Raw genomic sequence first — 144,179 nt, forward strand, 5'->3', positions numbered from 1 at the left:
ACATTACATCATTTTTAAACACACATGGGAACGAGGCATTATCCCCCTTTTCAATTAATCCACTCTCCCCAAAACAAGAGAGAACCCATTACACAGTGTTACTGATCAGATCAGAACTCTCAAAAGAGACTAAGAAGTTAGCCTGAACTTTAATGATTTCTTATTTTAAAGGTAAATGTAAGTGCTATGTTTCAGATACAATTCAATTGATCAAACTAATTGAAGTTACGCAAAACGCAATTTATTTGAACACCAAATTTAAAATATGATCAAAGAAAGATGAATGTGGAATAACAACTCTATTGGAAAACTTAGCAAAACTTAGTAAAATATTTTACTAATTAACAGTAACTGTTCCAAATATGGAACATCCCAGAAACACACCCTGGGCACAAACATTCAGAAAAGGAAATTGTCTCACATGCAACTCCTGCAACCCAGAAGGGAAAATTCAGAGAAAGTAGTAGCCAGCGACATGTAGCAGAACTTCCAACCAGTTGATATCCCGGCTACAACTGCTGAAAGTTACACAGTTAAAAATCACACAACACCAAGTTATAGACTAACAGGTTTAATTGGAAGCAGACTAGCTTTTGGAGCGAGGGTCCTTCATCAGGTGATAGTGGAGGACACAAGTCTAAGGCACAGAATTTACAGCAAAATTTTACAATGTGATGTAACTGAAATTATACATTGAAAAATACCTTGATTTTCTACTGAATCTTTCATCTGTTGGAATACCATGATAGTTTCACTACTTTCATGTGTAAATCACAAAACGTTTTTTTTAAAAGTTGCATTCTCAGGTTGGCTGTAACAATGGACGTTACCTTGACAATATGTTGAAGGTGTTATCCCCCTGTGTTCTCTGTCTATGCCATGATGTTTAGATTGTTTCTATTCTAAGAAGTGAGAAAACAGAGTTTTGCATGAATTCATGCCTTTTTTGAGCAAAGTACAATGTAACTCTGCAAGTACAAATTCACCCCACAAAATATATGTGTGCACATGTGTCATTGTCTGACTGTGTGTGTCTGGGGTCGGGGGATTGTGAGTGTCTGTGAGAGGGAATTTATATGTGTGTGCATGAGTGTGGCGTGGTATAAGTCTCTGAGAGGATGCCTGTGTGGGAGTGTGTGTGTCTGTAAGGGTGTATGTGAGTGTCTGTGTGCGTGTCTGTGTATATGTGTGTCCGTGTGTATGTGTGTGTATAGAAGTGCCTGTGTGTGTATGTATAGTGCAATGGTGGTCACTTGTAATGTGACATGAACCTAGCGCCCCGGTTGAGGTCCTCCCTATGGGTACCGAACTTAGCTATCAGCCTCTGCTCGGCCACTTTTTGCTGCTGCCTGTCCTGAAGTCCGCATTGGATGATGGTCACCCGAAATCCAAGGTTGAAAGTCCTGGACCACTGAAGTGTTCCCCAACTGGGAGGGAACACTCCTGTCTGTTGATTGTTGTGCAGTGGCAATTCATCCATTGTCGTAGCCTTCGTTCGGTTTTACCATTGTACTATGCCACTGGGCATCCTTGCCTGCATACAACCCTGTCACGGTAGGCACTGCAAAATGTGTCAGATTGTGGACATGGATACCATCATTACACGTGGGGATTCCTCCCACCTTGTACGTGGCAGGTACTCGTGTGACCCATCCAACGTTGTCTATCTTATACGTTGCAGGCAAGGATGCCCTGAGGCATGTTACATTAGGGAAAACGGATGAATGGGCACCACACAACAATTAACAGACAGGAGTGTTCCCACTCAGTTGGGGAACACTTCAGTGGTCCAGGACATTCGACCTCGGAACTTCGGGTGACCATCCTCCTAGGCGGACTTCAGGACAAGCAGCAGCGAAAAGTGGCCCAGCAGAGACTGATAGCTAAGTTCGGTACCCATAGGGCGGGCCTCAACAGGGACTTTGGGTACATATCACATTACAGGTGATCACCATTGCACTATACACACACACAGGTACTCCCACGCACACACACACGCAGGTACTTCTATACACACACGTAGACACAGCCACACATATACACAGACACGCACACACACCCTTCCAGACGCATTCACTCCCACACCCACACAGTCATCCTCTCAGAGACTTAAACCACTCTACACTCATGCACTCACATATACACTCTCTCTCACAGACATTCACAACCTCCCACCCCAGACACGCAAACACAGACAGACAAAGACCCACATGCACACATATATTTTGTGGTGTGAATTTGAACTTGCAGAGTTACATTATAATTTGCTCAAAAACTGCATGAATTCATATAAAGCTTTGAGCTCAAAAACTTATGTAAAACTTATTCAAACATTTATGTAAAACTCTGTTTTCTCACTTTTTAAAAATTAGAATCAATCTAAACATCATGGCATAGCCAGAGAACACAGGGGACTAACACCTTCAACATATTGTCTAGCTAACACCCAGTGTTACAGCTAACCTGAGAATGCAACTTTTCAAAAAATGTTTTGTGATTTACCCATGAAAGAAGTGAAGCAATCATGGTATTCGAACAGATGAAAGACTTAGTAGACAATCAAGGTATTTTTCAATGTATAATTTCAGTTACATCACACTGCAAATGTTTGCTAAAAATGCTGTGCCTTAGAATTGTGTCCTCCACTATCACCTAATGAAGGAATCGCGCTCCGAAAGCTAGTGTGATCCCAATTAAACCGGTTGGACTATAACCTGGTGCTGTGTGATTTTTAACTTTGTACACCCCTGTCTTCAAATCAAGAAAACTACAGAGTATTCACGCTGGTTCTATCAGACCTTGACTGTACTCATTGAGGCTGCTTCTTTTGTTCAAGTTTTTTAAAACAACAACGTCTCACGAACAACATATTTTAGTTGCTCTGGAAGATTGCTGGGTGGCTTTGCCTGAAAACCTAACTTTAAAAAAGAGGACGACAAAATAAACCCTTAAACCTACAACAGACATATGCACGAACAGACGTAAAGACAGTCATATATGAACAAACATGCAAATATAGACACGATAATGTCTTTCACATAGGGTTAGATAAAGTTTTAACTAATAATGGAATCAAGAGTAATGGGGAGAAGTGAGAAGCATGTGCTTAAGAAACAAAACAGCCATGAGCAAGCAGCAGAACAGATTTGATGGCGCAAATGTCCCAACTCAGTTCTCGTTTCTTATGATTCATTGATACCTGGAAATGTCGTTGTGAGTGTGCTGTGCAGGCTGGCTTTGACAGATATTTGACAGTGGTAATGTGCGACATGTTAGGAGGGCTGAGTGGTTTTTATCTATTCCTAATTATTGTTGTTTCCTATGAGGTTAACAGACTATATAAATAAGCGAGCTCCATTTAAGACTGAGTCTAGGATCTTTTATTCGCGTTGGGGATTTTCTCATTCCCAGGGAACAATGAAGATTGGGTTATTGAAGGTATTCAAGGCTGAGATCAACTGACCTTTGATAGACAGCAGAGTCAGTGTTTATTGGGAACAGACAAATGAAGAGAACTATCACATTCAGCTAGTAATGCAATGGGATAGTGGGGGCCATTCTGCCCCTCTAAGGAGTTAGATAAAAACGAGGTGATGTTATTCAGCCCTTCAGTGTACACTGCACAGCACAGGACGAGGCTATTCAAAATGCCTGAGGTGCTGCAGAAGCACAGCAGACTCCTGAATATAACAGGAAGTAGTGTGTAGAGATTAAAATTGGTTTGCAGGTTGGATAACTGATGCAGATTAACCTTTGAGGCACGCCACAGGTTACAGTTATTTGGATGACCCGATAAATTGAAGTTCAATGAGCTAAGAAACCAAGTCATTCAATACGTTGTCAACTTGACGCAGACAGTCAGCAATGGGATACATTCAGGAGTGGTTTAGTGTCAAAACCTTCAGCAGAAAATGTTTAATGTGGATTATGAAAGTCACTGCTGCATGAATCATGTAAAGTTAGTCAGCATGTGCAGCAAATGATTCGGAAGTTAAATGGAACGATGCTGCAATGGTTATCGGGTTTAATCGTAGGAATGTTTTACTGCATCAGTACAGAGCATCGCTGAGATCACACCTGATGCAGTATTAACTGTTTTTCATCCTAAACTGACAAAAAGAAAGATTCAAACAGAGGAAGAGCACCATTCTGAGGAAGGTTTACCGGACCCAAAATGTTAACTCTGATTTGTCTTCACAGAAATTGCCAGATCCGCTGAGATTTTCCAGGAAATTCTGGATTTGCTCCTGATTTACAACAGGTGGTTGTGAGTAGAGGTTTATGTTGATTTTCAGTTTGGAAAACTGAAACCAGTGCAGTGCTCCAGGGATCAGTCTATGTCAGCTATTCATAGTTCTTTTGCTTTCCGGTAAACCACAAACATTTGATTTAGAAATTTCACATTATTGTTTCTGAGTTGAAGGCCTTGTATTATGAAGGATATGTACTTTAGGTCTCAGTTTAAGTGATTCTGCTATTGTACAAAATAAGATATGAAAACAGTGTATCAGGTGAATACCTGATGGACATTTCCTCTTGTATGGAAGACTAAAACCAGGAAATCCATTTTAAGAATAAGTATTCACTTTGACACAGATATTGGAAAGTCATTAACCATTTTTATAAAAGGTAAACGAGTCTGAGTTACAGAATCAAACAATAAGGAAACACACTCGTTGGTTCAACTAATACTACCAGTCTGCATTTGGCCCATATCCCTCTGAACATTTCCTGTTCTTGTACCTACCCAAACATCTTTTACATGTCGTTACTGTACCTGCATCCACCACTTCGTTTGAAAGTTCATTGCACACACTAACATTTCTATGTAACAACATGTTGTCCATCTTGTACTTTTTAAAACTTTGTCTTCTCACTTTAAAATATTCTCGCTGGTTTTGAACTCCTCCGTCCTAGAGAAAATAAACATGCCATTCACTTTATCAATATCGCTCATAATTTTATAAATATCCAGAATGTTACCCTTGAATCTCGTGTGCTCCAGGGAAAAAATGTATGAGTCGATCCAATCTCACCTTCTCCCCCAATCCCTCCATTCTTAGCAACATTCCCGTAAATCGTTTTAACCTTAACCAGCTTAATAACGTCCTTCCTCTGGCAGGGTGATTAGAACTGGACCCAGTACTCCAAAAAAAGCTCTTACCAATGCCCTGTACAACCTCAATATGAAATCTGGACGCCTATACTGAAACGTCAGAGCGACGAAGGCAAGCGTGCTAATTGCCTTCTGAACCATTTTTTCGACCTGTGACACAAAGTTCAAAGAATTATGTGCCAAAACCCCTCGTTCTCTGTGGTCTGAAACACCACTCGGGCCCTATGATTGTTTGTTTTACGTCATGAAGTACATCACATTTTCTGGATATAATCTCCAAATGAAACTCCTCAATCCATTGACCTAATTGATCAATATATCTTTTCAATCTCAGACAACTGTCTCACTGCCCAATATACCAGCACTTTTTGTGTCATCTGAAAATGCCTTCTATAATATCATCCAAATCTTTTACATCAATGACAAACAAAAGTCCATCCAGTTCTGATCTCTGTGGAACACTGCTGGTCACAGGCTTCTAGGCCACAGCAAAATCCTCTATTCATTCAGTTGGCAAGCTCACCCTCAATCCCATGTGCTCTAACTTTATTCATTAGTCTACCATGCAGAACCTTATCAAAGGCTTTGCTAATATTCATTTAAAGAACATCTACCATTCTGCTACAATCAATCTTTCTGGTTACTTCATTTAAAACAAATTAAAATCATGTTTGTAAGACATGATTCTTCTCACACAAAACCTTTCTGACCATCACAAATAAGTCCTTCCCTCTCCATGCATATAAATCCTTTCTTTCAAAATCACTTCCAACAATTTACTCATCAACAATGTAAGATTCACAGTCTATCGTTCCACGCTTTTCCTTCCAGCCTTTCTAAAGGCGCAGCATTAGCCACCCTCCAGTCCTCTACAGTACTTCACTTGTGTTTATAGAAGAAACAATTGTACCTGCTGGGTTCCATTCGTTTCGAAGAATAAAGAACAAAGAAAAAATAACAAAGAATATTACAACACAGGAATAGGCTCTTTTGCCCTCCAAACCTCACCGATCCAATTCCTCTATCTAAGCCTATTTTCTATGGATCTGTATCCCTTAGCTCCCTAACCATTCATGTATTTGTCTCGATCGACCTTAAATGACGCTATTGTGCCCAACTTTACCACCACTGCTGGCACCCCACCCTCTGTGTAATGAACTTACCACATGTACTTCCCCTAAACATATCTGCTCTCACTTTGAACTCGAGGGCCCTCGTAATTCAGTACGCCACTCTGGGGAAAGAAAAAAGCTTCTTGCTATCCAACCTGTCTATACTTCTCATGATTTTGTTGACCGCAATCATATCCCCCCCTAACCTCTGTCTTTCTAATGTAAATACTCCTAATCTACTCAAGCTCTCTTCATAGCAAGTGCCCTCCATGCCAGGCAACATCCTAGTGAACCTCTTCTGCACCCTCTCCAAAACATTCACATAGTTTTGGTAATGTGGCGACCAGAAATGTACCAAATGTAAGGTCGAACCGTAGTCTTACTGAACTGTAACATGACCTACCATATCGTGTACAAAATACCTCGTCCGATGAAAGAAAACATTTCATATGATTTCGTGACCACTCTATTGGCCTGTGTTGCCAAATTCAGGGATCAAAGGACCTGAAAACCCAGAGTTCTCTCTGTACATCAATTTTCCCCTGGACATTTCTACTTATGGTATAATTCGCTCTTGAATTGGATCCTCCAAAATACAGCACCTTGCATTTGCCCCGATTGAATTCCATCTGCCATTTCTCAGCCCAACTCTCCAGTCTATATATCTTTGCTCCCACAACGTCCTGGCTTACACAGGATCCAGTCCTGGGAGATTGATCAATTCTAATGTTTTCTCGGACACAACACCCAAATCTCTTTGTGCTGGTGTTTTGTTTTTACAGTCTCTGTCCATATGAATAATCATTTGTTTTTTCATTCTTCCTTCTGAAGTGTGACCTCACACTTTATTACAATGAACTCCATCTTTCAATTACATAATGCAGATTTCTAATATCCTTATCGCACCAGGCACTCCACCCTATTTTTACGACCGTCAAATGTGCATAGATTGCATTCTACACCGCCCCTCAAACCTTTAATACATGAGTATGCAACTGGAGTCCAAGTACAGGCATTTGTGGTACTCCATTTATTATATCTTTCTGAACCCTCACAGACATATTAATAATAGACATGAGGCTACCTGACCTTTATTTTCCTTTTTTCTACCTTCCTCTCTCCTTGACGCAGGCATCACAATGTAAGATTCACAGTCTATCGTTCCACGCTTTTCCTTCCAGCCTTTCTAAAGGCGCAGCATTAGCCACCCTCCAGTCCTCTACAGTACTTCACTTGTGTTTATAGAAGAAACAATTGTACCTGCTGGGTTCCATTCGTTTCGAAGAATTCCAATGAAATTCCAATGAAATCCTCTTGGACTGTACTGATATTTCAATGAATGCCAGGATGTGTCTGAAGCACATTCTTTCGAAATCCAGGAAACAGACCACTGGTTTTTGGTGGATAGTTTATCCGTAATCATTTCCTTCATCAAACAGGTTGCCCTGAAAATAAGTCCTGTGAATCCTTTGGGATATTTCTATGTCCAATTAATGCGGCAATCAATATAAAATATTTGTTCGAGTGATCTGGGAGTTTCAATTTTTCCTGTGTGGAACTTCCCGATTTCATCTTCCAACTGTTCCAAAAAAGGTTTTAGCGACATTTTTTCTATTTTAAATTTCCACATGGAGCCTCGTGCTATTTATGTTTATACTTTGCAACAACTGACCTTCCTAAATCAATTGCCTTCAACTTTATTTGCTTTTTATCATTCAACTGTTGGGCTGTAAAAAAGAAACCTCTGGGGACCAGCAGTTTTCATTATTTTGTGCAACTTTGTTTTCATTTGGTACTCGTCCTGACTACACTTGTTAAGCATACAAATTTCATCTTCTCATCAATTCCTTTTTGTTTTTTATTAAATTTTGTTCACGGATTTAGGGCGTCACTGGCTTGGCCAGCATTAGTTGCCCATCCCTAATTGCCTATAGGGCAGTTACGAGTCAATCAAATTGCTGTGGGTCTGGAGTCACATGTAGGCCAGACCAGGTAAGGATGGCAGATTCTTTCCCTGAAAGGACTTCAGTGAACCAGAGGGGTTTTTTCTCCCCCAAAATCGACAATGGATTCATGGCCATCATGAGATTCTTAATTCGAGATTGTTTTATTGAAATAAATTTCCACCATCTGCTGGAAATTCGGGTCCCAGAACAATCTGGCGATGACACCACAAGACTACGGCCTCCCCATCATTTTTGATCATTGTGTAACGTTAATTTAAATATCTGCCAATGTCATCAACTGAACTTCCTCTCAGTCTACTTTGCCAACTCATTGTAAGCAACAAATGCCCAAGCTATTGATTATAACATAAGAACTAGGAGCAGGAGTAGGCCGGCCAGCCCTTCGAGCATTCTCCATCATTCAATCACATCATGCCTGAGCTTTCCGTGGACTCAGCTCCACTTACCTGCCCTCTCACTGTATCCCTAATTTTCTTCATTGTTTGAAACAAAAATACCTTAGCTTGAAAATAGTTTCCTGAAAAGCGTCAACTACTTCCCCAGGCAAAGAGTTCCATCGATTAACAACCCTCTGAGTGAAAGTTTTCCTTCCGATTTCAGTCCTAACTCTGCTTCCTCTATTCTTGCAGCTTTGCCCTCTTGTCCTAGCTTCACCTGCCAGTGGAAACATCCTCTATATTTCTATTTTATCCATTCCCTTCATTATTTTATATGCTTCTGTGAGATCCCCTCATTGTTCTGAATTTCAAATAATATAATCCCAATCTACTCAGCCTCTCCTCATAAGCCAACCCCTCCTTGACTTCGGAATCAACCTGGTGAAAATCCTCTGCACCCCCTACAGTGCCAGTAAGAAGACCAAAACTGCACACAGTACTGCAGGTGTGGTTTCACCAGCGCCTTGTACAACTGCAACATTACCTCTTTGCTTTTCAACTCAACCCCTATAGAAATGAAGGATAAAGTTCCATTTCCCTTCCGAACCACTTGTTGATGAACGCCTTTTGACCGAAACATCGAATTTCCAGCTCCCCTGATGCTGCATGACCTGCTGTGCTTTTCCAGCACCACTCTAATCTAGACTCTGATCGCCAGCATCTGCAGTCCTCACTTTCGCCCACTTGTCCGACCTGCAGACCAACAGTCTGTGATTCATGCCTGATCGTTCTCAAGCCTCTAAGGGGTTTTCCCATGTGGATTAAAGTTTGATCAGCTCGCGGTGACTAACTTGGAGTTTTAGTGGATAGTCAGAGAATAATTGTGAAAGACATGAGTCAATGTTTCTAAAATCCCGGTCGGACAGGGAGCCGCACGTGTGATGCTTTGGACGTGAATGATAATACAAGCAACAACACAGTACCACCAACTGTACAGGGGCTCAAATCATGGTCAGGGAGGGACAAAGAAGCAAGCACATTCCCATTAAACACAGGATAGGACAATGCTGGAAGGAAAACACATCTGAGGAATATATGAGAAATGAGCTGAAGAATCAGGCTAATTGGAGAAGTGAAGTCATAGAGACACATTGATAAGAAGGAGAATTTTAAAATGAGACATTATCACAACGATTATAGGGGTAATAAGTGAGTGGAACTCCATGTGAGTTGGCAAACAAGCAGCAGAGTTGAGGATGAGCTGAGGTTCAGGGAGGGCATAAGGTGAGATGTCAATGAGACGATTATTATAACAGTTGAGACTGGAACAGACAGAGACATGAATGAAGTTTTCAGAAGGAGAGTTTATAAGGAAGGAATACAGATCGAGGCTGCAATAGAGCTAGGAAATGGGGAAAGTTTTGGTGACAGGTATGGAAAGTAGGATGAAGCTCAATTCACTGTAAAGTAGAATGCTGAGATTGTACACAAACTAGTTCAGGCTCAGATATCAGCTGGGAGAGGAATTAGATCAGTACATGTGGGCGATCACGGTAATTATGATACAGGCTCCTGTGGTATAACAGTACACTCAGTACTGATTAGTGCAGGAATTATCTATGGAGTAGGAGGCAGAAAGAGAAATGAATTTATGAGGATAGAACATGTCACTAATTCTATCATTGTTATGATATTTAGAATAAGGATGTCACCATTTAGACAATGTTACAGTTTCCAAAAGATTGATAATCAAAACACCAGCATAGCCTGAGGTAGATACAGTCTACAGGTGTGCAGGAATTCTTGTGTTTACTTCTTTGATCTTATTTGCAGATTTAGTCAATTTTTTTTTAAAGTATGCAAGTACTTTGAATGCTGTCCAGAGGAAGTTTACTCAATTGAAGCCTCAGGTATTCAGGTTTACTTTTGAGAAAAGGTGATACGCTGGCCTTGTTTATATGAGTGTGCTTAGGAGAGAGGAATGAATTTATGAAGTACTGTATAATATTCACAATCTACTTGTGAAAATGATGATGTGGATTATTGGTGGCTCTACCTAAAGTTTTAACATAGCTATTTATGTTTTGATATCGTTGTGACAATTTGATGAGTTGTGTACAATTTTTTAACACCATGTCAAAATATGTCAAACATAGGCAACCGAACGGGGAGCATGCCAGTGTTTACCCTGATTTAATAAGATCACGCTGAGCTGATCATAACATTAAACCTGCATTCCCAACTATTCTGCAAATCGTTTCACCTCTTTCCTGACCTGGAATCTGTTTACCTCTGCCTTACAAGGGTATTTGGGGTCTCTTGCCTCCACTACATTTTCAGGTAGAGAAATCTAAAATAAAACCACCTGCAGAAAAGAAAGTTATTTGCTGTTTTGAATAGGTGAGCCTTCATGTTTAACAAATGAACTATAAGTTTACATGTTACACGTAAATAGAAGCATTCTATCTACATCTAATCTCTCAGGATCCAATATGATGTTTATCAGACATTGAGCCAACATAGTCTATTCAACAAATCAACTCTGTTCTGCAATTCATTACCGTCATGGCTGATTGATGATCCTCAAATCTGCCTTCTTGCCTTATCTCCATAGCTCTTGATACCCTCACTGCTTAGCAATCTATCCACCAACTACTTTGATTAGACTTAGCGATGGGATTTCAGCAGCCCTATCTTTCATTAACCCTCTGAGAGAGAAGATCCTCCCCACCTTCATCAAAAAGGAACACTCCCTTTGATTGAGGCTATGCCTTCTGGTACTGTACTCCCCCACAAATTTACACACCTTTTTGGCAATGAACCTATCGGCCTACGAAGAATTTGATTTTGTTTTCATTAAGATCTCCTCTCATTCTTCCAAACTCCAATGAGTTTATGACTAAGCTACTCAAGCTTGCTCCATAAGGAAATACCTCAATTCTCAAGATTAATTCTGTGGAGCTTCTCGCATCTGCTACCAATAAGTCTGTTATCTCGTCTACATAGTTCCTTAGAAAATCAGACTAGAATCGTTCACATTTTTACAGGTTCAGTCTGTCTAGAAATGTGTGCATGTTTAGAGTGATATTTATGTGCCATCACATTTGAAATAATAGCTAATAGTGCATTCGAATTTCCTATAATTGTTGAATTGCACGCCAACATTTTGACTGTCATGTCGAGGGTCTGAAATTCTTGAGTCCTTTCTCTTGTTACATAGATTAAGCTCTTCTATTTTGTCTGACAATGTTAATTAGTACAAGCTTTCCAATTCTGTATGGCAGATTCCAACTTTGTGTGCACTCATCTTATTTTTTCTATCTCATGATAAACTCCTTGCATCATCCTCACCATTTGCCTTTCCACTTCTGTTTGCGTTACTCACTGATTTGGAGATAGTAATTTCATTTCTATCACCCAAGTCATTATGTGGTTAATAATTTCGACCCCAGCACTGATCCCTGTGGCACTGCACTGGTTAAAGTTCATTATCCCAATAATGGTTCCTCGATGCTCCTCTTTCAGCAGATCCTGTCTGTAGACATGTTATAAACAAATAAACTATGAATTTCCTCAGCGAGAGCAGGAATTGAACCCATGCTATTTAATCGTTCTATTTGATATATACCAGCCATCTTGGCAACTGAATTTACCAATACCCAGTACCTGGCACCACTGAAACATTAACACCTACTTTTATATTCAATGTTGCTCAAAATAACTGATACAATTCTACGACGTTGCCTCATTACTTATTGTACCTACATAAAATGTTTTGCAAATAAAACAGAAGTGCATCCTATAACTCTGTCGTCTCTCATCTTATTTTAGAACATAGAACATAGAAGAATACAGCGCAGTACAGGCCCTTGGGCCCTCGATGTTGCGCCGATCCAAGCCCACCTAAACTACACTAACCCACTATCCTCCATATACCTATCCAATGCCCTCTTAAATGCCCATAAAGAGGGAGAGTCCACCACTGTTACTGGCAGGGCATTCCATGAACTAACGACTCGCTGAGTGAAGAACCTACCCCTAACATCAGTCCTATATCTACCCCCCCTTAATTTAAAGCTATGCCCCCTTGTAATACCCGACTCAATACGCGGGAAAAGGTTCATACTGTCGACCCTATCTAACCCCCTAATCATCTTGTACACCTCAATCAAGTCACCCCTAAACCTTCTTTTCTCTAGTGAAAACAGCCCCAAGTGCCTCAGTCTTTCCTCATACGATTTTCCTTCCATACCAGGCAACATCCTGGTAAACCTCCTCTGCACCCGTTCCAATGCCTCCACATCCTTCCTATAGTATGGCGACCAAAACTGCACACAATATTCCAGATGCGGCCGTACCAGAGTCTTATACAACTGCATCATGACCTCAGGACTCCGGAACTCAATTCCTCTAAAAATAAAAGCCAGTACGCCATATGCCTTCCTCACCGCACTATTTACCTGGGTGGCAACTTTCAGAGATCTGTGTACATGGACACCAAGATCCCTCTGCTCATCCACACTACCAAGTATCCGACCATTAGCCCAGTACCCCATCTTTTTGTTATTCTTCCCAAAGTGTATCACCTCGCACTTAGCTACATTGAATTCCATCTGCCACCTTTCTGCCCAGCTCTGCAGCTTCTCTATATCCTGCTGTAACCTGCCACATGCTTCCTCACTGTCAACAACTCCTCCGACTTTCGTATCATCCGCAAACTTGCTCACCCAACCTTCTAACCCCTCTTCCAGGTCATTTATAAAAATGACAAACAGCAATGGTCCCAAAACAGATCCTTGCGGAACACCGCTAGTGACGGCACTCCATGAAGAAACTTTGCCATCAACTACTACCCTCTGTCTTCTTCCATCCAGCCAATTCCTAATCCAAACCTCCAACTCACCCTCAATGCCATATCTCCGTATTTTCTGCAGTAGCCTACCATGGGGAACCTTATCAAACGCCTTACTAAAATCCAAATTTTCTTTCTACTACTGGACGATTTCGCAATTACTCATCTCATACATTTGCTTTATCTTGTCCAACTCATGTGATACATCATTACGTTTTTCAAACCATAAAAATGAGATTGAGAGGGATTAAGTTAAGGGTGGGAGTACATGTATTCACATTCGTGTTAAGAAGAGGATCAAGCCATTTTGAGGGTAGAGGGGAGTGTTGTGTACAAATCAGAAAGGAATCAGTCACAGTCTTATTGAATGTCAAAATGCAAGGGGACAAATAGCCCATATCAGCTTCTAGTTTCTATGCATATTCCCTCATTTTCATCAATATTGCATAGAACATTACAACATAGTACAGGCCCTTTGGCCCTTGATGATTTTCCGACGCATGGAGCCACTCGGAAGACCATCTAACTACACTGTTCAATTTTCATCCTTATGTCGATCCAAAGATCATTTAAATGTCCTTAAAGTTGGCATGCCTACTTCTGTTGCAGGCAGGTCATTCCACACCCTTACTACTCTGTGAGTATAGAAACTATTTCGGACATCTGTCCTATATCTACCCATCTCAATTTAAAAATATGTCCCCTCATGCTAGCCATCACCATCCCAGGAGAAAGGGCTCTCACTATCCAAGTAAAAACAATGATTGCAGATGATGGAGGCCAGATTCTGGATTAGAGTGGTGCTGGAAAAGCACAGCAGTTCAGGCAGCATCCGAGGAGCAGGAAAATCTCTTGTAGAGAGAGGAGGAAAACTTCTTCAAGGCAGGCTCTCACTATCCACCCTTTCCAAACTTCTGATTATTTTATATGTTTCAGTTAAGTCACCTCTCAGCTTTCTTCTCTGTAACGAAAACAACCTGAAGTCCCTCAGCTTTTCATCGTAAGACCTTCCCTCCAAATCGGGCAACTTCCAAGTAAATCTCATCTGAAACCATTCCAAAACTTCCATATCCTTCCTATAATGCAGTGACCAGTGCACCGGCACCAGATGTTTATACAGCTGCAGAATGACCTCATGGCTCCTGAATTCAATTTCTTTACTAATAAAACCTGACACACCGTATGCCTTCTTAACAATCCTATCAAGTTGGTTTGCAACTTTCAGGGATCTATGTACATTGACATGGAGATCTCTCTGTTCATCTACCTTACCAAGAATCTTACCATTAACACAGTACTCTGCATTCGTGTAACTCCATACAAAGTGATTCATCTCGCACTTTTCTGCATTAAACTCCATTTGCCATAGCTCTGTTGTTTATCTATGTCCCTCTGCAACCTACAACATTCTTTGGCACTGTCCACAACTCTACCAACCTTGGTGTCATCCGCAAATGTACTAACTAATTCTTCTACGCCCTCATCCAGGTCATTTATAAAAATGACAACCAACAGTGGAACCAAAATAGATCCTTGCGATACCCCGCTGGTAACAGAACATCAGGATGGACATTTCCCATCTCTGCCTTCTGTGAGCCAGCCAATTTCTGATCCAAAAGGGGCGGCACGGTGGCACAGTGGTTAGCACTGCTGCCTCACAGCGCCAGAGACCCGGGTTCAATTCCCGACTCAGGCGACTGACTGTGTGGAGTTTGCACATTCTCCCCGTGTCTGCGTGGGTTTACTCCGGGTGCTCCGGTTTCCTCCCACAGTCCAAAGATGTGCAGGTCAGGTGAATTGGCCATGCTAAATTGCCCGTAGTGTTAGGTAAAGGGGTAAATGTTGGGAAATGGGTGGGTTGCGCTTCGGCGGGTCGGTGTGGACTTGTTGGGCCGAAGGGTCTGTTTCCACACTGTAAGTAATCTAATCTAATCTAATGTAATCTAATCTAAAACACGAAATCATCCTCAATCCCATTGCCTCCATAATTTCTGAAATAGCCTACCATGGGGAACCTTATCAAATGCCTTACTGAAATCCATATACACCACATCAACCGCTTTACCCTCCTCCAGCTGTTGGTCACCTTTTCAATTAACTCAATCAGGTTTGTGAAGCACGATCTACCCTTCACCAAACCATGTTGGCTCGCCCCGTTAACTTATTCCTTTCGAGATGATGTTAAATCTTATAATTTATAACCTTTTCTAATGTTTTACCCACTACTGAAGTAAGGCTCACTCATCTATAGTTCCCAGGGTTGTCTGTACTCACCTTCTGGAACAAGAGAACAGCATTTGCTATCCTCCAGTTTTCTGGCACTATTCCTGTAGACATTAACGGCATAAAAATCAAAGCCAAAGACTCTGCAATCTTCTCCATAGCTTTCCAGAGAATCCTAGTATAAACCCATGCAACCCAGGGGACTTATTTATTTTAACGCTTTCCAGAATTGCTCACACCTCTTCATTGTGAAAGTCAATCCCATCTCATCTAGTCGGCTGCACCTCTGTATACTCCTCGACAACAATGTCTTTTTCCAACGTGAATACTGACGTAAAATATTTATTTAGCGCATCCCCATCTCTTCTGACTCTCTGTACAACTTCCCACTACTATCTTTCATTTACCCTAAACTTATTCTAGTCATTCTTTTATTCCTTATATACCCAGAAAAAGCCTTAAGGTTTTCTGGATCCTATCTGTCAACGGCTTCTCACGTCTTCTCTTGGCTCTTCTTATCTCTTTTCTGAGTTCTTTACTGGTTAACGTGAAGCTTTCTAATGCCATAACTGAGCCCTTCGTGTCTCACTGTAACATCAGTCTTATTTTTCCTCTTGACAAGAGATTCAACTTCTTTAGTAAACCAAAGCTCCCTCGCTCGATCACTTCCTCCCTGCCTGACAGGTACATGCTTTTCAAGGAAAATCAATAACTGTTCCTTGAATAAACTCCATATTTCAATTGTACCCAATTCCTGCAGTTTCCTTCCACATCCTAAGCATCCTAAATCATGCCTTATTGCATCATAATTAGCCTATCCCTTTTAGGGCTTTGCTTTTCACTGGCCACTTGGGTGTTTTCTTTTCTTCCTGGTGGTGGAAATTGAATAACGGTTCATGCAAATTGTGTCTTTCACTGATTCTTACACCTGCACGCACAAACATGGGTGCGGGGGAAAAATAAGCATGACCACAGTTAATCGGTAGTGTGGGGAAAGAAAGAACAGGAGTATCACTCTGTTCACTCTGACAAGAAAAGAAAAATAGCGAATAAAATAGTCCTATCCCTTTCTATCGATAAAGTAAACATAACCATATTGTGGTCGGTATTACCAAAGTGCTCACTTACCTCCAAATCAAAAATCCGGTCTAGTTCAGTACCCAATACCAAATCCAATGTGGCCTCGCTCCTGGTTGTGTTGTCTACATACTATGTAAGGAAAGACTCCTGCACACATTGGACAAAAACTGACACATCTAAAGTACTTGCACTATAACATTCCCAGTCAATATTTGGAAAATTAAAGACCCCATAACAATTATACTATCACTCTCGCTCATATCGAGAATCATTTTTGCTATGCTTTCCTCTGCATTTCTGAAAATATTCGGAGGCTATAGATAACTCCCGATAGGGTGACCTCTCCTTCCCTGTTTGTAACCTCAGCAGACGAGTTCTCAAACGTCCTTTCTGCCACTGTAATACTGTTCTTGATTAATAATGCTACACCATCTCCCCAACCCCAATCTTCCCTCTGATTAATGAAACATCGAAATCCCAGAACCTGCAATAACCTGTCCCTGCTTTACCATGTCTCTGAAATGGCCACAACATCGCACTCCAACGTACTAATCCATGCTGCAAGTTCACGCACTTTAATCTGGGTGCTCCTCACATTGAAGTAGACACACAACAAACCAGTGTGCTTGCAGTGCCCTCTTGCGACCTTGAAACCATATTACTGACCACACTATTATCAACATCGTGTATACTGGAACTAAAAGTTCGGTTCTTATACCTCTGCTGAATTGGTTTAAACTGTTCCAGAGAGTATTAACAAATTCCACACCCCCAGGATATCGGTATCCCTCTGGTTCATGTGAAGACCATCCTGTTTAGAGAGGTTCCACCTGCCCCAGAAAAATATCCAATTATCCAGTATTCCAAAACCTCTAACCTATACCTTCGCTGTAGTCATGTGTTCAACAGCGCTCTCTCCCTACTCCTCGCCTATTAACTTCATGCAATTCCTTGTAATTACTTGTCATGGAAACTGCATTATGCCTCAGAGGAAATCATCAAATTTCTTTAGTTAGTACCTTCAAAACCTACAAAAACATCACTCTGGAGAAAAATAGTGCAGCAGGTATGTGGGAACACCATCTTTGACAAGTTCCCCTGCAAGTCACTTGCCCATCCTGCCTTGGAAACATATCATTCAGGGTTTTTGTGTCAAAATCCTCGAATTTCGTCTGAATGGCATTCTGGTTCTACCTTCGCCAAATAGTCTGCAGCAGACCTACAAACAATCAATTCCCGCTTTTTCCAAGGCAACCTTGGATGAACAAAAAACAATGGCCCCAATAAGTTCCTCCATAGCCCATGGACATATTCAACTCAATAAAAGTTACTCAATTCACCGGTATTTCTAGGATATTATTCTATCATCCACCAGAAGACAGAAACAATGTGTGCATCTCGCCTAGAATACGTGACCTCCATCACCTAATGATACATAAATGGACAGTATCGTTGGAGATGATGGAATGCACATTTACTCCTGCCTGGGAAGTTCTGGACATTTATGATCAATGTGAGCCTCGTCTTCACCTGGTGTAACTCTACAAAATTTGTTGAAAGGGAGCGAATGACATAGCTGTGGTACAACCTCTTCTTTGAACAAGACTTGCCTCACTTTGTGCTCCTGCTTTCCCAATTTGTTGTGCAAGTGTTCCTGGAAAACTCAGGATATATTGGTCATATCCGAACTGTCTCAACTCCCAGGCCAAGCCCGACATCTGCATCCTACTTTTTAAAACGGCTTTCCCCATTCTAAAATGTTTGCTTAGTTTGACAGTCCCATTGGATATCCTCACTAAATCTATGCTGCAGCTGAAACACAACTGAGGAACCCATGCCCAACCTCCCAAATAGCTTACCACCGAGATAAGTATGTTACATTCCACAAAGACCATTTTTGTTGATTAGAATAGCTTCATTCCCTGTCTTTGATCTCTTCTGTTCATTTCCCTTTCGAAAGAGACAGTGTCAGATGTTCAAGTAGTCTCAACAATCTGAATATTGGGACTCAATCTCTCCACAGAAATGAATGACAGTATAAATTGTACCATTTTCTGAAGGTCATCATCTCGGACACCAACACTGGTGCTGCCTTATGATGTAACACTGAAACATAAAAAAGAAAAAAAAATCCAGAAGTTTGGAGAAGGGCATTTGGCCCTTCATCGCAATCATGGCTGATCATCTAACTCAATAGCCGAATGCTGCTTTTTCCTCATACCCTTTGATCCCATTCTCCCCAAGTGCTACATCGAGCCACCTCGTCAAAGCAATCAGTGTTTTGGCATCAACTACTTCCTGTAGCAATGATTTCCAGAGGCTCACCACTCTTTGGGTGAAGAAATGTCTCCTCATCTCTGATGTAAATGGTCCACCCTGAATCCTTAGACTGTGACAGTTCTGGACACACCCACCACCAACAACATCCTCCCGACATCTACCCTGTCTAGTCCTGTTTGAATTATATTAGTCTCTCTGCGATCTGCCCCCCCCCCCCCCCGCAACTCATTCGTCTGAACCCCAGTGAAAACAATCCCTACCTAGTCAAATACTCCTCATGTCAGTCCTGCCAAACCCGGAATCAGCCTGGTAAACCTTTGCTGTACTGCCTCAAGAGCAACACCATCGTTCCTCAGAAAAGGAGACCAAAGCTGCACACAGTATTCTAGGTGTGGCCTCACCAAGACCCTGTATAACTGTGACAACACATCTGTGAATCTGTACACGAAACCTCCCGCAATGAAAGCCCAACATACCATTTGTTTTTTTTTTACCGCCTGTTGCGCCTGCATGACAAACTTCAGCGACTGTGCAACAGGACACCCAGGTCCCACTGTGAACTTCCCTCTCCCAACTTACAGCCATTCAGATAGTAAAATTGCTGTGGTTCTGTTCGCTGAGCTGGAAGTTTTTGTTGCAAATGTTTCGTCCCCTGTATAGGTGACATCCTCAGTGCTTGGGATGTTGAGGATGTCACCTAGACAGAGGACGAACCGTTTGCAACAAAAACTTCCAGCTCGGCGAACAGAACCACAGCAACGAGCACCCGAGCTACAAATCTTCTCACAAACTTTGAAGATAGTAAAATTACTTATTATTTTTCTTCAGTGGTGAATAACCTCTCATTTATTCAAATTATACTGCATGTGGCATCGATTTGCCCATCTTACCCAGAATTTGCTGAAGGATCTCTCTTTCTCGTCACAGTTCATCCTCCCATTAAACCTGGTTTCATCTGCAAACTTTGAGATGTCAAATTTTGTCTCCTTCATCCTAATCATGAATATGTATCTTGAATAGCTAGGGTCCCAGCTCTGATCTTTGTGGCACCCCACAGATATCCTACTTGCTATCACTAGGTCCAAATCCCTCATCTCCTTTCCTATTCATTTATCCATCGAGATGCCTTTTTTAATGCTGTACTTATACCAGACACCATTACTTCCTTTGGCAGTTCATTCCATATACGGACCACCATCTCCATGATTAAGTTGACTCATCCGCCTCTTTTAAGTCTTTCTCCTTCCACAATAAACCTATGTCCTCTAGTTCCATACATGCCCACTCCACGGAAAATACCTTGGCCATTTACTCTATCCTCATGATTTTGTAAACCTTGACAAGGTCACCCATCAGCCTCTGAAGATCCAGGGAAAACAGACCCAATCTATTCAACCTCTCCTTATAGCTCAAATCCTCCGTCCCTGGCAACATCTTTGTAAATCTTTTCTGAACACTTTCAAATTTCACAACATACTTCCGATAAGAGTGAGACCAGAACAGCAAATAATATTCCAAATATGGCCTAACCAGTTCCTGTAAAGCACCACCTTGACCTCCCAACTTCTAACTGAATGCTCTGCCCCAAAAAATAAAGTAAGCCAAATGCGTTCTTCATTATCCTATCTGCCTGCAACTTCACGGCCAATGAACTATGAATCTGCACTCCAAGGTCTCTGTTCAGCAAATACCCCCAAGACATTCCCATTAAATTTTTACGTCCTGCTATGATTTGCCTTTCAAAAAGCAGTATCTAACATGTATCTAAATTAAACCCCTGCCACTCCTCGGTCCATTTTATTCTGAGGTAACAATCTTTGCTGCCCACAACACCACCACTTCAGGTGAAGCTAATTATACCTCCAAAATTCACTTCCAAACGATTTATATAAATGATGAAAAATACTGGATCCAGCACTGATCATTGTGGTACAGCACTGGTACAGCTTGAAAGGCAACTCTCTGGACGGAAGGGAGGATCGAAAATGAGATGATGGATGGGAAGAAGGAAGTATCGAAAAAGCGATGATGGATGGGTGGATGGCAGAAAGGAAGGATCGAAAAAGAGATGATAGACGGAATGAAGGAAGGATGGAAGAAGAGATGTTGGGTGGAAGGAAGGAAACATTGAAAAAGAGGTGATGGAAGGAAGGATCAAAAAAGAGATAATGGATTGATGGAAGGAACGAAAAAGCGAAGATGTGTGGATGGAAGGCAGAACGGAAGGAAGGAATGAAGGAATGAAAGAAGGGGAGATTGAAAAAGAGGTGATGGCTGGAAGTAAAATTGGAAGGAAGGAAGGATGGATGGAAGGAAAGAAGAAACGAAAAAGAGATGATGGATAAAACAGAGAGAAGGAAGGAATGATAGAAAAAGAGATGCTGGAAGGAAGGCAAAAAGGAAGGAAGGGTTGATAAAAGATGAGGGATGGATCGACTTAAGAAGGAACAAAAAAGGAAGGATCAAAAAAGAGATGATGGAAGTGATGAAGGAAGGATCGAAAAACAGGTAATGAATGGAAGGAAAAAAGGATCAAAAAGAGATGATGGAGAGAAGGAACGAAAAAGCGAGGGTGGATGGATGGAATACAGAAAGGAAGGCATGATTGAATGAAGCAGAGATCAAAAAAGAGATAATGGATGACAAGTAAGGAAGGAATGACCGAAAAAGAGATGTTGGAACGAAGGCAAGATGGAAGGAAAGATCGAAAAAGAGTGGATGGAAGGTAGGACGGGAGGAAAACTCGAAAAAGAGATGATGGATGGATAGAATTAAGAAGAAACAAGAAAGTATGGATCGAGTATGGTCATACCTTCCATCCACTCTTTTTCAATCTTTCCTTCCATCTTGCCTTCCTTCCAACATCTCTTTTTCGGCCATTCCTTCCTTACTTGTCATCCATTATCTCTTTTTTGATCTCTGCTTCATACTTTCTTGTTTGAGGTGAGGGATGCCATGGACGTCCCTGCTGATTACACTTGCAGGAAGTGCACCCATCTCCAGCTCCTCCAAGACCGTGTTAGGGAACTGGAGCTGGAGTTGGATGAACTTAGGATCATTCGGGAGGCAGAGGGGGTCATAGATCGGAGCTTTAGGGAAGTAGTAACTCCAAAGATGGCAGATAGATGGGTGACAGTGAGGGGGACTGGGAGGAAGCAGCCAGTGCAGGGACCCCCTGCGGCCGTTCCCCTCAAGAACAAGTATACCGTTTTGGATACTTGTGGGGGGGACGACTTACCAGGGGTAAGTAACGGGGCTCAGGCCTCTGGCATGGAGCCTGTCCCCGTTACTCAGAAGGGAAGGGTGGAGAAGAGCAGAGCAATAGTAATTGGGGACTCGATAGTTCGGGGCACAGATAGGCGGTTTTGTGGGGGCGAGAGAGACTCACGTTTGGTATGTTGCCTCCCAGGTGCGAGGGTACGTGATGTCTCTGCTCGTGTTTTCCAGGTCCTTAAGGGGGAGGGGGAGCAGCCCGAAGTCGTGGTCCACATTGGCACCAATGACATAGGTAGGAGGAGGGCTGAGGATGTCAGGCAGGCTTTCAGGGAGCTAGGTTGGAAGCTCAGAGTTAGAACGAACAGAGTTGTTGTCTCTGGTTTGTTACCCGTGCCACGTGATAGAGAGTCGAGGAATAGGGAGAGAGAACAGTTAAATGCGTGGCTACAGGGATGGTGCAGGAGGGAGGGATTCCGGTATTTGGATAACTGGAGTTCTTTCTGGGGAAGGTGGGACCTCTATAAGGTATACCTGAACCTGAGGGGCACCAGTATCCTTGGTGGGAGGTTTGCTAGTGCTCTTGGTGGGGGGGGGGGGGGGCTTAAACTAATTCTGCAGGGGCATGGGAACCCAGACTGTAGCTTTAGGGTGCAGGACCTGGAGTGTAGGGAGGTTAGGAACATGGCATCAATTTCAAAGGAGGGTGCCTGTAAACAGGAAAGTGACTTGAAGTGTGTATACTTCAATGCAAGAAGTATACGAAATAAGGTAGGTGAACTTGCAGCGTGGGTTAGTACCTGGGACTTCGATATTGTGGCTATTACGGAGACATGGGTAGAACAGGGACAGGATTGGCTGTTGCAGGTCCCAGGGTTTAAATGTTTTAGTAGGGTCAGAGGTGGGGGTAAAAGAGGGGGAGGTGTGGCATTGCTTGTCAAAGATAGTGTTCCAGTGGTGGAACGGACAATGGATGAAGAATCGCCATCTGAGGTAGTTTGGGCTGAGGTTAGGAATAGGAAAGGTGAGCTCACCCTGTTAGGGGTCTTTTACAGGCCTCCTAATAGTCCTAGAATCGTAGAAGAAAGGATTGCGAGGATGATTCAAGAGAAGAGTGAAAGTAATAGGGTGGTTGTTATGGGGGACATTAACTTTCCTGATATTGATTGGGAAAGCTATAGCTCAAGTTCGTTAGATGGGTCAGTGTTTGTCCAATGTGTGCAGGAGGGTTTCCTGACACAATATGTAGATAGGCCAACAAGAGGTGAGGCCATACTGGATTTGGTATTGGGTAACGAACCAGGCCAGGTGTTAGAATTAGAGGTAGGTGAGCACTTTGGGGACAGTGACCACAATTCGGTGACTTTTACTCTAGTGATGGAGAGGGATAAGTGTGCACTATAGGGCAAGAGTTATAGCTGGGGGCAGGGAAATTATGATGCGGTGAGGCATGACTTAGGATGTGTGGCTTGGAAAAGTAAGCTTCAAGGCAAGGGCATAATTGATGTGTGGAGCTTGTTCATTGAGTCCTTGATAAGTATGTACCTGTCAGACAGGGAGGAAAGGGTCGTGTGAGAGGGCCGTGGTTTAATAAGGAATTGGAATCCCTTGTTAAATGGAAGAGGGCGGCCTATGTAAAGATGAGGCGTGAAGGTTCAATTTGGGCGATTGAGAGTTATAAGGTAGCCAGGAAGGACCTGAAGAGAGAGCTAAGAGCAGCAAGGAGGGGACATGAAAGGTCCTTAGTTGGTAGGATTAGGGAAAACCCTAAGGCTTTCTATAGGTATGTCAGGAATAAAGAATGACTAGGGTAGGAATAGGTCCAGTCAAGGATAGTAGTGGGAAGTTGCGTGTGGAGGCTGAAGAGATTGGAGAGACACTGAATGAATACTTTTCGTCAGTATTCACTCAGGGACAGGACATTGTTGTCAATGTGAATACTGAATCACAATTAAATAGAATGGATGGCTTTGAGGTATGTAGAGAAGAGGTGTTGGAAATTCTGTAAAGGGTGAAAATAGATAAGTCCCCTGGGCCTGATGGCATTTATCCTAGGATTCTCTGGGAAGCAAGGGAGGAGATTGCAGAGCCATTGGCCTTGATTTTTTTAGTCCTCATTGTCTACAGGAGTAGTGCCAGAAGATTGGAGGCTAGCAAATGTGGTTCCCTTGTTCAAGAAGGGGAGTAGGGATAACCCTAGTAACTACAAGCCGGTGAGTCTCACTTCTGTTGTGGGCAAAGTCTTAGAGAGAATTGTAAGGGATAGGATTTATGAACATCTGGATAGGAATAATGTGATCAAGGATAGTCAGCATGGTTTTGTGAAGGGCAGGTCGTGCCTCACAAACCTTATTGAATTATTTGAGAAGGTGACTAAGGAAGTGGACGAGGGGAAAGCGGCAGATGTGGTGTATATGGATTTTAGTAAGGCGTTTAATAAGGTTCCCCATGGTAGACTACTGCAAAAAATACGGAGGTATGGCATTGAGGGTGAGTTGGAGGTTTGGATTAGGAATTGGCTGGCTGGAAGAAGACAGAGGGTAGTAGTTGATGGCAAAGGTTCATCTTGGAGTGCAGTCACTAGCGGTGTTCCGCAAGGATCTGTTTTGGGACCATTGCTGTTTGTCATTTTTATAAATGACCTGGAGAAGGGGTTAGAAGGTTGGGTGAACACGTTTGCGGATGATACGAAAGTCGAAGAAGTTGTAGACAGAGAGGAAGGATGTGGCAGGTTACAGCGGGATATAGATAAGCTGCAGAGCTGGGCAGAAAGGTGGCAAATGGAGTTCAATGTAGCTAAGTGTGAGGTGATTCACTTTGGTAAGAGTAACAAAAAGATGGGGTACTGGGCTAATGGTCGGATACTTGGTAGTGTGGATGAGCAGAGGGAACTGAAAATGTGTTGCTGGAAAAGCGCAGCAGGTCAGGCAGCATCCAGGGAACAGGAAAATCGACGTTTCGGGCATAAGCCCTTCCTGAAGAAGGGCTTATGCCCGAAACGTCGATTCTCCTGTTCCCTGGATGCTGCCTGACCTGCTGCGCTTTTCCAGCAACACATTTTCAGCTCTGATCTCCAGCATCTGCAGACCTCACTTTCTCCTCCTGGATGAGCAGAGGGATCTTGGTGTCCATGTACACAGATCTCTGAAAGTTGCCACCCAGGTAAATAGTGCGGTGAAGAAGGCATATGGCATACTGGCTTTTATTGGTAGAGGAATTGAGTTCTGGAGTCCTGAGGTCATGTTGCAATTGTATAAGACTCTGGTGCGGCCACATCTGGAGTATTGTGTGCAGTTGTGGTCGCCATACTATAGGAAGGATGTGGAGGCACGGGAACAGGTGCAGAGGATGTTTACCAGGATGTTGCCTGGTATGGTAGGAAGATCGTATGAGGAAAGGCTGAGGCACTTGGGGTTGTTTTCATTGGAGAAAAGAAGGTTTAGGGGTGACTTGATAGAGGTGTACAAGATGATTAGGGGTTTAGACAGGGTTGACAGTGAGAATCTTTTTCCACGTATGGAGTCAGCTATTACAAGGGGGCATAGCTTTAAATTAAGGGGGGGTAGGTATAGGACAGATGTTAGGGGTAGGTTCTTTACTCAGCGAGTCGTGAGTTCATGGAATGCCCTGCCAGTAGCAGTGGTGGACTCTCCCTCATTATGGGCATTTAAGCGGGCATTGGATAGGCATATGGAGGATAGTGGTCTAGTGTAGATTAGGTGGCCTTGGATCGGCGCAACATCGAGGGCCGAAGGGCCTGTACTGCGTTGTATTCTTCTATGTTCTATGAAAACGCAATGATGGATAGAATGAGGAAAGTAACAAGGAAGGAAGAAAAAGAGATGGCGGATAGAAGGAAGGTAGGAAGGAAGGATCGACACAGAGATGATAGATGGAAGGAAGGATCGAAAAATAGATAATGGAAGGAAGGAAGAATCAACAAAGACGAAGGGAGGAAGGATCGAAAAAGACATGAAAGATGGAAGGAAGGATCAAAGTGAAAACATCAATGGAAGGAAGGATTGGAAAATAGATGATGGATGGAACGGTGAAAGGATAGAAAAGGAGCTGTTGGATGGAAGGAAGGACAGAAATAGACATAATAGTTGAATGGAAGGTAGGAATAATAAAGGAGATAATGGATGGAAGGATGGATTGAATAAGAGATGATGGATGGAAGGATGGCAGGGACAAGGAAGGAAGGATCGAAAAAGAGTTGATGGATGGAAGGAAGGAAGGAATGAAGGAAAAATCGAAAATTAGATGATGAAGGGAGAGAATCAAGTAGGAACAAGAAAGGAAGGATAAAAAACGCGATGATGGATAGGAAGAAATTAGAAAGGAAGGCTTGAAAAAAGAGATGGTGAAAGGAAGGAAGGGTCGACTAAGATGATGGATGAAAGGAAGGAAGGATCAAAAAAGAGATGATGGATGGAAGGGAGGATCGAAAAATAGATGATGGAAGGAAGGAAGAATCGACAAATACGATGGATGGAAGTGAGGAAGGATCGAAAAAGACATGAAAGATGGAAGGAAAGATCAAAAAGAAATGATCGATGGAAGGAAGGATCGGAAAATAGATGATGGATGGAACGATGAAAGGATAGAAAAGGAGCTGTTGGATGGAAGGAAGGACAGAGAAAGCGATTACGGTTGGAAGAAATGTAGGATCGCAAAAGAGATGCTGAATGGAAGTAAGGATAGAAATAGAGATAATAGATGGAAGGTAGGTAGGAATAATAAAAGAGATAATGGATGGAAGGATGGATTGAATAAAAGATGATGGATGGATCGAAGGGACAATCGAGAAAGAGAAGATGGATGGCTGGCAGGAAGGAAGCAAAGAAGGATTGAAATAGAGATGATGGATTGATGGAAGGAAGGAAGAGTCGACAATGAGTTGATGAATGGATGGAAGGACGCAAGAATGGAAAAAAAGATGTTTAGATTAGATTAGATTAGATTACTTACAGTGTGGAAACAGGCCCTTCGGCCCAACAAGTCCACACCGCCCCGCCGAAGCGCAACCCACCCATACCCCTACCCCTACATTTACCCCTTACCTAACACTACGGGCAATTTAGCATGGCCAATTCACCTGACCTGCACATCTTTTGGATTGTGGGAGGAAACCGGAGCACCCGGAGGAAACCCATGCAGACACGGAGAGAATGTGCAAACTCCACACAGTTGAATGGAAGGAAGGAATGAAGGAACGAAAAAGAGATGATTGGTAGAAGTAAGGAAGGATCCAAAAAGAGAAGATGGAAGGAAGGAAGGAAGGATCGTAAAAGAAATGATAGATTGAAGGAAGGAAGGATCGAAAAAGAGGTGATGGATGGAAGGAAGGGAGGATTGAAAATGAGATGATGAATGGAAGGAAGAAAGAACCGAAAAGAGAATGATAACTGGAGGAAAGGAAGGAAGAAAAGATCAAAAAAAGAAATGATGGTTGGAGGAAAGGAAAGGAAGGAAGAAAGGATCGAAAAAAGAGATGTTGAATGGAAGGAATGAAGGGTCGAAAAAGAGATGATGGATCCGACGGATGGACGGAAGGCAGGATCGAAAAAGAGATGTTAAATGGAAGGAAGGAAGAATCGATAAAGAGATGACGGATGGAAGGAAGGATCACAAAAGTGATGATGAATGGATGGAAGGAATGAAGAATACAAGGGTCTAAAGAGGGATGATGGATGGATGGAATTAAGAAGAAACAAGAAAGGAAGGATCGCAAAAGAGATGACGAACGGAATGAAGAAAGGAACAAGGAAGGAAGTATCGAAAAAAGATGTGATGGACGGAAGGAAGGAAGGATTAAAAAGAATTGATGGATGGAAGGAAGGAAGTATCAGAAAAGAGATGATGGATGGAATGACGAAAGGATAGAAAGGGAGGTGATGGATGGAAGGAAGGAAGGACAGAAATAGAGATAATGGGTGGCAAGATTGTAGGATCGAAAAGGCGATAATGGACAGAAGGAAGGAAGGAATGAAAAAAGATGATGGATGTATCAAAGGGATGATCGGAAAACAGAAGATGGATGTCAATAAGGAAGGAAGCATAGGAGGATCGAAACAGATGATAGATGGATGGAAGGAAGGATCGCAAAAGAGATGATGGATGGATGGAAGGAAGGATCGCAAAAGAGATGATGGATGGATGGAAGGAAGAGTCGATAAAGTGATGATGGATGGAGTGAACGAAGTATCAAAAAAGAGATATGGATTGATGGATGGAAGGGCATAAACAGAAACATTGAATGGAAGGAAGGAAGGATCGTAAAAGAGATGATGGGTGGATGGAATTCAGAAGGAACAATAAAGGAAGGATCGAAAAAAAAGTTAAATGCAAGGAAGGAAGGATCGAAAAAGAGATGATTGATATAAGGAAGGAAGGATCGAAAAAGAAATTATGGAAGGAAGGAAGGAAGGAACAAGGAAGGATGGATCGCAAAAGAGATGATGGATGGAAGGATGGCAGGGACAAGGAAGGAAGGATCGAAAAAGAATTGATGGATGGAAGGAAGGAAAGAAGGAAAAATCGAAAAAGAGATGATGGAGGGATAGAATTAAGTAGAAACATGAAAGGAAGGATCTGAAACGTGATGATGAATAGGAAGAAATTAGAAAGGAAGGCTCGAAAAATAGATGATATAAGGAAGGAAGGGTCGACTAAGATGATGGATGGAAGGTAGGAAGGATCGAAAAAGAGATGAAGGATGGAAGGAAGGAGGATCAAACAGAATTGATCGGTATAAGGAAGAATTGGAAAAAGAGATAATGGATGGAAGGAGGGATTGTAAAAGAGATGATGGATGGATCTAAGTTACGATCATAAAAGAGAAGATGAATGTCAGGAAGGAAGGAAGCAAAGAAGGATCGAAGAAGAGATGGTGGATTGATGGAAGGAAGGAAGAGTTAACAATGAGTTGATGGATGAAAGGAAGGATGGAAGAATCGAAAAAGAGATGTTGGATGGAAGGAGGAAGGATCGGAAAAGAGTCATTGCATGAAAGTAAGGAAAGGAGGATCAAAAAGAGATAATTGGTAGAAGTAAGGAAGGTTCTAAAAAGAGAAGATGGAAGGAAGGAAGGAAGGAAGGAACAAGAAAGGAAGGATCGTAAGAGAAATGAAAGAGGGAAGGAAGGATAGAAAAAGGATCAAAAAAGAGATGATAGACGGACGGAAGGAAGAATCAAAAAAGATATGATGGATGGAAGGAAGGAAGTAAGGATTAAAAATGTGATGATTGATGGAAGGAAGTAAGGATGGAAATACCGAAAAAGAGTTCATGGAATGAATGCATTAAGGAACGAAGCAAGGATCGAATAGAGGTGATGGATAGAAGGAAGGGAGGATTGAAAATGAGGTGATGGATGGAAGGAAGAAAGGACTGAAAAGAGAATGATGGATGGAGGAATGGAAGGAAGAAAGGATCGAAAAAAGAGATGATGGATAAAAGAAAGGATCGAAAAAGAGTTGATGGATGGAAGGAAGGAAAGGTCAAAAAGAGATGATGGATCTGAAGGATGGAAGGAAAGCAGGATCGAAAAAGAGATGTTAAATGAAAGGGAGGAAGTATCGAAAAAGAGATGATGGATGGAACAAAGAAAAGGATAAAAAGGCGGTGATGGATGGAAGGAAGGAAGGACAGAAATAGAGGTAACACGTGGAAGGATTGTAGGATTGAAAAGGAGATAATGGATGGAAGCAAGGAAAGAAGGATTGAAAAAAGATGATGGATGTGTCAAGGGGATGATCGGAAAATAGAAGATGAATGTCAATAATTGAGGAAGAATAGAAGAATCGAAACAGTGATGATGGATTGATGGAAGAAAGGAAGGATCGCAAAAGTGATGATGGATGGAAGGAAGGAAGAATCGATAAAGTGATGATGGATGGAGTGAACGAAGTATCAAAAAGAGATTATAGATTGATGGATGGTAGGACTAAAACAGAGACATTGGGTGGAAGGAAGGAAGGATCATAAAAGAGATGATGGATGGATGGAATTCAGAAGGAACAATAAAGGAAGGATCGAAAGAGATATGATGAACGGAAGGAAGGAAGAATCGAAAAGAAATGATGGAAGGAAGGAAGGAACAAGGAAGGATGGATCGCTAAAGAGATGATGGATGGAAGGATGGGAGTGACAGGAAGGAAGGATAGAAAAAGAGATGGTGGATGAGCGGAAAACATTCTGGAAGGCAGGATCGAAAAAGAAATGTTAAATGGGAGGAAGGAAAAATCTAAAAAAGAGATGATTGATGGATAGAATTAAGTAGTAACATGAAAGGAAGGATCGGAAACGCGATGATGGATGGAAAGAAGAAAGGAAAAAGGACGGAAAAATCGAAAAAGAGATGATAGATAGAAAGAAGGTAGGAAGGAAGGATAGACAAAGAGATGATGCAAGGAAGGAAGGGTCGACTAAAATGATGAATGGAAGGAAGGAAGGATCGAAAAAGGGATGAAGGGTGGAAGGAAGGAGGATCAAAAATAAGTGATTGATGGAAGGAAGGATTGTAAAAGAGAAGCTGGATGGATCGAAGGGACGATTGTAAAAGAGACGATGAATGGCAGGAAGGAATGAAGCTAAGAAGGATTGTAGCAGAGATGATGGATTGATAGAAGAAAGGAAGAGTTGACAATGAGTTGATGGCTGGAAGGAAGGACGGAAGAATCGAAAAAGAGATGTTGGATGGAAGGAGAAAGGATCGAAACAGAGACGTAGCATGAAAGGAACGAAAGAAGGATCGAAAAAGAGATGACTGGTGGAAGTAAGGAAGGATCCAAAAAGAGAAGATGGAAGGAAGGAAGGAACAAGGAAGGATCAAGGAAGGAATGATTGTAAAAGATATGATAGACGGATGGAAGGATGGATTGAAAAAGAGATGACAGATGGAAGGAAGGAAGTAAGGATCGAAAATGTGATGATTTATGGAAGGAAAGAAGGACAGAAATACCGAAAAAGAGTTCACGGAATGAATGAATTAGGAAATAAGCAAGGAGCGAGTAGAGGTGATGGATGGAAGGAAGGACAGATTGAAAATGAGATGATGGAAAGAAGGAAGAAAGGACTGAAAAAAGAATGATGGATAGAGGAAAAGAAGGAAGAAAGGATCGAAAAAAGAAATGATGGATGGAAGGAAGGAAAGGACTGAAAACGAGATGATGAATGGAAGAAGGAATGGTCGAAAAAGAGATGATGGATGTGATGGACGGAGGAAGGCAGGATCGGAAAAGAGGTGTTAAATGGTAGGAAGGAAGAATCGAAATAGAGATGATGGATGGAAGGAAGGAAAGATCACAAAAGAGATGCTGAAAAGATGGAAGGAATGAAGAAAAGAAGGATCGAAAGAGGGATGATGGATGGATGGAATTAAGAAGGAACAAGAAAGGAAGGATTGAAAAAGAGATGATGGATGGAATGAAGAAAATAATTAGGAAGTAAGTATCTAAAAAGATGTGATGGATGGAAGGAAGGATCGATTACGATGATGAATGGAAGGAAGGAAGGATTGAAATTGTGATCATTGATGGAAGGAAGGAAGGATGGATATATTGAAAAAGAGTTCATGGAATGAATGAAGGAAGGAAAGAAGCAAGAATCGAAAAGAGTTGATGAATGGAAGGAAGGGAGGATTGAAAATGAGATGATGGATGGAAGGAAGAAAGGACTGAAAAGAGAAGGATGGCTGGAAGAAAGGAAAGAAGCAAGATTCGATAAAAGAGATGATGGATTGAAAGAAAGGATCGAAAAAGAGGTGATCGATGGAAAGAAGCAAGGACAGAAATAGGTATAATAGATGGAAGGACTGTTGTATTGAAAAGGAGATAATGGATAGAAGGAAGGAAGAAAGGATCGAAAAAGAGATGATGGATGGATCGAAGGGACGATCGGAAAACAGAAGATGGATGGCAATAAGGAAGGAAATATAGAAGGATCGAAACAGAGATGATGGATGAATGGAAAGAAGGAAGGGTCGACAATGCGATGATGGATGGAAGGAAGGAAGGATCGCGAAGAGATGATGGATGGAATAAGGAATAGCCGATAAAGTGATGATGGATGGAGTGAATGATGAATCAAAAATGAAATTATGGATTGATGGATGGAAGGACAAAAACAGAGTCGTTGGATGGAAGGAAGGATAGTAAAAGAGATGATGGATGGATGGAATTAAGAAGGAATAATAAAGGATGGATCGAAAAAGAGATGATTGGTATAAGGAGGGATATATCGAAAAAGAGAGGATGGAAAGAATGAAGGAAGGAACAAGGAAGGAAGAATCGAAGAAAAATGATGGATGAAAGGAAGACAGGAAGGAAGGAATGATCAAAAAATAGATAATGGATGGAAGGAAGAAAGGATAGAAAAAGACATGATGGATTGAAGGGAGGAAGGATCAATAAAGAGTTGATGGATGGAAGGAAGGGTGGATCAAAAAAGAGACGATGGAACTGATAGATGGATGGAAGGCAGGATCGAAAAAGAGAAGACAGATTAATAGAATTAAGAAGGAACAAGAAAAGAAAGATCGAAAAAGGGATGACGAATGGAAGGTAGGATGGAAAGAAGGATCGAAACTTAAATGATGGATGGATAGAATTAAGAAGGAACAAGAAAGGAGGGGTCGAAAACGCGATGATGGACAGAATGAAGAAAGGAACAATGAAGGAAGGATCAAAAAAGAGATGATGGATGGAAAGAAGGCAGGAAGGGAGGATCGACAAAAATGATGGATGGATAGAAGGATGAATCAAAAAAAGACATGAAGGATGGAAGGGAGGAGGATCAAAAAGAAATGATCGATGGAAAGAAGGATTGGAAAAGATGATAATGGATGAAAGGAAGGATTGAAAAAGAGATGATGGATAGATTGAAGCGATGATTGTAAAAGAGAAGATCAATGGCAGGAAAGAAGGAAGTAAAGAAGGATAGAAGCAGCGACGATAGATTGATGGAATGATGGAAGAGTTGACAATGAGTGGATGAATGGAAAGAAGGACGGAAGAATCAAAAAAGAGATGTTGGATGGAAGGAGGATGGATCGAAAAAGAGACGTTTCATGTAAGGCAGGAAAGAAGGATTGAAAAAGAGATGATTGGTAGAAGTAAGGATGGATCTATAAAGCGATGAAAGGAAGGAAGGAAGGAAGGGAGGAACAAGGAAGGATGGATCGCAAAAGAGATGTTAGATGGAAGGAAGTAAGGATTGAAAAATAAATATTGAATGGAAGGAAGGAAGGAAGGATCGAAAAAGAGACGATGGGATGGATCGAAGAGATGATTGTAAAAGAGACGTTGCATGAAAGGAAGGAAAGAAGGATCGAAAAAGAGATGACTGTTAGAAGCAAGGAAGGATCCAAAAAGAGATACAAGGAAGGAACAAGGAAGGAAGGATCGTTAAAGAAATTATAGATGGAAGGAAGGAAGGAAGGATCGAAAAAGAGATGGTGGATGGAAGGAAATAAGGATCGAAAATGTGATGATTGATGGAAGGAAGGAAGGATGGATATATTGAAAAAGAGTTCATATAATGAATGTAGAAAAGAAGGAAGCAAGGATTGAAAATAGGTGATGGATGGAAGCAAGGGAGGATTGAAAATGAGATGATGGATGGAAGGAAGAAAGGACTGAAAAGAGAAGGATGGATGTAAGCAAGGAAGGAAGAAAGGATCGAAAAAAGAGATGATGGATGGAAGAAAGGATCGGAAAAGGGATGTTGGATGGAATGAAGGAAGGATATCAAAACGGAGATGATAGATGGAAGGAAGGATCAAAATGAAATACTCACGGAAGGAAGGAAGGAAGGAAGGATCGATTAAGATGATGGATGGAAGGAAGGAAGGATCAGAAAACAGATGACGGATGGAACGAAGAAATGATAAAAAATGAGGTGATGAATGAGGTGGGAAGGACAGAAATGGAGATAATGGATGGCAGGATTGTTGGATTGAAAAGGAGATAATGGATGGAAAGAAGGAAGGGAGGATTGAAAAAAGAGATGACAGATGTATTGAAGGGACGATAGAAAAACAGAAGATGGATCAAAAGAAGGAAAGATGAAAACAGATGATGGATGGATGGAGGGAAGGAAGGATCAACAATGCGATGATGGATGATGAAGGACGGAAGGATCAAAAAAGAGATGTTGGATAGAAGGAAGTAAGGATCGAAAAAGAGTTTATGTATGGAAGGAAGGAAGGATCGCAAAAGTGATGATGGATGGAAGCAAGGGAAGATCGAAAAAGAGATGATAGATGAACGGAAGGAAGAATTGATTAAGTGATGATGGATGGAAGGAAACAAGTATTGAAAAAGAGATTATGGATTGATGGTTGGAAAATAAAAACAGAGATGACGGATGGAAGAAAGTAAGGAGGAAACAAAAAAAAAGAGTGATGGGTGGAAGGAAGGAAGGATCGAAAAAGAGATGTTGGATGGAAGCAAGGAAAAACAAGTAAGGAAGGACTTTAAAAGAGATGATGGATGAAAGGAGGGAAGGAAGGATCAAAAAGTCATAATGGATCCAATAAAGGAAACACCAAAATAGAGATGATGAAAGGAAGGAAGGAAGGATCGAAAAAGAGACGATGGGATGGATCGAAGGGATGATTGTAAAAGAGACGTTGCATGAAAGGAAGGAAAGAAGGATCGAAAAAGAGATGACTGTTAGAAGCAAGGAAGGATCCAAAAAGAGATACAAGGAAGGAACAAGGAAGGAAGGATCGTTAAAGAAATTATAGATGGAAGGAAGGAAGGAAGGATCGAAAATGTGATGATTGATGGAAGGAAGGAAGGATGGATATATTGAAAAAGAGTTCTTATAATGAATGTAGAAAAGAAGGAAGCAAGGATTGAAAATAGGTGATGGATGGAAGGAAGGGTGGATTGAAAATGAGATGATGGATGGAAGGAAGAAAGGACTGAAAAGAGAAGGATGGATGTAAGCAAGAAAGGAAGAAAGGATCGAAAAAAGAGATGATGGATGGAAGGAAGGATCGGAAAAGGGATGTTGGATGGAACGAAGGAAGGATATCAAAACGGAGATGATAGATGGAAGGAAGGATCAAAATGAAATACTCATGGAAGGAAGGAAGGAAGGATCGATTAAGATGATGGATGGAAGGAAGGAAGGATCAGAAAACAGATGACGGATGGAACGAAGAAATGATAAAAAATGAGGTGATGAATGAGGTGGGAAGGACAGAAATGGAGATAATGGATGGCAGGATTGTTGGATTGAAAAGGAGATAATGGATGGAAAGAAGGAAGGGAGGATTGAAAAAAGAGATGTCAGATGTAGTGAAGGGACGATAGAAAAACAGAAGATGGATCAAAAGAAGGAAAGATGAAAACAGATGATGGATGGATGGAGGGAAGGAAGGATCAACAATGCGATGATGGATGATGAAGGACGGAAGGATCAAAAAAGAGATGTTGGATAGAAGGAAGTAAGGATCGAAAAAGAGTTTATGTATGGAAGGAAGGAAGGATCGCAAAAGTGATGATGGATGGAAGCAAGGGAAGATCGAAAAAGAGATGATAGATGAACGGAAGGAAGAATCGATTAAGTGATGATGGATGGAAGGAAACAAGTATTGAAAAAGAGATTATGGATTGATGGTTGGAAAATAAAAACAGAGATGACGGATGGAAGAAAGTAAGGAGGAAACAAAAAAAAAGAGTGATGGGTGGAAGGAAGGAAGGATCGAAAAAGAGATGTTGGATGGAAGCAAGGAAAAACAAGTAAGGAAGGACTTTAAAAGAGACGATGGATGGAAGGAGGGAAGGAAGGATCAAAAAGTCATGATGGATCCAATAAAGGAAACATCGAAATAGAGATGATGAATGGAAGGAAGGAAGGAACAAGGAAGGAAGGATCGTAAAGGAGATGATGGATGGAAGGAAGGAAGGAAGGAAAGAAAAACGAAGGGAGATTGAAAACAATACGATGGATGGAAGGAAGGAAACATCGAAAAGAAGTGAGGGAAGGAACGAATGAAGGATCGTAAAAGAGATAGTGGATGGTAAGGAGGAGGATCAAAAAGAGATGATGGATGGATGGAAGGAAGGAATGACAAAGCGAGGAAAGATGGATGGAAGGCAGAATGGAAGCAAGGAATGTTGGAAGAAGAGATCGAAAATTAGATGATGGATGGGCAGGAATGTTGGAAGGATGGATGGAAGAATAGATGGATGGAAGGGAGAATTGAGAAAGTGATGATGGATGAAAAGGAAGGAAGGAAGGATCGAAGAAGAGAAGATGGATGGAAGGAAGAAAGGAAGGAATGATCAAAAACGAGATGTTGGAAGGATGCAAGAAAGGCAGGATTGAGTCAGAGATAATGGCTGGACGGAAGGATCCGAAAATAGATTATGTGTGGAAGGAAGGAAGGAAGAACGGATTGGAATGAAGTGATGGATGGATGAAAGAAATGAAGGATCGAAAAAGAGATGATGGATGGAAGGAAAGGTGGAACAAAGAAGGAAGTATCGTAATGAAGATGATGGATGGAAGGAAGGAATGAAGGATCACGGAAGGAGAGATCGAAAGTGAGATGATAGTTGGCAGCAAAGAAGGAATGATCGAAAAAGTGATGATGGAAGGAAGGACGGAACGAAAAAGAGATGATTGGTGGAAGGAAGATGAACAGAAATAGATTTCTTGGATGGAAGGAAGAATTGAAAAAGAGATGATGAATAAAAGGACGGAAGGAATAAGCACAAAGGAGATAATGAATGGATGGAATGAAGAAAGGAACATGGATGGAAGAATCGATAAAGAGACAATGGATGGTGGGAAGGTGGGAAGGAAGGATTGAGAAAGCGACGATGAATGGAAGGAAGGAAGGATCAAAAAAGAGATGATAGATGGAAGGATGAATGTAAGAAGGATCAACGAACATCATGGAAGGAAGGAAGGATCCAAAAAGGAGGTGATAGATGAAAGGAAGGAGAACATGAATAGAGATAATGGATGGAAGGAATGTAGGATGGAAAAGGTGATAACGGATGGAAGGAAGGAAGGAAGGATTGAAAAAGAGATGATGGATGGATCGAAGGGGCGATTGGAAAACAGAAGATGGATGGCAAGAAGAAAGGAAGCAAAGAAGGATTGAAACAGAGATAATTGATGGATGAAAGGAAGGAAGTGTCGACAAAGAGATGATGGATGGAAGGAACGACGGGCAGGATCGAAAAAGAGATGTTGGATGGAAGGAAGGATCGAAAAAGAGATTATGCATGGAAGGAAGGAAGAATCGCAAAAGAGATGATGGATGGAGGGAAGGAAGGAAGGATAGAAAAGACATGCTGGTTGTAAGGAAGGGAGGGTAGAAAAGGAGGTGATGGATGGAAGGAAGAAGTACAGAAATATATTTAATGGATGGACGGAAGGAAGGATTGAAAAAGAAATGATGGATGGAAGGAAGGAAGAATAACGAAGGAGATGATGAATGGATGGAATGAAGAAAGGAACATGGAAGGATTGAAACGGAGATAATTGATGGATGGAAGGAAGGAAGTGTCGACAAAGAGATGATGTATGGAATGAAGGATGGCAGGATAGAAAAAGAGATGTTGGATGGAAGGAAGACGGGATCGCGAAAGAGTTTATGAATGGAAGGAAGGATCGTAAAAGTGATGATGGATGGAAGGAAGGTAGGAAGGATGGATCGACAGAGATGATGGATGGAAGGAAGGTAGGAAGGATGGATCGACAGAGATGATGGATGGAAGGAAGGAAGAATCGAAGAAGGGATGATGAATGGAAGGAAGGAAGGATTGACTAAGATGATGGTTGGAGGGAAGGAAGGAAAGAACGGAAAATAGATGATGGATGGAAAAAAGAAATGATAGAAATGAAGCTGATGGATGGAAGGTGGCAAGGACAGAAATGGAGATAATGGATGGACGGATGGTAGGATTGAAAAGGAGATAATGGATGGCTGGAAAAAGGAAGGATTGAAGAAAGAGATGATGGATGTATCAAAGGGACAATCGACAAATTAGGGATTGGTGATTGGAAAATAAAAACAGAGATGACGGATGGATGGAAATAAGGAGGAATCGAAAAAGAGATGATGGATGGAAGGATGGAAAGATCAGAAAAGAGATGTTGGATGGAAGTAAGGAAGGTACAAGGAAGGAAGGATCATAAAGGAGATTAAAGCAAATTACTGCGGATGCTGGAATCTGAAACCAAAAGAGAAAATGCTGGACAAACCCAGCAGGTCTGGCAGCATCCTTAAGGAGAGAACAGAGTTGACGTTTCGAGTCTAACTGACCCTTTGTCAAAGCTACAAAAAGGGAGAAATAGGGAGGCATTTATACTAGGTTTAGGGAAGGTGTTGAGACCGGCAGGCTGTAACGTGCTACTTCAACACACAATCCTGCTGCCATACCCACATGTCTGTCCTTGGCCTGCTGCAATGTTCCAGTCAAGCTCAATGCAAACTGGAGGAACATCTTCCGACTCGGCATGTTACAGCCTGCAGATCTCAACATTGAATTCAACAAGTTTAGATGATTATCCCATCTCGACCATTTTGTTTTCATTCTGCTCCATAATTTTATTTCATTTATTTTATTTATCTTTTTTGTATTTTTTTCACTGTTCTATACCTCTTATTTCTTGATTGTCTCTCTTTCTCTCGCTCCCCACTCTCTCATCACCCTTTTCCTCTCCTCTTTCCCCTTGCTACCTTCTCCCCTGTTTTCCATTTTGACTCTGCTTCACCCATCCCCCAAATCCACCACATATTTTGTCACACAGCAGTGTCTTCAGTCTTGGTCATTCACAGCTCCTAATCTCCCTATAATCTCTCTATACACTGTTACTATCACCTCTTTATCGCTACCTTTGCGAGCCATGACTCGCCTTCTCTCAGTCTGGTATAAATACCTTACAATTTGTCCCTATTTTTAGCTTTGTCAAAGGTCAAACGTCGGCTTTTTTCTCTCCTTACAGATGCTGCCAGACCTGCTGAGATTTTCCAGCATTTTTCTCTTTTGGGCTCGTAAAGAGACGATCGATAGAAGGAGGGAAGGAAGGATCGAAAAAGCAGTGACGGATAAAAGGAAGGAAGGGTCGAAAAAGGGATGATAGATGGAAGGAAGGAAGGATCGTAAAAGGGATGATAGATGGATGGGTGGAAGGAAGGAAATATTGAAAAAGAGATGATGGAAGGAAGGAAACATCGAAATACAGATAATGGATGGAAGGAAGGATGGATCAAAAAAGATGTTGGATGAATGGAAGGAAGGAACGACAAAGCAAGGATGGATGAATGGAAGGCAGAATAGAAGGAAGGAATGAATGGAGGAGAGATCGAAGAAGAGACGATAGATGGAAGGAATGTTGAAAGGAAGAGTGAAAAAAGGATGAATGGAAGGAAGAATCGAAAAAGAAATGATGGATAAAAATGAAGGAAGAAAGGAAGGAAAGAACAACGAAGGAGAGATCAAAAAAGATAATGGATAATGGAAGGAAGAATCGAAAAAGAGATGATGGAAGGCAGGAAGGATCGTAAAACAGACAATGGATGGAAGGAAGGAAGGATCAAAAAGAGATGATGGATGGAAGGAAGGAACGACAAAGTAAGTAAAGATGGATGGAAGGCAGAATGGAAGGAAGGAATGAAGGAAGGAGAGATCGATAATGAGATGATGAATGGAAGAAATGGTGGAAGGATGGACAGAAAAAAGGATGAATGGAAAGAAGGAAGGATCGGAAAACGGATAATGGAAGAAAGGAACAAGGAAGGAAAGAAGAAGAGATAATGGAAGGCAGGAAAGAAGTTTGATCGAAAAAGAGATGATGGAAGGAAGGAAGTATCAAAAAAAGATGATTGACGGAAGGAAGGACTGAAAAACAGATAATGGCTGGAAGGAAGGATGGATCAAACAAAGATAATGGATGGATGGAAGGAAGGCACGTCAAAGCAAAGATGAATGGATGGAAGGCAGAATGGAAGGAAGGAGCGAATGAAGGAGAGATCAAAGTAGGAGATGATAGATGGAAGGAGTGATGGAAGAAAGGTTGGAAGAAAGGATGGATGGAAGGAAGAATCGAAAAAAGAGATGATGGATAAAAGGAAGGAATAAAGGATGGAAAGAACAATGAAGGAGAGATCGAAGAAAAGATGATGGATGAAGGAAGGAAGGATCGAAAAAGAGATGATGGCAGGAAGGACGGATCGTAAAACAGATAATGGTTGGAAAGAAGGAATGATCAAAAAAGCGATGATGGTTGGAAGGAAGGAACGCAAAGCGAGGATGGATTGATCGAAGGCAGAATGGAAGGAAGGAATGAAGGAAGGAGACATCGAAAATGTGATTTTGGATGGAAGGAACGTTGGAAGGATGGATGGAAGGATGGATGGAAGGAAGGATGGAAGGAAAGAATGAAGGAAGGAAGGATCGTAAAAGAGATAATGGAAGGAAGCAACAAAGAAGGAGAAATCGAGAAAGAGATAATGGAAGGCAGGAAAAAAGGAAGGATTGAAAAAGTGATGATGGAAGGCAGGAAGTATAAAAAAAGCGATGATGGATGGAAGGAAGGAAACATCGAAAAAGAGATGATGGAAAGAAGGAAGGATCGAAAAACAGATAATGGATGGACGGAAGGATAAAAAAAGATGATGGATGGATGAAAGGAAAGAACGACAAAGCGAGGATGGATGGATGGATGGAAGGCAGAATGGAGGGAAGGAATGAATGAAGGAGAGATCGAAAAAGAGATGATAGATGGAAGGAATGTTGGACGAAAGGATGGAAGAATAGATGGATGGAAGGAAGAATCGAAAACGAGAAGATGGATAAAAAGGAAGGAAGAAAGGAAGTAAGGAATGAAAGATCGAAACAGAGAAGGTGGATGGAAGGAAGGAAGGACGGAATTATCAAAATGAGATGTTAGAATGATGCAAGGAAGGCAGGATCGAAAAATAGGTGATGCATGGAAGGAAAGAAGGAAGGATGGTTCAAAAATGAGATGTTGGATGGAATGAAGAACGGATCAATAAAGACATGACGGATGGAAGGAAGGATCGAAAACGCAATGATGGATGGAAGGAAGGAAGCAATGAAGAGATCGAAAAAGGATGATCAATGGATTGAAGGATTGAAGGTCCGAGAAAGAGATGATGGATGGAGGGCAAGAAGTGAGGATGCAAGTAGGAAGCAAGGGTCGAAGAAGATACAGTAGATGGATGAATGGAAGGAAGGTAGGAAGGAAGGACCGAAAGTAGAGATGATGGATAGAAGAAAGGATCGAAAAAGTGATGATGGATGGAAAAAAGGAAGGATCGCAAATGAGCTGACAGATGGAAGGCATGATGGATCGAAAAAGAGATGTTGGATGGAAGGGAGAAAGAATCAAAAAAAGTGATGATGGATGGATGGAATTAAGAAGGATCAAAAAAGGAAGGATCGAAAAAGAGATGATGAATGGAGGGAAGGAACGATCACAAAAGAAATGATGAGCGGATGGAAACATGGAAGGAAGGATCAATAAAGGGATGATGAATGGAGGGAAGGTGGGAAGGAAAGATCGACAAATAGATGATGAATGGAAGGCAGGAAGGATCAGAAAAGAGATAATAGATAGAAGGAAGGAAATAAGGGGGGATCGATGAAGATGATGCATGGAAGGAAGGAAGGAAGGATGGTTCGAAAATGAGATGTTGGATGGAATGAAGGACGGATCGATAAAGACAAGACGGATGGAAAGAAGAGTCGAAAACACAATGATGGATGGAAGGAAGGAAGCAATGAAGGATCGAAATAAATGGTCGATGGATTGAAGGATCGAAAAAGAGATGATGGATGAATGGCAGGAAGTGAGGATGCAAGGAGGAAGCAAGGATCGGAGAAGATACAGTAGATGGATGAATGGAAGGAAGGTAGGAAGGAAGGACCGAAAGAAGAGATGATGGATAGAAGAAAGAATCAAAGTATTGATGATGGATGGAAGAAAGGAAGGATCGCAAATGAGCTGACAAATGGAAGGCATGATGGATCAAAAAAAAGATGATGGATCTGACGGACGGAAGGAAAGAAGAATCGAAAAAGAGATATTGGATGGAAGGAAGAAAGAATCAAAAAAGTGATGGGTGGAAATAAGAAGGAACAAAAAAGGAAGGATCGAAAAAGAGATGATAATGGATGGAAACATGGAAGGAAGGATCAATAAAGGGATGATGAATGGAGGGAAGGTGGGAAGGAACGATCGACAAATAGATGATGAATGGAAGGCAGGAAGGATCGAAAAGGAGATAACAGATGGAAGGAAGGAAATAAGGGGGGATCGATGAAGATGATGGATGGAAGGAAGGGAGGATCGAAAAAAGAGATGATGAATGGAAGGAAGGATTAAATAGAAATGATCGATGGAAGGAAGGATCAGAAAAGAGATGATGGATGGAGTGAAGTAAGGATAGAAAAAGAGGTGATGGATGGTAGGAAGGAGACCAGAAGTAGAGATTATGAATGGAAGGAAGGTAGGATTGAAAAGGAGATGATGGGTGGAAAGAAGGAAAGATTGAAAAAGAGATGATTAATGGATCGAGGAGCCATTGAAAAACAGAAGATGGATGGCAAGAAGGAAGGAAGCAAAGAAGGATCAAAACATAGAAGCTTAATGGATGGCCAGAAGGAAGGAAGCAAAAAAGGATCAAAACACAGATGATTGATGGATGAAAGGAAGGATGGTTCGACAAAGAGATGATGGTTGGAAGTAAGAACGGAAGGATCGAAAAAGTTATGTTGGGTAGATGGAATTAAGAAGGAACAAAAAGGAAGGATCAAAAAAAGATGATGTATGGGATGAAGGATCACAGCAGAGATGATGAATGGATGGAATGAAGAAAGGAACATGGAAGGAAGGGCCGATAAAGAGATGATGGATGGAAGGAATGAATTATCAAAAAAGAGAGGATAGATGGAAGGAACAAAAGAAGGAAGGATCGACGAAGATGATGGATGGATGGAAGGAAGGAAGGATCAGAAAATAGATGATGGATGGAACGAAGTAAAGACAGAAAAGGAGATGATGGATGGAAGGACTGAAGGGTTGTAAAAGAGATGACGGATGGATCAAAGGGATGATCGAAAAACAGAAGATGGATGGCAAGAAGGAAGTAAGCAAAGAAGGATCGAAACAGAGATGATTGATGGATGGAAGGAAGGGTCAACAAAGATGAGACGGATGGAAGGGTGGAAGGAAGGAATCGTCAAACACGCGAGGTTGGAATGATGCAAGGAAGGCAGGATCGAAAAAGACATTATGAATGGAAGGAAGGAAGGATGGGTGAATTGAAAATGAGATTTTGGATGGAAGGAAGGACGGATCGCAAAATACATGAAGGATGTAAGGAAGGATCGAAAACGCAATGGTGGATGGAAGGAAGGAAGGAAGCAATGAAGGATAAAAAAAAATGATGGATGGATTGAAGGAATGACAGATCGAAAAAGAGATGGTGGATGGAGGGAAGGAAGTGGGGATGAAAGGACGGAAGCATGGATAGAAGAAGAGATGGTGGATGGATGAATGGAAGGAAGGAAGGACGGAAAAGAAGATGAATGAAGGAAGAAAGAAAGGGAGGAAAGAAGGATCAAAAATAGAGATGATGGATAGAAGAAAGGAAGGATCGCTAATGAGCTGATAGATGGAAGGCAGGATGGATCGAAGAAGAGATGATGGATCTGACGGACAGGAGGAAGGCAGAATCGAAAAAGAGATGTTGGATGCAAAGAAGGAAGAATCGAAAAAAGAGACAATGGATAAAAAGGAAGGAGAAAGGACGGAAGTAATGTAGGATCCTAAAAGAGAATATGGATGGAAGGAAGGAAGGAAGGAAGGAAAGATCGAAAAAGAGTTGATGGATGGAAAGAAGGATGGAAGGAAGGATGGAAGAAAGGGTGGTAGGAAGGAGCAATCAAAAAATCGATGATGGATAAAAAGGAAGGAGAAAGTAAGGAAGGAATGTTGGATCGGAAAAGAGAAGATGGATGAAGGAGGCAAGGAAGGAATGATCGAAAAAGAGATGTTGGAAGGAAAGCAAGAAGGAAGGAAGGATCGAAAAATAAATGATAGATGGATGCAAGGATGGCAGGATCGAAAAAGAGATGATAGATTGAAGGAATGAAGGAAGGATCCAAAAATAGATGATGCATGGAAGGAAGGTAGGAAGGATCCAAAAAGACATGATAGTTGGAAGGTAGGATCACAAAAAAGATAATGAATGGATGGAATGAAGAAAGGAACATGGAAGGAAGGATCGATAAAGAGATGATGGATGGAAGGATGGAAGGATCGAAAAGGAGATGATAGCTGGAAGGAACGAAAGAAGGAAGGATCGACGAAGAAGATGGATGGAAGGAAGGAAGGATCAGAAAATAGATGATGGATGGAACAAAGTAAAGATAGAAAAGGACATGATGGATTGAAGGCAGGAGAACAGAAATAGAGATAATGGATAAAAGGAAGGTAGGATTGAAAAGGAGATAATGGATGGAAGGAATGACGGACTGAAAAAGAGATGATGGATGGATCGAAGGGATGATTGAAGAACAGAAGGAATAATTAATAAAGAGGTTATTTATTGATGGATGGAAGGATCGAAAAAGAGATGATGGATGGAAGGAAGGAAGGGAGGGAGGGAGGATCGAAAAGGAGATGCTGGATGGCAGAAGGAAGGAACGAAAAAGCGAGGAAGGATGGATGGAATGCAGAACGGAAGGAAGGAACCTCGGATGGAGAGATCTAAAAAGAGATGATGGATGGAAGAAATGATGAAAGGTAGGATGGAAGAAAGAATGGAAGGAAGGAAGAATGGAAAAAGAGATGGTGGATAAAAAGTAAGGAGAAAGGAAGGAAGTAATGTAGGATCGAAAAAGAGAAGATGGATGGAAGGAAGGAATGAATGATGGAAAAAGGAGATGTTGGATGGCGGGAAGAAAGGAACGAAAAAGCAAGGATGGATGGATGGAAAGTAGAAAGGAAGGAAGGAATCCAGGAAGGGTAGATCTAAAAAGAGATGATAAATAGAAGGAAGGATGGAAGGTAGGATGGAAGTAAGGATGGAAGAAAGGAACAATCGAAAAAGAGATGTTGGATAAAAAGGAAAAAAGAAGGAAGTAATGTAGAATCGAAAAAGAGAAGATGGATGGAAGGACGGACGGAAGGAATGATCGAAAAAGTTGATGGAAGGAAGCAAGGATGGAAAGAAGGATGGATGAATTGAAGGAAGGAATGAATGAAGAATGGTAGGTGCGAAAAAGAGATGATGGATGAAACCAAGGAAGCAAAGAAGAAAGGAAGGAATGATCGAAAAAGAGATGAGGGATAGAAGGAAGACAGGAACGAAGGATCGAAAAGGAGGTGATGGATGGAAGAAAGGATGGAAGGAAGAATCAAAAATAGATTATAGATAGAAGGAAGGAAGGAAGAAAGGATCGAAAAAGTGATGATGGATGGAAGGATGGACGGAAGGATCAAAAAAGAGATTATGGATTGATGGAAGGAAGGATGTAAGGAAGGAAGGGTGGATGGAAATAGTGAGGATGAATGGCACGAAGGAAGGATGGAAGGAAGGACTGAGAGAGCGATGGTGGATGGATCGAAGTAAGAAGGGAAGGAAGTAATAATCAAACAAGAGATGATGGATGAATTGAAGGAAGGAGGGAAGGAAGGAAGGATTGAAAAAGAGTTGATGGATGGACGGAAGTACGAAAGGAAGGAAGAGAGTATCAAAAATTGATGATAAATAGATGGAAGGAAGGAACAACGAAGGAAGTATAGAAATATTAGATGATGGTTGGAATGACAATAGCAAGGAAAGATCAACAAAGAGATAATAGCTTGAAGAAAGGATCGAAAACTGATGATGGATGGAAGGAAGGACAGAAGGCAGGAAGAATCGAAACAGTGATGACATTTAGAAGGAAGAATGAATGCAATGAGGGCAGGGTCAAAAAGAGTTGATGGATTGAAGGAAGGCATTATCCAAAAATAGATGATGCATGGATGGAAGGAAGGAAGGAATGGTCAAAAAAGAGATGATGGTTGGAAGAAAGTAAAGATCGCTAATGGGCTGATGGATGAAAGGCAGGATGGATTGAAAAACAGATGATGGAACTGACGGATTGAAGGAAGGCAGGATCGAAAAAGAGATGTTGGATGGAAGGAAGGAAGAATTGAAAAAGAGACGATGGATGGAATTAGGAAGGAACATAAAAGGACAGTTCAAAAAAGAGATGACGGATGGAAGGAAGAAAGGAACATGGAAGGAAGGATCGATAAAGAGATGATGGATGGACGGAAGGTAGCAAGGAAGGATCGGCAAAGTGATGATGAATGGAAGGAAGGAAGTATCGAAAAAGTGATGATGGATATATAGAATTAAAAAAGGACGGCAGGAAGGATCGAAAAGGAGATGGTGGAAGGACGGAAGGAAGGACGGATCAAAAATTAATCATGGATGGACGGAAGAAATGATCGAAAAGCGATGATGGATGGATGGATGGATGGAAGGAAGGAACAAGGAAGGAACAATTGTAAAATAGATGATTTTTGGATGGAAGGAATGAAGAATTGAAAAAGCGATGGTGGATGCAAGGAAGGAAGGAAGGATCGAAAAGAGTTGTTGGATGGAACGAAGGGAGGAAGGATGCAAGGAAGGAAAAAGGAAGAATCGAAGAAGAGATGCTGTGTAGGTTGAAGGAATGAACGACCGAAAAAGTATGATGGATGGAAGAAAGGAATGACCGAAAAAGTGATTATGGAGTGATGGAAGGAAGTTAGCATGAAAAATGGAAGGATGGATGGAAGGACGGAAAGATTGACAAAAGTGTTATTGGAAGGAAGAGAAGAAGAATCAAAAAAGAAGATAGATGGAAGGAAGGAACGATCGAAAAACAGATGATGGATGGATGGAATGAAGGAAGGATGGATAAAAGGAATGAAAGAAGTAAGGATCAGAAACAGATGATGAATGGACGGAAGGACAGAAAGAAGAATCTAAAAAGAGTTGTTAGATGGATTGATGGAATGAAGGAAGGAAGCAAGGATGGAAGAAAGACAGGATCTAAGAAGAGATGGTGGATTGATGAAAGGAAGTAAGGAAAGCAGGAAGGAAGGAAGGAGGAATGACCCAAAACACGATGATGGATGGAATAAAGGAAGTAAGGAATGAAGGATCGCAAAAAGAGATGATGGAAGGAAGGAAGGAAGGAAGGATGGATAAAAGGAATGAAGCAAGTAAGGATTAGAAACAGATGATGAACGGAGGAAGGAAGAATCGAGAAAGGGTTGTTCGATGGAATGAGGGAATGAAGGAAGGAAGGTTGGAAGGCAGGATCGAAGAAGCGATGGTGGATTGATGGAAGGAAGGAAGGAAGAAAGAAAGGAAGTAAGGAAGGTTCGTAAAAGAGATGATTTTCGTATGGAATGAATGAGGAATTGAAAAAGAGATATTGGAAGGAATGAAGGAAGCAAGCAAGGAAAGAAGGAAGGAAGGAAGGATCGAAAAGAGCTGATGGATGGAACGAAGGAAGGAAGGATGCAAGGAAGGAAGGAAGAATCGAAGAATAGATGGTGGGTGGGTGGAAGGAAGGAAGCATGGAAGGAAGCATCGAAAAAGTTATGATGGATGGAAGGAAGGAAGGACCGAAAAAGAGATATGGAGTGATGGAAGGAAGGTAGGATCCAAAAAGATGTTGCATGGAAAGCAAGAAGGAAGGAAGGAACTTAAAAGAGATGGATAAATGCAATGAGGTCAGGATCGAGAAAGAGATGATGGATTGAAGGCAGGAAGAATCCAAAAATAAATGATGCATGGAAGGAAGGATCGAAAAAGAAATGATGTATGGAAGGAAGGAAGAATCGAAAAAGAGTTGAAGTATGGAAGGAAGGAAGGATCAAAAAAGAGATGATGGATGGAAGAAAGTAAGGATCGCTAATGAGCTGATGTATGGAAGGCAGGATGGATCGAAAAAGCAATAATGGAGTGTTGCAAGTAAGATAGAATCGAAAAAGAGATACGGGAAGGAAGGCAAGATGGAAGGAAGGAAGGAAAAACAGATGGATGAATGCAATGAGGGCAGGGTCAAAAAGAGTTGATGGATTGAAGGAAGGCAGGATCCAAAAATAGATGATGCATGGAAGGAAGGAAGGAATGATCAAAAAAGAGATGATGGATGGAAGAAAGTAAAGATCGCTAATGGGCTGATGGATGAAAGGCAGGATGGATCGAAAAACAGATGATGGAACTGATGGATTGAAGGAAGGAAGGATCGAAAAAGAGATGTCGGATGGAAGGAAGGAAGAATTGAAAAAGAGACGATGGATGGATGGAATTAGGAAGGAACATAAAAGGACAGATCAAAAAAGAGATGATGGATGGAAGGAAGAAAGGAACATGGAAGGAAGGATCGATAAAGAGATGGATGGACGGAAGGTAGCAAGGAAGGATCGGGAAAGTGATGATGAATGGAAGGAAGATGATAGATGATAAGAAGGAACGAAGGAAGAGTCAATGAAGATAATGGACAGAAGGCAGGAAGGATCAAAGAGAAATGATCGATGGATGGAAAGAAGGATCAGAAAAGAGATGGTGGATGGAATGAAATAAGCATAGAAAAGGAGGTGATGGATGGAAGGAACGAGAACAGAAATAGAGATAATGGATGGATGGAAGGTAAGATTGAAAAGGATATAACGGATGGAAGGAAGGAAGAATCAAAAAAGTGATGATGGATTGAAAGAAGGAAGTATCGAAAAAGACATTATGGATTGATTTATGTAAGGATCAAAAAAGTGATGAACGATGGAAGGAAGTAAGGAAGAATCGAAAAAGAGATGACAGATGGAAGGAAGGAAGGAAGGAAGGAACGAAAATGCGATGATGGATGGATGGAAGGAAGGATCGAAAAAGAGATGATTTTTGGACGGAAGGAATGAAGAATAAAAAAAAACTAGTGATGGTTAATGAAAGGAAGAAAGGAAGGAAAGTATGAAGGAAGGAAGGATCGAAAAGAATTGATGAATGGAATGAAGGAAGGAAGGATGCTAAGAAGGAAGGAACGAAGAAGCGAAGAAGGGATGCTGGGCTGGTGGAAGGAAGGACTGAAAAAGTTATATGGATGGAAGGAAGGTAGGAAGAAAGGAATGCAAGAATGAAGGAAGGATCATAAAAGAGATGATTTTTGGATGGAAGGAATGAAGAATTGAAGAAAGAGATGGTGGAAGGAAGGAAGGAAAGAAGGAAGGAAGGATTGAAAAGAGTTGATGGATGGAACGAAGGAAGGAAGGAAGCAAGGAAGGCAGGGAGGAAGAATCGAAGAAGAGATGATTTTTGGACGGAAGGAATGAAGAATTAAAAAAAAAACTAGTGATGGTGAATGAAAGGAAGGAAGGAAGGAAAGTATGAAGGTTGGACGCAAGGAAGGATGGAATGAAGAACCGAAAAAATTATGATAGATGGAAGGAAGGAAGGATCGAAAAAGAGAGTATGGAGTGAGAGAAGGAAGGTAGGATCGAAAAAGAGAAGAATAATGGAAGGAAGGATGGAAGGAAGGAATGATTGAAAAAATGTGGTTGGACAGAAGGTTGGAGGGAAGGGAAGGAGAATCGAAAAAGAGAAGATAGATGGAAGGAAGGATCGATCGAAAAACAGACGATGGATGGAGGAAAGGAAGGAAGGATGTAAAAAATGAATGAAGCAAGTAAGGATCAGAAACAGGTGATGAATGGGAGGAAGGACAGAAGGAAGGAAGAATCGAAAAAGAGTTGTTACATAGAATGACAGAATGAAGGAAGGAAGCAAGGATAGAAGGAACGCAGGATCGAAGAAGAGATAGTGGATTGTTGTAAGGAAGGAATGATGGCAGGAAGGAGGGGAGGAAGCAAGGAAGGTTCAAAAATACGATGATAGATGTAAGAAAGGAAGTAAGGAAGGAAGGATCGGAAAAAGTGATGATGGATGGAAGGAAGGAAGTGCCACAAAAGAGACAATGGATGGAAGGAAGGAAGTGTCGAAAAAGAGATTTTGGATGGAAGAAAGGAAGGGTCAATAAAGAGTTGATGGATGGAAGGAAGGAAGGAAGGAAAGAAGGAAGGAAGGAAGAATCGAAAAAGAGATTATAGATTGATGGATGGAAGGATCGAAAATGAGATGATGAATGGAAAGCAGGATGGAAGGGAGGATCGAAAAAGAGATGATGGATTGAAGGAATGTTGGAAGGAAGGATGGAAGAAATGATGGATGGAAGGAAGAATCGAAAAAGAGATGATGGATGAAAAGGAAGAAAGAAAGGAAGGAAGGATCAAAAACGAAATGTTGGAAGGATTTCAGGAAGGCAGGATCGAATAAGAGATGATGGATGAAAGGAAGGAAGGAAGGAAGAAAGGATCGAAAATGAGATATTGGATGGAAGGAAGGACGGATGTATCGATAATGAGCTGATGGATGGAAGGCAGAATGGATTGAAAAAGCGATGATGGATCTGACGGTCGGAAGGAAGGCAGAATCGAAAAAGAGATGTTGGATGAAAGGAAGGAAGAATCGAAAAAGAGACGATGGATGGATGGAATTAATAAGGAACAAAAAGTTAGGATCAAAAAAGAAATGATGGATGGAAGGAATGAAGAAACGAACATAGAAGGAAGGATCGACAAAGAGATCTTGAATCGAAGGAATGATCAAAAGAGAGATGATAGATGAAAGAAAGATCGACGAAGATGATGGATGGATGAAGGAAGGAAGGATCATAAAAAGAAATGATGGATGGAAGGAAGGATCAAAGCGAAGTGATTGATGGTTGGAAAGATTAGAAAAGGGATGATGGATGGAACGAAGTAAGGATAGAAAAGGAGGTAATGGATAGAAGGAAGGAGAACAGAAATAGAGATAATGAATGGAAGGAAGGTAGGAATGAAAAGGAGATAATGGATGGAAGGAAGGAAGGAAGGATTAAAAAGAGATGATGGATGGATCGAAGGGACAAATGAAAAGCAGAAGATGGATGGCAAGAAGGAAGGAAGCAAAGAAAGATAGAAATAGATGATTGATGGATGGAAGGAAGGGTCGACAAAGATGATGGATGGAAGGAAGGATGGAAGGATCGGAAAAGTGATGTTGGATGGAAGGATTGAAAAATAGATTATGGATGGAAGGAAGAATGGAGAAAGAGATGTTGGATGGAAGGAAAGATCACTAATGAGCTGATGGATGGAAGGCAGAATGGATTGAAACAGAGGTGATGGATGTGATGGACGGAAGGAAGGCAGAATCGAAAAAGAGACGCTGGTTGCAAGGAAAGACAAATCAAACAAGAGATGATGGAACAAAAAAGGAAGGATCAAAAAGAGATGATGGATAAAAAGGGAGGAAGAAAGGAAGGAAGGAATGAAGGATCGAAAAATAGAAGATGGATGGAAGGAAGAAAGTAAGGAATGATCATAAAGGAGATGTTGGAAGGATTCCAGGAAGGCAGGATCAAATGAGAATTGATGGATGAAAGGAACAAAGGAACGAAGCAAGGAAGGATAGAAAATGAGACGCTGGATGGAGGCAACGAAGGATCAAAAACACGATGATGGATGGAAAGAAGGAATGAAGGAATGAAGGATCGTAAAAATGATGATGGATCGCTGGAAGGAATGAAGGATCGATAAAGAGATGAAGGATGAACGAAGATTCGAAAAAGAGATGATGGATGTAAGGAAGGATCGAAAACGCGATGATGGATGGAAAGAAGGAACGAAGGAAGGATGGATTGTAAAAGTGATGATGGATGGATGGAAGGAATGAAGGATCGAAAAAGAGATTAGATTAGATTACATTACATTACAGTGTGGAAACAGGCCCTTCGGTCCAACAAGTCCACACCGACCCGCCGAAGCGAAACCCACCCATACCCCTAACCTAACACTACGGGCAATTTAGTATAGCCAATTCACCTGGCCCTGCACATCTTTGGACTGTGGGAGGAAACCGGAGCACCCGGAGGAAACCCACGCAGACACGGGGAGAACGTGCAAACTCCACACAGTCAGTCGCCTGAGGCGGGAAATGAACCCGGGTCTCTGGCACTGTGAGGCAGCAGTGCTAACCACTGTGCCACCGTGCCGCCCAAATGATGGATGGATATGCAGAATTAATAAGGAACAAAAAAGGAAGGATCAAAAAGAGATGATGGATAAAAAGGGAGGAAGAAAGGAAGGAAAGAATGAAGGATCGAAAAATAGAAGATGGATGGAAGGAAGAAAGTAAGGAATGATCATAAAGGAGATGTTGAAAGGATTCCAGGAAGGCAGGATCAAATGAGAGTTGATGGATGAAAGGAACAAAGGAACGAAGCAAGGAAGGATAGAAAATGAGACGCTGGATGGAGGCAAGGAAGGATCAAAAACACGATGATGGATGGAAAGAAGGAACGAAGGAAGGATGGATCGTAAAAGTGATGATGGATCGCTGGAAGGAATGAAGGATCGAAAAAGAGATGATGGATATCCAGAATTAATAAGGAACAAAAAAGGAAGGATCAAAAAAGAGATGATGGATAAAAAGGAAGGAAGAAAGGAAGGAAGGAATGAAGGATCGAAAAATAGAAGATGGATGGAAGGAAGAAAGTAAAGAGTGATCATAAAGGAGATGTAGGAAGGATTCCAGGAAGGCAGGATCAAATGAGAGTTGATGGATGAAAGGATCGAAGCAAGGAAGAATCGAAAACGAGATGCTGGATGGAAAGAAGGAACGAAGGAATGACGGATAGTAGAAGTGATGATGGTTGGAGGGAAGGAAAGACGGATGCAAGGAAGGAAGAAAGGAAGGAAGGAGTGAAGGAAGGATCGAAGAAGAGATGGTGGATGAATGAATGGAAAGAAGGAAGGACCGAAAACAAGATGATGAATGAAAGTCAGAAAGGAAGGAAGGAAATATCGAATAAAAGAGATGATGGATGGAAGAAAGGAAGGATCGCTAATGGGTTGATTGGATGGAAGGAAGGATCAAAGCGAATTGGTCGATGGTTATAAGGATCAGAGGAGGTGATGGATGGAAGGAAGAAGAACAGAAATTGAGATAATGAATGGACGAAAGGTAGGATTGAAAAGGAGATAATGGATGGAAGGGAGGAATGAGAAGCAGGAGATGGATGGCAAGAACGACGGAAGCAAAGAAGGATCGAAACAGACGATTGATGGATGGAAGGGAGGAAGAGTCGACAAAGAGATGATGAATGGAAGGAAGGATGGAAAGACTGAATAAGTGATGTTGGATGGTGGAAGAAAGGTGGAAGGAAGGCGACATCATCAGTGCTTGGGAGCCTCCTGCGAAGCGCTTCTTTGATGTTTCCTCCAGTGTTTATAGTGGTCTGTCCCTGCCGCTTCCGGTTGTCGCCTAGCCAGGGGACGAAACGTTTGCAACAAAAACTTCCAGCTCGGCGAACAGAACCACAACAACGAGCACCCGAGCTACAAATCTTCGCACAAACTTTGAACACTGACAACCGGAAGCGGCAGGGACAGACCATTATAAACACCGGAGGAAACATCAAAGAAGCGCTTCGCAGGAGGCTCCCAAGCACTGATGATGTCGCCTAGCCAGGGGACGAAACGTTTGCAACAAAAACTTTCAGCTTGGCAAACAGAACCACAACAAGGAAATATGAAAAAAGAGATTATGGATTGACGGAGGAAGGATCAAAAAAGTGACGATGGATGGAAGGCAGGAAGGAATGGCAGATCGAAAAAGACATGGTGGATGGAAGGAATGTTGGAAGGAAGGATGGAAGGAAAAATTGAAAGAGAGATGATGGATAAAAAGGAAGATAGAAAGGAAGGAAGGAATGAAGGATCGAAAAACAGAAGATGGATGGAAGGGAAAAAGGAAGGAATGATCAAATATGAGATGTTGGAAGGATTCTATGAAGGCAGGAACGATTAAGAGATGATGGATGAAAGGAAGGAAGGAAGGAAGGAAGGAAGGAAGAATCGAAAATGAGATGTTGGATGGAAGTTAGGAAGGATCGCTAATGAGCTGATGGATGGAAGGCAGGATGGATCGAAAAAGAGATGATGGATCTGACGGACGGAAGGAAGGCAGAATCGAAAAAGAAATGTTGGATGGAAGGAAGGCTGGATCGAAAAGAGATGATGAATGGATGGAGATAAATGGGAACAAGAATGGATGAAATGAAAAATGGAAGGAAGGCAGGATCGGAAAAGAGATGATGGAGGAATGGAATTAATAAAAAACAAGAATGGACAATGAATGGAAGAAAGGAGGGATCACAAAAGAGATGATGAATGAATGGAAAAAAATGAAGGAAAGAAGAATCTAAACAGAGATGATGAATGGATGTAATTGAGAAGGAACAAGAAAAGAAGGATCTAAAAAGAGAGGATGGAAGTAAGGAAGGAAGGACAGAAATAGCTATAATGGACGGAAGGATTGTAGGATTGAAAAGGAGATAATGAAGGAAGAAAGGATCAGAACAGAGATGATTTATGGATGGAAGAAAGGAAGGATCGACAATGTGATCATGGATTGAAAAAGGAGGGAAGGATCGAAAAAGAGATGATGGATGGAGGGAAGGAAGTATCGAAGAAGAGATTATGGATTGAAGGAAGGAAGGATCGAAAAAGATGTTGGATGGAAGGAAGGAACAAGGATCATAAAAGAGATGATGGATGGAAGGAGGGAAGGAAGAAGAAAGGAGAGATAGAAAAAGATATGATGGAAGGAAGGATCGAAAAAGAGATTATGGATGGAAGGAAAGAAACATCGAAAAAGAGATGATTGTAAGAAGGACGAAAGGTTCTAACAACAGATAATGGATAGAAGGAATGAAGCATCAAACAAGACATGATGGATGGAAGGACTGAAGGAATGACAAAGCGACGATGGATGGATGGAAGTCGGAATGGAAGGAAGGAATGAAGGAAGGAGAGATCGAAAAAGAGTTAGTGGATGGAAGGAATGTTGGAAGGAAGGATGGATGGAAGGAAAATCCGACAAAGAGATGATGGATAAAAAGGAAGGAAGAAGGGAAGGAAGGAATAAAGGATCGAAAATGAGTCGAAGGATGGAAGGAAGAAAGGAAGGAATGATCAAAAATGAGATGTTGGAAGGATGCAAGGAAGGGAGGATCAAAAATGAGATGTTGGATGGAAGGAAGGAAGGATGAATAAAGAGATGATTGTTAGAAGTAACGAAGGATGGAAGTATTGAAAAGCGTCAATGGATGGAACGAAGGGAGGAAGGAAGCAATGATCGAAATTACGTGATGCATGGAAGAAAGGGAGGATCGAAAATGAGATAATAGATAGAAGGAATGAAGTATCGAAAAAGCGATGATGGATGAATGGATGGAAGGATCGGAAAATGGATAATGCATGGGAGGGAGGAAGGATCAAAAAAGAGATGATGGATGGATATAAGGAAGGAACGAAACAGCGAGGACAGATGGATGGAAGTCAGAAAGGAATGAAGCAATGAAGGACTGAGAGATCAAAAAAGAGATGATGGATAGAAGGAAGTATGGAAGGAAGAATGAAAGAAAAGATGGAAGGAAGGAAGAATCAAAAAAAGAGATGATGGAAAAAATGAACGAGATAGGAAGGAAGGAATGAAGGATCGAAAAAGAGAAGATGGGTGGAAGGAAGGAAGGAATGATCGAAAAAGAGATATTGGAAGGAAGTCAAGAAGGAAGGAAGGAAGGCAAAAGAGATGAATGGATGCATTGAGGGCAGGATCGAAAAAGAGATGATGGATTGAAGGAAGGTAGGAAGGATCCAAAAATAGATGATGCACGGATGGAAGGAAGGAAGGAAGAATTGAAAAAGAGATGTAGGTTTGACAAACAGATAATGGATAGAAGGGAGGAACGATCAAAAAAGATATGATGGCTAAATGGATACAAGAAAGGAAGGAAGGATTTTAGGAAGGAGCGATTGAAAATGAGATGGTAGATGGAAGGAAGGGTGGAAGGAAGTATCAATCGAAAAAGATTAGATGAAAGGAAGGAAGGAAGGAATGATCGAAAAATGAGATGTTGGAAAGAAGGTAAGCATGTAGGAAGTAACGAAAAAGAGATGGATGGATGCAATGAAGGCATGATCGAAAAAGAGACTTTGGATTGAAGGAAGGAAGTAAGGATCCAAATGCAGATGATTCATGTAAGGAAGGAAGGATTTAAAGAGATGATGGATGGAAGGAAGGAAGAAAGTAAGGAGAGCAGGAAGGATGGATCGATAAAGCCATGATAAATGGAAGGAACGTAGAATGGAATTATTGAAAAAGAGTTAACGTATGGAATAAAGGAATGAAAGAAACAAGATCCGAAAGTGGATGATGGATGGAAGGAATGATGTTCAAACAAACAATGATGGATGGATGGATGGAAGAGAGGATGGATCAAAAATACATGATAAATGGATGGATGGAAGGAAGAAAGGAATGAAAAATAGAGAATTGATGGATGGAAGGCAGAAAGGCAGGAAGGAATGAATGAAGGAAGGAGAGATAGAAAATGAGGTGATGGGTGGAAGGAATGTTGGAAGGAAGAATGGAAGAAAGGATCAATGGAAAAAAGAATTGAAAAAGAGATGATAGATAAAAAGGAAGGAAGAAAGGAAGGAAGGAATGAAGGATCAGTAAAGAGAAGATGGATGGAAGGAAGAACAGAAGGAATGATCAAAAACGAGATGTTGGATGGGAGGAAGGAAGGATTGATAAAGAGATGAAGGATGGAAGGAAGGATCGAAAAAAAGATGATGCATGGAAGGAAGGAGGAATCGGAGGACCGAATGCACCTTAATCAATGGAAGAATGCAGTAAGGATGCAAGAAAGGAAGGGAGGATCGAAGAAGAGACATTGGGTGGATGGAAGGAAGGGTGGAAGGAGGGACCTAAATAGTTATGATGGATGGAAGGACCAAAGGAAGGAAGGAACGAAAACACGATGATAGATGGAAGGAAGGAAGGAAGGAAGGAGTGAAGGATTGATAGATAGAAGATGGATGGATGGAAGGAATGATGGATCAAAAAAGAGATGATGGATGCATGGATTAAGAAAGAACAAAAAGGAAGTATTGAAAAAGAAATGATGGATGGAATGAAGGAAGGATCGAAAAAGAGATAATGGATGGAATGAATGAAGGAATGAATAAAGGATCGATAAAAAGATGATGGATGGATGGAAGGAATGAAGGATCGAAAAAGAGATCATGGATGTAAGGAAAGAAGGATGGAAGGATCAATAAAGAGATGATGGACTGAAGAAAGTAAGCAAGGATAGAAGGATCGAAAACCGAGATGATGGATGGAAGAAATGTTGGACAAAGAGATGATGGATGGAAAGAAGTAAGTGTCGAAAATGAGATGGTGGATGGAAGAAAGGGAAAGATCGAAAAAGTGATGACAGATCTGATGGACGGAAGGAACGGCACGGTGGGCGGCACAGTGGTTAGCACTGCTTTCTCACAGCGCCAGAGACCCAGGTTCAATTCCCGCCTCAGGCGACTCTCCGTGTGGAGTTTGCACATTCTCCCCGTGTCTGCGTGGGTTTCCTCCGAGTGCTCCGGTTTCCTCCCACAATCCAAAAAATGTGCAGGTTAGGTGAATTGACCATGCTAAATTGCCCGTACTTTTAGGTGAAGGGGTAAATGTAGGAGAATGGGTCTGGGTGGGTTACGCTTTGGCGGGTCGGTGTGGACTTGCTGGGCCGAAGGGTCTGTTTCCACACTGTAAGTAGTCTAATCATCTAATCTAAAGGAAGGCAGGATGGGAAAAGAGATGATGTTTGGAAGGAAGGAAGTAATGGTGAATTGAAAAAGAGATGATTGTTGGATGGAGATAAGAAGGAACAAGAATAGAAGGATCGAAAATGAAATAATGGATGGAAACAACAAAAGAGATGATGAATGGATGGGAGGAATGAAGGAAAGAAGGATCTAACCAGAGATGATGAATTCATGTAATTAAGAAGGAGCAAGAAAGGAAGGATCCAAAAGGAGATGATGGATGGAAGAAAGAAAGGAATGACAAAGCGACGATGGATTGATGGAAGGCAGTATGGAAGGAAGGAATGAAGGAAGGAGAGATCGAAAAAGAGATGATGGATGGAAGGAATGATGGGAGGAAGAATGGAAGAAAGGACGGATGGAAGGAAGAATTGAAAACGAGATGACGGATAAAATGGAAGGAAAAAGGATGGAAGGACTGAAGGATCAAAAAGAGAAGATGAACGGAAGGAAGGAAGGAAGGTTGGAAGGAAGGATGGATCATTAAAGCCGTGACTGATGGAAGGAAAGAAGGATGGAATTATCAAAAAAGAGTGAACGGATGTAATGAAGGAATGAAGGAAGCAAGATTCGAAATGGATGATGGATGGAAAGAAGGATGTATCAACAAAGCGATGATGGATGATTGGATGGAAGGATCGAAAAAGGGATAATGCATGGAAGACAGGAAGGATCAATAAAGCGATGATGGATGGATGGATGGAAAAAAGGAAGGAAGAAATGAAGGAAGGAGAGATCGATAATGAGATGATGAATGGAAGGAAGGATGGAAAAAAGGATGGAAGCAAGGAGCAATCAAAAAGCGATGATGGATAAAAAGGAAAGATAAAGGAAGGAAGAATTTAAGGATCGTAAAAGAGGAGATGGATGGAAGGAAAGAAGGCAGAAATGATCGAAAAAGAGATGTTGGTAGGTCGGTAAGCGTATAGGAAGGCACGAAAACGAGATGTATGGATTGAATGAGGGCATGATCGAAAAGGAGATGACGGATTGAAGGAAGGAAGGAATGATTCAAATACAGATGATGTATGGAAGGAAGGAAGTAAAGATCAAAAAAGAGATGTTGGAAGGATGCAAGGAAGGCAGTATCGAAAATGAGATGCTGGATGGAAGGAAGGAAGGATCGATAAAGTGATGATTGATGGAAGGAACGAAGGATGAAAGTATTGAAAAAGCATTAATGATTGGAACGAAAGAAGGAAGGAAGCAAGGATCAAAAGTAGATGATAGATTGGAAGATGAAAGTATCAAAAACACGTTGATGGATGAATGGATGGAAGGATCGAAAAATGGATCATGGATGGAAGGGAGGAAGGATCAAGAAAGAGATGTTGAATGGATGGAAGGAAGGAAAGAAAAAGAGAAGATGGATGGAAGGAAGGAAGGAAGCAGTGATTGTAAAAGAGATGGATGGATGCAATGAGGGCAGGATCGGAAAAGAGATGATGGATTGAAGGAAAGAAGGAAGGAAGGAAGGAAAGATCGAAAAAAGAGGTGATAGGTGGAAGGAACGACGGATTGAAGTAACGAAAACGCAGTGATGGATGGATGGAAGATATGAATGATCGAAAAAGAGATGGTAGATGGATGTAATTAAGAAGGAACAAAAAGGAAGGATAAAAAAGAGATGATGGATTGAAGGAAGGAAGGATCACAAAAGAGATGATGAATGGATGGACTGAAGAAAGGAACATGGAAGGAAGGATCCATAAAGAGATGATGGATGGAGGGAAGGTACGAAAGAAGTATTGAAAAAGAGATGATGGTTAGAAGGGAGGAAAGAAGGAGGGATCGACGAAGCTGATCGATGAAAGGAAGGAAGGATCGAAAAAGAGATGATGGTTGGAAGGAATGTTGGAAGGAATGAAGGATCGATAAAAAAATGCTGGATGGACGCAAAGAAAGAAGAATCAGCAAAGAGGTGATGGATGGAACGACATAAGGAGGTGATGGATGGATTAAAGGAGAACAGAAATAGAAATAACAGATCGAAGGAAGTTAGGATTGATAATGAGATAAGAGATGGAAGGAAGAATTTTAAAAGAGATGATGGATGGAAGGATCAAAGGGAAATGATCGATGGAAGGCAGAAAGAATCAGAAAAGAGATGATGGATGGAACGAGGTAAGGATCAAAATGGAGATGGTGTGTGGAAGGAAGAACAGAAATTGAGATAATGAATGGAAGGAAGGTAGGATTGAAAAGGAGATAATGGATGGATTAAAGGGATGAGTGAAAAACAGAAGATGGGTGGCAAGAAGGAAGGAAGCAAAGAAGGATCGAAACAGAGATGATTGATTGATGGAAGGAAAGAAGGGTCGTCAGACAGATGATGGATAGAAGAATGGAAGGAATGATCGAAAAAGAAATGTTAGAAAGGAAGGCAGGAAGAAGGATCGAAATAGAGATTACGTATGGAAAGAAGGACGAATCGCACAAGAGATGATGGATGGAAGGAGAAAGAATCGACAAATTGATGATGGATGGAAAGAGGGAAGTATTGGAAAAGAGATTATGTATTGATGGGTGGAAGGATCGAAGAATAGATGATGGATGGAAGGAAGGAAGGAAGAATCGAAAAAGAAATAATGTTTGGAAGGAAGGGAGGATCGAAAAAGAAATGATGGATGAAAGGAAGGAAGGAACAAGGAAGGAAGAATCGTAAAAGAGATGGTTTATGGATGGAAGGAAGAAAGGAAAAGGAAGGAGGGATAAAAAAATAGACAATGGGTAAAGGAACGAAGGAAGGATCGAAAAAGGTGTTGGATGAAAGGAAGGATGAAAAAAGAGATGATGCATGGAAATAAGGAAGTAAGGATCGAAAAAGCGATGATTGATGAAAGGAATGAAGGATGGAAGTATCGAAAAAGACGGAGCGAGGGAGGAAGGAAGGATATATCACAATAGGCAGGCAGGCAGGATGGAAGGAAGGAAGGAAAGATGGAAGGAAGAATCCAAAGTGGGATGGAGGAATGAAGGAAGGGAGAATCAAATAAGGCAGGGAGGAAAGAAGGTAGGAAGGAAGGAAGGAAGGAATGAAAGAAGGAAGGAAGGACCGTAAATGGGAGGGAGGAAGGAAGTAACGAAGGAAGGAAGAAACCTTTCCAAAAATGTAGGCGCAAGGAAGGAAGGTTGGAAGTATCGAAAAAGGGAGAGAGGGAGGAAGGACGAAAGGAACGAAGGAAGAATGGCACGAAAAATTGAGGGAGGAAGGAAGAATCGAACAAGGGAGGGAGGAAGGAAAATGGTATTGGGGAAGGAAGTAAGGATCGAAAAAGGGAGGGAGGAAGGAAGGATGGTAAAGGGAAGGAAAGAGTAAGGAAGGCTCGAAATGGAGAGAGGAAGGAATGAAGGAAAGGGTCAAGGAAGGAAGGAAGAAAGGAAGGAAGTAAAGAAGGAAGGATGGATGGATCGAAAAAACGAGGAGATAGGAAGGAAGGATTGAAAAGGGAGGGAAAAATAAGTAAGGAGGGCACAACTGAAAAGGGAGGGCAGAAGGATGGAGTTAAGGAAGGAAGTAAGGAAATAAGCTTTGATAAAAGCATGGAGAAAGGGATGAATAAAGGAAGGAAGTAAGGATTGGAAAAGATAGGTAGGATGGAAGGAAGGATCGAGAAAGTGATAGAGGGAGGAAGCAAGGACGGAAGGATCCAAAAATGGAGCGACGAAAGAAGGAAGGAAGGAAGGATTGAAAAAGTGAGAGATGAAGGAATGAAGTAAGGATTGAAGGAAGGAACGAAGTAAAGATTAAAAGCGAGTGAGGAAGGGAGGAACGAAGGAAAGAAGGAAGGAACAAATGAAGGAAGGAAGAATCAAAAACGGAGGGAGGGAGAAAGGAAAGAATTGTCATAAAAGGGAGGGAGGGAGGACAGAAGGAAGGAAGAAAGGAAGGAAGAATCCAAAAGGGGAGGAGGAGGAAGAAAGGAATTAAGGAAAGAAATAAGGAAGTGATTACTGAAAAAGGGAGGGAGGAAGGAAGGAAGCAAGGAAGGAGCAAAAAAGGGATTGAGGAAGGAAGGATTGAAAAAGGGAGAGATGAAGGAAAGAAGTAAGGAATAAAGGAAGGAACGAAGGAAGGATTGAAAAAGCGAGTGAGGAAGGAAGAAATGAACGAAAGAAGGAAGGAAGAAATGAAGGAAGGAACAAAATCGGAGGGATGAAAGAAAGAAGGATGTGAAGGAAGGACGGATCGAAAAAGCAAAGGATGAAGGAAAGAAGAATCGAACAAGGAAGGGAAGAGAGAAGGAAGGGTAGAAAAGGTATTGGGGAAGGAAGTAAGGATCAAAAAAAGCAAAGTAGAAAAGGAGGGAAGAAAGAAGGAAGGAAGAAAAATGGTAGTGAAGAAGGAAGTAATAGTCGAAAAAAGGACGGAGGAAGGGAGGAAGAATCAGAAAACTGCCTATTTATGTCTATTCCTTCGGATCCCATCCTCTCCAGCTTTCTGAAAACTCTTCCTGACATTGTAACCCTCCCTATTTAGAATATAGAACAGTATAGCACAGTACAGTCCCTTTGACCATCAATGTTGTGCTGACCTTTTATCCTCCTCTAAGAATAAACTAACCTAAATGCCCTACAGTTTATTATCACCCACGTGCCTATCCAAGATTTTTTTGAATGTCCCTAATGCTTCTGACTTTACTACCACTGTTAGCAGTGCATTCCACGCACCCACTACTCTCTTTGTAACGAACTTAATTATGTGATCTCCCTTGAACCTTCCTCCAGTCATCTTCAATTTATGCCCCATCGTTGTAGCCATTTTCGCAATGGGAAATGTCTGTGGCAAGCCACTCTATCTATGCCTCTTATCATCTTGTACAACTTCAAGCAGTCACCTCTCATCCTTTTTCATTCCAATGAGTTAAGCACGATGTCGCTGAAACTTTCTTCACAAGACATTTATTCCAGTGCACGCAGCAGCCTGATAAATTTCGTCTGCACTCTCACTATATCTTCCACATCTTTCTGATAGTGAGGCAACCAGAACTGAACACAATATGCCAAGTGATGTTCGGCCAGGGCTCTATAGAACTGTAGCATAACCTCGTGGCCCTTAAACTCAATCATCCTGCTAATGAAAGCCAACACACCATACCCCTTCTGAAAAAGGCTATCAACTTGAGTAGCAACTTTGAGGGATCTATGGAAGGGGACATCCAGATCCTTCTGTTTCTCCACACTGACAAGAAGTCTGCTTTTAAACCTGTACAGGTTTTCTGCGGAGTCCTTCAATGTTAAACCATGCCTATCTTGGTAGCTTTCTCCAATCCCTGCAACACGCGTAAACTGTGAAACCTCGTCAAGTCCCACCAGTCCTCCTGAGCACTGTAACCGCCTTTATTACTCTGAAACCTCAAAATCATTGAAGCCTCTTTTTGCCACAACAATATTCCTAATATCTACAAATCCCTCCCGGCCTGATATCCTTCTGGATCTCTGTAACGTCCACCATCCTCCAGAGTCCTTCTGGGGAACATTGCAGTGGAAGGAAGAGTTGTAGAGTCCGAGCCATGTTACGGAGGTAGGAAGGGCTGCAGAACCTGGAGAATGGTGCAAAGGTAGGATGAAACATCGACCCCGCAGGAAGTTAGAGGGAGCGGGATTCATAGAACCTGCAGGATGGGACCAAGAATGAGTTGCGGATCCTGAAGGATGTTTAAATTTGAATGACTGAGTGTTTTTGATCAGAATTTTGGGCCGATCTCGTAATCCAATTTATGGAGATATTTGTTAGAATAGCTGTGCACCCTTCAGATTCGTAGGCTGGGAGATATGAGTTTGGATGTGGATCCATTATCCCATTCTGTCTGTGTGCCTGATGCTGACCTTTTACTGTTCTGATTTAAGCATTCTCCATGCATTGGTGACCTACAGATCTACATGACTGACAAGAGCTCACCTCATCAAAGCATTTCTTTGGAACGTTTATTTTTTCATTATTTTCAAGTGGCAGTTTTGCGAGATGCAGGAAATTTGGAGTTTCAATTTTGAGAGAATGGGACCTTTATCATTGGAAATTGGGAAGCCTTCAAAAATGAGAACGGCAGTCCTGAGACAGGAGATGTATTCCTGTTAGGGTGTAAGAAAAGGCTGGTAGGTGTAGATTAGAGAAATTGAGGTTTTAGTTAAGAAAAAGAATAAGCATATGTCCAGTATGGACAGGAGAGATAGTATGAATCCTTAGAAAAGTGTAAAGGCAGTAGGAATATACTAAAGCGGGAAATCAGGCGGGCAAAAATGAGGCATGAGATAGTTTTCGCTCACAAGATTAAGGGCGATCCAAAAGGCTTTTATAAATACATAAATGACAAAACGGTAACGAGGGAAAGAATAGAATATCCTTGCTCAAAGATTAGCAAGGTAGCCTGCACGTGGATGAGGGAGATATCAAACAAGTATTTTGCATCAGTGTTTACTGTAGAGAAGGACATGGAACATAGAGAATGTTAGGAATAGGTGGTGAATTCTTGAAAACTGTCCATATTACAGAGGAGGGGTTGGATGTCTTGAAACGCATAAATGTGGATAAATACCCAGGACCAGATCAGGTGTACCTTAGAACATTTTAGGAAGCTAGGGAAGTGATTGCTGGGCCTGTGGCTGATATATTTGTGTCATCGATAGTCACAGGTGAGGTGCTCGAAAACTGGAAGTTGTCTAACGTGGTGCCATTATTTAACAAGATAGCAAGGAGAAGCCAGGGACCTACAGATCGGTTCGCCTGACGTCAGTGGTGGGCAAGTTGAAGGAGGGAATCATGCGAGACAGGATTTGCATGTATTTACAAAGGCAATGTCTAATTAAGGATAGCATAGCTTTGGACGTGTGAAATCATGTCTCAAGAAATTGATTGAGGTTTTTCAAGAAGTAACAAAGAGGATTAATGAGTGCAGCGCGGTGGGTGTGATCGATGTGGACTTCAGTAAGGTCTTCGAAAAGATCCCACATGGGAGAATGGTTAGCAAAGTTAGATCCCATGGAATACGTGGAGAACTTCCCATTTGGATACAGAACTGTCTCGAAGGGAGAAGACAGATGGTGGTGGTGGAGGGTGGTTTTTCGGAATGACTGTCTGTGACAAGTGGTGTGCCACAAGATTCAGTGCTGAGTCCACTACTTTTCATCATTTATATAAATTATTTAGATGCGAACATGAGAGGTATTGTTAGTAAGTTTGCAGATGACACCAAAATTGGAGGTGTAGTGGGATGCGAAGAATATTAGTTCAAATTGCAACGGGATCTGGATGAGATGGGCCAATGGCTTGATAATTAGCAGATGGAGTTCAATTTAGATAACTGAGTGGCAAAGATATAAAGGGATCCTAAGGGGCAACTATTTCAGGCAGCGGGTGGTGCTTGTATGAAACGAACTGCCAGAGGAAGTGGTGGAGGCTGGTAGTTTTACTGCATTTAAAAGGCATTTGCATGGGTTGAGAGAGATTTGGGCCACGAGAGTATTTTAGGATATGGGGGTGACGTGGATGACTTGGGCTGAAGGGTCTGTTTGTGTGCTGTACATCTCTATGACTGTAAATGTTTTCCACTGTCCATTTACATCCACACATTTCACTGTTTCTCCTGTTTCACTTGGCCAGTTCTTCTCTCAAATATTTGTAAATGGCTTTGGTTGTAATTGTAAGGTGTGTTTTATGGTCACTTTAAAATTTCATCTTCTCTTTGAATTCCACTATACTATAATTTTCCAGAGGATTGCTCAGTGTGACATCACTCTTTCATTCAGATGCATCACCCACTGATCGATCTGAGATAGTCACGTCCCTAGGAATTTGCACAATGTGTTATTCAAAGACACACTGACAAAATATACGAAGAGGCGTTCGGAGAAGTTTACTTTTGCCAATGTGACAGTCTCAGATTATATAAAGGTTGAAGTGTCCCAAAATTATCACAGTGCCTTTGCATTACACAGGATTTCATTGAAATTTGCAACAGTGTTGTGCAATGAAATGCTGTTAAGTAGCCCAAACACTGTGCTCCTGCTTGTGATTTTGACACGTACTACCCAGAATTTGCATGCAGGCTGATTTAGCTGCATAACCTGAAGCTAAATGCTTTCTCTGTAATTCCTTTGGTATTCATTACTGTCAGGGTTACCTAGCCTGCACTCCCATTCTGCCAGAGATCCCTCTAGGTTGTTTACTGTTGAATATTTATATTCCCCTTTTTGTTCACCCTGTAACCACGTCTCTCTGACGACTAAATCTCGTTTATTGCAGTGACACACGTTCATCAACCTTATTACAGATACATTGTCCTTTCCAAAAAATAACATTATAATTGACTTTTTCACACAATTTTCTGTCACAGCCAATTCACTGATGTACTTTTTGGTTAACGTCTGTCCCTTGCTGTTCCTCTCTGCTGGTCTTCAGACACATCCCAATGCTGTTCCATTGCTTCATATTTTCTCTTTGGGTTTGGAAATCTCCTTCGATGTGAACCCTGTCCCTGCATCCTTCGTGTCAGCTTAAAGCCCTGTCCATAAGCCTACTGAATTGATTGGCCACGACATGGCTCCCAGCAGTGTTGTTTTTAATTCACTCGTGGGATGTTGCAATCTCTGACTGGCCAGCGTGTATTTCCCACCCCAAACTGCCCTGGAGCTTAGTTGCTTACTAGATCATTACAGAGGGCAGTTGAAAGTCAATCCCATTGCTCTGGATCCAGATTCATATGTAAGCCAGACCTGCTGCAGATGAAAACTTTCCTTCCTTAAAGAACATTAAGCAGTCAGGTGGGTGTACCGCATCAAATTCTGAACAGTCTTGTGAGAATAACGCCATGTCATCACCTTTCCCACTTGTAGCTCAACCGTCACTGAGTATGTGCAACATGAATCGAAACCCTTTCGTTCTGATCATTGTTTGATTCTGAAATCTTTCAGCACTTTGGTGATATCACTCAGTCTCTCTCCATGTGGTATCCCTCACTGTGTAATGCCTAATTGCTGCCTTTGTGAATATCGCTCGCTCTTGCAGCTACTCCAGATCCTGAGCCAACATAATCCTGCGCTCCAGAGAGACGAGACAGCACAGGCCAAAGATTTCTCTGTCTTCTGTAGTTACTCAGGAAGTTCCTCACTCAATAAACCTACCAGCTGCTGGGTGTCTCCTCCATCACCGTATTCAAGGCTGTTGGTCAGCCAAAAGGCAGTTAGATCTGGAGCCTTCAATAAATCCTGCAGCGAGGTAAGATCATTCACAAAGAACAGAGCAGAGAACATTTAAAGGGCAAGAATAATTGGTTCACTGGACATGACGGATATTCAGTGCTGAAGGGTAAACACAGACCATAAAGCTACCAGGTTCAATCTCCACCCCCTTGTGAGAGAATTACTTTCAGCTCTCCAGTATTGACCCTTCCTGAGACAGCATAGGGAATTCCCAGTTATCAATTCAAAACTGTGCTTTCTTAGTGAGTATCGAGACAACAGAGGGAAAGTGCTATTGAAGCCTGGGATCTTGCTGTTCTCTATTTCATCTCCAACACTCTCTGTTGTCAAATCATAGAGTCATAGAACAAGGAAACAGACCTTTCAGTACACCTCATCTACGCCACTGCCTTGAATACTTCTAAATCTGAGAACAGTTCCTATCTCTGTACCCTCCTTCGTTGTCTACAATCTCACTGTATATTTAAAACCTACTCCAATGCTGACTACTCTCCCTGTCTCTGTAAATGACTCCAGTCTGAATGAAATGCCAAATCTCAGCATTCTCCATCTACAATCATTAAAATAATCCCTATTCCTATCATCTTGCTCAATACCTACAGCACACCTTGCCTCTGAAATATCCTCCAGCGTTTATCAATTCCCCCACTATCTATGTTCTTTCCTCCAGTACCTACTGTATCACTGTAATATCACTGTAATCTTCAATCCCTATCACATTCCTGTCTCCCGTCCTACACCACCACATGACCTCTGAAAACATACTATCCCAACAGAATTCCCTATCTGTGCAAACTCCTCCAGTCCCTATAACTTTTCCTAACTATGTAACCTGCTACAATCCCTGTGTATTGTGTTCTGAAGCTACTTTAACCCTCCGCATCTCTGCAGCCTCGTCCAGTCTCTGCGATTCCCTCTATCGCTGTGACCTTCTGCCAACACCACAAAACTCCATAAATCAACCTCCTCTCATCTCAATGGGCATTCCTGTCTTTTGAACCTCTTGATGCCACTAAAACCATTCATGTACCTGAAAGATCCTCTTTGTTGCGGTATTAAAGCCCAGGTCCTACAGCTGTCACTTTCTGCAACCTCCTTCTGTCTGAAGAACCATCCAGTGTCTACGCCACTGTGTGTTACTAATTTAATCTAAACGCTAAAATGTTGTGCAATAATAAATACCTAATAATCATATTATGAAGGAGTTTTGTGAGCAGAGACCCAGAATACTGTAATATGGATGCTGAGTTTGATTTAAGACCATGAGATGTAGGAGCGAAATTATTCCATTTGACCCATTGAGTATATTCTGCCCTTCAATTATATCATGGCTGCTCTGACGATCCTTAACTCTCCTTTCCTGTCTTTTCCACAACATTCTTGTTTCCCTGATTCAGTAAAATCTGACCATCTCTGCTGTAAATAATCTTAACGACGCAAACTCGACTGTCCCCTGCATTCAAGAATTCCCACAGAGTCACTCCCACAGAAGACATTCCTCGTCATCTCCGTCTTAAATTGGTGAACCCATGCTGGGATTTTATGCCACCGGTTATAGACTCTCTCATAATTGAAACGAAAGGAAGTGACAGGTATAATTATTGTAGATGACATGAGAATTGGTGGAGTTGGGGTTAATGAGCAAGGATATCCACGTTTACAGGAGGTTCCACGTTTACTGGAGGTTGGAAAGACGTGCAGAAAAATGGCAAGTTGAGTTTAATTTGAACAAGAATGAGATGATGAAGTTTCGGATGTGAAATTTAAGAAGAAATTCAGGATACCTAGGGATATTGATATTCAGAAGGATCTTGATGCAAGCCCGTAACTTTCTGAAAATGACAACAGAAGTGTTTCAGTTGGGAAAGAAAACAAATGGAACACTGGCTTTCATCAGTCACTGACGTTGAGTGAAGTGGTTTGAATCTGATGTTGCGATTGTACAAAGATTTTGTTTGGCCACATTTTAAGTACTGTGTGCAATTATCATCTCCATACAATAGGAAGGATGTGGAGCTTTGGAGAGGGTACAAAAGGGGTTTATCAACACCTTGCCTGTATTAGTTTTTTTTTAGGTGTGTGCAAGCTATAAGAGGAAATTAAACAAAGTTGGATTGTTTTGCAAGAGTTTTTATTTACATAGAGCGTGGAAGTTACCGAGGGAGGTTCTCGAAGCAGAAAAATGAGCAAAGTTTCAAAGGCGCATTTAAACAGAAACATGAGTAGGCACACAGATGGACCACGTGCAGGCAGATGGTATGAGTTGAGAAGAGCATCATGGTCGGCAGAACCATAGTGGGCCGAAGGGTCTATTGTTGGACTGTACTGTTCCGTTTTCTGACTTACCACCATCTACCCTATCAAAGCCCTTCAGAATCTTGGATGTTTCATTCCATTTCTCTCTCATTTTTCTAAGCTTCAAAGGGTTCAATCTCAATCTACTCCACCTCTTCTCATTAGAAAATGCCTCCATTCCCAAGAACAGCTTGACTGAACCTTCCGTGTCTTGCCTCAAATGCAAGGATATCTTTCTTTCGGGCACTCATACTGTTCATAATATTCTAGGTGTGTATGGTTTTAGGAACACCTTCCGATTTTTAGACCCCATTCCCTTCGTAAAAAATGCCAGCAATTGATTTGTCTTTTCTATTACCTGCTGACCCTTTCAGCTACCTTTTTAGATTGATGAACAATAATCCCCATAACCCTTTCCGCTGTCAGTTTGATAAAAAAGGGTTAACCTGGCAGTAAGTAGGGAGCATGTTGAAATGTGTTAGAAAGGATATGTCACTAAACAATAACTGGCCACTTTAGAAACACATTTTATAAATAGAGAATGTGTTTTTGAGACTGCTTGATTTTATTTGTTGGTGTGAATGTAAATGGCAGAATAGATAAGGACATAGGAGGGGTTGGTCGTATGGGGTTATGATTTATTTGAATTTTCAGACGCATTTATGCAAGTTTCAATAAGGGCTAAAGAGTAATTTGGAAGAGAATAGGGGCCCTTAGTTATCAATAAGGTCGCCTATGTTTGCAACCAGAGGAGATAGGTGAGATATTAGTCAAAATAGCCTTGGCAGAATTTACTGTGGAGAACAAAATGGAAGCTTGGGAACATAGGGAGATAATTAATTATGTATTGGAGAGAGTCCTCAACAGAGAAGCAGAAGTGCTGGAAGCTTAAAAACAAATAAAGGTTTTTGAACTTACCCTTCCTGGATATGCATGGGAAGAGATTATTTTCTATTCTCTCTTTCTGTGCAAGGAAAAATATTTTGGTAAACTGGGTGACTGAGAGCCCACCTGGAGTTTCGAATTGGTACAGAATAATCATGAAATGCATTTCCCTTGAATTTTTACAAATATAGTGCACCATAAGACCGAATTATTCCATAAAATATGGCAGCCCTTCTTGATTTACACAAATACAGATATTTCGGCCATCCTAACAAGGGATTTTATTTAACTGAGATGGCGAACCTGGCTGGTCCGCGGCCCCTTGGAGAAGAATCATGCACGAATACGGGTTTTGTTATGATCTGATGTTAACACATTTCGAGCATGTATCTCACTACACAATTTCTGTATTATCCGTCGATTTTTTTTCTTCCCTGAATAATGTAAGAGACTTAAGTATACACTCTGGTTAGTTGTAGGTTAGATTTGTAGTTAGTTGATTTTTGTTCTTTTCTCTCGGTATATCTTTTATCTGTTTGATAAATTTTGGTTATTGTCTATTTAAGATTTAATTTTATATCTATGTTTATACTTGGGTTTTTTAAAATTTGTAAACTTGTAAAAATATGTTAAGTTTTCAATAAAAATATCTAATAAAGGTTGTTCAATCCTCAGTAGCTCATTAGGTCGATCTTAGAATATTGTGGGAAGCTCGGTAGGAGATTGCAAAGTCCCTGACAGAGATATTTATATTGTCAACAGATGCAGTGAGGTGTCGGAAGACTGGAGTGCGGCTAATGCTGTTCCATCGCTTAAGGACTGCAGGGAAAAAACGGAAAATTACAGACCAGTGATGGGTAAGTTGTTGGAGCAGATTCCGAGAGAAAGAAACCACATATATTTGGAAAGCTAAGGACTGCATAGAGATAAACAGCATAACTTTGTGAGTGGAAAACCATGTTTCACAACCCATATTGACTCATCGAGGAGGTGGCCCAGAGATAAATGAAGGCAGAGCGGTCACCGTTGCTTACATAGACTTCAGCAAAGCGTTTGACAATGTTCCAAGGGGTGTCGAACATCTCATCAAGAGGAAAAAGGAAGCTTAATTATAGGTTGAGAAAGCAAGGATCAGACAGGGTTCTAAAGGGTAACATGGATTAGCACGGTAGCTCAGTGGTTAGTACTGCTGCCTCATAGCACCAGGGACTCTATTTCGATTCCAGCCTCAGGCCACTGTCTGTGTGGAGTTTGCACATTCTCCCCGTGTCTGCAAGGGTTGCCTCCCGGTGTTCTGGTTTTGCACCCACAGCATGATTATGTGCAGGTTAGGTGAATCAGCCATGCTAAAATACTCAGTGTTCAGGGATGTGTGGGTTTGGTGCATTAGTTAGACAAATGGAGAGTAATAGTATGGGAGGGACACTCTTCGGAGGGTTGGTATGGAGTTGTTGGGCTAAATGGCCTGTTTCCACACTGTAGGGATTTTCTGAAGTTATCAGGAAGGCACTTAAGAATGGACTTAGGTCACCTAGAAGGGGGCATGAAAAAACATTGTTTGGAAGGATTAAGGAAAACCCTAACGCATCCTCCACTTGTGTGAAGAACAAGAGCATGGCCGGAGTAATTGTAGCGCCAATCCGGCATAGTGGAAGGAACTTGGGCCTGGACTCGGAGGAGGTCTAACTGAATACTAAGCCTCAGTATTCATTACTGAGTGGGATCTTGCCATTTGAGAGGATAGCGTGAAAAAGGCTGATATATGTGAACAGGTAGCTGTTAAGAAGGACGATGTGCTCAGACTTTTGTAAAATATAAAGATAGCTAAGTCTGCTGATCCAGACGGGATGCGCCCAAAGTTACTACAGAAAGTGAGGGAAACGATTGTTGCGCCTTTGTCGATTACCTTTGCACCCTCACAGTCCACTGGAGTCGCACCAGATGTTTGGATGCAGGCAAATGTTATTCCCTTGTTCAAGAAAGTGAATATGTATACTCCTGGGAATTAAAGACCTGTCAGCCTTATTTCTGTAATGTGCAGAATTTTGGAGAGGGACGGGATTTATGATTCCTTGGAAAACCATAGTTTGACTAGAAAAGTTGAGCTGTGGATGTGGTGTATTGGACTTCAGCAAGACATTTGATAAGGTTCCCCATGGTAGGTTCATTCAGAAAGTCAGGAGGAATGGGATACAGGGGAACTTAGCTGTCTGGATACAGAATTGGTTGGCCAACAGAAGACAGCGAGTGGTAGTAGAAGGAAGATATTCTGCCTGGAAATCTGTGGTGAGTGGTGTTCCACAGGGATCCTTGGGCCTCTACTGTTTGTAATTTTTAATAATGACTTGGATGAGGGGATTGAAGAATGGGTCAGCAAGTTTGCAAATGGCACAAAGGTTGGAGTTGTCGTTGACAGTATAGAGGGTTGTTGTAGGCTGCATCAGGACATTGACAGGATGCAGAGATGGGCTGAGAGGTGGCAGATGGAGTTCAATCTGAATAAATGCGAGGTGATGCATTTTGGAAGGTCGAATTTGAACGCTGAGTACAGGATTAAGGATAGGATTCTTGGCAGTATGGAGGAACAGAGGGATCTTGGTGTGCAGATACATTGATCCCTTAAAATGGCCACCCAAGTGGACAGGGTTGTTAAGAAAGTATGTGGTGTTTTGGCTTTCATTAACAGGGGGATTTAGTTTAAGAGTGATGAGATCTTGTTGCAGCTCCATAAAACTTTGGTTAGACCGCACTTGGAATACTGCGTCCAGTTCTGGTCGCTCTATTATAGGAAAGATGTGGATGCTTTGGAGAGGGTTCAGAGGAGGTTTACCAGGATGCTGCCTGGACTGGAGGGCTTATCATATGAAGAGAGGTTGACTGAGCTCGGACTTTTTTCATTGGAGAAAAGAAGGAGGAGAGGGGACCTAATTGAGGCATACAAGATAATGAGAGGCATAGATAGGTAGAAACTGGTTGGAGGAAAGTATAGACGGGATTTCAGAGGCGGGTTCTTTACACAGAGAGTTGTGAGAGCATGGAATGCATTTCCAGCAGCAGTTGTGGAAGCAACGTCATTGAGGATATTTAAGAGACTACTGGACATGCTTATGGTCACAAAAATGTGAGGGTGCATACATGAGGATCACTGGTCGGCATAACATCATGGGCTGAAGGGCCTGTTCTGTGCTGTACTGTTCTATGTTCTATGTTCTAACATTGGAAATGGTCAGCATGGCTTTGTAAGGTGCAGGTCATGCTTCACAAATCTTTTTGAATCCTTTGAGAATGTTACAAAACACATTTATGGCTCATTCAGAAAGTACGAGGCATGGGATACAGGGAAATCTGCCTGTTTGGATACAGAAATCCTGGCCCTAGAAGACAGATGGTGATGACAGATGGAAAGTATTCAGCCTGGACCGCGGTGACCAGTCGTGTTCTGCAGGGATCGGTTCTGGGACTTCTGCACTTTGTGACTTTTATAGATGACTTGGATGTGTGAGTGCAAGAGTGGGTTAGTAAGTTTGACGATGATACGAAGATTGGTGGAGTGGTGGATAGTGGGGAGGGCTGTTGTAGGTTGCAACGGGACATTGACAGGATGCAGAGCTGGACTGAGAAGTGGCAGATGGAGTTTAATCTGGAAAAGTGTGAGGTGATCAATTTTGGAAGATCGAAGTTGAATGCAAAATATAGAGGTAAAGACATTTTTCTTGGCAGTTTGGAGAAACAGAAGGACCCTGAGTTCCACATCCATAGTTCCCTCAAAGTTGTCACCAAAGGTGATAGGGTTGTTTAAAAGGAATATATTGTGTTGAATTTCATTGGCTGGGGGATTGCGTTTTAAAGCCCATTATGCTGAGATTATGCTGCAGCTCTAAAGAGCCCTGGTTAGACCCCACTTGGAATATTATCTTCAGTTCTGGTCCCCCTATTACAGGGAGAATGTGGAAGCTTTAGAGAGGGTAAAGAGGAGATTTGTCAGGATGCTGAATATACTGGACAGCATGCCTTATGAAGAAAGTTTGAGGGAGCTAAGGCTTTTCTCATTGGAATGAAGAAGGATGAGGGGCAACATGGTAGAGGAGAACAAGCTGATGAGAGGCACAGAGACAGTGAATATTGAGAGACATTTTCCCCATGATGTAAATAGCTATTACAAGGGAGTATAACTTCAAGGTGATTATCGGATGGTTCAGGGGAGATTTCAGAGTTAGGAGTTTTACACATAGATTGGTGGGTAAGTGGAATGCACTGCCAGCGGTGGCAGTAACAGTTGATGTATTAGCGACATTTAATATACTTTTGGATAGGCACATGGATGATCGTAAAATGAAGGGCATGTAGTTTAGTTCAATGTTACGGTCGGATAAAAGATTGCCATGACATCAAGTGCCGAAAAGTTTTGTGCTGCGTTGTTCTGTGTTCTACGTTCTGCATGTGCGTAATACGCTCAGATTAGTGCAAAAGGATTTGACATTCAGGGGTAGCTAGTGAACTGGATACAACGTTGACTTGATGGTAAGATACAGAGGGTGATGGGATATATGTTGTTTTTCTGATTGGAGGCATGTGACCAGCGGTATAGTGGGCCTACTGTTGTTTGTTATTTGAAGAAATGGTTTGGATGGGAATATTGGTTACCTTGTAAGTATTTTTTTTTGGGTGACACTGACATTGGTGGTAAAGTGGACAGTGAAGAAGGTTATCTATAATACAACAGGATGAACAGTACTTCTGGGATAGTGCCCAGAAGAATAGCAGATGTAGTTGAATTGAATAAAAGTGAAGTGCTCCATTTTGGTGAAACAAACCAGGTTGAGACTTGTACAGTTAATGATCGGGTCCTGGGTAGTGTTGTCAATCAGAGACCTAGGGATGTAGGTACACAGTTCTTTGAAAGTGGTGTCACAGGTAGACAGGCAGGTGAAGCATGCGTCTTGAATGCTTACCTTCTTTGGGCAGAGAATTAAAAGAAGGAAAATGATGTCATAATGTATGAGTGCAAAACATTGGTGAGGTTACCATGAAACAATAGTTGATCAGCAGGAAGAACTCATCTGGTTCACTTACCTCCTTTTGGGAAAGACATCTGACATTGTAACCTGGTGTGGCCGACATGTGACTCCAGACGCACAGAAATATGGCTGACTCTAAGCTACCCTCTGTCCAATTATTAGTGGGTCAAAGAAATCTGGTATAATCAGAGACGTCCTCAATCCATGAAGGAATAAATGAAAGTATATACCTTCCCTCCCTACCTTTGCAAACACTTCCAGCTGCAGCAATTCATATTGGCTTTGTAACACCATTCAGGCCATGGACACTCTCTGTAATACTCCCAGCACCATCAGCAACTTCACCTCTCCCTGTTCCTATTGTGACATTAAACCCTGACAATGATTCCCCTTCCCACTGCCCTCCACCTGCAAACAGGCCCATTGCAAATCCTTTAAAACTTACTCCTAAAACTCTTTCTAACTTAAGGATTTTAAGTACTTTTTGGTGATGTTCTAAGCCTCTTAATCTAATATAACCCTTTTGTCCTGAGTGAGAGACCGATGGGGATTTCTTGCTGATGCTTTGTCTGTTTCAGTCGAGTGCCTTTTTGTTGAGTGTTTTACACTGTTCCTTCAAATGCTTTTCACTATTCATTTACAGGTACATGTTTCAGTCTGTTTAGCCAATTTATATTGGTCTGTTCTCTCAAAAAAATTAATTGGCTATTTTTTGTTTCCAGTTGTAGATTGCCCTTCCTGCGATTCACTGTAAAACTTTATATTTCTTTAGAATGCACTTTATCATAATTTTCAGGAGGATCTCTCCTGGTGACATTAATCATTCACTAGGTTTCATCACACGAAGGTGATCCCTCGCCAGTTGCACAATGTGTTATTCAAAGATACACGGAAAAAAATCTCTGACCCCCTCAACCAATATCACTCTTGACCCACATAATGAAATTTTTTGATGTTTCCCAAAATTATCACAATGTGTTTGTTAGTAAATTCCATTAATTCCTGTTTAATGCAGTGATGAGCAACGAAATGCGGTTAGGTGCCCTAAAACAGTTCTGCTGCTTGTGGCTTTGGCAAGTAGGAGCCAGAATTTACATTTATACTGACTCCAATTCATGATCTGAGGCCAAGTGCTGTCTCTGTAATGCATTTGCTATCCATTGTTGTTAGCATTGCTCATTTTGCCTGAGTTTCCGCAAGGTTGTGTACAATTGAATATTTATATTCCACCTTTTTGAGGGGAAGTCCACATTTGAAATGTGGGACGTTTTCAAAAAAATAAAATAAAGATAGTGCAGGATAGGCATGTCCCATTGAAGGCAAAGGATAGGAAGGGCAAGATTTTTGAATCGTAGATGACAGGAGAAATTGTACGACTGGCCAAGAGGAAAAGGATAGCATACATACGGTCTAGGCAGCTAAGAATAAAACTGGCCCTGGAGGAATATCGGAAGAGTAGGAAAAATCTTAAATGAGGAATCAAGCGGCTAAAAGGGGTAATTAAAAAGCTTTTTCGAGCAGAATTAAGGAAAATCCCAAAGCATTTTATTCTTATATAAGAGGCAAGCGGGTAACTAGAGAAAGGATTGCTCCACTAAAGGATAACGAAGGAAGGCTGTTTGTCGGACCTGAGAGATTGGGTGAGATTCTGAATGATTTCTTTGTATTAGTGTTCACTGAGGAGGAAAACATGATGGATGTTGAGATTAGAAATAGAAGTTTGATTAGTCTGGATCACGTTGACATTAAGGGAAGATAAGTTGGGTATGCTAGAGATTATTAAGTTGGACAAATCCCTAGGACCGGCTGGGATCTATCCCAGGTTGCTGAGGAAGGCGAGAGAGGAAATAACTTGGACCCTGTCAGATATCTTTGTGGCATCCTTAAATACAGGTGAGTTGCCGGAGGACTGGGAGGTTGCTCATGTTGTCCCCCTGTACAAAAAGGATATTCTGGGTAACTACAGACCAGTGAACTTGACGTCAGTGGTGGGAAAGTTGCTGGAGAAGGTAGTGAAGGATAAGATAAATTTATATTTAGAAAAGAATGTGCTTATCAGTGGTAGCCAACATGATTTTGTGCAGGGGAGATAGTGCCGTACCAACTTAATAGAGTTCTTCGAGGTCGTAACCAAATTGATAGATGAAGGAAGGGCTGTTCATGTTATATAAATGGATTTTAGTAAGGCGTTTGATAAGGTTCCCCATGGTAGACTAATGGAAAAAGAAACACCGACGAGGGTAGAGGCCATTTCGGATTTGGTGCTCCGCAACAAGCCAGGACAGGTGTCAGTTCTCGCGGTGGGAGAGCACTTTGGTGAAAGTGATCACAGCTGCCTCACATTTAGCATAGCATTGGAGTGGGAAAGGAGCAGTTACAGAGGGAAGATATTTAACTGGGGAAAAGGCAATTGTGAAGCTATCAGATGGGAGTTAGGAAGTGCAAGCTGGTAGCAATTGTTTCACATAAAGGGCTCAGCAGACATGTGGAGACTATTTAAGGAACAGTTGTTGCGAGTGATGCACGACTTTGTGTCTCTGAGACAAGTAAGAAGGAGTAAGATGGAGGAAGCTGAAAATGTGTTGCTGGAAAAGCGCAGCAGGACAGGAGAATCGACGTTTCGGATAACGAGACCGAGGATCTTCTCATCAAAAAGTAGAAGGCAGCTTACGTAAGGTGGAGGAAGCAAGGATCTCGCACAGTTTGACAGCATTACAGACTTGCTACAAAGGAACTCAGAAATGGACTGAGCAGAGCCAGTAGGGGGCACGATAAAGACTTGGTAAAAAGTAAAAGGGAGAATCCAAAGGCGTTTTACTCAGACGTGAGGAAGATGAGAATGATCATAGAGAAGATAGGGCCAATCAGGGATAGCGGGGCGAACTTGTGCATGGAATCTGAGCAGATAGTGGAAGCCCTAAATGATTTTTTGCTTCGTTTTCACCAAGGAAAGGGAACTTGTTGAAAATGATAACTTAGAAGAGCTGGGATACAGACTTGACCAGATCATGATTGATGAAGTTGATGTGCTAGAAAGTTTGGAAAACATTAAGATGGCAAAGTCCCCAGGGCCAGAACAGATTTATCCGAGGCTGCTCTGGGAAGCGAGAAAGAAGGTTGCTGAGCCATTGACGAGGATATTTATCTCCTCCTTCTCTACAGGAGTCATACCGGAGGATTGGAAGGAGGCGAATGTCATTCCTCTTTTCAAGAAGGGTGATAGGGAAATCCCTGGCAATTACAGGCCTGTCAGTCTTACATCTGTTGTCAGCAAAGTTTTGGAAATAATTCTGAGGGATAAGATTTATGACTATTTGTCAAAGCATAGTGTGATTAAAGGCAGCCAGCATGGGTTTGTGAGGGGCAGGTCATGCCTCACAAAATCTTATTGAGTACTTTGAGGAGGTGTCAAGACAGGTCGACGAAGGTCGAACAGTGGATATGGTGTATGTGGACTTCAGCAAGGCATTTGATAAGGTTCCCCATGGTAGGCTCATTCATAAAGTCAGGAAGTACAGTATACAGGGAGATTTGGCTATCTGGATTCAGAATTGGCTGGCTGACAGATAGCAGAGAGGGATTGTATATGGAAAGTATTCTGCCTGGAGGTCAGTGTTGAGTGGAGTCCCGCAGGGCTGTGTTCTTAGACCTCTGTTCTTTGTAGTTTTTATAAGTGACTTGGATGAGGAGATTAAGGGGTGGATTAGTAAATTTGCAGATGACACAAACGTTGGAGGTGACGCCGATAGTACAGAGGGGTACTGCAGGCTGCAGTGCAACATAGACAGGATGCAGAGCTGGGCTGAGAAATGGCAGATGGAGTCCAAGCTGGATTAATGCGAAGTGATGCAACTCGAAGGATGGAAGGATGAACTCGAATGCTGAATATAGGACTAAAGACAGTATTCTTGGTAGTGTGGAGAAACAGAGGGATCTGTGTATGCAAGTACATAGATCCCTCAAAGTTGCCAACCAAGTGGATAGTGTTGTTCAGAAGGTTTATGGTGTTTTGGCTTTTATTAACAAGGGGGAGTGAGTTTTAGAGCCACGAGGTTTCACTACAGCTCTAAAAGTCCCTGGTGAGACCACACTTGGAATATTGTGTTTAGTTCTGGTCGCCCTACTATAGGAAGACACAGAGGCTTTGGAGAGGGTGCAAAGAAGGTTTACCTGGATGCTGTCTGGACTGGAGGGCTTGCCTTATGAAGAAAGGTTGAATAAGCTCGGACTTTTCTCTCTGGAGGGAAGGAGGAAGACAGGAGACCTGATCCAGTTGTACAAAATAATGAGAGGAATAGATAGAGTCAATAGCCAGAGACTTTTCCTCAGGGCAGGATTAACTGGTTGAGGAGTCATAGTTGGAAGATATCAGGATGAAGGTATAAAGGAGATGTCAGAGGTAGATTCTTTATGCAGAGACTTGTGAATGCATGGAATGCGTTGCCAGTTGTGGTGGTGGAAGCAGAATCATTGGGGACATTTAAGCAACTGCTAGACACGCACATGGATAGCAGTGATTTGAGGGTTGCGTAGGTTACGTTTCTATATTTTGCATTAGGATTAAATTTCGGTACAACATCGTGGGCCAAAGGGCCTGTTCTGTGTTGTACTTTTGTATGTTCTATTTCTAAAGTGAAGTCACATGGTGTTCAGGGTGTTCTAGCTAGGTGAATAATGAACTGCCTGAGCAACAGGAGACAGAGAGTAGTAGTTGACGGGAGTTTCTCGAAATGGAGATAGAGTGACCAGTGGTGTTCCACAGGGGTCAGTATTGGGATCACTGTTGTTGTAATATACATAAATGATCTGGAAGAGGGCACTGTTGGTATGATCAGCACTTTTGCAGATGACACAAAGATTGGTGGAGTAACAGAAAGCATAACGGACGGGCAGAGAATACAGGAGGATATATAGATAGACTGGAGAGTTGGGCATAAGAGTGGAAGATGGGTTTCAATTCAGTCAAATGTGTGGTGATGCATTTTGGCAAGACAAATTCTAGAGCGAATTATACAATGATTGGAAGAGTCTTGGGAAATGTTGATGGTCAGGGAGATCTGGGAGTATAGGTCCATTGTACCCTGAAGGTTGCTTCACAGGTGGATTGAATGGTCAAGAAGGCATATAGTATGCTTGCCGTCATTGGACGGGGTATTGAGCATAAGAGCTGGCAAGTCATGTTAAAATTGTACAAGACATTGATTCAGCCTCATTTAGAATGTTGTGTACAGTTCTGGTCGCCACATTACCAAAAGGATGTGGACGCTTTGGAGAGGGTGCAGAGAATGTTTACGTGCATGTTGACTGGTATGGAAGGTGCGAGGTAAGAAGAGAGGCTGAGTAGGTTAGATTTATTTTCATTAGCAAAAAGGAGATTGAGGTGGGACCTGATTGAGGTTTACAAAATCATGAAGGGTACTGACAATGTTGAAAGAGAAAAGCTTTTTCCCTGGGTGATTGATTCAATAACGAAAGGTCACGTTTTCAAGTTGAGAGGTGGAAAGTTTAAGGGGGATACACGTAGCAAGTACTTCATACAGAGGGTGGTGGGTGTTTGGAATGCGTTGCCAGCAGAGGTGATAGAGGCAGGCACTGTAGATTCATTTAAGATGTGTCTGGAGAGATGCATGAATAGGTAGAGAACAGAGGGATACAGATACTTAGGAATTGACTGACAAGGTTAGACAATACCTTTGGATTGGCTCAGGCTTGGAGGGCCGAAGGCCCTGTTCCGGGGCTGTAAATTTTCTTTGTTATTTGTTCTTTTACTCGCCCTCTAACATCTCCCTCTCGTGTCTAAATCTGTTTAATCTCTGTTTCACCATCTACCTTTTTGAAGAGATTTTATCCTTTCAAAAAAAACCCATAATTTACTCCTTCCCACAAGTTCCTGTCACAAATCGATTCACTGATGTGCCGCTTTGGTTAAACTTTGTCCCATCCTGTTCCTTTCTGCTTGTCCTCGGCCAGATCCCCATGCTGGTCTGATGCTTCACCTTTTCTCCTTTTGCCTTTGGCTTTGGAAAGCTCTTTTGACTTGAACCCTGTCCCTGCATCCTCTTTTTCAGTTTAAAGCCCTGTCCATAAGCCTACCAACATGATTGGCCAGGACACTGACCTCAGCACGATTCCAGTGGTACCAAATACATTATTTATTTTTAAATCACGAATTGAATATGGGTGTCTCTGGCTGATCAGACTTTGGCTCAGCTGGCACTACCCTTTACCTGAGTATCTTGCTCGGCCATGTCAGAGGCAATTGAGAGATAAACTCAATCAGGCTGCAAGTACATCGTGCAGACCATGTGAGGATGTGCAGATGTCGTTCTCTAAAGGACAAGTGTTTGCATTTTTTCTACATCGACAATGTTATCATACTTATTTGTGGTTTGTTAATCACTAATTTTAAAATTAGTGATTTAAAATTTCACCATTTCAGATGGTGGGAATCAAGCCTGTCTCCCCTGAACATTAGCTGAGGGTTTGGATATTTGATCTAGCAATAATGCCACTCAGCCATCACAAAGCAAAACCCGCTCTTACTACATGATTGTGTGATCCTGAAATCTTTCAGCACTCTGGTGATATCACTCGGTATCTCTCCATGAGGTATCCATCAATGTAAGGGTCACATTGATGCCCCTGTCAGCGCCTCTCGCTCCTGCAGCTATTCCAGACCTTGATCCAACTGATGTCTTCACTCCAGAGAGATGAAGCAGCAAAGGCCAGGGATGGAGACTGGGATTTTCCAGATATCTGTGGGAGTCAGTGCCATTCTCCATGTGTAACCGTCACTTCGTCAGTTTAATTTCCCATTCTGTCTATGTCACTGTCTCCTGCAGGTACTCAGGAAGTTCCTGACTCAATGAACTTCCCAAGTGCTTGGTGTCTCGTCCATCACCTTATTGAAGATAGTTGGTAAGCCAGAGAGAAAAAGGGTAGGGAGATCTGGAGCCTTCAATAAAAATCCTACAGTGAGGTAAGATCACTCACAATGTTCAGAGCAGAGATCAATGAGAGAGCTCCAAACATCGGCTAACAAGACATGACGCATATACATTGCTGGAGGGGGAGTAGAGTACAGACATACCTCTGGCTCAATCACCACGTCTACTTAAACTTATGTTGTACTGAGGCAGCTTGGAAATTCACAGTTATCAATCCAGGCCTGTGCTGTCATAGTGAGCATCATTACAACAAAGGCCTCACATGAAAGGGTGGGAATGCTGCCTGGGATCTTTCTGTTCCGTGTTCCATCTGTAACAGTACATCTAGGTCATGTCTCATAGACCACCGTCTTCAATAACGTGTAACTCCAATATCAGTTCCAGTCCCTATAATCTCCTCCCTTCCCTATAGTCCCTTCACATATTTGAAACGTACTGCGTTCCAGATTACCATCCCTATCGTTGTAACTTGGTACAGTGTCTACAACATGCTTTATCTCGGTACTCGCCTCCTCTTTAACTGGATACAAAGTCATGCAGCATGGAAACAAAACCTGTGGTCCAACTCATCAATGTTTCCTAAACTGAATGAGTCACGTTTGCCTGCAATTGACCCTTACCTCTTCAAACTTTCTCCTCTCAATATACCACAACAAATGTCTTTTCCATGTTGCAATTGTGCTTGTTTCTCCCATGTGCCCCTGGTAGTATGTTCCATCTATACACCATCCTCTGTGGATAATGTTACCCCTCAGCACCCTATTTAAATTCAAAGTTTGTGAGAAGATTTGTAGCTCAGGTGCTCGTTGCTGTGGTTCTGTTTTGTTGCAAACGTTTCGTCCCCTGTCTAGGTGACATACTCAGTGCTTAGGAGCCTCCTTTGAAGCGCCTCTGTGGTGTTTCCTCCGGCATTTATAGTGGCCTGTCCCTGCCGCTTCCAGTTGTCAGTTTCAGCTGTCCGCTGTAGTGGCCGGTATATTGGGTCCAGGTCTATGTGTTTGTTGATGGAGTTTGTGGATGAGTGCCAAGCTTCTAGGAATTCCTTGGCTGTTCTTTGTTTCGCTTGCCCTATAATGGTAGTGTTGTCCTAGTCAAATTCATGTTGCTTGTCGTCTGCGTGTGTGGCTACTAGGGATAGCTGGTCGTATCATTTCGTGGCTAGTTGATGTTCGTGGATGCGGATCGTCTTCCTGTTTGTTCGGCCGTGCATGGTTTTATAAAACTGTACAAGGTCGCCCCATAGCCTCCTCTGTCCATGGGAAATATTTAGGACAATGTTACAAATATCTCCAGCTTATGTATCAAAATGGTGGCCAATGACGGCAAGTGTGCAAATGCCACTTTCACTATCCACTTTCAATGAACAATGTAACTGCAGCCCTTGATCTCTCCCTGTTCGACAGCACTGGCTAGAGCCCTTCCATTAACTGTGTTAGTTCTCTTTGGTTTGTCTTAACAAAATCCAACAGCTGAGTTACACTCCACCTTTCGTTCCTTGGTCCACTGGCCCAGTTGTTCAAGATGCCCTTTGATAACCGTATTCACTGTCCACTACAACATTAGTTTGATCATCCACAAACTTACTAATAATGATTCCGATATGCTTAAGAAAATCATTTATGTATATCATGCACATCAATGGACCCAGCCCCGATCATTATGGCTTGGTGCTGATCACAGGCCTCCAGTCTGACCAACAACCGTCTCCCACCACCCTCTGTCTCCAACTGTCAAGCCAATTTTGTATCCAGTGCGCGAGCTCTCCCTCATCCCATGTGATCTAAACTTACGAACCAGAATATCATGCTAAATACTGTCAAAGACCCTGCTGACGTATGCAACGTATGTCAACACTTCAACAAAAGCAATCAAGTTAGTGAGACCTGACGTTTTCTGCACAAAGCTGTGCTGACTATCTTTCAGCAATCAGTGCCTTTCCAAATGAACTTGACTCCAGTTTGGGAGAATCACTTCCACAACTTACCCACCACTGACATTGGGCTAATTGGTCGTTAGTTCCCCGGCCTTACAGTGCAGTCTTTCTTTAATATTGGAATAAATCCATGTTCTTGTCATAGAGCCATGCAGCATGGAAACTGACCCTTCGGTTGATACCAAACATAATCTAAAACTAAATTCGTCCCACCTGCCTTTGTTGGCCCATATCCCTCCAAACGTTTCCTGTCCATCTACTTATCCAAATCTCTTTTAAAAGTTTTTGTTGTACCCACATCCACCCCTTCCTCAGGAAGTTCATTCCACACTCAAACCACCCCCATGTAACAATTTGCCCCTCATGTTGAACATCTCTCTCTTCTAATCTTAAAAACGTGGTCCCTCCCCTTGAGAAGAGGCAACTATCATTTCATCGATATATATCGCTCTTTTCTTTTCATAAACTTTCATAACATCAAGTCTCAACTTCCAGGCTCCAGTGAAAAAAAACGCATCCTATCCAACCATTTTACAAGGTCAAGCCATCCATACACAGCAATATCCTGGTAAATGTCTTCTGAACCCCCTGAAGTTTAATGATATCCTTCCTATAAATGGGGGACCAGTACTGGGCGGAGTATTGCAAAACAGGCCTTGTCAATATCCATACAATCTCAACATGCCATACTGATTTTAATCCTCATGGTCCTTTTCCATTCATCATTTTCCTTACTCACTTAAAGTGATACACAGCAATTATGGGAATCCAAAACTACCAATTTGTGCCACGATGGATAAGAAAGGGAGGGTGAAGGCATCACTTTGTCTGGGTTCTGGTGCAGAACTCAGCGGGGCAGACCTCTTGGATCGCTGTCATCTAGGATCTTCCCCGAAAAATCACGTTTAATGAACTTCTTTTGAAATGGTTTGAAGATGTTTCTTGTGGGCAGAGACAATGGAGACCCAGTAGATGTGATCTAGTTGAATATTCAGGTAGCTGTTTATGAGCTCAGACAGTGAGTGGTGAATAAAACTAACCAAAGTTGTTCAGGAGGAAAATTTGGGAATGAAAAGGTAAACGTGAAGTTGGCCTTCATTTAAAGAGAATTGGAATATAGAATTAAAAGCGGTCTGCGCAGACTGCATGGAATTTGGATGAGATTTTATCTGTGTTCTGCACTGTTTCTAAGAATGAGAGGTGATTACTGGGAAGCTTACGAAATTCACACACAGGGGACTGACTAATACAGGGACATGGAGAAGTGCAGCACGCAGGGTAGGGAGAATCCCAGGATATTCTACAAAAACATCAAATAGAGCAGAATAACCAGGGAACAATTAGACTCATTTCGAAACCAAGGGGGCAATTTGTGCGTGAAGCTAAAGAAAGTTCTTTGATTGACAGCTTCCCATCCATTTTACTTGGGAGGAGGAGGATACAAAATTCGAGAAGATGCATTGTGAAGCTTTTGAACAGATGGATGTAAGATGCAAGTTGGGATTTATGATATTGGATTGTGTAAAGCCCAGATGAGTTGTACCTCCGGCTGCTGTTGGAGACAAGAGAGGAAATGATCTGACCCAAACGGTTAAGATGCATCTGACCACAAGGACAGTGGTACAGGACTGGAAAACAGCTAATGCAGTCCTACATTACAGGAAGGATGATGGGGATAGACCAGTGTCTGGTCGTGTACAATATGGAGCAGTGCAGCGAATCGTATTATTTGTAGTATTCATAAATGAAGCAGATGTAAATATGGAGTGGGGTGGGAGGAGAGCGATAAGTAAGTTTGTGTTTGACAGAAAGATTGGCCGGGAGGTTGGCAGTAAGGGGGATGGCCGTATGTTACAGGAAGTTACAGATGGAATGGTCAGATGGGCAGATCAGTGGCAGATGGAATGTAATCCTGAAAAATATGAGGTGAGGTATTTTGGAAGAAGGAACCAGACAGGGGAGGACTCAATAAATGGTAGAACACTAGGAAGCTCAGATGGTGCATCTCCACAAATCCTTGAATATTTTTAGTAGGGTAGTTAAGAAAGCACACACGTCTCCAGGCATAGTGTTTATTCATCGAAGCGTACATAATATGAGCCAAACATGCCATTGGTTAGCCATACATTGAATATTGTGTGCATTTCTGGGAGCCACATTGCAGCAAGTACGTGAATGAAATGGAGGGCATACAGAGGAGAATCACCAGGATGTTGAGATGCAGCGTATCAGCTACGGAGAAAGGATGGGTAAGCTCGAGTTGTTCACATTGGAGCAGAAACGTCTGAGGGGAACTAGATTCAGAGGGATAAGATTACGATGGACATGGGCAGGATGGATCGACAGCAGTTGTTCCTTTTAGTGAATGGGCCAAGAAAAAGGGAGCCCACTTTTGAAGTAAAAGACTTGAGGTTCAGAGGGGATTGAAGATTATATTTCACCCAGAGGGTGTTGAGGTCCAGAATACACTTTCTGAGAAGGGGAGTTGTCGTGTGTCACCTCACAATCGTTAAAAAGTACTTGGACCAGCACTGGAAGTCTCAGAACATTCACGGCGTGTTGGAAATCGTGCTGTATTTCTGATGGTGCAGAGTCTCTACTTCCGTGATTGTATGATTTCGGTCAAAAGCCCTTCATCAGGAAAAGAGGCAGAGTGCCTGAAGGGTGGAGAGATAAATAAGAGGAGGTTGGGGGTGGGGAGAAAGTAGCATAGAGTAGTTGCAGTGGGAGAGGGACTCGCCGAGATTCTTGTAGAGAGAGGAGTTAAACTTCTTCAAGGCCGGCAGCTCTATTCCTGATGAAGGGCTTTTGCTCGAAACGTCGATTTTCCTGCTCCTCGGATGCTGCCTGACCTGCTGTTCTTTTCCTACACCACTCTAATCCAGAATGTGGTTTCCAGCAACTGCAGTCATTGTTTTTAACTTGTGGATTTTACTCCTACTGCAAATCCTCTTGCAAGGATGCCTGCCTTGAAGAAGTTTTTCTCCTCTCTCTACAAGAGAGTTATGGACTTGGGGCAAACAGATGGACATAGCTTCAGTATGGCACAGCCTGCAGGCAACAGTCAGTGGAATGTTTTACTCTTTACAGGATAAGGTGCACTTTACAGGATAAATACAGGAAATTGCAGGGCAACTGTTTCACATTTAGCCTCAAAACAGCACAATTTTGAATAATGTGAGAATACGGAAAAAGAAAATGAAAGGTATAGCTGGAAGAGAGTCCATGGGTCCTGAGTCAGCTCCTCACCATCGGCAACGCCTGCACCTCTCATCCCTCTACAACAGCTTCATCACCATCTACGCCGCACCCCAACAACATCGAAGTTGCTGATTCTCAAGCACCATCTTTGCCATTGGGCTGATACGCCTCCATCACTGCCACATCGCCACCTGTGCCAGACCCTCCAATGTAAGAGTCATGTTTCTTACTGCTGCGCCGACCTCATCGGTATTACCATGATGCCCTTACACCATCCGCTTCATCACCACCAGCGAAACCAACAATGAAGTCTCCGATCCTCAGGCATCATCTTTTGCTGCTGGGCCCTATCTTGCGCTCGTTGTTTCTGCCAATGTAGCAGCTACCAATTCCAAGTCCTGTGCTTGTTCCGGAAAAGTAGGTAGGGATTCACTCTCCTCCTGACTGGGCCCAGCTCGGGGTCCACTTCTTGGGCCAGACTTGAGACCTCTCATGAGCCACTCCCTGAGTCCTCTCAAAGTCCCGATATTACGCTCCCGCCACTGCCGATGATGGCTCAACTACAAGGTCAGTAAATTACAGAGAGAAAAGACGGGGGAGAAAATCCAACAAAGGAAACAGGTCGGAGTGGACAACGTCCAGCACAGGAGCCCTTAGACTGGAAATACTGAAATAAAATGCTACTTTTATTGGGGACGAAGACTCGTGAAATATCACATGGGAGCGGGGCTTGGGCCCCAGCTATTCCAAATACTAGCAAACATTTGGTTGAGGGATCCAAGTGCAATATTTCCCACCCTACTGACAGCACTAAACCATGTTGGGATGAACCAGGTGAGGAGTACGTAGAAAAGCTCCAAGGTGATTTAGACAAGTGGAGTGAATGTGTAAATATGAGGCAGATGGAGATCAGTGTGGGTAATTGTGACGTATTGCACGTTGTTGGAAATATAGAACAGCAGCCTACCATTTGGAAAGGGATTGGTTGAAACATATTGATCTATAAAGGGACTTACGCAGCTTTATTTGTTTCCTTCTGTACAGACCTCCGAGATCCATGCAGGGCAGTGAGTTCTGAATCCAGGAGTCAATATTGGGAATGGCATTGGCACTCTGACCAGCGTACACAGATCCACCAAGTGGTTAGCTGTAACATTGAAAAGGGTTAGGATCGCCCTGTACACCAGTCACAGCAAGCAATATTGCTGGAGCAGAAAGCAGTTAGGAAGATAAGTTGTGTGTTGATCTTCATTTCAAGGGGATTTGAAGACAGAAGTAACGGTGTCTGACTGCAGCTCTACAGGTCCTTGGTGAGATCTCATCTAGAACATTGTGCAGTATTGCGTGCAGTTTTAGTCTCCTTACGTAATAAAGGAGCAACCTGACATTGAGGGGGAGTAGCGAAGGATGACCACACCGATCTCTGGGGTGACAGGCTTGTGGGATCAGAGTTTGGGTCGACTGGCCCTGTATTCCTTGGGCTTTAGGAAAATGCATGGAGATCTCAGCGAAATATATAAAACTCTGACAGGGCGAGAAACATTGAAATCAGGGATAATAATTCCCCAGGCAGGTACGTCTAAAACAAGGGGAAACAGTATTAGAGCTGGAAATGTGTTGCTGGAAAAGCGCAGCAGGTCAGGCAGCATCCAGGGAACAGGAGAATCGACGTTTCGGGCATAAGCCCTTCTTCAGGAGGGCTTATGCCCGAAACGTCGATTCTCCTGTTCCCTGGATGCTGCCTGACCTGCTGCGCTTTTCCAGCAACACATTTCCAGCTCTGATCTCCAGCATCTGCAGACCTCACTTTCTCCTCAAGGAAACAGTATTAGGTACGGTCAGACCACTTTGCATTAAAATGGCCTTGTTAGCCAAAGATAGTATAAATGTAGCTGAGAGAACGTTTGATGAGGACTCGGCTATTGAGTTGGTGTGGGCTGAGGTTAGAAATAGGAGAGGAGAGGTCGCACTTCTTGAAGTTTTTTTGTAGGCCTCCGCAGAGTTCCATGGAGGTGGACGAGAGATTGAGTAACATTATTCTGTGCAGGAGTGAAAGGTGGTAATTATGGGGAACTTTAACCTATCCAACAATGATTGGAAGTGTTATAGCTGTAGTACGTCGGATGGATCAGTTTTTGTTCAATGTGTACTGGAGCGTTTCCTGAAACAGTATATCGAAGGGCCGATAAGAAGGGAGGCCACACTGGATCTGGTGCTTGGTAATGATCCAGCCAGTTTTTTGATTTGTTTGGAGAGAGTGAACATAATTCAGTTACGATGGAAAGGGATAGGTACATGCCAAAGGTCAAGTGTTATTGATAGGGCAAGGCCAATTATAATACGATTAGGCAAGAATTAGGATGCATAGAATGGGGTAGCAAAATGCAGAGGATGTAGATAATCGAAATGTGGAGCTGGGTTAAGGAACAGATATTGTGTGTCCTTGATAGGTATGTCCCTGTCAGGCAAGGAGGAAATGATAAGGTAAGGGAACCCTAGTTTACTGCAGAATTTGCATCTCTTGTTAAGAAGTAGAAAGAAGCTTATGTGTTGATGACGCAAGATGGTACACATGAGGCGATAGAGAGTTACAGATCAGCTTGGAAGGATTAAAAGAGAGCGTTAAGAAGAGCAAAGCAAGGACACGAGCAACCTTTAGTAAATAGAATAAAGGAGAACCCTAAAGCTTTCGATAGGTATATGAGGAATAAAAGGATTATTAGGGTAGGAATAGGGCCAGTCAAAGACAGAAATGGGAAGTTGAGTGTGGACCCTGTGGAGATCAGAGAGGTGGTAAGTGAACATTTCTCCTTGGTGTTCACTCAGGAAAAGGAGAGTATTGTAGAGGAGAAGAATGAGGTACGAGACATTAGACTAGAAATGACCGAGGTTAGTTATGCACAGGTGTTATCAATAGTAGAAGGAGTCAAAGTAGACAAGTCCCCTTGGCCGGATGGGATTTATTCGAGGATTCTCTGGGAAGCTAGGGAGGAGATAGCAGAGCCTTTGGTTTTGATATTTGATCCATCATTGTCTACAGGTTTAATACCTGAGGACTGGAGGATTGCAAATGTTGTGCCCTTGTTCAAGAAGGGCAGCAGAGATAACCCAGGTAATTATAGACCAGTAAGTCTTATTTCTGTTGTTGGAAAGGTTTTGGAAAGGATTATGAGAGATAAGATTTTTTATCATCTGGCAAGCAACAATTTGATTTCAGATAGTCAATATGGTTTCGTCAATGGCAGGTCATGACTCATACACCTTAGTGATTTTTTGAGAAGGTGCCCATGCACGTAGATGAGGAGAGCGCAGTTTACGTGATATACTTGGACTTCAGTAAAGCCTTTGGATAAGATTCCACATGGTAGGATGATGAAGAAAATGCAGAGGTATGGAATTGAGAGTGAATTAGCAGTTTGGATTAGAAATTGGCTTTCTGGAAGAAGGCAGTGAGTGGTGGTTGATGGAAAATATTCAGTCTGGAGTCCAGTTACTAGTGGTGAGCCACAAGGATCTGTTTTAGGACCACTGCTGTTTGTCATTTTTATAAGTGACTTAGATGTAGGCATAGGTGTATGGATTAGTAAATTTGCAGATGACACTAAAGTAGGTGGAGTAGTGGGCAGTTTGGAAGAATGTTACAGATTGCAGGGAGACTTGGATAATCTGCAGAATTGGGCTGAGAGGTGGCAAATGGAGTTCAATGCAGCTAAATATGAGGTGATTTGGGAAGAATAACAGCAGGGCAGAGTACTGGGTCAATGGAAATATTTTTGGTAGTGTGGATGTGCAGAGGGGTGTTGGAGTCCGTGTGCATAGATCCCTGCAAATTGCCACCCAGGTGGACAGTACTGTAAAGAAGGCATACGGAGTGTTAGGTTTTATTGGAATAAGAATTGAGTTCCAGACCCACAATATCATGCTACAACTACACAAAACGCTGGTGCGGCCACACTTGGAATATTGTGTACAGTTCTGGTCGCCTCAGTACAGAAAGGACGTGGAAGCATTGGAAAAGGTGCAAAGGAGATTTATCAGGATGTTGACTGGTCTGGAGGGAAGGTGTTATGAGGAAAGGCTGAAAGATTTGGGTCTGCTCTCATTGGAAAGAAGAAGGCTAAGGGGGGATTTGATAGAGACTTACAAGCTGATCAAAGGATTAGATAGGGTAGACAGTGAAAGACTATTTCCTAGGATGATGACGTCAGCTTGTACGAGAGGGCACAGCTACAAATTGAGAGGTGATAGATTTAAGACAGATGTCAGAGACATGTTCTTTATGCAGGGAATCGTAAGGAAGTGGACGTCCTACCTGCTAAGGTAGTCAACGCAACCGCATAAGGGAGATTTAAACAATCCTTAGATAAGCACATGGATGATGTTGGGATAATGTAGGGGGAACGAGCTGAGAATAGTTCACAGGTTGGCACAACATCGAGGGCCGAACGGCTGTTCTGCGCTGTATTGTTCTATGTTCTAACTGCACTCAGAGACTGGTGTACCTGGGATATTCTCTCCAACATAAGGCTGTGGAAACCAAGGCACTAAGTATAAATCAGGATTTCTCGACAGTAAAATAATGGCGATACTAGGCTTATGGTGTGGCGATAGAGGATCAGTTACTATTGAATTTAATGGGGTAGAAAATTCTACTACTGCAGTTCCTGTTTATATTTTTCTGATGGTTAATCACATTAAAGGACATGTGCATTGAGCGGGAAAATTGTATTGAGGAGATGTTTGAACGTGATCTGGAATGGGGAAGGCTCATTGTGTTGAATGACCTACTCCTTTCCCGATGTTTCTGTGCAGTCTGTGAGAAAGCTGCGTAAATGTTGTCACAAACTCTCAAATGTTAGGAATGAGGTTGCAAGTTAGGAATGAGGTTGTGTTTCCCGTTCCCTTTTCCGATATCGAGGCTGGTATCGGGTGTTCTGTCCGGTTTTATCCTTTAAGACCCCGGAGCAGTTTGATACAATTGAGTGCTTGCTTGGCAGTTTCAGAGACCATTGAAGAGTCTATAATATGTCTGTGTGCATGGGGTCACTTTTAGATCAGACCAGGAAAGCACCAGAGATTCACTTCCTGAAATTACACTGGGGAGTAAAATTTGTGTTTACAATCAATGGTGGCTTCAAGTTCACTGCTACTGACACCAGAATTTTGATCTCGATATTGTATTAATTGTTTTAACTTCCACCAGTTGCCTGAGCATTAGCCTGGTCTGAATTACTAATCGAGTGCCATTTCAACAACAGCACTATCAGAAATCACACTGATCAGGTTATTTCTGTGCTGCTTGACAACTCTGACAAAAAAAAACGACCACCAATTTGACTGTCGTGATGGGACTGTCGTGATTATTGGTCAGATTGCAGTTATCCTCCTCTTAGGTGGATTGAACATAGTTGAGTAATTTTCCACATTGCCAGACAGATGTCAGAGTTGGAGATGATTGAAACAGTTTTCCCAGGGACACTGCTTAATATGCAGCACAAATTTCCAGTCCTGTTGCAGGCAATGATGTCAGGGCCCATTGTCTTTTACCATATCTACTGTGTTCAGATTTTTTCATGTCACGTGCAGCGAATTGAATTGGTTGAAGGTGGGTGTGTTTCCTCCGGTTTCCACTCACAATCCAAAAAGTGTGCAGATTAGGTGAATTGGCCATGCTAAATTTCCCTTTGTGTGAGGTGAAGGGGTAAATGTCTGCGTGGGTTGTCTTCCGCAGGTCGGTGTGGACTTGTTGGACCGAAGGGCCTGTTTCGACACTGTGGTAATCCAATTTGTCACATTCCTGAAAACCTTTTAACATATTCTAGGATTCTCTGAGAATCCAGAGGCGAGATTGCAGAGCCTTTGGCTTTACTCTTTATATCATCATTGTGTACAGGAATAGTGACAGAGGACTGGACCACAGCAAAAGTTCCCTTGTTCAAAAAGATAACCCTGACAATTATAAAACAGTGAACCTTACTTCTGTTGTGGGCAAAGTGTTGGAAACGATTATAAGAGATAGTATTTAGTACCATTTAGAGGAGAATAAGTTGGTTAGGGATAGTCAACACGGTTTCGTGCAGGGTAGCTGGGGCCTCAGAAACCTTACTGGGTTCAATGATTAGGTGACCAAACATGTATATGGATTTCAGTAAGGCGTTTGTTAAGGCTCCCCCGGTAAGCTATTGCACAAAATACGGAGGCATGGGACTGAGGGTGATTGAGAGGTTTGGATCAGAAATTGGCTGAAAGAAGAGAATGGTGGTTGATGGGAAATGTTCATCCTGGAGTTACATTGCTTGTGGAGTACCACAAGGAACTGTTTAGGTGACATTTTATAAATGATATTTTAAGAGGTCATAGAACGATGAGTTAGCCAATTTGCGTAAGATGCCAAGTTCGCTGGAGTTGTGAACAATGCTGAAGGATTTTGCAAGTTATAAAGGGGAATAGATAGCTGCAGAGCTAGACTGACACGTGGAAAATGCAGCTTACTGCGGGAAAGAGTGAGATGATTCACTTTGGAAATGCAACAGGAATAGATTGTACTGGGGTAATGGTAATTTTTTGGCAATGTAGATGACCAGAGAAATCTCGGTGTTCATGTACATTGATCCCTGAAAGTTGCTGATCATGTACATTGATCCCTGAAGGTTGATAGGGTTGTTAAGAAGGCATATGGTGTGTTAGCTTTTTTTGTAGAGGAATTGAATTTCGGAGTCACGAAGTCATGCTGCACCTGTACAAAACTCTGCTGTGGCTTCACTTGGAGTATAGTGTACCGTTCTGGTCACCACGTTATAGGAAGGATGTGGAAGCTTTGGAAAGGATGCAGAAGAGATTTACTAGGATCTTTCTTGGTATGGAGGGAAGGCCTTGTGAATAAATGCTGAGGGACTTGAGGTTGTTTTCGTTAGGGAGAAGAAAGTTGAGAGATGATTTAATTAAGCTAATCGGTGGATTCGATGGGATGGGCATCCTTTTTCTTTGGATGGTGATGGCTTGCATGAGGAGACATAGTTTTAAACTGAGGGCTGATAGCTATAGGGCAGATGTCAGAGGTAGTTTCTTTACTCAGAAAGTAGTAGCGGCATGGAACGCCGTGCCTGCAACAGTAGTAGACTCGCCAACTTTAAGGGCATTCAAATGGTCATTGGATAGACGTATGGATGAGAATGGAATAGTGTAGTTTAGATGGACTTCAAATTGGTTCCACAGTTGGCGCAACATCAAGGGCCAAAGTGCCTGAACTGCGCTTTAATTTTTAATGCTCTATATTCATCTGAATCTCTTCCCTTACAGTAGTGCCATCCTCTGTGTTTTAAGTGATTGTGCTTCCTTGATTATGAACTCGGTAGTGTCAGTGACGCCAGCCTTATGTAGTTTCACTTCCTGATGTTTGAAGATCCATATTGGACAGGCCTATTGAGTAGCTTTCATACACATCTTTGAAACTTGCTCAAAACTAGAAATTCCTGGAGAAATTAAGCAGGTGTGGCAGCATTGTGGAATGAAAACAGAGTTAATCGTTTCGGTTCAGCAACTCTTCGATAAAGCTCCAAGTCTTTACAGCAAGTTTTGCTTCTGTTGCAGATTTCCCATATCAACAGTTATTTCTTTTTTTTGAAAGTCTGTTCAGTGCCTGTTCATTTCTGGAGACACTCAGCAGGTCTGGCAGACTATGTGAGAGACAAAGAAGTAGAAATAACACTTCAAGTCTAGAGTGACCTTTCTTCAGAACTGAAAAGATTTTTAAATTGAGCTTTCTAACTTCTTGGCAGAAGTGGAGGAGTGTGACGGGAAACCGATGGTGTGGACGTGCAGTGCAAAAGACAAACGGGTTTTAATTGCAGTGAAAGAAAAATAAATATAAAACGGTTGTAAATAAAGGTGTAAATGGGGAATACCGTTTCTCTGTATTGAGTGTAAGATACAATCTGGACAATGTAATTGCGACACCAGGAGGAAATAGCTTTGAAAAAAGAAATGGAGAGGAGCCATAATTGGGTTAGGCTGTGAAGTTATGGAATTGTATATTAACTCCAATAGGCTGTCACATACAAAAGTGTAAACTGATCTTGGGTTGTGCTTCATTGGAACATTGCAGCACCCCAGAACTGAAATGTCAGCATGACAGCAAGGTAGGTTATTGTAATGTGAAGCAATGAGAAGGTTAGGGTTATTCCTACAGACCAAGTGTTTCTCAATGCAGTCTCTGTTTCGTCTCCTCGACGTAAATGAGACTGCATTGTGAGCAGGAGACTGGATTGAAAGAGTACAAGTGAAATGCTCCTTCACGTGGAATTTCTGTGTTGTGCTAAGAAGTAACAATTGAGTCCACAATCTTTTCAAATGCCCTGCTGTATTTGTTCTTATATGTAGACCACACAGTAGCATATCTACCATAACAGCTTTATTCATGCTTTTTATACTTGGTTTGTAACCATTCTTTTACTCTACTAACTTAAAATATATTTCCGATATTCTAACTACAGGGTCTAAGCAGCAGTCATTTTGCCACGTCTGCTCCTGTCTGCTTCAAACTGATTTAATTTGTTTCAATCGCACTTGCAAGTCTGCTCTTTGGAATAGCGTTTATAAATTTAATTCTTGCTATGCTGTAGATTAATCGAACAATTTTCAATATACTCCATAGCTTCCTTGCTATGATACTCTGTACCTCTGTCTATAAAACCAAGAATCCACTCAGCTTTCTTAACAACAGTATCAACTCAGCTGGCCATCATCGGGGTTATGTTTGCCAGTCCGAAGGGACTCTCTCAGACTCCAGTGATATTTGAAAGATCACCAGCAATGCCTCTCCAATCTCCTCAGCTATCTTCATAGAACTATGAGGTGTAGTCTCTCTGGTCCGGATGATTGATCCGCCTTCAGATCTTTCAGCTTTCCCAGCACCTTGTCTTTAGTGATGGTCACTACACTCACCTCTGCGCCCTGACTCTCTCTGTCATGCTGCTAATGTCTTTCACCATGACGACTCATGCAATGTCCCTATTCAATTCCTCTGCCATTTCATTGTTTCCCACAATTACATCTCCAGCCTGATTTTCCAAACTTTACTTTTTCTCCCTCTCTTCCCTGTTATGTATCAAAAAACCTCATGCAATCTTATGTTATAATATTTACGAGGTTAGTGACATATTTATCTTCTCCTTCCTATTGAATTGTTAGTTGTATTTAGCTGGTATTTAAAGTCTTCCTCATCATCCTGATTACCAAAAATTCCTCACCACATTGTGTGGTTTCTCTTTGGGTTTCATGCTGTCCCTGACTTCCAATATCAGCCACGATTGTGTTGTCATTCCCTGAACATGCTTCTTATTTCTTGGAATGAATGTCAGTTGCCTCTCTGAATTAATCACAGAAATTCCTGCTATTTCTGCTTCACCATCTTCCTTGCTCGGCTCCTGCTCCCATTAGCTCTGGACAGATCCGCTGTTGTGTCTTTCTCATGATGTTCGTCAATAATAATCACATTCAACAGTGAGCAATGGGTATAAGCTGAAAGAGGGAGGTTTGAGAAATGGACACGGAGAATAATTGGTGGATTTACTAATGAAATGCAAAGAGAGATATAGCGAGAATATATGGATGAGGAGGTGTAAAAATGGAGAAATCTAGATTATCGACAGATCGAGATGTACTTCCCTAATTGTTTTGTCATGTGCTGTGTCCTTTCCACAGTAAATGTACAACAGACTAATATGTTAAAATTCTAGGTCCACTGCGAGAACTGTTATCTCCAATAATATGACAGACATCAGCTTTTGACAGAATCCAGTCGTACATATATATATTTTTCCCAGCAGAAAGTGGATTAATTGAAATAAAATATGACAACAGAACTGTAATTTATAGAGTGCATCTGATAAGAATGAGAGTCTGGAGCAGGGAATCCCAGAAAGTGTGTGTGAGAGCGGATGGGCTGGGGTCTAGGTAATATTGAGAGAAGAGAAATATGACTCCTCAGCTGAGTAGCAAGTAATGTTACAATGTCATATAAGTTTTGCATATTTTATGATTCATACTTTGTTTACTTTATTTCCGTTGTTAATTCTGAATGTGTTGTGCACTTATGAACAATCCTATCTATCTGCACATGCACACTGATTAAACACTGTATATAAAACCATTTTCCTCCATTTCATTTCAAATTACCCTGAGTTGTTGACATTGTCACTCACTATCACTTCTTCCAAATATATTCTGTTTCTTTCACTACATTTTACTGCATTCCGTCTAACAAGAAGATATTTGAGACTGGAAGATAACATTTTACTCATCTCCAGTCTTCACAGCCAGTGTCTCCTCGACTTTTCTGTTTCCTAACAGAGGACATATCAATTCTGTCTCTGAACTTTTAATCCCAATAAACAAGGCAATTGTAAATGTAAGGTGCTGCACCAGATGACCTCCTGCCCAGAGAAAAAGACGGAAAGCATTCACCCTATCTATGACTTTCATGACATTATACCCTTCGATACGAGCCCCACTCAGTCTGCTATGCTTTAAGGAAAAAAAAACAAGCTTGTCTACCTTCTCCCTATTACTCAGACCATTGAGTTCTGGAAACGTCCTTGTAAATTACGTCTGCACTCTCTAGTTTAATAACAGCTTTCCTATGGCATGGTGACCAAAACTGAACACAATACTCCAAGTGCGACCTCAGCATCGTCCTGTATAACCGTAACATAATTTCCAAATTACTATACTCAATGCCCTGGATTGATAAATGCCAGCGTGCCAAAGGCCTTCTTCATTTTACTGTCCCACCCCTCTCACCCACTCCAACCTCTCACCCTAGGACCCACCACTCTCACCCACTCCAACCTCTCACCCTCGGAGCCTCCTACCTGCCCTCGACCTCTTCATAGCCAACTGCCGCTGCGATATTAACCGCCACCTGAACTCCCCCACCCCTCTCACCCACTCCAACCTCTCACCCTCGGAACGCGCAGCCCTCCACTCCCTCTGTTGCAACCCCAACCTCACTATCAAACCAGCAAACAAGGGAGGCGCGGTAGTAGTTTGGCGCACCGGCCTTTACACCGCTGATGCCAAATGCCAGCTCACAGATACCTCCTCCTACTGCCCCCTTGATCATGACCCCACCCCCCACCACCAAACCATCATCTCCCAGACCATCCATAACCTCATCACCTCGGGGGATCTCCCATCCACCGCCTCCAACCTCATAGTCCCACAACCCCGCACCTCCCGTTTCTACCTCCTGCCCAAAATCCACAAACCTGACTGCCCCGGCCGACCCATTGTCTCCACCTGCTCCTGCCCCACCGAACTCATCTCTGCATACCTCGACACGGTCCTGTCTCCCTTAGTCCAAGAACTCCCCACCTACGTTCGGGACACCACCCACGCCCTCCACCTCCTCCATGATTTTCGCTTCCCCGGTCCCCAACGCCTTATCTTCACCATGGACATCCAGTCCCTGCACACCTCCATCCCCCATCACGAAGGACTTAAAGCCCTCCGCTTCTTCCTTTCCCGCCGTACCAACCAGTACCCTTCCACTGACACCCTCCTTCGACTGACTGAACTGGTCCTCACCCTGAACAACTTCTCTTTCCATTCCTCCCACTTCCTCCAAACCAAAGGAGTAGCTATGTGCACTCGCATGGGCCCCAGCTATGCCAGCCTCTTCGTAGGATATGTGGAACAGTCCATCTCCCGTAACTACACTGGCCCCACCCCCCACCTTTTCCTCTGCTACATCAATGACTGTATGGCACCGCCTCGTGCTCCCACGAGGAGGTTGAACAGTTCATCCACTTCACCAACCCCTTCCACCCTGACCTCAAATTCACCTGGACAGTCTCAGATTCCTCCCTCCCCTTCCTCGACCTTTCTATTTCTATCTCAGGTGACCGAATCAACAAGGACATCTACTACAAACCGACCGACTCCCACAGCTACCTGGACTACACTTCCTCCCACCCTGCCCCTGTAAAAATGCCATCCCATTCTCCCAATTCCTTCGTCTCCGCCGCATCTGCTCCCAGGAGGACCAGTTCCAAAAACGTACAACCCAGATGGCCTCCTTCTTCAAGGACCGCAATTTTCCCCCCGACGTGGTTGACGATGCCCTCCATCGCATCTCTTCCACTTCCCGCTCCTCCGCCCTTGAGCCCCGTCCCTCCAACCGCCACCAGGACAGAACCCCACTGGTCCTCACCTACCACCCCACCAATCTCCATGTACAGCGTATCATCCGCCGTCATTTCCGCCACCTCCAAACGGACCCCACCACTAAGGATATATTTCCCTCCCCTCCCCATCAGCATTCCGTAAAGACCACTCCCTCCGTGACTCCCTCGTCAGATCCACACACCCCACCAACCCAACCTCCACTCCCGGCACCTTCCCCTGCAACCGCAGGAGGTGCAAGACTTGCGCCCACACCTCCCCCCTCACCTCCCTGCAAGGCCCCAAAGGAAACTTCCATATCCGCCACAAATTCACCTGCACCTCCATACACATCATCTATTGCATCCTCTGCACCCGATGTGGCCTCCTCTATATTGGGGAGACAGGCCGCCTACTTGCGGAGCATTTCAGAGAACACCTCTGGCACACCCGGACCAACCAACCCAACCACCCTGTGGCTCAACACTTCAACTCCCCCTCCCACTCCACCAAGGATATGCAGGTCTTTGGACTCCTCCATCGCCAGACCACAACAACACGACGGTTGGAGGAAGAGCGCCTCATCTTCCGCCTAGGAACCCTCCAACCACAAGGGATGAACTCGGATTTCACCAGTTTCCCCATTTCCCCTCTCCCCACCTTGTCTCAGTCAAATCCATCGAACTCAGCCCCGCCTTCCTAACCTGCAATCTTCTTCCTGACCTCTCCCCCCCTACCCCAGTCTGACCTATCACCCTCACCTTGACCTCTTTCCACCTATCGCAATTCCAACGCCCCTCCCCCAAGTCCCTCCTCCCTACCTTTTATCTTAGCCTGCTGGACACACTTTCCTCATTCCTGAAGAAGGGCTTATGCCCAAAACGTCGATTCTCCTGTTCCCTGGATGCTGCCTGACCTGCTGAGCTTTTCCAGGAACACATTTTCAGCTCTGATCTCCAGCATCTGCAGACCTCACTTTCTCCTCATTTTACTGTCCACCTGTGACCCACTGTCAGAGAACTCTGCACCTGAACACCTAGCTCCCTCTGTTCTAGTACACTCTTTAAGACCCTATTATTCACCATGAATCTCCTATTTTGATTTGACTTTCTAAAATTCAAGACCTCACACTAATTTAAATTAAACTCCATTTGCCATTTCTCGCTCCACTTCCCCAGCTGTTCAAGGTCCTTCTGCAGTTTCTGCTAACCATCCTCATTATCCTTGCTACCACGTATTTTAGTGTCCATTTCAGATTTACTAATCACATGTTGCACATTCTCATCCAAATAATTGATATAGATAACAAAGAGCAATGGGCCCAGCACAGAGCTCTGAGGCAATACACTATTCACAGGCCTCCAGTCTGTCAAGCATCCTTCACTATTACATTCTGCTTCCAACCATCAAACCAATTGCGTTTCCAATTTGCGAAGTCCCCCTGGACTCCAGACGATCTAACCATCCCAACAATCAAGTGGAATCTTATCAAAGGTCTTACTGAAATCCATATCGATGACGTCTACCACCTTGCCATCATCAACCTTCCTGCTCAGTTCATCAAGGAACTCTAAAAAAAATCTGAAACATGATCTCTCACATGCAAAGGTATGTTGGCAACTGCAGATCAAGCCGTGTGTAAGTAAAGAGAGCAGTTGGTCTTCATTGTAAGATGATTCACGTACATAAGTAAAACATCTTGCTGCAACTGTAGAGCCTTGCAGATAGAATATTTGAGTCACTGTGCAGAGATTTGCGTTCCTTCATAAGGAATGATCTCCTTACCACAGACACAGGTAATGGTATCATGAGGAGAGAGTAAAAAAAGCTGAGTGTCTAATCTGTAGTGGTGTGAGAGATGAGATGGTTGCGTTGAAACTTAAGGTTTGGCGGCGATCTCCTACTTCCAAAAGAGACATTGATCAAGTGAGAAATTCCATACTGTATCCAGTATGGATTGATTTGATTTATTGGCATGTGTACATTAGGACATGAAAAATTTTGTTTGTGATCAGTGCAGACAGATTTTGGTAAGCAAGGACGGGAAGATCATTGCGAAAAACAAAACTTGGATAGTGTAAGGCACACAGTTTATAGCGCAGAGGACGTTAGTTCAAGATTAGAGATTCCATTCTTTCTGTGTAATATGACATTCCTAATAGTTGATATACCTCAGTGAAACCTTCATATCAATATACAGTCTGTGTGTGACCCTGCACTGTGTTGTTCACAATCCCCAACAGCAGCCACAATATCTGCCTTCTGAAACAGTTAGCCATTCACACCAGGTTCTGCCCAACATAGAGAACATCAGTTTGTCTACTCAGAGATGGAAGATGCTTCTTGAGACTTCATACAAAACATTTCACTTCCCTTCTTGCAGCTAGAAAACCAAGTTAGTCCCACGTCTGTACCATGAGCAATAGAACCATGAGGAATGAAGTGGAACAGTCTGTCTGTGCAGTCTCTGCTCATTTTGCTTTCCATTTTGGAACATTAATGTCCTCATACTCAACCTTTCTAAGAGACTCAAGGGGCTGATTGTCTTCTTCATCGTTTGACTGGTTAGGGCCAAGTGCCTGATTGGGTTACTCCTGGTTCCTGGTTAACAGCACGATGTGCTGACTAATGTAACAGTGCTGCAGCTTTAAGAAGTTATTTTGACTTGATTTCTTTTAAGACAGAGATTGGAAGACAGATTATGGCCGGGCTAGTTAAGCCAAATTGAGCAAATATCTTGGTTTGCCTGTGATTTATTGTAATGCAGCCTGATTGAGTGTGGACAGCTCTCGAAGATTAGGTTCTCTGGGATTTGGATTCTAGGTAACATGAGAAACTATTGGGGTCTCAAAAGATTTGTAAGCTTCAGTGAATGTCTGCTGGTGGCTCCTCTCTCTGAACTTTCTCTGGGTGTTTTCTGCCCCATCTTGGATTGGAGATCTGCATTTGAGAGTCTGTGTCGTAAATTTCCTTTTTTGCCAAGTGTGTGTTTAAGGGATATTACAGTATTAGAACAGATAATTCGTAATAGTTTTTGTTTCTATTATTGTGATATGACTTGCCATAGACTTGTTATTCTAAATTCCTATTTAGTTGGTTTTATGTTATCTATCGTGTTTAACTAAATTGTGTTTTGTTCAACACCGAGTAATTTTACCAGCCGCATTGTATCTGGAACAGGCACTTTACATTGCCTTTAAAATAAGAAAACATTAGCATCTAGGCTACTGCCTTGAAATATATTTGAGGGGCTCTGGAGTGGACCATAACACTGGACGTCTTCTCTCCCTGTGTGGTATGTTGGAGGCACTTAATTGGCTATCCCTGTTCTTCTCCAAAAGTTTCAATGCGTTGAATGACTTCCTCATATTCCCGTGAAACCAGCGTGAGGCGCTGAATGAACTCTTCCTTTTAACTGTGGAAATGTGCAGTGTCTAGTAGTACTGTTACATGAATGTTCCTAACAGATTTATACTCACCCTTCGAAGCCGTCGGTCATTTCCAGTGCGAGCAGCAGCGAAGGTAAGACCGTTTGGTTTTAAAAGTACTTACCAGTAGCGGGCAGCGGTGTTTTTTTTTTCTCTTTCACTCTCTCTTCACAGAAAGAGCGGGAGCACCAGGGGGAAGTGACGACGACCAGAGGGGCAGCCGAGACCCGGAAGCAGTTAGTGTAAGCTTACCTGGGTAGGTTTTTTCCCCCTTTAAAAGCGCGAAGGAGATATCAGAGCCAGTCACTCTTCCTTGAGCCCTTGTTTTTCACGTCTATTGCTCATGTCAACAGGTCATGGTGTAGGGACAGGGAGTGTTTTCTTCAAACAATGGTTACTGAATGTCAGGAATTCTGTATTCTCAGAGAATTAGGGAGCTAGGTCACTAAACGTATTTAAAGAGGAGGAAGTTGGATTTTGACCTGTCAGAAAGTTGAGGGTTATGAAGAATTGTGCATGAAAGAGTATTTGAGAACTTATGATTTTATTAAGGGGTGAGGCTGGCTTGCGTGGTTGTGGGGGTGCGGGGGTGGTACAGATGAATGACCTGACCCTGTTTCTGATGTTCTCACATTCTGTTATTGGAAGGTTACTGGGCGGATGTAGGTTTGCTTGCTGAGCAGGGAGTTAGTTCGTGTTATTTTCCTTGAAGTTCTGTTATTAAATGTTGTTGTCATGGAGAGCAGAGGATTTTGTGAGCCATCTCTCATTGAGGTATGGTGGCTGTATTCACAGTGAATCTCGGTCTACGATGTCAACAACAAATGAAGCATAAGTTGCAGAGAGGCGAAGCTCTGTACAGAAAGATGAGGGGCCTCTTTCACACCTAGCCTGGATTTTCCAATTGCGTTTTCCAAATCACCTCAAACAATAAATGACAATCTTGAGGGGCTGACTGGTCTTCGCTGTTTATGTACACAAAGTGATAGCATTAAGTAGCCTCCAAACGCTCCTGTCGAACAGGTTTGATTGGTCGAATCGAACACAGAAACATGGGACTGAGAAGCAGGAGTGGATCATTAGACACTCAGAGTTTTCTCTACCAGGCACTAAGGTTGTGGCTGATCAGGTTGTGGTCTCAGCCCCACTTTCCTGTCTGTATCACATTATCCGTGACTGACTTCTCTGTGAAATATTTAACTAACTAAACGTTGAATAACTGTGAACATAAAGGCACTACAAACTTGTGGGGAAGAGAATTCCCATTTGAAATATCTGTTTAGAATTTCTCCTCATCCCTTTTATAGAGTCATACAGCATGCAGACTTTTCCGTGCTGACCAGACATCCCAATGTGATCGAGTCTGATTTGGCTCATTTCCCTCTAAACCTTTTTATTCATATAACTATCAAGATGACAGACTGCATCACTTCCTCTGGCAGATAATCCCATATACATGCCTCCCTCTGCATGAAAACAATGCCTCTAAGTTCACTTTAAAATATTTCCACTCACACCTTAAACCTATACCGTTTATTTTTGGATTCCTCTGTCCTAGGAAAAAAAGATCTTGTTTATTTAACCCTATCCATGCCCTGTATAATTTTATAAACCTGTATAAGGTCAGCCATTAGCCCTGATGCTACAGAGAAAACAGCTCCAGCCTATTCAGCCTCTGCGTATACCTTTAATCGTCCAATCCTGGCAAGATCCTCATAAATCTTGCCAGGATTTGAAGTTTCAAGTTTCACAACGATCTCCCTACAGTGGGGAGACCAGAACTGCACACAGTATTCCAAAATTGGCTCACTGACAACTTGTACAACTACAATGTGACATGCCAACTCCTATACTGAATGCTCTGACCAATGAAGGCAAACACCGTTTTCACTATCCTATCTACTTTCAAGGAGCTTTGCATCTACATCCTTCACTCTCTTTGTTCAGCAACATTCCCCAGGACCCAATTAGTGTCTATGTCCTGCTCTGATTTGCCTTTCCAAAATGCAGCACTTCACATTTATCTAAATCAAACTTCATCTGCCACTCTTCAGCCCATTTAGTCATCTGATTAAGGTCTCATTTTACTCTGAGATAATGTTCTTCACTATTCACAACATCAACAATTTTGATGTACTCTGCAAGCTTTCTACTCATACCACCAATAGTCACATCGAAATCATTACTTTAATGACGAAAAGCAAAGGATTCAGCACTGATACTTACGGCACACCACTGTTCACATTCCTTCAGTCTGAAAAACAATCCTCCATGACCGTCTGTCTCCTCCTGTTAATCAAATTTTGTATTCAATTGGCTTGGGTGGCTGTTTCCCATGTATCCTAACTTTACTAACTTGTCTACTGTGCAGAAACTTGTCAAAGACCTTGCTCAAGTCCATTTGGACATCATCTACAACACTGCCTTCATCAATATTCTTTGTCACCTCTTTAACAAACTAAATCAAATTAGTTTGAAATATTTCCCACGCAAAATGACATGGTGACTATCCCCAATATCATTGCCTTTGCAAATTAATGCAATTGACAATCCCTCAGAATCCCCTCCAACAACTTACCTACCACTGATTTCAGGCTCACCAGTCTAGTGTCCCCGGGTTGATGGGTCTCTGCTTCCTTTTTAGTGCCACTCCCCTCTTGATCACAGCAAGTTATCAATGTAACCATGTTGATGATATGGCCAATGATACAGGTCTCACATATGTTCAGGGTCGTTTTGGGAAGAGATCCCGGTAGATTTCCTTTAAATAATTAGCTGTTGTTTCCAGCTTAAATGGCTATTATCTGTCGTCTGCAATATTAGGGAAAGAAACCCTACAGACAAATTCTGCACTATGAATATCTCAAATAGATATCAATACCGAACATCACCGACAAAGGAAGAGTATACTTTCTGTCCTCAAACACTGATCACTGTTTCCCATCTCTAACGTGTGACTGCCCTCTTCCTAAAACCATTAAATGATACAAGTCCACTGATTATTTTCCAGCCTTTCTTCCCTCGTACTATCACTCACTGGGCTGAGGAATGCTATGGAGTTCAATTTCGATGAATGCAAGGTATTGTAATTTGATAAAACAAACAAGGAGAACACATACACAATTACGTATTGGGACACTGGTAATGTTGAAGAATAGAGGGACCTAGGGATTCAGGCATAATTCTTTGAAGTTTGCATCATATATAGACAGGATATTTAAGAAGGCGTCTCACTTGCTGGCCTTCATTAAGGAGACATAGATTCAGAGATATACAGCACGGTAACAGACACTTCTGTCCAACTCATCCATGCTGCCTAGATACCCAACATAATCTAGTCCCATTTGCCAGCACTTGGTCCATATCCTTCAAAGGCCTTCCTATTCAGATACTCATCCAGATGTCTTTCAAGTACTTTAGTTTTTTCCAGCCTCCACCACTTCCTCTGGCAGCTCATTCCATATGCACAACGCATTCTGTGCAAAAACAAGTTGTCCCTTACGTCCCTTTTATATCTTTCCCCTCTCACCCTAACCCTATGACTTTTAGTTCTGACCTCGCACACCTCAGGGAAAGACCTTGTCTATTTACCCTATGCATGCCTCTCATGATTGTATAAACATCGATATGTTCACCCCTCAGCCTCCAATGCTCCAGAGAAAATATCCACAGCCTATTCAGGCTCTCCCTACATCTCAAATCATCCAGCCCTGGCAACATGCTTGTAAAACTTTACTGAAATCTTTCAAGTTTCACAATATCTTTCCAATAGGAAAAAGACCAGAATTCAAAAACTGGCCTAACCAATGTCCTGCATCGCTTAAAAATGAACTGTCAACTCTTGTACTCAGAGGTCTGAACAATAAAGAAAAAAACATACCAAGCAAGTTCTTCACTTTCCTATCTACCTGTAACTCTATGTTCAAGGAGCAATGAACCTGTACACCAAGGTCTCTTTGTTCAGGAACCCTCCCTAGGACTTTACCATTATGTGCATTAGTCCTGCTCTGATTTGGTTTTCCAAAATGCAGCACTTCACATTTATCTAAATATCTCTCCAACTGCCATTCCTGAGCCTACTGGCACATCTGATCAAGATCCCATTGTACTCTGAGGTAAACGTCTTCATTGACCACGACACCTCCAATTTTGTTGTCATCTGCAAAATTACTAACTATGCCTCCTATTTTCACATCCAAATATAAATTACAAAAAAGAAAGGGCAGTCCTTTTAGTTAGGAGTTGGGATGCAATGTTCAAGCTGTACAGGACATTCATGATGCCTGTCCTGGACGACTATGTGCAGTTCTGGCCACCCTGTTACATAGAGAATATTACTAAGTTTGGTAGGCTTCAGAAGAGATTTACCAGGAAGTTATTGGGAATGGACTGCTTGAGGTAAAAGGATAGGCTCAATAAACGAGGACATTTTCTCCTGGAGTCTAGGATGTTGGGAGGTGACCTCATAGAGATTTATAATATGATGAGGATTATCGACACTGTGAATGATAGGTGTCTTTTCCCTCAAATCAGTGATTGTTTTAATATGAGAGGAGAAAGTTTCTAAAATGACATAGCGTCATAAAGGTGTACACATGGAAACAGTCCCTTTGGTCCAACATGTCCATGCCGACCAAATAGCCAAAATTACTCTCCTCCCGTTTGCCAGCATTTAGCGCATTTCCATTTAAACCCTTCCTATTCATCTGCCCATTCAGATGCCTTTTAAATTTTGTAATTTTTCCAGCCTCCACACCTTCCTCTGGCAGCACATTACACAGGGACTACCCTCGACATGAAAAGTTGCCCATTAGATCCCATTTAAGCCTTTTTCCTCTCACCTTAACCCTATGTCCTCTACGTTTGGACTGCACTACCCTACGGAAAAGACCTTGTCTACTCACTCTATCCACTGCATCCATAAATTTATTTACCTCTATCATCACCCCTAATACTCTGATGCTCCAGGGAAACAGCCCCAGCCTATTAAGCCGCTCCCATAGCTTAAATGCTCCAAACCTGGCAACAACTTTGTAAACCCTTTCTGAACCCTTTCAAGTATTACAACATTCTTCTTTCAGTAGGGAGACCAGAATTGCACACAATATTCCAAAAGTGGCACAGCCAATGTCCTGTTCAGACGCAATCCGACATCGCAACTCAGATACACAATGCACTGACCAATAAATATAAGCATATCAAATACTTTCTTCGCTATCTTAACTAATTGCAACTCCACTTTCAAGGAAATATATACCTGTACTCCAAGGGCATTACGTTCAGCGACACTTTCCAGGAATTTCCCATTAATTGTATAAGTTTCCAATGTGTAGCATCAGCAATTTATCTAAATTAAACTCTATCTGCCATTCCTCGAACTAATGGCCCATCTAATCAAGATTCCATTGTCTTCTTTGCTGTTCACTGCACTTCCAATTTTGTTGTCATCTGTAATCTTACTAACTATACTTACTATGTTCACATAGAAATCGTTTATATAAATGATGCAAAACAGAAGACCCAGCACCGGTCTTTGTGGCACACCACTCGTCACAGGCCTCCAGTGCAAAATAAAACCCTCTACCACCAACCACTGGCTCAACTTTGAGCCAGTTCTGTATCCAACTTGCTAATTCTCCCTGTATTCCATGTGATCTAACTTTGCTAACCAGCATCTCATGGGGAACCTTGTCAAATGCCTATTGAAGTCTGTATAGATCACTTACATCGTTCTGCATTCGTCAGTCCTCTCCGTTACTTCTCAACAAAAATTAATCAAGTTAGTGAGACAAGCGCAAAGTCATGTGACTATCCGTAATCTGTCCCTGACTTTACAAATACATGTACATCTTGTCGCTCATGATTCCCTCCAACAACTTGTTCACCACTGATGTCAGACTCAAAAATCTTTCGTTCCCTGGCCTTTCCTTTCCATCTTGTTTATTAATAGCACAATTTCTGTCAATCTCATGACTTCCAGCTTCTTGCATGTGGCTATTGATGATACAACATGTAGGCAAGGGGTCCAGCAACCAGATCCCTAGCTTCCGACAGAGATCTCAGATACACCTGATCAGGACCCGTGAGGTGATCTTTTAATACAACATGTGGTTCGTGTTCGGAATGCATTTCCTGAGGAAGTTTGGATTGTGGACACAGTATCTGTATAGCTGGAAAAGCGCAGCAGGTCAGGCAGCATCCAGGGAACAGGAGAATCGACATTTCGGGCATAAGCCCTTCTTCAGGATTCCTGAAGAAGGGCTTATGCCCGAAACGTCGATTCTCCTGTTCCCTGGATGCTGCCTGACCTGCTGCGCTTTTCCAGCAACACATTTCCAGCTCTGATCCCCAGCATCTGCAGACCTCACTTTCTCCTCACAGTATCTGTATACCTCTGTGTGCGTGTCTATCTCCCTGGGGTTGTTACGTGCGTTTCTGCATTAGTGTGAGGATCTCTGTATCTGCATCTCTGTGCAATCGGAACTCTTTTGTTCTGGGTGTTAATCATTGAAACTGTTGTCAAACCGGATCTCCCTCCTTCTCCCTTTTGTCTATCTGTCCCTCTTTTGTTTAACATGACACAATGCCGCACTCTGCTGGTCTGTTTTAGGACTTTCCAGTCCATTCTCACATGTAAGGTTACTTGTAAGAGTAAGAAACTAAAAATTACAAGTTATACAAAGTGCATTATAATTAATCTCATCGCCTTGGAAAGTGGCTTACTCGGATTTGCTTGGATACAATTGCAATGGAAATATGTTTTAATTTATACACTATGTTTTGAAAATGCTACGCAAAGACAAATCATTTCCACATTGCAGAACGAGCACAGATATTTCTCCACATTAACATGTTTCACTCTGATTGCCTCACCACAATGTCTATGCGCGCGTGTGTGTCTGTGTGTGTTTGTGTTTGTCTTTGTGCGCCTGTGTCTGTGGAGGTTTGTTTGTGTGTATGTTTGTATCTGTGTGTGTATCTCTGTCTCTCTCTGTTTATCTGTGTGCGTTTGTTTGTGTGTGTGTGCCTGTGTGTGTTTTTGTGTGTCTGTGTGTGTCTCTGCCTCTCTATGTGTGTTTGTGTGCGTCTCTCTGCCTGTGTGTGTCTCTGTCAGTGTGTGCATCTGTCTGTTTGCATGTTTGCGTGTGTGCGCCGGTGTGCATCTCTCTGTGTGTGTCTGTGTCTCGCTGTGTGTGTGTGTGTGTGTGTATGTGTCTGTCTGTGAATCTGTATCTGTGTGATATTTGTGAATGTGTGTGTGTGTATGCCTATGTGCGTTTGTCTGTGATTGCGTTCCTGTCTGTCTGTGTGTGTCTTTGTGCCTGTGTGTGCGTGTGAGTGTCTGTATGTGTGCATCAGTGATTGTTGTGTGTGTGTCTGCCTGTGTCTGTGTGTGTGCTTGTGTGTGTGAGTGTTTCTGTTTGTGTGTGTCTGTGTGTGCATTTGTGTCTATGTGTTTACTCAGGAACAGGGCATTGTCGTCGATGTGAATACTGAGTCACAAATAAGTAGAATGGATGGCTTTGAGGTATGTAGAGAAGCGGTGTTGGAAATCCTGGAAAAGGTGAAAATAGATAAGTCCCCTGGGCCTGATGGCATTTATCCTAGGATTCTCTGGGAAGCAAGGGAGGAGATTGCAGAGCCATTGGCCTTGATTTTTATGTCCTCTTTGTCTACTGGAGTAGTGCCAGAAGACTGGAGGAGAGCAAATGTGGTTCCCTTGTTCAAAAAGGGGAGTAGGGATAACCCTAGTAACTATAGGCCGGTGAGTCTCACTTCTGTTGTGGGCAAAGTCTTAGAGAGAATTGTAAGGGATAGGATTTATGCACATCTGGATATGAATAATGTGATCAAGGATAGTCAGCATGGTTTTGTGAAGGGCAGGTCGTGCCTCACAAACCTTATTGAATTCTTTGAAAAGGTGACGAAGGAGGTTGATGAGGGGAAAGCGGTAGATGTGGTATATATGGATTTTAGTAAGGCGTTTGATAAGGTTCCCCATGGTAGGCTACTGCAGAAAATACGGAGATATGGCATTGAGGGTGAGTTGGAGGTTTGGATTAGGAATTGGCTGGATGGAAGAAGACAGAGGGTAGTAGTTGATGGCAAAGTTTCTTCATGGAGTGCCGTCACTAGCGGTGTTCCGCAAGGATCTGTTTTGGGACCATTGCTGTTTGTCATTTTTATAAATGACCTGGAAGAGGGGTTAGAAGGTTGGGTGAGCAAGTTTGCGGATGATACGAAAGTCGGAGGAGTTGTTGACAGTGAGGAAGGATGTGGCAGGTTACAGCAGGATATAGAGAAGCTGCAGAGCTGGGCAGAAAGGTGGCAAATGGAATTCAATGTGTGAGGTGATTCACTTTGGGAAGAATAACAAAAAGATGGGGTACTGGGCTAATGGTCGGATACTTGGTAGTGTGGATGAGCAGAGGGATCTTGGTGTCCATGTACACAGATCTCTGAAAGTTGCCACCCAGGTAAATAGTGTGGTGAGGAAGGCATATGGCGTACTGGCTTTTATTGGTAGAGGAATTGAGTTCCGGAGTCCTGAGGTCATGATGCAGTTGTATAAAACTCTGGTGTGGCCGCATCTGGAATATTGTGTGCAGTTTTGGTCGCCATACTATAGGAAGGATGTGGAGGCACTGGAACGGGTGCAGAGGAGGTTTACCAGGATGTTGCCTGGTATGGAAGGAAGATCGTATGAGGAAAGACTGAGACACTTGGGGCTGTTTTCATTAGAGAAAAGAAGGTTTAGGGGTGACTTGATTGAGGTGTACAAGATGATTAGGGGGTTAGATAGGGTTGACAGTGTGAACCTTTTCCCGCGTATGGAGTCGGGTATTACAAGGGGGCATAGCTTTAAATTAAGGGGGGGTAGATATAGGACTGAAGTTAGGGGTAGGTTCTTCACTCAGCGAGTCGTAAGTTCATGGAATGCCCTGCCAGTAGCAGTGGTGGACTCTCCCTCTTTATGGGCATTTAAGCGGGCATTGGATAGGTATATGGAGGATAGTGGGTTAGTATAGGTTAGGTGGGCTTGGATCGGCGCAACATCGAGGGCCAAAGGGCCTGTACTGCGCTGTATTCTTCTATGAGTAACTGGTTTGGAGCACTTTTCTATGTTTCAGTGTATGTGTCAGAGTGTCTCTGTGTGTACCTGTGTGATGTCTATTATCTGTGTGTATGTTTGCTTGCGCACATCTGTTTCTGTGCGTCTGTGTGTGGGTGTCAGTGTGTGTTCGTGTCTGTGTTTGCATGCGCGTGTGTGTCTGTGTGTATCCCCTGCGTGTGTGTGTGTGTGTGAGTGTGCATGCGTATGTGTATCTGAGTGTGTGTGCATCTTTGAGTTTGTATGTGCCTCTGTGTATGTGTGTGTGTCTGTCCGTGCCTGTGTGTGGTTGTGTGTTTGTGAATGTGTTCGCGAGTATGTGTTTGTGTGCAAATATCTGTGTGTGTGTGCCTCTGTATGTGTGTGTCTGTATGTGTCTCTGACTCTGTGAGTGTATGTGTCTGTGTGTTTGTTAATCTTTGTGTTTGTATATCCATGTGTTGCGTATTTGTTTGTGTGTGTATCTGTGTGTTTGTGCGTACGTGTGTGTGCGTCTGTGTGAATGTGCCTGAATATGCGTGTGTCTGTGAGTGTGTGTGTTTCTGTGTTTATGTGTCTTTGTTTGTGGGTTTGCGTGCGTGTCTATGTGTGCATGCTTGCACGCGTGTATCTGTGTGTGTCTGTCTGTGTGTGTGTGTGTGTGTGCCTGCCGTTTTGATTGTGGTGTGAGTTGCTACCCGCCATCTGTCCCTCCCAGGCTGAATTCCTGAAGGCTTACATACTCCTCCACTACCTTTACAGTGACCTTGGGTGGGGTGAGGTGGGGGGAGGGAAGTCTGGGTGGGTGGGGATGCAACAGAGATTGACAACAACAGAAAGCTCAGCAGATCTGGCTGTATCTGTTTCGGGTCAAATGATCCTTCCTCAGAACTCATGTTGGGGAATATTACATCACTTTAGATACCACAGAGACTGCCGCACCCGCCATAGAGATACATCCACACGAATAATGACACATGGAGGCACTCACTAATACATTGACACTCATGCAGACATAGAGAGTGTGTCTTTATTTCTGTTGCTCCACGATAATCTTATCAATATATCACTTGCTCTGTCTGGTGTGTGTCACTATTTATTGGTGGAGTGTGACTGTAGGGCAATTTAAATGTTTGAAGATACCAAACCTGCAAGAATTATAAAGTTTGTTGTGGGTGGTGGGGAACTCCAAGAGGAAAGTGAAAAGTTGTTGTAGTGTTCACGTATATGGCAGATGGCTATCAATGCAGAACAGTGTGAGCTGATGCACTTTGGTGAAACAACATTGAAAGACAATATGAAACACGGTGTACCGTTATAAAGTAGGTGCAGGAACAGAGGTCCTAGGCATATATGAGTAAAGATTATTAAAGATGCCAGGACAAGTGGGGAGAGCAGTAAGTATCTCAGATTATTTTCAGTATCTGAGCTGTTTACAGGAGGAGGTGCAGGCGGGAATCTCCGGACTCCCTTACTGGGAGGTGGTGGAGACGATGTGTTGTAAGTCCACCTTGCTGCCCACCAGTCCGTGGGGAAACCATTTGTACCAGCTCGACACAAAAGTGAGATTGCATTAGGACCATGATTTCTATGGTGTGGCGAGGGAAATGGAACTGAACGTGGGTTTAAAGGGAGAATTTCCCTTCACTAAACATTGTTCCTTACTTGGTTGGTGGGATGTGGATGTTTCAGAATCTCCACACCAGTCGTACCAGGGTACACATGGTGGCGGGAGATGGGTGAGGGAGCGTGAATCGGGCACTCCATCACCCAGCTTGACACTTTCAATACTATTCCAGGCTTTTTCTCCTGGAATGGGAGAATGGGGAGGGAATGAGTGAGAGTGGGAGTGGGTGTCCCTGCTGTTAGTGCTGGTGTAGATGGGGGGAAATAGTGAGGTGTTCAGAGCGAGTAACTCCACAGTATTATTAGTGTGTGTGTGTGTGTGTGGGGGGGGGGTGTATAATGGAGGGGAGACAGAGACAGTGGGAAGAGGCTGCATGCATCAGTGAGAGTGGTGGCACATGAGCTTGTTCGGTTTCGGTGCTATAACAGACATACAGTGAGTGTGAGGGAGCAGAAGAATATGTTTACACTTATCCTGACAGAGCGGGGAAGGTTATTGATGCTTGTCCTGTCTTGCTGGACATTTGTTCAGACTACAGATACTGCACTAGCTCGGTGGTGAGTACAGATCATGCGCGGTGAGTCTGAGGTTGTGGCCCCTCAGGGAAGTGAATGGTCCCCCTCTGTACTAGCCATCCACCAGGCCCTCCATGCCCCTGTCGACAAACCGTGTTGTAATTGCCCCTTATCTGCAATGCTTGGGGTAAACTATGCCGAGCAGCTCCAAACTGAGAAAGCTCAACCATGTGTCTATTGGTCTTTTAAAGATGACACCCGTGCCAGAAATCACAGAATATGCAGGAGCATCCGGGCAATGCTGAGTACATCCAGCCATGATTGGTGGGAGAATCGGGCTGGTATTGAATGAGACGGACACCATGGGGTGGGGTGAGTATTTAATGAGGTGAGTTCCTTAAGATAGCAGTAGGAAACTAGTTCTCCTTAGTTCAGATCATCTCTCCACGAAAATCACAGTGAGACGATTTATTGTTAGATTGCCATCAAAGAGGTGCAACATCTGCTGAACCCACGCATAGTGACAAAGCTGCAGCTGCTTATCCAATACTCTCCATGACAGAGAAGGAGCTAAGCGTGACCTACCCTTGGGAAATAAGGCAGGGCAGGTGACTGTGGTATCAGAGTGGAAGCACTTTGGGACAAGTAATCATAATCCTATTAGCATTAAAATAGAGATGGAAAAGGATATTGTTATAAATTGGAGGAAGGCCAATTCTGATGATATTAGGCGACAACGTCTAAACAGATACTCGCAGATAATGGGACAGCTGAGAAGATGGAAGCCTTCAAAAATGAGATGTAAGAGCTCAGAGGCAATATATCCCTGTTAGGGTGAAGGGTAAGTCTGGTAGGTGTAAGGATGCTGGAGGACTTGAGAAATTGAGGGTCTGATCACGGATAAAAGGGAAGCATATGTCAAGTAGAGGTAGCAGGAATTGAGGATTTTTCAGTATTCATACACGGGATGAGGGTATCACTGATTTGACCTGCATTCATTGACCATCACTAATTGTGTAGAGGGTATTTAAGAGTCAACCACATTGTTGTGGGTCTGGAGTCACATGTAACCCAGAGCATTAAGAATGGCAGTTTGCTTCCTTCAAGCACATCAGCCAACCAGATGGGATTTTCCAAAAATCGAAAATGGATTTATCATCGTCATTAGTATTTTAGTTCCAGTTTTAAAGTCAATGTCTAGTGAGTCTAAAGCCAGTGGATGTATACTTAAGAGGGAAACCAGGAGACCATAAAGATGACATGAAATAGCTTTGGCAAATAGCGTTATGGACAATCTCAAATGACTCTGCAAATACATTAACGACAAAAGAGTAACTCGGAAGAGGTTCTGGACACATAAAGATCAGCAAGGCTGGCGATGTGCAGAACTGCAGAAGATGGAGGTGGTACAAAACAAGCATTTTGCATCAGTATTTACTGTGCAGAAGGATATGAAAGCTAAAGAGCTTTTGAAATAAATAAAGAAATCTTGAAATTTGTCTGTGCTACATAGGAGGAGATGCTGGAATTCGTAAAGCCTGCAAAGGGAGAATTGTCCCCAGGACCTGATCAGGTGGGAAGCGAGTGAAGTGATTGCTAAGCCCCTTGCTAAGATACATGTATCATCAATTGTCACAGGTGAGGTACCGGAAGATAGGAGGTTTGCGAACTTGGTCCAGTTACATTAAACATTTAAGAAGGATGGTAAGGAAAATCCAGTGAGCCTGACTTCAGTAAGGAGTAAGTTGTTGGAAAGGATTATGTGGCGCAAGGTGTGCATATATTTTGTATAGCAAGGAATGATACGGGATAGGCAACATAGCTTGAAGCATGGGAAATCGTGTCTCACTAAACAGACTGAGATTTCTTTGAAGAAGTGAGGTCTATATTGGACTTCAGTAAGACATTTGACAACTTTCTGCATGGTAGACTGGTTAACCAGTTTAGTTCACATGGAATTCTGGGAGAAGTAGCCATGCGGATACAGAATTGGCTCGAAGGTAGGAGACAGAGGGTGGTTGTGGAGGATTGCTTTTTGAAATGGAGGGCTGGGACCATTGGTGTGCTACAAGGATCGGTACTGGGTCCACTGCTTTTCATTATTTATATAAATCATTTGAATGCAAACATCGCAGCAATAGTTGGTAAGTTTGCAGATGACACCAACACTGATGGTTAGTGGACATCAAGGAAGGTTTATGTCAGAGTACAATGGGATCTTGATCAGATGGGCTGATGGGCTGAGGAGCAACATATCGTGTTTAATCGAGATAAATGTGAGAAACTGCATTTTGGAAATGCAAATCAGGGCTGGATTTATACATTTAATGGTAATGTCCTGGGGAGTGTTTCTGAACAAAGAGATCTTGGAGTGCATGTTCAGATTTCCTTGAAATTGGAGTCACAGTTAGTCAGAATAGTGCAGAAGACATTTGGTAGGCTTGCCTTTATTGGTCAGTGCTTTGACTATAATGAATTGGAAAGTCATATTACTACTTAAAAGCCCATTTTTTCGATCACCTTTGGAGTACTGCTTTCAATTCTGGTCTCCGTCCTATCGGAAAGATATTGTGAATCTTGAAGTGAATCAGGAAAGACTTACAACGGTGCTGTCAGGATTTAAGATATAGGGAGAGGGTGAGTAGGTTGGGACTATTTTTTTCCTGGACTGTGAGGGGCATGTGTAAGGTGAATAGCCATGGTATTTTCCTCAAAACAAGAGGACAAGAATTTCAGGTGAGAGGAGAAAGATTTTAAAATGACTGTAGGAGCAGGGTTTTCCAACAGAGTGTGGTGCAAATACTGGAATGAGCTGCCAGAGGAGGTGGTGGAGGCTGGTCCAATTACAACATTTAAAAAAAGAATTGGATGGGTACATGAAGAGGAAGGATTTAGACTGATATGGGCCAAATGCTGGCTGATGTGATTAGTTTAATTTAGGGTATCCCATGGATGAGTTGGACTGAAAGGTCTGTTTCCATGCTGTACATCTTCAAGGCTCTGATTTTGTATGACCTCACACCAATATCCCATTAATTCATCATTCCCGGAAATACTAACCTATGTTGCTAGATGCTAGAAATGTCTTCACTTGAGCATTCTGAAACTTGCGAACACATCATTCCATAACACTGTCTCTGAATCTCTCTCCCTCTTTCTGTTTCCCAAATCTCTCCCACTTGTTGGTTTTAAACTGATTCCCAACATCCAGTTTTAATTGTTCAGATTTAATTTGAATAACTGTGCTACATCTTTTCCTGGCCTTAAATATTGCTCATCTGAGAGCATCAGCTTCCAACCTTAAGAAGTTCAGAAACAACGTTCAAAAAGCATAGCATTTTCTTTGAGGTCCTGGTGTCTTGGTCTGGGTTCCATGTTGGACAGAGGGTATTCAGCAGTTTTGAGGTACATCTTTGTAACATACTCTATGCCTATCCACTGAATGTCTGTGTTGGTCCCTCTCTGCTGATCATGTGCTCAGTAACATGAGGAATCCCATCGACTGTTATTGATGCAGATCAGGCTTCTCACTTGCATTTGAATGATATTTGACTTATTTCTCATTTTGAAACGTTAGTGGAAATGCTGGAGACAGTTTCCTGGAGGCTGTGTTTTCAGCTGCTGTGCAAATTCAGGAAGACCAGAGTCTTTGGAGACCCACTGTGGGATGAGTCATGGTGACTGTAGTTACCGCATCTGGATCTGCAACGTGAACAACAAATGGAGCAGGGGCTGCAGAGGGGAATATCTGTAAAATAGAATGAGGGAATCAGAATCAAATCAATAAAGGCCTTAGAGAATGTTTGAGCAGGATGGAAAGGCCCGCTTATGCAACATATTCAGATAATTCTATTAATAAAGCCCCAATTGCGCTTCTCTCCCAGTGTCCAATAGTGGTGGGCAGTGAGTCACCTCCTCGTGTTCTTGGGTAACAGAACCCTGGGGCCTAACAAGTCTCCAGATTTCCCTGTGCCCCAGTCTCGAGCTATTAGTAACTTCCTCCTGTTCCTGTGTCCTCGTCTCAAGCAGTAGAAGGACTGCCTCCTGTCCCTGTGTCCCAGTCGTGAACAGTTGAGTGACTGCCTCTTCTTCCTATGTCTCAGTCTCGAGCAGTTGAATGACTGCTTCCTTTTGTTCTGTCCCAGACTCGAACAGTTGAGTAACGGCTTCCTGGCCCTGGGTTCCACTCTCGAAAAGTTGAGTGACAGTCACTTTTTCCAGTCTCCCTATTTCGAGTAATTGAATGACCTTCCCCTTTTCCTGTGTCCCATTCTCGAGCAGTTGAGTGATTGTCTCCTGCTCCTGCGTCACAGGTTTCTGAAAATATCCTCTACCTGATCCTGAGTAACAGGTCCAATAGCTGTCTGCTCTTCTGCTGCTCCTCCTGAGTAAAAGGCGCAAATAGCAATTTGCATGCCTGCTGCCCCTGAAAAACAGGCTCCAAGAGCTGTGTGCTCTCCCCTTTCTGCTTCTGTCTAACAGGCTCCAATAGCTCTGTGATCTCCTCCCGCTCCCGTGGAATAGAATTGATGGTCTGAATGGCCTCTTCACGTTTCTTTCAGTTTTTATTGACTGAGGCCCTTTCTCCTGTTTCTGTACAACACCATCAAAATCTGAATGCTGCATGTATAAATTGTTTCTCAATAATTGAGCAAGCATGCTGACTGATTGTTCTTTTGTTGTTCAGTAATGAGAAGCTGTACGAATAACATTTTCGAGAGGCTGGATGGCCACCTCCTATCCCTTTGTAACACACTAAGAGGCTGAATGGCCTCCTTCTGTCCCTCTGTAACAGACTCAAGAGGCTGAATGATCTCCTTCTGTTGCTCTGTAACCGACTCGAGAGGTTGAATGGCCTCCTCCTGTCCATCTGAAACACATTCGAAAGACCGACTGGCCTCCTCCTATGCCTCTGTGACAAACCTGAGAGGCTGAACGCCCTCCTCATCCCTCTGCAACAGACTCAAGAGGTTGAATGGCCTCCTCCTATCGCTCTGTATCTTCACATGGGGACCGAATTGTTTCTCCCTGTTCCTGAGGAGCAGTTTCAATGTAATGAATGATGTCTCAAGATTATGAAAAGACTCGATAATAGGGCATTTCAAAATAATGCAGCATTAATCAAAGGTATCTAGAAATTTCCCTACGAGCCATTTTATGCAGCTGGTCTGTTGTTTTATCCCTGTCTCCTTTTATAAAGAGGGTGGAAACTATACACCGCTGCAATGTTCTGGCAATACCCCCACACGTAGGGAAGAAAGATTTTTAGATTAATGATTTATTATTTATACCTCAGCAACCCTCATGCTTTCCATCCAGACTGAGTAAATATTCTCTTCTATTGTGATGTGCAAAGTGATCTAAGAAAGGGGTTAACTGAACCTGTTTGTTCAGTGACTGTGATTAATGTCAGTCTCCGTGGATTCTCATTATCCCAGCTGAGGGTTTCCATCTTTTAATGGTAAATGTGCTCCGAAAATGTGTTATCCCATAATATAAGTGGAAACATCATCGACAGCACGAACACGGACTAGCAGCTTCAGAGAGCGAGGGAGGAGAGATCAGAATCTGGGAACATTAAATTGGAATGCTGCAACAATGGATCAGAATGGGCGGCACGGTGGCACAGTGGTTAGCACTGTTGCCTCACAGCGCCAGAGATCCGGGTTCAATTCCCGCCTCAGACTGTGTGGAGTTTGCACATTCTCCCCGTGTCTGCGTGGGTTTCCTCCGGGTGCTCCGGTTTCCTCCCACAGTCCAAAGATGTGCAGGGTCAGGTGAATTGGCTATGCTAAATTACCCGTAGTGTTAGGTAAGGGGTAAATGTAGGGGTATGGGTGGGTTCGCTTCGGCGGGTCGGTGTGAACTTGTTGGGCCGAAGGGCCTGTTTCCACACTGTAATGTAATCTGTAATCTGTAAATCTGAGAACATTAGACTGGAATGTTCCAACAATGGACAGGAGTTTAATCTTTTATATTTGGATTCTTTCTACATACTATTGGTTGTCATTACCATCGCGGATTCGATATGCACTTTACATTATTCAATATTTTTATTATCCTATCCTGGCTATTGTTGGTGTCCCTGGTAAGTTTCGCTGTGCATTTATTATTTTCATGAACCATGTGTAACTGTATTACTGTTCTTTGCATTTAAGCTACTCTGTAAATATTCGCTTTTCAAACCAATGTGAACAACAACAATGAACTTGCTCAGTCTTTCTCTCCCTTTTTAGATCTGGCACTGTGCCTTGTGGGTTGACCTACTGAGTTTCAGCTATGATACAGGATTAATTGTGTCACTGCCTTTGTTATTTAAATTTGATATCATGGATGTCACTGTCTCCTGTTCTGGTTACTAACTCCATTTCCTTCCTCTGACTTCATCCCATCCCTGGCCATTACCTGAGGCTGAAACGGACGAGTAACAGTTATGGTGATCCCTTTGGCCACAAGCTGTTTCCTGACACCATATCCTGACGTTTCTTAATTTTAGCAATTAACTCCTGCAGAATATACTTCACTGGCTCCTCCTATCTGCTACATGAACATGGAGTTGTGAAATCCAGTCTTAATGATCTCCTGCAATAATCTGCACTCCCAGCTCCAAACCTGCCAAAGCAAATCTGAGTGGATACAGCATGGCTTAGATCTGAACTCGGACCAAATTCCCATCATTGCTGTGCGGATTGATTTATATTGTTGTTGCATTTGCAATGCCTTTACGTTAATATTCTAGAGCACGTCGTCACCTCGGTCTCTGATACGGTCCTCAGTCTCCCTCTGTTAATTGCACAATCCCCTGCCAGTTGTTCACATTTAACTTGAATTCCTCCATGTGTGTTCTCTCTCAAACAGTCTGGGAACCCTCCAACCACAAGGGATGAACTCAGATTTCTCCAGTTTCCTCATTTCCCCTCCCCCCACCTTGTCTCAGTCAAATCCCTCGAACTCAGCACCGCCTTCCTAACCTGCAATCTTCTTCCTGACATCTCTGCCCTCGCCCCACTCCGGCCTATCATCCTCACCTTGACCTCCCTCCACCTATCGCAATTCCAACGCCCCTCCCCCAAGTCCCCCCTCCCTACCTTTTATCTTAGCCTGCTGGACATACTTTCCTCATTCCTGAAGAAGGGCTTATGCCCGAAACGTCGATTCTCCTGTTCCTTGGATGCTGCCTGACCTGCTGCGCTTTTCCAGCAACACATTTTCAGCTCTGTTTAAATTCTGTGTCTAAGGTATTCCTCTCTCTCTAATACCTGATGGAGGAGCAGTGGTGGGAAAGCTTGTATTTTTAAATGAAACCATTGGGCTATGACCTGGTGTCGTGTGCTTTCTGATCTTATCCAACCCAGTCCAAAACCAGCACCTCCATATCATGGCTTTTATTAGTTAGCCAATCTTCTCTCCAAGAAAATAAATTTTCCTAATGTATTCTTGTGTTGCATATTAATCTTTTGTGAAGCACGTTATTCATTTCCTTCTGATTTCTGTTGGATACTCTAGCATCCTCCCACAGTCACATGTGCAGGTTAGGTAGATTTGTTATAGAAAATGCCAGATTGCAGAGACTGTTTTGGGGGGTGGGGAGTGGGGTTTGTAGGGAATGGATTTCGGAGCATCGGTGTGGAGTCGATGAGCCAGATGCCCTGTTTCCACACTATAGGGAATTCTATGATTAACACCTTCATGGCTGAAATCAAATGAGGGATAATCTCTGAGTTAATTCCAATATACTGCCTTAATGATGAGATTAAATCTGTGCACATTACTCCAAATGAGATCTTACCCTGATCCTGTACAGCAGCAGCAACACTTTACCAGCCTGCTGTACGGTTCCCACTCAGGCCAGAGCAGGCTGAGCTGTCTAGTGGAATACACAACATTGTTGAAAATATATGGTGTGTTTACCAACATTTCAGGAGAATTTGAGTTCAGGAGTAAGTGTGTCTTACTATAACCGTACAGGGCCTTGGTGAGACCTCATCTCGAACACTCTTCAGTATTGTGCACAGTTTCGGTCTCCTTACCCAATAAAGGACAAACTTGGCATTGAGGATGGTGTAGGATGACCAGACTGATCTCTGGGATGACAGGCCTTTTGTAGGATCACAGTTTGGGGCGACTGGGCCTGTATTCCATGGACTTTAGGAAAATGGGTGAATGATATAAATCTCCGACAGAGCGAGAGAGTGTGGAAGCAGGGATGATAACTCCCCTGGCTGGGATGTCTAAAACAAGGGTTTACATTATTAGGCATAGATAGGCCAAAGTGCATTGAGATGAGAATAAATGTCTGCACTCAGAGACTGGTAAACCTGATGAATTCTCAACCACATTAGGCTGTGGAATGCCAGGTACTGAAAAAAATAAAGGTTTACAGACACTAAAGAATGGGAGGAGAGTAGGAGTATGGTGTGAGGATGGAGGATCAGCGATCATTACAGGTAGTTCTCCGATAACAGGGAAGCTGCATTCCTGTGGAATACTATTATAGAAAATCGTGCAATCTAAATAATGGGGCCAATGGGAAAAAGAGGGTAAGGGGCGAACCCCCAATAATATCAGTAAAAATCAAAGCAAAAATCATAATCAGCCTAACTCAAACGATAGCACGGGCTACATAAATCTTGAAACTATATATTGTAATGAAATAGTTCAGTAAATGTAACACTTTAACACCACAGTCACTGACTAAACCCCTTTACCTTCCACAAATCTGTTCACCAGAAAGCGCGTGGGCTGACTGACCACATGATCTCGATGCAGAATTCCAGTTCTCTCCAAGATACTACCCTGGTTTGAAGTAAAATTCCTTCCAAATGTAGACTACATATCCCAGTTTCAGGCTCAAATTCCAGGTTTGTAGAGTGGATAATATTCCTGTTTTAGCTGAACACACTGAGGGTCAATTTTGCAGATAGAGGATCCTGAGTATGGGTTTTGCTGTTTAGCTGGTTCTGGGGATGGAACCCCGTATAAGTGAATTGGAGCTGGCTTTATTAAGAATGTTGCGCAATTCACGAATGATGTTGCAGCGAAATTGTGTTTAATAAACACGCATTATCGTATAACTGCCTGTATATTGAATGGAGGAGCAAAATTGATGGACCAAAGTGACTCCAGCAGTTCGTATTTTATTGATATGAACACTGTGTGGGGAAAGCTACATTGAGGAGGTTTTCTCCATGAGCTAGAATGAGAAGGGTTCAATATGTTGAATGACGTACTCCTTTCCCGATATTTCTTTGCAGTTTGTGATAAGGCTCTGTAAGTGTTGTCACAAGCTCTCTCAGACCTTCGGAAGGAGGTCTCTGCAGGGTCGACAGGACTGTGTTTCCCGTTCCCTTTTCCGATACCAACGCTAGTGCCATGTCCGGATATATCCATTAAGACCTCGGAGCAGTATGATACAAGTGAGTATCTTGCTTGGTGGATTCAGAGACCATTGAAGAGTTTATCACATGTCTATGTGTCTGGAGTCACTTCGAGGGAAATCCAGGAAAGCACGGGAGATTCACGTCCTGAAAGTACATTTGGGAAGGAGATCAAAGTTTACAATCAACATTAGGCGCACGGTCATTATTACTGATATCAGATTTTACATCTCGATATTTGATTAATTATAACTTCCAAGAACTGCCAGAGCATTAGTTTGGTCTGGAGTAGTAATCCAGTGACATTTCCACAACAGCGCAATCACCACATGGGGAACGATCAGAAAACACACTGAGTTGGTTATTTCTGTGCTGCTTGGCAGCTGTATCAAAAACAACCCCCACCAATTTAGCTTTTGTGATGTGACGGAGGGAGTTGTAATTGGTCAGATTGTAATTATTCTCCTCTTAGGGGATTGGACATAGCTGAGTAAAATTCCACATTGCCAGGGAGCTGTCAGATTTAGAGCTCAAATGAAACAGCTTCCCCTGGGACACGGCTTGTTGTGCAGCACACGCCTTCAGTCCTATTGCCGGAATTGTGTCAAGGCCCATTGACTTTGTCGTATCTACTGTGTTCAGCTGCTTCTTCATGTCACGTTCAGCGAAACAAATTGATTAAAGACTACCATCTATGATTTTGTGGGCATCATGATGAGGGTGATGTGGACCATCGACTCAACACTTCTGGCTGAGGATGGTGCAGATACTAAATCCCTGTCTTTTACACTGATGTACAAGGCTGTTCTTTGATCTAGGAAGGGGATATTTGTGGAATCCTCTCCTATCGTGAATTGTTTAATTGTCCAATGACATTTATGTCTGGATGTGGTAGGACTGCAGAACTTCGATCTGAGCTGTTAGTCTTGGAATCATTTTGCCCTCTTGATCAGACGTTAGCCTTGCCGTTTGGAATGTAACCAGTCAAGTGTGGTAGTTTTAATGGGTTGTCATCAAGTTCAGGTACACATGGTTCTGAACCTGGCATGCTCATGCTCATCACTGAACGATCGATCGGCTTGATGGTAATGGTAGATTGAGGGATTATCCTAGGGGAAAAGGTAAAGATTGCAATTGAATACAATTCTGCTGCTGCTGTGATCTGCAGCATCACATGAATGACCAGTTTGAGCTTCAATATCTGTAATTCAATTCAACTGACTGTCCCCCATTTCACACCGAGACCCATTCACCCATCAGCCCGTTACTCAGTGACCTAACCTGGTTTCTGATGTGGTAACACTTCCATTTTAATATTCTGATTCTGCTGAGGGTCTATCCATGGTGTCACGCCTCCAATTTGTTACATTGCTAAAACGCTTTAACATATTCACCTGAATTTTTTCCATTCCTGTATGCCATCATCTGTGTTTGATGTTAATGTGTCACTCTGTTTCTCTCCCTGGCCATGATTAATAGTTATGTAGTCTCAGTGATGACAGCCTTATGTATTTTCAGACCCAATGAAAATGTGCACCTTGTGTTATTATTAACCTCCCCGTGCACGTCATTCCATGTTGTATAGGGTGTTTGAGCAACTTTGGCACACATTTTGGAGCTTGTTCAAAAACAGAAATTGCTGAAGGAACTAAGCAGGTCTGGCATCATCTTCTGCAGTGAAAGTAGAGTTAATCTTTCAGGTCCAGTGACCCTGCTGCAAAGCACCAAGCTTCACCAGCAATGTCTGTATTTTTATTTCCAGTTTCCACAGGTGTTTTATTTAAAAAAACTGTTCTGTGCCTATTGATTTCTTGAGAAATTCAGCAGGTGTGGCAGCATCTACAGAGAAAGAGAAACGGAGTTAGCGTTTCAAATCTAGTGTGACATTTCCTCAGGACTTATATGGATTGGTGAATGGGCTTTTTAATCCCTTGATAGAGGCTGGGGGGTTGGTGATTGTGAACAGAGAAGAAGGGCTTATGCCCGAAACGTCGATTCTCCTGTTCCTTTGATGCTACCTGACCTGCTGCGCTTTCCCAACAACACATTTTTAAACAGAGAGTCAGGCAAAAGATAAACGGGATTTAGCAGTGGTGAACGAGAAGATGATGTCAAATGGCTTTCAATCAAGACTTGAGAATGGGGACAAGTGGTTCTCTCTATTGAGTGCAAGATAAAGAACACAAAACCACACAAGTCCCAAGGAAGATCTGGAGGGAGAATGTACACAAAATAGAGAATAGCCATAATGGGGTCAGGTTGTGAAGTTATGGAATTGAATAGTAACCCCTACATGCTGCAACGTACCAAAGCACAAAGTGAGGTGTTACTCAAGCTTGGGTTCTGTTTCATTGGAAACTTGCAGCAGCCCAGGACCGAAATGTTAGCATTAGAGCAAGGTAGGTAATCGTATTGGGAAGCAAATGAGAAGTTCAGGGTTACTCCTACAGACAGAGTGGAAGTGTTCCTCAAAGCAGTCTCTGTCTGGTCTCCCCAGCGTAAGGGAGATTGCATTGTGAGCAGCAATGACAGGAGAGTGGATTGAAAGACTATAAGTGAAATGTTGATTCACCTGGAAGGCCTTGGACAGTGAGGAGAGAAGAGGTGAATGGGTGAGTGTTTCAGCTTCTGCAATTGCATGGGAAGGCGCCATGGGGGAGTGGGGAACTCTTCAGGGTTATGGAGGGAGTCACAGTAGGAATGTTTCCTGTGAAAGATAGATAGTGGACGAATTCGGAAAGATGTGTTTGATAGTGCAGTCCTGCTGGAGGTGGTGGAAGTGGCGGAGGATAATCCTATGAATGTGGATTCTACTGCACTGGGAACTGAGGACAAGGGGAGATCTATCTTTGTTATGTGAAGGTGGGGTCGGAGTGAGGGCAGAAGCGCGGGAGATGGGACAGTCACGTCTGAAGGCCCTGTCCGCCGGAATTATGGGATTTCTAGCTTGAAGAAAAGGAGGTCACGTCAGTGGCAGCTCACTGCAATGTGGCATCATCTAACAGAAACGACAGAGATGGAGAAACCGATCCCCTGAATGATTGAAAAGAACCAGAAATCTAAATTGAGGATGACTGTCTCAAGCAGGTCTGAAGCAGGATCTGGAAATAGACCCAGAGGAAGGTCAATGGGTATACCTGGGCATACATTGAAGCAGATATCCAATAATGCGCAGAAATTATTGTTTCTGTTCAAAAAGAAGGACTCGAAACAAAGATGAAACATCCATGGTTGACAAAATCTGTCAAGGATATTATTCAATCACAAATTGATGATCATTAGCGTAGGCCAGATTTCAGAAGTTTATTTCAGGGACCATAAGCAGATGCTGGGCATGAATTTCACCTGCGCTTCCTGAATTGGCCCTGCCATTGCTGCTCCATCCACTTCCTTGCTTTTCTTCCCTTCCTGATTCCAGGTTCTCCTTCTCAAATTACAGAACACATTCTCTTACTTCACCTGAACCTCTTTGATCAAGTCTACCTTTCCTGCATTAGCATCAGGCTGCGGATGGTGCTGCCACTTTGCCTCTGTTCTCTGTGTGGTTCGGCCTCTCCATTGATGCTGTTTTACACTTCCCACCCACATCTCATTCGGGAAAGTTTCCTTCTTGTAGTAAACCTTCTTGAAAACACCTCTCCCGCTTTGCACTGGATTCACACATTGATGCAAATTTCAAAAGTATACTCAGCTTTTATCTCACTCTGCTAAAGGCAACTGCATGCTGACCGTGTGATTTATCAATTCTCTTTCTTACATAGATCTTGCCAGAAATACTTTTTCACTGGAGAGATCAGCACCCCCTTTAAAACAAGGAATTCAGTTGTTTGACTTCTTATTGGCACTAGTAAGAGTTTTGTGCTGCCTTAGTACTGTAACATGGAGAAAAAAGAAATCGCAGTTTGAAGTTTGGACTAAATGTTGTTTACCTGCCATTTTTAATATTGTTTCTAATTTTCAGTACTTATCTTTAAATGTTTGTTCTTGAAGTTAGGATCAGATGTTGTGCAGGAGGTTAAGGCGTGGCATTGTAGAAGTTTATAAAATCATGGGAGGCATGGGTAAGGTGAATATCATGGTCTTTTCGACAGATAGGGGAGTTCAGACATGGAAGGCATAGCTTTAAGGTGATGATTTAAAATGGACAAAGGGACAACCTTTACAAGCAGAGTGTGGTGTGTGTATAGAATGAACTGCCAGAGGAAGAGAGGTAGATGCAAGTACAGCTTCAATATCTAAAAGACATTTGGGCAAACATACGAACGGGAAACGTTCAGAGGCATATGGGCCAAGTACAAGCAGATGGGACTGAATCAGTTTGGAAAACCCGGTCAGCATGGTCAAGTTGGACCCAAGGGTGTGTTTGTACGATATATGACCCTATCAATCTAGAAAGTGAGGAAAAAAAAGAAAAAGTATGATGTAATAAAATTAAGAAGTATTATAAAAACAAGCATCACGAGTCCCTCCCTGCATATGAAGAAAGTTCAAGATGAGTGTGTGATCTTTGGTGGAAATGAAGTCAGGAAAGAAGATTGAGGACATTTGAACGGTGTGCCTACAGGGAACAGACAGATAATTTACTCTAGAATTTTACATCATTCCTCATAGGGGAAGGCGCTATAAGTATTTCAATGATATAATCAAAATAGTACTCAGTGGGTCGTTCTTGAACTGTCTCCCACAAAAGGAATACTTTATTTTTAAAATGAACAGATAAATATAAGTGGAGACAGGTCAACAGTAATTCGTAGCTGGTTTTAAAAGAAGTGGTTACAGAGTGACTGGTTGCTCTATGTGAAGTATTTCATAACTCTCTGGATTTCAGGAGTGTTCCAGTGAAATTGGCGAAAACTCCAATGTGGCACCTGTCATCAAGGAAGGAGCCAGACAGTAAGCAGGAACCATTTAGCACAACCATTATTACTGGGAACCTGCTAGAGTCTGTTATTGGAGGAATTGCAGGACGTTTAGAAAAAAAAGCTTAACGCAGAATCAGGCTGGTTTTGTGAAAGTGGATCTATATTTTGCACTGTAAAATCATGCAAAGTGTTTTCTGGAGAATGTAACAAGCAGATTTGATAAAGGGGGACCTGTAGACATGAGGGATTCCAGAGATTTTCCACAAGGTATCCAAAAGTAAAGGTTCTTACACAAGACAGAAGTTCATAGTATAACGGATAATACATTAGCATGGGATGATGGTTGGTTAACAGATAGAAATCAGAGAATCAGGATTAATGGATCTTTATGATAAAATGCACTGGAGTAGAAATAACAGGAGTAACGTAAATATCAGTCGATGTCAAGAATTATTTGCAAACTATACTGATCGCCATATGGTGGGAGCTGAGAGCAATATACATCCGAGTTTGAGGATGACTCTGAGAACCAAAAGGCACGCTGTTATTGAATGGAGAGGACTCCCAGAAAAGGAGCAGTACAAAGGGATTGGAGTGCTCCTCTTTATGAAACATAAAGTCAGCATGCTGATGCAGCAAGTAAATAGTTTTGTACATTAGGTGAGTTCCTAGGATGAAAGGATTGAACATCTAAAATGGTGAGGCCTTTGTTCATTGTGGTTGAAGTACGTGAGGGTGATTTTACTGAAACGTTCAAGATACAGAGGGGTATTGACAAGGTAAATGTTCAGATGTGGGTCAACTCCCGGGCAGAGTATCTCACTTGTGGACAAAGATACAGAATAAAGAACATTGATTTCAAAATGAGATGCAAAGGAATGTCTTCTTTCAGAAGGTAGTGAATGCGTGGAATTCTCTAAACCATAGAGTTGTGGGGGTGGGACACTGAATTATTTACAGACGGGGTGAATTGGTTTTTGACATATCAGCGAGTTGAGGGCCACAAGAGATTAGCGGGAAAGTTGAGTTGAGCCCTGGAGTTGGTGAGTCATGTTTTTATTGAATGAGGGGCCAAATAGCTTCAAGCTCCTGTTCCTATTTCTAATGTTCTTATGTTATACTTTTGGAAAGTCATTCGTTATTTTCCTGAATCTCGTGTATTACAATGTGTCATTCAGGGAGAGCAGAGGATTTATTTGAGATAACCCTGGGTGCGGTATGGGGCTGTATTCACAGCGAATCTGAGTCTGTAACATGACTAACATCTGGAGCAGAAGTTACAGAGGTTAGCCTGGAAAGAGGGATTGGTGGTGGGGGATTACTTCCTGATCCAGCCTGGATTTTCCAAGTACATTTCGGAAACTACACCTGATCATCAGAGTGGCCTTGATCTGGTCCTGAAGGGCTGAATGGATCATCAGAACATTAGGCGAATGACACGAGTGGTCTATTCGGCCCTTATACCATACTCCACAAGTAAATTAGTTCGTAGCTCATCTCAATGTAGTCCCATCTGCACCTTTCTCGCCATACATCATTATCACTGGTTTACCTATCCATGGAAAATCACATGAAACCTGCCTCGATATAGATTAGATTAGATTACTTACAGTGTGGAAACAGGCCCTTCGGCCCAACAAATCCACACCGATCCGCCGAAGCGCACCAACCCAGACCCATTCCCCTACATTTACCTCTGCACCTAACACTACAGGCAATTTAGTGTGGCCAATTCACCTGACCCGCACATTTTTGGACTGTGGGAGGAAACCGGAATACCTGGAGGAAACCCACGCAGACACGGGGAGAATGTGCAAACTCCACACAGTCGGTCGCCTGAGGCGGGAATTGAACCCGGGTCTCTGGCGCTGTGAGGCAGCAGTGCTAACCACTGTGCCACCGTGCCGCCCACAAATATAATAGGAGTTAACCATCCCAAACCTTTTGGGAAAGAGAATTCCCACTTGAATGAATTCCCACTTTGTGAATTTCTCTTCATTCCTGCTCTGACTGAGGATGGAGGATATTACTGTTTCCTTTTCTAGTCCCTCTCCTCCACAGCGCACAACAACTTTTAAATGTAACCAGGTTGGTGATATGGCCGATGATAAAGGTCTCAGACTGGGTCCGGTTCACCGAAAGGAACAAGTCAGGCAGATTTCTTTAGTCAGATACAAGTAACTAATATAACTAATGGAGGAGCATGGTAGATCTGTGGTCAGCATTGCTGCCTCACATCACCAAGAAGCTGGATTCAATTCCAAACTCGGGCGACCCTCTATGTTGTGTTTGAACTTTCTCCCCGTTACTGTGTGGGTTTCCTCTGAATGCTCCAGTTTCCTCCCACAGTCCAAATATGTGTAGCTTGGAGTTCAGCGGCCATGCTAGATTTCCCATCGTGCACCGGGATGTGTAGGTTAGTCATGGGAAATTCGGGGTTACATGGATAGAGTAGGGAGGTCAGATCTGTGTAGGATGCTTTTCGGAGGGTCAATATAGACGTGATGGGTAGAATGTCCTACTTCCACACTGTCGAGATTCTATAATAGTGACAACAAGTTTAGACTATGCAAACACCCAGTGGGGATCAATATTCTCAAGGTTTTGTATGTTTCAATAAGATCAGCTCTCATTTCAAGAGTGACCTGTAAAAGCCTTCATAATATAAGCCCTTCATCTCTGGAATCCATGAAGTGAAACGTGTCTGAACTGCTTCCAACGTAATTATAACCTTTCTCAGGTAATGAGGCAAAAAGAACACTCACACACCAGATGAGGTTTATTTTTTGTTTTCTCAGTGTTGTGAGTCTTTGGGACTCTCTTCCCCACAGAATACTGGAGGCAACGATATTCAATATTGTTTGCAGAACAGACAGACGTTTCATAAATAACAATGAAGTAAAGGATTATCAGGGAATTGGCAGGAATGTGCAGTGTGGAAAAATGCTGGCAGTAGTACAAAATCACACTGCTCCAGAACATCCAGGAATGTAAGGCAAAATGAAATTATAATATAGATAACATTTAAATTTGTTAGCAGGGATATAATGCAGTTCCGAATGACCATGGGGCCACTTTGTCATTAGAGAGAGAATACTCATGGTGGTTTCCCCTGTGGGTCAACACATCTCGGGTGATAGGGTGAGCTTGAGAGAGCGTCGCCTTCTTAATAATCTCTGTTTGTGTGCGGAATTGAACCTGCGCTGTTGGTTTCCCTCTGCATTACAAACCAGCCGACCAGTCAACAGAGGAGGAGACTGTGTAAGTATTACAGACAGGAACAGTCACAGACAAAAATAGCAAGAGAAACTTTCATAGCAAGGAAAAAGGTACAACCCAGGTAACGGTCAGTATAACAGCTGAGGATCAAAATGTTCACTGCTCAAAATTGTATTTTATAACAAGAAAAGTATTTAGAAGCTCTCTTTGGCTAAATAAAATAAGGTGAGACAAGTGAAATAGCAAGAAGTACTAAATGTGATTGGGTATCGACAATCATAAAGTAAGTGTATATTATTTGATTGTTCTGTGCAAAATGTGCTTACCATTACATGAATATATAAAACTGAGGGAATGCGTTGTTACGACAATCTGTCCACATGGGAAATGTCCTCGAACATTGAAGATAATCGGGATAGAAGTGCCTGAGGGTCATCTGGTTGGTGACAGGATCCCAGTGGGTTGATTAACTGAAAGCTCCCGTAACATGGAGCTGAGAGAACTGTCATATTTGTCGCGAACTTATTAAATGCTTGTGTACAGTTGAAGGTCTGAATGGCCTCATGATGGATTTGAATTGTATATGATGTGAAAAACTACATCTCCACTCCTTCTACATATGTGTTACATACTGGGGAATTAACATTTTCTTGAAAATGGGAATTACTTGATGAGTGTCCTACATTGCTGGACATTTCTTCAGACTGGTGATACTTCACTGAGCTGGGTGGTGCGCTCAGACCATGCTCGGTGGGTCTGGTGGTGTGGCCCCCTCTGGTGGTGTGCCCCTCCCCTGTACTAGCCCATCCACCAGGCCCTCCATGCTCCTGTCGATAAACCGTGTTGTAATTGCCCTTTACCTAAACTCAGAAAGCTCAACCATGTGTCCATTGGCCTTTTAAAATATCCCCAGAGCCAGTGAACACCGAATATTCAGGGGCATCCGGACAATGGTGATTGCCTCCAGCCAATCGGGCTGGCATTGAATGAGAGGGACACCATAGGGTCAGTGGAGAGTTAATGAGGTGAATTCGATGATATGGCACCAGCAAACTAGCTCGGCCTCTGTCACACTCAATAAAAATGACACTGAGATAAGTTATTGTTAGGTTCAGCCCAATGAGGCAAAGAACCTGTTGACTTCGCTCCTGGTTACAAAGCTGTAGGACAAATGCCCATCCAAATCTCCATCATTTGAATTCACACCAATATCCCGTTCACCCATCATTCCTGAACATACTGGCTCGCATTGCAGGATTCATTCGAAATATCTTGATTTCAGCATTCTGAAACCTGTAATTTTCCTTGAAATGTCTCAATCTCACTTTCTCTTTTTCCAAAGTCATTTTGGTTTTGGTATTTAAACCGATTCTTCCGCCATCTCTCTCTGGCAGCGATGTTCACACCTACAGCACCCCTTTGTTATGGCACAATGGAGACATGGAGCTGTAAATGAATGGTAGTTGCACATTCTGTAACTTCCAGCAAGTGCTGCAAGTTTTGCCACGCTGAGCAGCGATATAACACAGTGTTACTGAACAATGCACTGGAGTGGTGCACGCAGGTCTACGTGCTTGGAGATTAACTGGTCTAGGTTTACAGATCAATTCATTGCTATTTACTGCTCAGCTCCCCATACGAAACCGATACCTTGCCGCATTTAAAGAACAAGAAACTGGTGTGGGCTGCAAACTGCATGTCCATGCTGGACAGACCATTTCATTAAGGGTTCTGAATCAATTCACTGGTGTGGTCTATCCTGCTCCCCATGCTGGACAGATAGCTCGTGAACTGGTGGGACCTGCACAATATACCATCCTGGACAGATTGATGGGTTGTACTAAGTCTGGTCTGCACAGTATTCCATCCTCAACAGATTGCTGGGTTTTACTGAGCCTGCTCTGACAGTGCTCCATGCTGAGCGGATATCTGGTGTTATGCGTATCTGGTCTGGATCTGTGAGGTGGATTGAGTATGCAATAAAATTCCTGACAGAGATAACATTCCTCCAGCTCTGTGCATTCCACTGTCAGACCCCGTGTTTCTGCAACATGTTGTCCCTTAAGCAATTATCCATTTAAAACATAAATATCGTTCCTTATTGCTATCGACCCGAGCAGAAGCCCCTCAAAATACATGACGAAATTAGTCTCGACACGAACTTATTTTAAAGGTAAATGTGAGATTCTGTGTTTCGATTGGTCAAAATATTAGGCATTAAGCAAAAACAATCTTTTCAAACACTGCAGACAAAATGCTACAAAACAAGAGGAACTTGGAATAACTTAATTTTATTGGAAAACGTAACAAAGTAATACATTATTTAATCACTAAAAAGCTACTGCTCCAATATGGTAACATCCTAGAAACACGCAATTGTAAAAATCAAACTCAAGAAATAGTTTGTCTCGCATGTAGTTCCCCAATCCAGGAGGAATGAACATCGAAAGACAATTCTGAGAGAAATCTCAGTCAGAGAGAGTAGAAGCCGGAAAGATGTACTGCCTTCCAAACTTGCTGAGACCCCAGCAATAACTGGTGAAAGGTAAAATTAGAAATCTAGGTTTGTGAGAGTTCAACCACCTCTCCACAGGACCAGGCCATGGCTGCAACGACCATTAGGAATGGACCTTATCTACACAGTCTATGGCACTGTAGGAGCCTCTCAAAAATGACTAACTCCACTTAAGCCGTTAGATGATGGTAAGATAAACGTCAACGTTAAACATATATAAATAAAATGAAAGGATGCAGCAGGCCTGGTGATCAGATACAGATAGCCTCTGGAGCCCAGTACCTCCTACCCTGCCAACACACTGTAGAATCATCGAGCTGGTGAAGAGAAAACATCATCACCCTCCCTTACATCTAACTTTACAATTAGAGATGTACCATTCACCCAATAATCAGCGATGTCAACATCCCACCCAAACCAAGTATTTTTGTGCTATATACGTGATGCCGCGAAATGGGTTAACTGGAGTTGTTTGTTCAGTGACTGTGATTGATGTCAGTCTCCTTGGGACCTTACCGTTTCACTGGAGTGTTTCCCTCTTCCATAAATCAGGGGCTTCTGTAAACCTGTTATCCCATAGTATCAGGGGCAGCATCATCCTCAATAGCAAAGTGATTACCAGCTCCAGAGAGAGGAGAGGAATTGAACCTGAGAACAATAGATTGGAATATTCCCACAATGGATCAAAATCTGCGAACATTAAACTGGAACTTTCCAATAATGGATCAGATTCTGAGAATATTAGACGGAAATGTTTCAACAATAGATCTGTATCTGATAACATTAGACTGCAATGTTCCAATGTTGGAAAAAAAGTCAAAAGAACAGCAATTTTAAGTGGGAGAAGAACAGACAAAGGAAGCACATGGTGAGGTCAGTGCAGGAGACAGAGAGAGAAAAAAAACTGACACCACAGTGAACCTGCACAGTTATTGCATTTGCTGTCTGAATTCATGCATCGCTGGACATCGGAGTGTGTCTGGGAAAATTAACAAATAGTTAAATTCACAATTGTTCTTGGAGGAATTGTTGGGCGAAGTCACAGCACAGAAGCAGATAAGTCAATAGTTTCAAGTGCGACCTATGGTAAATCTGCTGTAGTGATTCGTGTGTTCTTTCTTTATTCTATGTTTTTTTGAGATATTTCCCTTGACTAAGCTTACATTATAAACCGTAACTATTAATTTAACCTAGAGAAGTGTTTTGTAGAGGAACAAGACGATGTTATTTTCTGTGTCTGTAGATTGTGAAGCAGCAAAAATGGTCTTTAGTAGAGTAATGTGCGTTTCATGTCAGATGTGGGAGTTTAAGGACAATTTGCGGGTTACTGTGGATTATATTTGTAATAAATGCTATTGGTTGCGAATCCTATCAGAGCGAATGGATCGGTTGGAGAGACAATTAGAGGCAATGAGGAATTTGGAACAACGACGGTATGTGATTAATGGCAGTTATAGGAAAGGGGAAAACTCGCAGATGCAGTCACATAGATCGGTTAATTCCAGGAAAGGTAAGAGAGGTAGGCAGGTAGTGCAGACGTTTTCTTTCGCTATCCCCATTCAAACAAGTAAGCTTTTTTGGAAAATGTAGGGGAGTGATCGATTCACAGGGGAACATAGCACGAACAGCCAAGTTGATGGTACTGCGACTGGCTCTAATGCAATGGGGGGTATGTCAGGTTCCAATAGATCAATTCTGTTAGGCGACTCTCTAGTCCGAGGTACAGACAGACGTTTCTGTGGCCAGCAATGAATAATAAGAATGGTGTGCTGCTTCCCTGGTTCCAGGATCAAGGATGTCTCAGAGAGGGTGCAGAATGTTCTCAAGGGAGAGCGGGGCCAGCAAGAAATCATTGTCCACATTGGGACCAAAGACGCAGGAAGGGAAAAGGTTGAGATTCTGAAGGAAAAATACAGAGAGTTAGGCAGGAATTTAAAAAGGAGGTCGTTGAGAGTAGTAAAGTCTGGATTACGCCTGGTGCTACGATCTGATGAGAATAGGAATAGACTGATAGAGCAGATGAATGCATACCTGAGGAGCTGGTGTGTGGGAAAAGGATTCACATTTGTGGATCATTTGAATCTTTTTTCTGGTATAAGTGACATGCACAAGAAGGACGAGTAAGTTAGGGGGTTGAGACCCAGGGAGATATTGAGGAAAGAGATCAATCTGAGGCTGGTACAGTTGAGAACAGAAGAGATTCAAACAGTCAGGGCAAGCAGGGACATAGCAGAGAACAAGGTAGGACTGATAAATTAAACTAAATTTATTTCAATGCAAGGGTCCTAATAGGGAAGGCAGATGACCTTAGGGCATTATTAGGAATATGGACTGTAATATTATAGCAATAACAGAAACATGGCTCAGGGATGGACAGGACCAGCAGCTTTGTGTTCCAGGATACAAATGCTACATGAAAGATAGAAAGGAAGGCAAGAAAGGAGGGGGAGTGGTGTTTTTGATAAGGGGTAGCATTACAGCTGTACTGAGGGAGGATATTCCCATAATTATATCCAGGGATGTTATTTGCGTGGAACTGAGAAATAAGAAAGGGTGATCACCTTATTGGAATTGTATTGTGGACACCCATAGGGAAATTGTCATAGGGAAATTGTGAAACAAACATGTAAGGAGATTTCAGCTCACTGTAAGAACAATTGGGTAATTTTGGTACAGGATTTTAACTTCACAAACATAGATTGGGACTGCCATAGTGTTAAGGGTTTAGATGGAGAGGAATTTGTTAAGTATGTATCTGAAAATTTTCTGATTCAGTATGTGGATGTACCGACTGGACAAGGTGAAAAACCTGGCTTACTCTTTGTAAATCAGACAGGACAGGTGACTGAGGTGGGGGAGCATTTTGGGGCCAGCGATCATAATTCTATTAGATTTAAAATAATGATGGAAAATGTTATAGCAGTGATTAAAGTTGAAGTTCTAAATTGAAGAAAGGCGAATTTGACGGCATTAGGCAAGAACTTTCAAAAACTGATTGCGGGCAGATGTTCACAAGTAAAGGGACAGCTAAAAAGTGGGAGTCTTTCAGAAATGAGGTAACAAGACTCCCGAGAAAGTATATATTTCTGTTCGGGTGAAAGGAAAGGCTGATAGGTAAGGGAATGTTGGATGACTAAAGAAGTTGAGGGGTTGGTTAAGAAAATGAAGAAAGGATATGTCAGGTATAGACAGCATAAATCAAGGGAATCCTTAGAAGAGTATAAAGATAGTAGGAGTATACTGAAGAGGGAAATCAGGAGGGCAAAAAAGTGGACTTGAGATAGCTTTGGCAAATACAATTAAGGAGAAGCCAAAGGGTTTTTAGAAATACGTTAAGGACAAAGTGATATCTAGGGAAAGGAAAAGGCTCCACAAAGATTGGCAAGGCGGCCTTTGTGTGGAGCCACAGAAAATTAGAGAGATAGTAAACGAGTATTTTGCAACAGTATTTACTGCAGAAAAGGATATGGAAGATATAGAATGTTAGGAAGTCGATGTGACATCTTGAAAATTGCCCATTCTACAAAATAGGAAGTGCTAGATGTCTTGAAACGCATAACGGTGGATATATGGCCAGGACCTGATCAGGTGTATGCTAGAACTCTTGTGGGAAGCGAGGGAAGTGATTGCTGGGCCTCTTGCTGAGATGTTTGTACAATCGATAGTCACAGATGAGGTGCTGGAAGACTGGAGGTTGGCTAACGTGGTGCCACTGTTTAATAAAGGTGGTAATGACAAGCTAGGGAACTATAGACTAGTAAGCCTGACGTCGGTAGTGGGCAACTTGTTGAATGGAATCCTGAGGGACAGGATGTACATGTATTTGAAAACAACTAGGAGAAAGTGAAGACTGCAGATGTTGGGGATCAGAGCTTAAAAATGTGTTGCTGGAAAAGCGCAGCAGGTCAGGTAGCATCAAAGGAACAGGAGAATCGACGTTTCGGGCATAAGCCCTTCTTCAGGAAGAAACATCGATTTTCCTGTTCCTTTGATGCTGCCTGACCTGCTGCACTTTTCCAGCAATGTATTTGAAAAGGCGAGGACTGATGAGGGACAGTCAACATGGCTTTATGCGTGGGAGACATGTCTCACAAACTGGATTGAATTTTTTGAAGAAGTAACAAAGCAATTGATGAGGGCAGAGCGGTAGATGAGATCTATATGGACTTCCTTAAGGCGTTCGACAACGTTTCACATGCGAGACTGGTTAGCAAGGCTAGATATCATGGGAATGCTGAGGGACAGGATGTACATGTATTTGGAAAGGCAAGGACAGATTAGGGATAGTCAACGTGGCTTTATGCGTGGGAAAACATGTCTCACAAAGTTGATTGAATTTTTTTAACAAGTAACAAAGAAGGTTGATGAGGGCAGATAGATAGATGTGATCTATATGGACATGCTTAAGGCGTTCGACAATGATCCTCATGTGAGACTGGTTAGCAAGGTTTGATCTCACGGAAAGCAGGGAGAGTTAGCCATTTGGATACAGAATTAGCTCAAAGGTAGAATACAAGGGGGTCTTAGTGGAGGGTTGTTTTTCAGACTCTAGGCCAGTGTCCATTGGAGTGCCACAAGGATCGGTACTGGGTCCGCTACTTTTCGTCATTTATATAAACGATTTGGATGTGAGCATAAGAGTTATAGTTAGTCAGTTGCAGATGGCACCAAGATTGGAGGTGTAATTAGATTAGATTAGATTACTTACAGTGTGGAAACAGGCCCTTCGGCCCAACAAGTCCACACCGACCCGCCGAAGCGCACCAACCCAGACCCATTCCCCTACATTTACCCCTGCACCTAACACTACAGGCAATTTAGCGTGGCCAATTCACCTAACCTGCACATTTTTGGACTGTGGGAGGAAACCGGAGCACCCGGAGGAAACTCACGCAGACACGGGGAGAATGTGCAAACTGAGTCGGTCGCCTCAGCGAAGAAAGTTACCTTAGAATCCAACAGGATCTTTATCGGACGGGTAATGGCCTGAGAAGTGGCAGATGGAGTTTCATTTAGATAAATGCAAGGTGCTGAATTTTGGGGAAGCAAATCTTACCAGGACTTATACACTTAATGGTAAGGTCCTAGGGAGTGTTGCTGAACAAAGAGACCTGGACGTGTAGGTTCATAGCTCCTTGCACGTTGAGTCGCAGTTAGATAGAATCACGAAGAAGGCATTTGGTAAGCTTTCCTTTGTTCGTCAGAGTATTGAGTACAGGAGTTAGGAGGTCATGTTGCAGCTGTACAGGACATTGGTTCGGCCACTTTTGCGTGTAATTCCGTGCTCCTTCCTATCCGAAAGATGTTGTGAAAATTGAAAGGGTTCAGAAAAGATTTGAAAGGATGTTTCCAGGTTTGGAGGATTTGTGCTATAGGAAGAGGCTGGACAGGCTGGAGCTGCATTCGTTACAGCGTCAAAGGCTGAGGGGTGACCATAAAGAAGTTTACAAAATAATGAGGGAAATGAGGGGTGTATAGATAGACAAAGTACTTTCCCTGGGGTGCGTGAATCCAAACCGAGAGGACATAGATTTAGGGTGAGAGGGGAAGAATATAAAAGGGAACTAAGGGGCAACTTTACCATGCAGTGGGTGGTACGTGCATGGATTGAGCTGCCAGAGGAAGTGGTGAAGGCTGATGTAATTGCATCATTTAAAAGACATTTGGATGGGTATATTAATAGGAAGGGTTTGGAGGGATATTGGCCGGGTGCTGCCAGGTGGGACTGGATTGGGTTGATTTAACTGGTCGGCATGGACGGGTTGGACCCAAGGGTCCGTTTCCGTGCTGTACATCTCTATGAATGTTACAACAGTGGACCCGAATCTGAGAACATTCGTCTGGAATGTTACAACAATGGGCAGGGGTTTATCTTCGGGTCTTTACTGGCTTTCTCAGGACTGGCCATGGTTAGAGTCGTGGATACAAGCCATTCTGATGAGTATTCAAGCCGGGTACTATTCCATGCTCGCTATTATCGTTGTTCCTGGTAAGTCTATCCCTGTCAATTTTACAAACAATGGTGAAGTTCATAGCTATTTCTTTTATTTATATTGGCAAAGACGTAAACTATTATCTTCAGTTTCAGTCTTAATCTCCACTTCATTTCCATGAATTACAGACTCCACAATCCTAAACTTCTAAGAAGTAACAATACTGTTCAGAACTTCAAGACAGCCTTTTATCCTGAACTGTTTTATGTCTCTGTATTCTCTGTGTTTAAACTTGCTGACTCCCATCTCCATCATATCCCCAAACTCCATCTCTTCCTCAGTATGTTGCTGAATTAGCCATGATCTACCACTTTATTAACAATATGTCTCCAGTTTTCTTTTGACTACTGTTCCAGTGACAAATATTTGGACCACAAACTGTTCTCTTCAGTGCAGTTCTTTCACAATACTGACTCTTTATCAGAGTAGCAAATGTGTTGCCGGAAAAGCGCAGCAGGTCAGGCAGCATCTAGGGAACAGGAGAATCGACGTTTCGGGCATTAGCCCTTCTCTGATCTCCAGCATCTGCAGACCTCACTTTCTCCTCTTTATCAGAGTAATAATGTTACTGGACGTGAAATTCAGAGGCACAGGTTGTGACTCGAAAGGCATTATTTCAAATACTACAATAACTGATGTCAGAAGTTAAACTCGAATGACAAGAATTGGAATGAAACCACTTTCACTTAATGCAAACAAAAAAAACCATCAGAATTCCTTTTATTAGTTCACTGATAGCTCTTGTTAAAGAAACTTAACATTATTGCCAAGTTTGAAGTCAGTGTGACTTCATCCAACACAATGGATGGATTCATATTGTCTTGACGAATCGCCTCGTGATCAAGGGCAATTAGTGATGCATAACAACTGCTGCCCTTGTCAGTGATACTGACATCCCGTGAAACAACAACATTTAAAGTGAAATAGTCAAGGAACTGTGAATGCTGGAGATCTGAAATAAAATTCTCCAGCGTCGAAAGTGTTGGCCACCTCTGTCAGAAGAAAAGCAGATGAAGTTTCGAGTCCAGTCGCCCTGCGCAGAACTGAACGCAACCAGGAAGTCACATTATTTATGTTGGTATCAGAGATGGTTGGGTTGAAGTTCCATGGTGGTGGAATGTAAATTAAATGTGTGGAGAAATGCCCAGAAAGAGAAAGTGAGAGTCAGAAACGGGAAAAAAACAAGCAAAGGGATTGCTGATGATGAACTGGAAGGATAATACAATTGGAGGGTATACTAACATTCCCATCTTTTCCATATTCCTGAATATGATGTCTATTTATGTATATCCCTGTTTAAAGTGAGTTATGTTCCCTCTATCTCCATCGGCATTCGGCAATGCCAATGCTGGCGTTTTTGTTGCTGAAATGCAGAGAAACGTAATGTTCCATTGTCAACTGCTTCGTTAGAGAGCGGAAATGTTACTATGGGATGGTGCAGAGGTGTAACGCCTTTCTCAGCCAGGAAGAGAAACTGAGGGAGGCATTTTCAACACTGAATGCGTGCAGCATCGGTGTGGGGATTTCACTTGCTCCAGTCATTCTGATTTCAGTGTAGGTTCTGTGAATGCTTATCTTGGATCTGTATTGTCAGATGCTGGGTTGATTCCGGGAGACCCGAGGGTATGGGGACCCCACTCTGGACACTGCATGTAGCCATTGCCCACCACCTGCTGAACTCCAAAGAGACCACGGGTCTGCCTTCTTGGAGATGGAAGACACATTGGAGAATTGTTAAAAGATTGGCTTCATGTTAAATTAACACATATGTACTATGAGTAATGCAATCATGTTGAACAAGATGCTGCAGTCTATCTGTGGGGTTCCCGCTCATTTATTTGTGATGTTGTGGCATTTCTGACACCTTGTGTTCCTGGGTTAGTGACTTGAGAAGTCGAATAATCTCCTCCTATTCCTTAGTAATTGACTCCGAGTGTGAAATAGTCACTTTCTGATCCCGTGTTAGTGACTAGTGGGAGTGAGCAGAGTCCTTGTCTTCCTGTGTAACAGGCAGGAGGGACAGAGTGGGCTATCACTCTTCTTTCCCAGTAGTTTTGAATGGGTTCCCCACATTCTTGTGAACCCAGATTGACGTGTGGAATGAACTCCTCCTTTTACAGTGGAAATGTGCAGTGCTGTTACATTAATGTTACCCAGACTTTAACAGCACGATATTGAATGTTGTCCAGGTCTTGTTGCACATGGACACAGACTGCTTCAGGAGCTGAAGGGGTCAAATGTTCTGACCGTTTTGTGACCTTCAGTGAATATCCGCTCTTCGGATCTGACTGGACTAAATGGGATGAATGGACTGCTACCACACTGCAGGGATTCATCACTGACAAACTGGAGATGCCTGGCCTGAGGAAGATACCCTGGGGATGTCCTGCAGTGATGTGCCACGGCTGCGATGCCCACCGACGATAAACGTTTTCCAATGAGCTATAAATAACGCCAAAGTGTGGAGAGGTCACTATCGATTTTCATGAAGTGCAATTCTGCTCAGGCTCCCTGTGTCCCCTCTTTTGTTCCTATCAATAGGTCATCTTGTAGAAGCAGAGAATGTTTTCTTCAAACAGATGGTAGTGAAAGTCAGGATTTCTCTTCCACAGAGAGTTTCGTGAGCTCAATCACTGAAAGGGAACATGGTGACCCACAAGGAACTGTTCTGGGACCTCTGTTCTTTGTGATTTTTGTAAGTGACGTGGATAAGTAAGTGGAAGAGTGGGTTAGTAAGTTTTCCGATGGCTCAAAGGTTCTGGAGTGGTACAGAATGTGGAGGGCTATTGTAGGTGCAACGGGACATTGACAGACTGCAAAATGGTGCTCATAAGTGGCAGATGGAGTTCAGCCTGGAAAAGTGTAAAGTGATTCTGCTGCCAGCTCGAATGTGAAACCAGAATACCGAGTTAAAGACAGGATTTCTGGCAGTGTGGAAAAACTGGACGTTGGTGTCCATGTCAACAGATCCCTCAAAGTTGCCACTCCGGTTGATAGGGCTGTTAAGAAGTCGGATGGTGTGTTGGCTTTCATTAACGGGGGGGGGGGGGGTTGAGTTTAAGAGCCACGAGGTTATGCTGCAGCTCTGGACATCGCTGATTAGACCACACTTGGAATATTGTGTCCAGTTTTGGTCACCTCTTTATTGGAAAGGGTGTACAGGAAATTTATTAGGATGTTGCCTGGACTGGAATGCAAGTCTTATGAAGAACGGAGCTCGGACTTTTCTCATTGGAGTGAAGAAGGATGAGAGTTGAATTGACAGTGGTGTACAAGATGGTGAGAGGCATAAATACAATGGATAGCCAGACCTTTTTCTGAAGGCAGAAATGGCTATCTCAAGTGGGGCATCATTTGGAGGAATGTTTCAGGGAGATGTCAGTGGGAGGTTCTTTACACAGAGAGTGATGGGTGTGTGGAATGCACTGCCAGCAGTGGTAGTACAATAGGGACATTTATGCGATGCTTGAATAGGCACGTGGAAGATCGTACAAATTTAGAGCATTTAGGTTAGTCTGATCTTAGATTAGGATAAATGGTCGGCACAACATTGAGGGCCAAAGGGCCTGTACTGTGCTGTACTGTTCTATGTTCTATGTTCTATGAAAGCATTTACACAGACTTTAGATGGATTTTGATCTGTCAGAAAGGTGAGGGCTGTGAAGAATTCGGCATTGAAGACGATTTGAGACTGAGAGCAGATCAGCTCTGATCTTAGAGAAGAGTAAGGCAGGTGTGTGACTTGAATGACATGTTCCTGTTTCTGATGTTCTCACATTATGTTGTTGGAAAGTTAGTGGATGCTATTTTCCTGGATGTTCTGTTATTGGATATTGTAGTCACTGAGAGCAACGGATGTTGTTAGCCATCTCTGGGGAA

Source organism: Chiloscyllium plagiosum, unplaced genomic scaffold, assembly GCF_037043375.1.
Source record: "Chiloscyllium plagiosum isolate Xiang-an unplaced genomic scaffold, Cpla_swu_hap1 HiC_scaffold_30, whole genome shotgun sequence".
In the NCBI taxonomy this organism is placed as follows: domain Eukaryota; kingdom Metazoa; phylum Chordata; class Chondrichthyes; order Orectolobiformes; family Hemiscylliidae; genus Chiloscyllium; species Chiloscyllium plagiosum.